The sequence below is a fragment of the Schistocerca serialis genome, chromosome 3 (genome assembly GCF_023864345.2).
Source record: "Schistocerca serialis cubense isolate TAMUIC-IGC-003099 chromosome 3, iqSchSeri2.2, whole genome shotgun sequence".
Taxonomy (NCBI): domain Eukaryota; kingdom Metazoa; phylum Arthropoda; class Insecta; order Orthoptera; family Acrididae; genus Schistocerca; species Schistocerca serialis.
In genome coordinates this window covers 395,445,993-395,575,452 of record NC_064640.1, presented here as the reverse complement: position 1 = coordinate 395,575,452, position 129,460 = coordinate 395,445,993, and the positions used below count along the sequence as shown (strand labels likewise).

The 129,460-nt window shown below is 40.5% G+C and overlaps 1 protein-coding gene across 1 annotated transcript; it reads left to right on the top strand.

The window, feature by feature from the left end:
* Nucleotides 1-13,154: 13,154 nt before the first annotated feature.
* On the top strand, nucleotides 13,155-111,358 carry LOC126470250 (uncharacterized). The gene is made up of 4 exons (XM_050097964.1): nucleotides 13,155-13,330; nucleotides 77,805-77,845; nucleotides 85,017-85,256; nucleotides 110,672-111,358. The coding sequence occupies exons 1-4, from the start codon at nucleotides 13,327-13,329 to the stop codon at nucleotides 110,744-110,746; spliced, it is 360 nt and encodes a 119-aa protein (XP_049953921.1). The 5' UTR covers nucleotides 13,155-13,326; the 3' UTR covers nucleotides 110,747-111,358.
* Nucleotides 111,359-129,460: the final 18,102 nt, after the last annotated feature.

Here is a 129,460-nt window from a genome sequence, read left to right as displayed (position 1 = left end):
TTACAGTAATAAAATTCTCTGATTGTTAATTAGTTTCTGTCTACAGAAAGTCTTAGCTCATTCGAAGTACAAGGTGACCCAAAAGTCCGTCAACATTTGAAAATTCAATACTTTATGCAATAATGTAGGTAGAGAGGTAAAAAATGAAACACATGCTTGAAATGACATGACGTTTTGTTGAAACCTAAAAAGAGTACACAAAATGACCAACAGGTGCCGCTTCATACTTAGCATTTGATAATAATAGCAACAGCAATATCAATAATTAGCAACTGATTTTTAGCAAAGACGGCGTTCTTTATAACAAATGCTCAACCTATTGGCCGTCATGCATCGACAATGTTGTGAACAGCACTGTGTAGTATAAAAGTAGGTATGGTGAGAAACTGCCGTCGGATGTTTTCTTTTAGCGTCTCTAAGGAAGTCGGACGATCGTGGTAGACTTGCGACTGCGGATAGCCCCACAACCAGTAATCAGAAGGATTGATGTCTGGTGGACTGGGAGGCCAACCATGAAGGACGTAGCGTCTTAGCACGCGATCCTCACCAAACTATGTCCACAGTACCTCCAGCAGGTGTTTATGAGCTAGGTTAGCTATCATGCGATTCTCTAAAATATATGCGTACCTCGCTCCCGTCACACTGACAATTCGAAAAACAGCATCCCTCATTTCCTCGAAGAAAAACTGTCCACTCATGTTTGATGTAGTAAATCAAACCACACTGTGACTTTCTCGTTATGCGGTGGGGTTTTCACGACAGTTCTAGGATTTTCGGTTGCCCAAATTCTACACTTGGTGTTGACATACCCTCGGAGTGTCGGCTGAAGTATCCATTTCTTCCTGAACTGTCCGGCCAACAGTAGCACTTGTGTCTGGTCGCCCACTACGTGGCCAATCGCCTAAACAGCCCGTGCCTTCGACTTACTTCGTGATCATTTTCTTCACAGCGACACTTGTCACATGACCTTCTCCCGTTCGAATCCCCTTTTTTGGCGACAGGAGTGTAAAGCTGCAGCAGCGGATTCTCCATTCTGATAGAAAAGCCTTACCAACAGTGCTTTTTTCTGGTAAAATTAACATGCCGCGATTGCCGGCACACATCTCTCTCTCTCTCTCTCCCTCTCTGTCTGTCTCACCAGCACGTGTTATACTTAATACACGAGTCTCATGCGGCGTAGCCGACGTGTTGCTGTCCAGTGCCATCCGTTGACCGGTTTATGCACTAATTTTTGGATTCAAGAAAACTCCATGTCATTTCAGGGTCAAATTTTACTTCTAACGTTATCCCGTGAATTATTGCATTTTCAAATGTTAACGGATTTTTGGGTCATCCTATACGTTGTAATCAACTTGCTCTCTGACATCACTTAAATCGATTATGAAGCTCCGTTAACTGATTCAGAAAAAATTGGGCGTGTTAGGTACTAGGAGATGTAAGACGTGGCCTGACGAGTGGTTTTTTAACTAATTGTGCGAAGTATTTTTCAGAACAAAACGTTTAGAAGAATCTCATGTGAGTACCTGTCTCTGGCATCAGTTTTAAACGCATGATTTTCCCATTCCATAACTGTCAAAGAGAAGCTCTCCTGTTATATAAGCATAATTTACTCACGATATAATCCAAGTTTCACGTTATTTCACGTTCGGGGTATGAAATAATATCAATATATATAACCGAATTCCTTATTGCAGTAAGTACGCTTCCGCCGTTCGATTCATCGGTTATGTCAGGTAATTCGTAATTGACTTTACGAAAGGATTCTTTAAAAAAAAGAAAAAAAAAGACCCTTCTGCACGCCACATTTACTCTCTACCAGCGACGGCTCGTGACCAGAAAAGATGGTAGTGCACTTTACTCACCAAGAAATACATTAACAACGGAGAGAAAATCAGCGTACTGCTCATATTGTTGTAATGCATGATATAAAGAGGTCGCTCGCTCATGTCACGACTACATCTACTTGTAATAACACCATGATGTGTAGAGAGAGTAAAGTATTACTGTGCAGGATAAAAGAAGTAAAGATGAATTAAAACCTATGTACACAAAAAGCAGTAAGACTGCCTCAGTAATCTTTTGCAGCAGGAAAGATGTTAACGCCGATTGACTGTATCTCTGTATTTTGTTATGGTGGTGATCAAATGGTTCAACTGGCTCTGAGCACTATGGGACTTAATTTCTAAGATCATCAGTCCCCTAGAACTTAGAACTACTTAAACCTAACAAACCTAAGGACATCACACACATCCATGCCCGAGGCAGGATTCGAACCTGCGACCGTAGCGGTCGCGCGGTTCCAGACTGTAGCGCCTAGAACCGCTCGGCCACCGGTGGTGATCACTATTACAAGAAATTCATTCATCTTTCCTTATATCTGCAAATTTTTCAGTCACTCTTTGACTGAAGTCAGGAATTCCTAAAACGATGTCTCTTCATGTCCCGTTCAATAGAGAATATTGCGAGTGCTGTCAGTCTTTCTTGGTCCACAGTATTTCGTGAGAAGGTTTTGATGCGTTTCAGTAATGAAAAACAACGTCCTGCTTCTGATGTGGTCATTGGAACTCTAACTATCGTTTGCAGGAGTTTCACAAATTCGCTCAGTATATCACAAAGATTATTATCTGTTATGTAATCTAGCAAGCTCAAAGCTCCACTCTTACTCCTCTCTTCCATGAATAGTAGAGAGTTCGATTCGCAGTTTCTTTGCCTCCATGAAAGAACAGCCTTCAATAGCAGCTATTAAAGAAATTTCTCGAAAACTTGAAGAGTAAGTGGTGCATCTCTCTGATTTTTAAAGAGGCTGCAACTAGGTGTCCAGTGAACTTGAATCTTTCTTTTGCCTCGTAACTTACACATAATATACTTCTTTTGCTTCCCACGGTAGATAACACATCACTTCTCCATATTTAGTACTCCCTCTTTTGTGATACTCATGCAAATCTGTTGAATTTTCATTCACTCCTTCACTATTTTTTTAATTTCACAGTCAAAAGCTGTCAGCTGATTTTGTGCATAAGTTGATTCAATATGTCTTTTTTAAAGCTGATTAGACAAAATATCCACATAGATCATAATTTTGTGAAAAAAGGAGAGGTAGAGAATGAACCTTTCACCCTTTAAAATCGTTACTAGGCACTAGGCTTGTAGGATGGTGTTTTCATTGCACAGTTTTAATTCATTCCTCTCATTATTCATGCACTTGATAACACCTTCCCTATATTCGGAAACAATATTGACACTCCTTGACGCGAAATTACATCAAGGAGGTACTGAACGTGGCAGTTGTTTTAGTACTATTTCTTCGAGAACTGATGTTCTTTGTGGAGATGCTGAAAAGAAAGTTGCAAAGTCCCTGAAGCTCAGTGAAAAATATTCGCACATTTTTATTAATCAATGGGGCTATAATCATGGTGAAATTCAACTACTGGACATAACAATGGATGTATCAAGCATTGGAAAACTTTTCCTTCACAATAGCTAGCATCCCACGTGATGAGCCACTCATGACTGTCTCACCATCAAATGTTTGTGCTATTAGTGTGTGTGGGCAATTCTCAAAGTGATGATTTATCTTCTCTATAATGTACACTGCCAAAAAATCTTTCAGCTAGCTTTCCATTAATGATGTACGTATATACTACAACCATCTGTAAAACGCAGGCTGCATCACTGTTTTCGGCAACTATTACAGGCAAAAACCCCGCATCCTTAAATTCCTCTACAATTTCCGCTTAGCATACTTGAAGCACGTATTCGAGGAGGTCTTTCTGAATGATTTTAGAGATGCCTTTGAAAACTGTTGTTTTTTCAAAATGCGATTTTAATACTGAGCCTAATTATGCACTAAAATTCGTCAAGAAACGAAAAACGAAATGATTGTAAGATTATTCAGCCTCACCATGTTCTGGTATACTTGCCAAACTGCTTCCCACACGCGCGGAGAAGTAGTTTCTTGATTGGGATGCCGACTGTGACGTCAGAGGACGCACCGATGGACGCCTATTCCTTGTCATGTATAGCGGTAGGACTGGAGGAGGAGAATTTGCTCATCTTCTGGGGAGAGGCTGCACGAAGAGCGGAGAATTTTTGTGATTGACATTTGAAAGCTCTGGCGAATTATTGTTGGTCGTTTTAGCTTTTTGAGAGTGCAACAAGTGGAGTGTTTTTGGAAAATCATAGTGAGGAGATGGAGAAATCATTTGGGCAGAGGCCACGCTATGACTGAGATTCGGGCTTACGCCGTGAGAGGTGCTGGATCGAATTCTTGGCCAAGGTCCACGACAGAGGTTAGAAAGGGGATTCGTTACTTGGGCGCAGAGAACGAGACGGAGGTCCACTGTTCGAGTGGCTGCAGATGCGCACCGATCGCTGCATTGCTGACTCCAGCTGGTGTTTCGTGTGCATTCCGCCGTTGTGGCATAGTAGGAAGTTTTAAGGTGAATTTTCGCCGCCCACGGTGAGCGCTTTCAAACAGCAGCGGTCGCTGTCCAATTTTAATTTCATGGTAGCTAGCAGATTTGCAGTTCACAGTCATTGTTAACGAATCAATTTTAGCCAGATCGCGCACGTTATCCATAGTTAATCTTGGAGTATGATTAAATTTTTCACCCACTCCATAACTTCGTCAACCATACATAGCTACACACAATTTATTTCATTGCACAAGGACTTGGATATAATGGATGTTGTTTATGTCAGTTTATGTCCAATTTCTCCGCACCCGGTAGCTGAGTGGACCGGCACGGTAGCTCAGCGTGCTCGGTCAGAGGGTTATCTACCTTCTGTAATAAAAAACTGAGTGAACGGATCAACAAAGAACCTGAACGGCTGTCATCGGACGTCCGCCACGAACAAATTCATCGACCAATAAAGAGCAAAATGAGATTTAAAAAAAAAAAAAGGTGGTCAGCGCGACAGAATGTCAATCCTAAGGGCCCGGGTTCGATTCCCGGCTGGGTCGCAGATTTTCTCCACTCAGGGACTGGGTGTTGTGTTGTCCTAATCATCGTCATTTCATCTCCATCGGCGCGCAAGTCGCCGAAGTAGCGTCAAATCGAAAGACTTGTACCCGGCGAACGGTCTACCCGACGGGAGGCCCTAGTCACACGACATTTTTTTAATGTCCAGTTTCATTTTCTGTTAGTGTTATAAATCTGTAGTTACTTTAAATCTGATACGTTATTTCAGAAGATATTGTTAACTTAGTCATTTATTCATTTCAGTCATTTATGTGGTACTTGATAAGAATTATTATGGAATATTATATGTAGTGCCCACTTCAGCTTCACTGCGAAGGGCAAAAAACAGTTATTTGCGTATTGTGTAACATTCTACAGTAGTGTAACTGAATGGTAGCTCTGTGCCGTAAGGTATTCTGCAAACTAGACACGTTGTAAAAGATGGGTCTAATTTTCGCACAATTTTATTTTGGTCATGTCCAATGAATAATTTTTGCCTGGTTACCTCCAGTTTCTCCCCCCGGTGTACAGACGAATCTCGTTGCCAACGGTTTCGACAATCTTCTTAGGGTACTGGCGGGCATGGCATTTCACGAAAATAAAGTCACTTACATGGAATTCAGGGTGATCAGGATGCCCTTGAGATTGTCGGGGATTCATTGTTGGTCTTGTTCGATGTGTGGCGTTGGCATCTTTTTTAGGTTCTCCAGGATTGAGGGGAACTGTCGAAAGAGAACCGCCAAGATCAGCATCGTCTAGACAGGAGGCTGGGATGGGAGCTCTTCGCCGTATCACATCGAAGTTTTCTGGGAAGTTTTTTCTTCTTCGACTTGTCAACCTTAGATGTGTCTCCCTTAGTGACTGTATATGGCTTTTTCTTCTTATTGGCCCTTTCAGCCACAATTCCATCTTTGATGGGGTTGCCTGTTGCAATAGCAATAATCCTTATTTTTCGGCCATGACTGTACTGCTGTCGTGGTCCAACTGAGCCCAGAGGGAGAATTTTCGTTGAGGTAATGGGTATTTATTCTTTTTTTTTTTACAGAAATTGTTTCTTTTTTAAGGAAAAGTAATGGAGGCGTCAGTTGGCATAAGTAAGCGGGGGGGGGGGGGGCGATTTGTCATAGGTGTGGCAACGGACCCCATATTTAACTATGCCAACTTTGCCCACGACGGTATGAAAAACGAAATGGATACCACACGATCTCAAACATCACAAACAAGAGATTATGATACATGCATGCAACCACCGTAAGTCACTCTTTCGAAAACCGCTATCAGTAGCGCCTCAGCTCGATTTACAGTTTCACCAAACAAAAAAATTAACAACTAAAAAATTTAGTCACCAGTCAAAAAAACGATGAAACTGGAGTACTTCCTCCGTGACACTTCCAAACAGACTGAAGTTACCGTGTATGGTACACTCTTCGACAGCACGATGACGGCGCTCTACCTCCAAGGCGTCAGGAAATAGAAGCTGTGTGCCAATTAGCCCATTATGCCAACCATCTCCAGTCTCCCCTATAGCTAAGTAATTTTCTGTTGTGAGGGAAGGTGGTGCTTTTGAAATTTCACTTATCGCAATCACAAGCTCACTTCGTACTTCCAAATTCCTTTTGAGTATGTGGTATGATAGACACCTCTTACATCAGTTTCAGTTCTTTTCTGAGCATTTCACAGTTGGTCACTGACAAGTGTGCAGGTAGGAAAAAAGGTCACAATAGCATTTGTTTTCAATATATTTTCTGAAAATAATTCTACTTTAAAAAATCTTGTACTATTAAGTTGATGCAGTGGGCAAAACAGGGCGAATGTCGAATCTTCAAGATTTCGGCATTTTTTTGCATAACTGAAGCGTTGTCTGTACCCAGTACTACTGTCTTATCACTGTCACTGACAACGGTACTTCTACGGATCTCGGTCCATCGGCCGTCACCAGCAGCCATATTGGCGGTAATAAGCCTGCTAAGATGGTCTGAGGAAGTGGTCGAAACCGGTTGCCAACAAATAAAAGATCTGAAAACGCGATCGAGACTGTTTTTATGGATTTTTAACATTTTATACCGATCGCTGTGCTCCAGTCAAGACTGATTTCTAAAATTTTAAATGATGATTTGACTTGCATCTGAACCTCACTGATGACAGCCATACAGCGGTTGAAATCTAGACCTTCAATAAACAGATTATTAGCGACCGATTGCTGCACGTGCTATCAGCATTAAATGCACAAAATTGCTAAACATAATCCTTACATATGGAATCTAAACTGATACGACTTTTTTACATTGCTGCCGACACCAGCGATTCGACAATTACGTGATGAATAACAATTGTGTGGCGTTTAAACTACGAAATGAGTGACAAAGAAGCTACTGTTGGCACACTAAGGTCGCCTCCTGCGGTACTATAAAGAGCTAGAAGCTTGAGGGGCAATATTTTTCCACGCGATCCTCGAGAAATTATTAATCTGGTCTCAGAATGCTGAAAACTCGAAAAAATAAAAAAAAGTAAAATTACGGGGAGTTAACTCATCCGACGCACAAGTTTCAATAAGAGGTTGCAGCAGTAACAGGCAAGTGCTTAGGAAGTCTCTAGAAGATTAGGAGTTTTTGCAGAAACATTCTCAGACGTTCACCGTGAACTCCTAGCAAGAAGAGGTTATTTTTGTCTCAGATCCATTGAAACATACATATTTCGTCCAAATTACTTATGAACGTGCATTGCGTAATGTGAAAGCAGATAGTATGTAACTGTAGCTGTATATTTTAATGATTATGCACAGCCGCTATGCAAATAAAGAACCTGACATCCGACAGATTGTGGAATCATGTGTTTTTACGATATTCAGTTTTTCGGGAACTGGCGCGCCCTTGAGGGAACAACCTCTACAATTCGAACACAACGCAGGCAACCAGGTCATGCACGAGACTTGTGCTTTTATAAAAGCAGAAATGACGTAGGGGCGTTAGGGTCGCCTCGATGTATTGTGCGTTCAACTCGTCTTATACATTAACATATACAGCTTAAAACACTTTTAAGTACAGTGAGGACTTAGGAATACAAGAGAACAGTAGTGGGTGTGCTTAATTAAGAACGATAATAATCATATTTATTTCAAAATGCAATACGCGAGACAATCACAAACGCTTAACAAATCTTTAAAATACGTCTTTCCCTCTACCAACAGAATTGTATTATAACAGCCGTATTTACATTTGCATTCCTTGTTACAAATAAGTAGGTTTACAGATGTGAAGATGACCTGTGTAACGCGCATTCACGAATCCATGTTACTTAAATTTGTAATTCTTAACGTGGCAGCTGATCGACGCGAGACGCGCAAGCTTGTGAGTTATCAGCACTGGAAGACAAAGAATAAACATTCCTCCTTCACATCCCCTCGCTTGCAGCGGTAATCTGTTAATACCTATAAACAGCATAGAATGGCTAAGACCCAGTCATATTTTATGTTGACCAAATCCTCCTTGCTATCTACTTTTCCTCTGCACCCCGCACGCCATGGAGGTAACAGGATCGGAAAACTTTTCGCGAGCCAATTCATAAAGAATTATAAACGATACGACTATCAATAGTTGAAGCAGATATTACCAACTAATCGATAGTTTAATGATGTTTACGTAAAGCTAATTTAAAAGGACTTGCATCAGTGACTGAAAGTATGTACTGTAGTAGACGGTGGTCATTTCGAACACATTATTACCTACATGGAATTTTAAGGAAGTTTTTATGACCACATTCTTCTGTAATTTACTTTTTGTTGCTGTTACTGGTGTATCTTGACGTTGAATACACGACAACAACGTACACCTTCCTTTCAAGGCTCAGATAGAAACAAGAGCTGAATTGTTACCGTATTTAATATTAACTGTTGAAACATACTTAGATGCCACGTCCTTCACCCTGCAGTTAGTGTGTTGGACCAGCCACATGCAGCCAAATATTATTAATATTAGTTTTGAATTAATTTTTTCTTCGCTAATTCACATTTGTATGTGGACTCTCTTAGCCGCGTCAAGCTGGAGCTCTACATCAGCGAAACGCAACAGTTCAGTATATCAACAAGAACTTCCGCATAAGACAGCACTCAGTCTCATGTCCAAAAGGGATAAATCCTGAGTTATAAATATTACAATTTCTCCAAAACTAACAATCACATTTTGAAGAGTAAAACTACGTTGAATCTGTTTCTTTTAGAACTACGATACAAGCAGCAGAAATTTCCGTAGTTCGATTTGAAACAAGGAAGTTGCCACCGATATCTCTGTAATTATTACGGATATGAAAAGAGATTTTGCTCACAATTCTTTCGGGTGAAAAGAAAGTTACGGTATCTTAAACTGTTCAGGAAATATTTGAAGTGAACAGCTTAACTGAATCAAGACTGTCTTGAAAATACAGGGTGGTCAGATGCAGCCTGAAAAGCTTGTAATGGTGTTGCAAGGTAGGTTGTGCATAGAAATAACTGTTAAGAAAGAAATTCGATATGATGTTCAGTTTGAGAGTTAATTAACACTTTAGTTAGTCACTCAGGACGTTGCCTGCGCGAATACAAGCGGCATGCCAGATACAGTTATTGTCAGTTGTTCTCATTGCGTGAGTAACAGCGCGCGACACTGCTCAGCCTTTGACTCGGGTTCGAACCTTACTACCGTCCTATGTCCAATTTTTATATCGCTCTCTTCTTCGGTTTTAGCAAACCAAACGAAGAGCACATTTGGCGACACCGTCTCTGGCGGGCCACTTGAATTTGTGCGCGCAACGGCCTGATTGGCTAACTTCAATGTTAATTAACTTGGAAACGGCGCAACGTACTGAATTTTTTTCTGAACAGTTATCTCTCAGCACATACTACCCCCCAAACATCCTCACGCACTTTTCAGACTGTTTTTGACCAACCTCTAACTGTGTGTTGCGTAGCCTTACGTCTACCTGAAACGTGGATGATAAAGACTGCAGACAAGCAAAGAAAAAAGTTGTAGAAATGTGGTGCTTCAGAAGAATTCTCAAAGTTAGATGGGTTGATAGGATAACTAGCCAATAGCTGGATAACTACTGAACAGATTCTGGGGTAAAAGAGCTTAGTACCGTAGGTTGAGTAAACGACGGGATAGGGCGATAATGCTTGTTCTGAGGCTCCTAGGAACAGTTCATTTGGTAACGGAGGGCGAAAATATTGTAGAGGGCGCTCCTATTTGGCTACAGTAAACAGAAACAAACTGTTGTAGGTCGCAGTAGTTATAACTGCATTAACGTCTTCAGTTGCGGGTAGACATACTGTATGTGTACTTCGAGTTTTCGCTTCGTAAAATTATTAAACGGTTTTTACCAACTCGAGATCTGTATGAAACAATCATGCAGTCTGCGTAGATTCTGTTTGTCCTGCTAGATCGGACCACAATCCGCGTCTGGGGCCACTTACGAAAATTTGAAAATGCAGCTCAGCGGAGTGGTTGTCCACAGCGCGCGTTCTGGAGGTATTTCGAAGCAGTGCGTTACTCTATAACTCAAATTTAACTTATTTGTTGCCTTTAATACGTAAAAAGAGTCGTTTATTTGACTGATTTTATATATGCTGGAATTATTTCGTATGTTGATTACAGCAGACGTCGAAATTCAAAGTACAAATCGTGTACTTCAAATCATATCCTCAAAGCTTTTCTGTATTTCCTATACGGTGTAAATAGTAGCTCTTTATTTTGAGCGAGGAAACCTTCACCATTATGAAATGCTTTGGCCATATGTAACTTGACTGTTAGGAAAGATAGTTGTAATGTCAACAATTACTGTAGGTTACTATTTTCACTTATCAACGGTGAAGAAATACTGCCGGACGTGGTGGCCGAGCGGTTCTAGGCGCTACAGTCTAGAACTGCGTGACCGCTACGGCCGCAGGTTCGAATTCTGCCTCGGGCATGGCTGTGTGTGACGTCCTTAGGTTAGTTAGGTTTAAGTAGTTCTGAGTTCTACGGGACCTCAGCAGTTAAGTCCCATAGTGCTCAGAGCCATTTGAACCGGTTTTGAAGAAATACTTCACGTGCTGGAAATGAGTGATTTCAGTCTGTTATTCTGTCGTCCTTTGCTGGAGGTGAGCAACAGCTACTTGTGAGTGATGGCTGTGCGCTAAAAAGATGTAGCTCAAGCAGCAGAACAAAGAAAATTCCCTATTAGATTTTTTAATCATTTTACTGATGTAGTTGTTAATTGTTGTACTATGTACAAAAAATCTTCTACAAAGGGAGGAGTACCAAAATGTAACGAATTGTCCCTAATAAATTTTAGGCTGAATTTGGTTAGTGAGTGAAGTATCTTTGGATGAATGAGAGGTCTCTGACAGTTATTGATCTACTGATAATACACTTGAGAGAAGAAGTGTTGTCCCCCAGACGAGAAACCTAGGTCGATGTGACGAGGTTGATCACCTTCCCCTACACGCAGAGGCTAAGAATGTCTCTAAACGTCGCCATGAAAGGTGCAGAACAGTGTGCAAGTAAGTGCAATATATATATGTGCGAACTTCAACGTAACTGATTTTTAAAATTCTTCGAACAAAAATCCAATGTTAATTTTTTTTCGTCCACTGGTTAAGATCCAAAGTACACGTATGTGTCACTTAAATATTTTACAAAACATACAACCCTGCCTCACTCCCTTCCCAACCACTGCTTCCCTTTCATGTCCCTCGACTCTTATAACTGCCATCTGGTTTCTGTACAAATTGTAAATAGCCTTTCGCTTCCTGTATTTTACCCCTACCACCTTCAGAATTTGAAAGAGAGTATTCCAGTCAACGTTGTCAAAAGCTTTCTCCAAGTCTATAAATGCTAGAAACGTAGGTTTGCCTTTCCTTAATCTAGCTTTTAAGATAAGTCGTAGGGTCAGTATTGCCTCACACGTTCCAATATTTCTACGGAATCCACACAGATCTTCCCCAAGGTCGGCTTCTACAAGTTTTTCCACTCGTCTGTAAAGAATTCGCGTTAGTATTTTGCATCCGTGACTTATTAAACTGATTGTTCGGTAGCCTCTTCCCCGATGTTATTCAAACTGTATACTGAGCAAGCAGTGAAGGAAAGAGAAATTCGGAGTAGGTATGAAAATCCATGGAGAAGAAATAAAAACGTTGAGGTTCGCCGATGACATTGTAATTCTGTCAGAGACAGCAAAGGACTTGGAAGAGCAGTTGAACGGAATGGATAGTGTGTTGAAAGGAGGCTATAATATGAACATCAACAAAAGCAAAACGAGGATAATGGAATGTAGTCGAATTAAGTCGGGTGATGCTGAGGGAATTAGATTAGGAAATGGGACACTTAAAGTAGTAAACGAGTTCTGCTATTTGGGGAGCAAAGTAACTGATGATGGTCGAAGTAGAGAGGATATAAAATGTAGACTGGCAATGGCAAAGAAAGCGTTCCTGAAGAAGAGAAATTTGTTAACATCGAGTATAGATTTAAGTGTCAGGGAGTCGTTTCTGAAAGTATTTGTATGGAGTGTAGCCATGTATGGAAGTGAAACATGGACGATAACTAGTTTGGACAAGAAGAGAATAGAAGCTTTCGAAATGTGGTGCTACAGAAGAATGCTGAAGACTAGATGGGTAGATCATATAACTAATGAGGAGGTATTGAATAGGATTGGGCAGAACAGAAGTTTGTGGCAAAACTTGACTAGAGGAAGGGATCGGTTAGTAGGACATGCTCTGAGGCATCAAGGGATCACCAATTTAGTATTGGAGGGTAGCGTGTAGGGTAAAAATCGTAGAGGGAGACCAAGAGATGAATACACTAAACATATTCAGAAGTACTGCAGAATTGCAGTAAATATTGCAGTAAGTACTGGGAGATGAAGAAGCTTGCACAGGATAGAGTAGCATGGAGAGCTGCATGAAACCAGTCTCAGTACTGAAGACCACAACAACAACAATAAAAATGCATATCAAAACAATGTAATTTAGAATGCAACTGTGTGGAACCACAATAAAAGACACGATGAAAACATTTTTATTTGCTCATTTCATCACCGGGACTGAAGACTATACCAACAGAAGAGTCGCTGAGATGGCCCGGCCTAGTCCGGTGACAGGGTAGTGGCGTGTTGCGGGGGACGCGGAGCAGCGTGTTATGTCCTTCTGCTTGCCTGGTGCTGGCGCCAAGTGCGGACTGGGGAGTGGAGAGGCCGTTCGGCGCTGGCTGTGTTCCGCGCGCTCCCACCACCGCGCCGCACAGGTAACGGGTCGCGCGCTGATTGGAGGGGGTACCCGGCACCGTGCGCCTTGGCCGTGTGCACATCTTTGGGCAGTAGCGTCCAGTGTTTCCAGGACAGCCGACGAGCGCAGCACTGCATCATGAGTGAGTCACACTTCTCATTCCTTCTCATTATTTGTCCCTTACTCTTGTCTCCGTACTCCATAAACGTCACAGAATATGTCATTCTTCTTTGGTGCAGAGATCACACTGGCTACTTCTGTCACAGCTTACTTTTATGTTCGTCGTTGGACTGACAGCTCCAATCCAATGCATCCGTTGGCCAGTACAAGCTTCTAAACGTTTTAGTATACGCTAATGCCAATCAGTCACTAACTATTCTCTCTAAATATTTATTTGCTACCAACTAACATTCGGGCCTCAACTGCTCCATCTTCATATGGTGGTATTTACAGTACATTGCTTGAAAGAACCGAGTACAGATCTAGATGTTTCTGAAACATATAGATAGAATCTGTCACCGGAATAAGTGCAATTAAAAAAATCGTCATCATTGTTAGGTGAACAGATGTTAGATGGACAGAAGAAACACTTGAGATACTTTCATTACGCAGCTGTGAGGAAAAATAGTGTGTATTACAATGTAACATTAGCTATTGTAAATGCCACCCACCAACAAAGATCCAGCTGATGAGTAGAAGTTAGCTCATGGGGGAAAAAAATGAGTAGAAAAGCAAAACGCGACTGGATCTGGTTCTGCTGGAAATGCTTTATTTTCACGCCACATTCAAAATACTCAACAGTGTTTACAACAGACAACATGACTTCCCGAATTTTTTTTTCCATGATTGATTAGATGTGTCTTCGATGTTGCGTCTCTTCACTACACTAACCTGTGAATACTCACTCACCTAAGTATTAGGTCACTAGTAGTACTCTGCAACTACTGCTGAACACAAATCACAATGATTTGCACAGTGTCACAGGATGCCATAAATATTTAAGCCTAGTAAGGTACGTGCAGATGTTTATTATGCTTATGACAATTCGTGCCTGAATTGAGAAAGTTATATTTTAAAGCGAAATGGTAAATTTTCTGAAGAATAATTATTATATCGCACAGTTACTCACTGTTGTATTCCAAATGACTAAAATTTAATTTCCTCTGTTATATTCGTGGTAAAATACATTACCTATCTTAGAACAAAGAACTATAATTTATTTGTAATCCGATGTCTAGACATACCTAACTGATAAAATATATGTCATTTTCAGCACAGAATGGACTGCACATAACCTCTTATAAAAATTTAATGGAAATGGGGAAAAAAACCCTCTTGTTTGTTTCTTTCCTGGTTTCTGTTATCACTTAGGAGGTATTTTAGACAAAAGAAGGCAACTTCCTGTAAGGATTCAAAAAATGGTTCAAATGGCTCTGAGCACTATGGGACTTAACATCTGTGATCATCAGTCCCCTAGGACTTAGAACTACTTAAACCTAACTAACCTAAGGACATCACACACATCCATGCCCGAGGCAGGATTCGAACCTGCGACCGTAGCAGTCGTGCGGTTCCGGGCTGAGCGCCTAGAATGTAAGGATTCCCTTGCAGAACTTACCGTGAGAGGCGGTGTCGTATTTAATCGGGAGGAGCTGAATCAATCTTCTTCTTCTCGATCTACGTTTCCCATAATTTCCTCAAATTACTTGTGGTGAGTGCCGTGATGGTTCCTTCGCATACGTCATGGCTCATATCCTCCGAAACCTTGTCCAACCGAACTAGTTCTAGTTCACTAACCGTCGGTGGTGACCTTATGTCTGCAAGACATTCTAATTTTTTTCTTCCTCTTCCTTCTTCTTTGTTCTTTGCTTTACTAAGAATGCAGTGGGTACGTTCGTGAGGCAGTATCTGTAGGCGGTAGAAACTGGCGAAGCGTCTGAGAATGTATCGCATACGAGACTACAATGTAAGATCAGTTCTTCCTCCAGCCTCGTAGATCCAGAAACGGGCGGCTCTCATCGCTCCAGACACTAGCATTTATATTTCTTTTGCAAAACCAACTGGCTGAATACATATGAACGTCCTATCGTATCAGTAGATACGATCTGTCATAAAGACTAAAAGCCATGGATAGAAGTTACCCAGTGGACCAGGAGTTTTTAAATTTTTGAAAAACTTTCAGTTCACTACCACACTGACACAAAAGAAACTACTTTCATATGAGATATCTAGCCAGGTTTGCGTATGGTTCAAATGGCTCTGAGCACTATGGGACTTAACATCTTAGGTCATCAGTCCCCTAGAACTTAGAACTACTTAAACCTAACTAACCTAAGGACATCACACACATCCATGCCCGAGGCAGGATTCGAACCTGCGACCGCAGCAGTCCAGCGGTTCCGAACTGCAGCGCCTAGAACCGCACGGCCACCGCGGCCGGTGTTTGCGTATGGATGGAGGACTTCTTGATAGGCAGCTCGTATGAGATTATCCGGGATGGACACTCACTCATATACATCCAAGTAATTTCGAAAATGTCCCAGCGAAATGTGATGGGGAAATCAACGGTAGTGTTATTTGTTAATGGTTCAGAGGGCGCTGTCTGTTATGACGACAGATTTTTCGCAGACGTCTCAGTTATCTGTGATGATAAATGTAACATCCACTTAGCGTATCGACATGACGCAAAGACTGATATCTAGCTCTTATGTACAAAAAATTTTAAGTTGCTCGCTTCAACAAAAATAAAATTGCACATTTATTGAGTCGCAACTGTGGCCACACATGTAAACTAAGTGACAAGATTCGGCCCATTGGTAAGATACGTGGATATTCTAATTCATTTATTACAGAAATTGCTTGTAAAACAGTAGTAGGGGCTGTAATGCAATACAGCTCAAATTTGTCGCGTCCATATTAACTGCGCTAACAGAGGACACTGAACATATACGAGGAAGAATTGATTAGTTGGCTTGTTTGATTAGCGAGAGACAGTAATAGGAAAGCTACAAAATCAGAGCTGGTTGGCTCTTGATGAAAGACGACTAATGCCTTGCGAACGTACTCTTAAAACATAAAGTACCGATTTTTAGGACAAACTCTACGAATTTTCTTTAACGGTAGGAATTCTTAACATAAGGAGCAGGAAAAAGGAAAATTAAGGATTAACGCCCTGTCGAAGAAGAGGTGATCAGAGACGACGCTTAGCATAAGGTGAATGGAAAGTTCTCTTTGTCACCCGCCACTCACCACACTGAGTATAAATGTGAACTTATGTTTATTGCTTTAAATTCGGAAATGTTCTCAACTTGAAGGACGCCGCTGGGATGTTGCCGGCCGTTTCTTTTAGCCAGTGCGGACAGCGGACAAGATGGCCGGACTGTTGGTCAAGGCATGAGTCACCTGCCACCCACGGGCCGCCGCCCACCACCGCCGCCCCCACACTGGCTCGCTGCGGCCTTCCAGGTCGCGCCGTCACCGCTACGTGAGCGGTTGCGCCAGCCACTACCGACACACCTTCAGAACAGGTGTTGCTGTCCCAAGACTGGAGGTGGTCTCTTGAATCTGCGATGTGTGTGTATAGGTGTCCAGCTCAAAACTAAACCGCTGACAATCCCCGATTTGCCTTAGGGCACGTGAACGAAATATACTCCTGGCTCTACCTCACTTGAGTAGAAATGAAAAATTAGTCCCAAGCTGATAAATCTTAATGGGAAGCTTTTATAAGTGAGTTATTCTAGTAATGAATGCAACAATATTTCGTTCTCGGAGCGAGCACTGGTATGATTCCACTCTACCTGTTTTCACCAAATCCTTACTCACCATATGGGGCGAGGGAGATCAAACAACACTCACCGACTCCTACCGACCCAACAGCCCCATCGCAGTGTTTATAAAGGTCTTGAATCTACACTCTTCGCGTGCAACCCTAAAGACCTAGAGGAAAACGCAACCCTTTATGTCAAACAAACTGGTTTCCGTCCTAGCTTCTCGTCCTCTGACCTGCTCCTGTGTTTTACCGACCTCCTATTTTACCATCTCAATAATTATAAATTTGCCATTTTTATGTTCCTTGACACTGAAAAAGTGTAACATCTATGGTATTCCAGACTACTTTTAGAGTTCCAAATTATGCACATCTAATAAACTACGTCTACCCTATTGAACCTTTTCTGTCCAACCACACATCCCATGTAACCAAACATCGTACCAATGCCCGTGTCTACCGGCTCACAGCGAGTGTGCCAAAGGTTTTATTCATTAATCAGTGCTCTGGAGTCTCTACACTGCTGATATGTTTAAACCGTCCTATTCCTGTACTCCTACTCCAGAACGTCGACAGCACAGCTTTCTTAGCCCTATACCACACCGTCCAGAAATCCCAACAATTCCTTCAACTCAATCTCAGACAATTTATCTGCTAATGTAATCAGTGCTTCCTTTTGATGAACACTTCCACGACCCAGGCAATAATTGGAAGACGAACCATCTTCAACTTCCACCCCTATGACTTGGATCTCACCATTTACAACCATGCTATTATGTTAACTAATACACTGAAATACCTAGCGCTAAAACTTGCCGTAGGTTAATACCTCTGAACCACAAAACAAAACGGTAGCAACAGACTAGAACTATTAACCGGTCGAACATGGGGAATACATCCCTCCACTATAGCTCACAACTAAAAAACTGTAATCCCAGTTATCCTCTTTTGTGCTAATGTTGTTTGCATTTCTGATGCAAGAAGATATTTTCACTCCCACAAAATCCCCGAACGCCATGGACTCCGCTTCACCTTCCGTAACCGACTACTTTCCCAACTCGAATCCGTTACGAAATTAATGACATCTCGTCCCACCTCCTCTCCCACACTGAACACTTTCTGGTTTCTCACGTCCCGCAAACACGGTACCAAGTAGCATCCAATCTTTTCATCCCTGATTATCAACCCTCGTACTCCGATTCGCATGCAGCACCATACCCCTTCTCCCTTCCTCCCGTCCCCGCCCCCCCCCCCCCGCCCCCCTATCACACTTACACATACTCCGTTTACTACCCCAACGGAACTTCAATCATTTCATCCTACCTGACCGTGAAATCCGCCCACAGTTTTGCGCTTCCTTTCAGCTTTAACAGAACATTACCTTCCTTCTCCATGTCACGACACCTCTTCTCCTGACTTTTCCTTCGTCCATTTACAGTCACCTTTATTTCTGTACTACATATTTTCCAACATATTCCCCCACGAAAGCCTCGTCAGATATTTCTCAGTTTTTTTCTCAAACTCAAGAAAATCTCATTTAAACTCCTACTGCCTTCCTGTCCCAAAATCGTTCATCACCAACAATGTCAAACACTGAACACCAGTGGAAGACATCAGTTTCATTTATGTATCTATACAAATTCCTTTTATCTTTTAAGAAAAGCTCAAGGAAACCATCTATATTTTAGCTTATATACCTTATTTAATGAAACAAAATTTAATGTTTTAAATCATTTTTACATATTTTTAGATCTCTCTGACGGAAGAGCGGTTGTCTTACCCCTAAAATCCTCGAGAGAAGTAACGAGGATGAAAGGAAAATAAAGGAAGAAAACAAAACCTTACTTACTTTTGTTAAACAGCTGCGTGTTAAAAAATCCCCAAATGAAAATCAGTCCAATGTCTTTAGAATTAGACTATCGAGAGAGAGACATGAGAGACTAATATCCAGGAGAAGCGGTGTTGAAATTCCCTTCCGAATAACTTCAGGCGAATGTCGGGATGTTCCCACAACTAGGCCATTGGCCATACTTTGCTGCATACTCCTCAAATCCGAACCCATGCCCAGTCTGTAAAGACCTAGATGTCGTCCCGACATTAAAACTTCTGTCTTCCTGTGCCAATCTTCGTCTGCAGCGGAGCGCACAATGCAAAGAAATTTCCTGTAGGTTAAAATTGTTTGCCCGACCGGGATCTGAACCTGGACTCTTGAATTTCGCTCTCACCAGCTGAGTACTCACAGCGTGATTCAAAGCTCCACTCTGCTAGTAGCTCACCCAGAATTGCTGAACGCCGTAGAGGTTCTGTTCCAAATCTTCCTAGAATAGTGCCCCTGAGAGGTAGGTTATGATGGAGAGCGGTGAAGCCACAACCTATTTGTCTGCTCCACATCACTGTCACTTTCTCCTGAACCTTAATAATCGCCACGAGGTCATATGTGCGATATGACTTCATTTGGTTTTAGTTTACTTTTCCTACAATACAAATACTGAACGTATGCGCTCTGTTAAATACGTGGTAAATTGTTTGGTTTCTCAGTGTACGATAGTTACGAAGTGTTTGTTCTGTGGCGTCTGTTCTAAATACTACTGATTCTACACATTTTCATGTCTGACTGCTGGTATGTTTTTATCCCGAAATATTCGCTTATGTTGATAAACAGAACATAGGATGTCCTACCCCAACAGCCCCGTGTGGGGTAGCGAGGACGAAATGAAAATAAAAGAAAAAAACAGAACTTTATTTGCTTTTGTTAAATAGCTGTGTTGAAATAATCCCCAAATAAAAAAAAGTCAGTCCAGTGTTCTTCGGATTAGATTATCGAGAAAGAGAAACGCGAAACTGGTATCCGCGACAAGCGGTTTCAAGTTCCCATCAGGATAAACCGATTTAAACAAGAGATCAATGGACTGGAAACAACAGCTAATCAGCTGCAAAATACAGATTTGTTAAACATTGGCCTTGGTTTCGACAGTTTTAAAACTGTCTAAACCATGGTCAAGGTTTAAAAAACCTTTATTTTGTAACTGGTTGGCTGTTATTTCCAATATACTGAAGGTCTTCCATGAACAGTTGCTGGAGAGGCGCAAAAGAGTGGCACTAGTATCGGCACTATGAGGATGTAAATCAGGTTTACCTTAAATACAGGCTGTAACGGTCGTGAGCGTCAGTTACCTTTGAGATTGGACGTCGTGAGCTGACGATAGTCAAGAATGCCTTTAAGACGAAAAAGACGCCAGTATCAACACCTCCTCACTGAGTTTCAACGAGGTCGTGTAATACGGCTACGAGAAGCTGGTGGTTCCTTCTGCTATACTGCAGAAATACTTGACAGGAATGTAGCCACTGTACATCACCGCTGGCAGCGGTGGTCACGAGAACGTACGGTGGCAAGAAGACCGGGCTCTGAACGGCCACATGGTAATAACGAGAGGGAAGACCATCGTGTTCGGCGTATGGCTCTGATGCATCGTATTGCATCGTAGCAGCAATATTAGCAACAGCTGTCACCACAGTGACACAACAAACTGGTACAAATCAGTTATTTCAAGGACAGCTCTGAGCCAGATCCCCTGTACTGTGCGTTCCACTCACCCCCAACCACAGCCATTCGCGACTTCAGTGCTGTCAAGCGAGAGCTAATTGGAGGGCAGCGTGGAGGTTTGTTGTGTTTTTTGATGGAAGCTGTTTCTGTTTCGGTGGCAGCGATGGCCGTGTCTTGGTTAGAAGGAGGCCAGTGAAGGGCCTGCAACCAACCTCTCTGCGTACTAGACACACTGGACCTCCAACTGGAGTTATGACGTGGGGTGTGATTTCATATGACGGCAGGGGCACTCTCGTGGTTATTCCATGCACCCTGACTGCAAATTTGTACGTCAGTCTGGTGATTCGATCTGTTGTACTGCCATTCATGAACAGAATTCCAGAGAGTGTTTTCCAGTAGGATAACGCTCTCCCACAAACCGCTGTTGTATCCCAGCGTACTCTACATAATGTCGACATGTTGTTTTGGCCTGTTCGATCACAAGATCTGCCTCCAGTTGAGCACATATGGGACATCATCGGAAGACAACTCCAGCGTCATCCACAAACAGTATTAACGGTCCCTGTATTGACCGACCATGGAACGTGCATGGGCAACGGGCATGGCACTCCATCTCACAAACTGACATCCGGCACCCTTAAAACACAATGCACGCACGTTTTCACGCTTGCATTCAACATTCTGGCGGGTAAACTGGTTATTTATGTACCAGCATTTCACATTTTCAATGGCTTATCTCGTGCTAACATTAACCTGTGATCTTGCAGTGTTAATCACTGAAATATGTTATCTAGTTAAATGTATTCCCGAAATTTGATTACTCTACATTAATAGTTTTTTGATGTGCGACTTTTTTTCGTCAGTGTAGTTCTGGTGTGAAAAAAAAAATCCTGAGTATATGACCGTTGTCGCCACAGAAAGAAGGGAATGTTACGATTTAATGTCCCTTCAAAGTCGAGAAGATACGAAAAGTAGAGTGGATTGGACAGTGATGGTCAGGGAACTGTGCCGTGGCTATGTGCATGTAGCTAGTCCTATATTCACCTGAAGTGATTTAGGAACGTACGGGAACACTAATTCAAAATGGTCGGAAGTGAGTATCTTGCTATTTCCGAAGAGAAGATGGAAGTTTAAGCTTGAATTAAAGTCCTGTCGACGACGAGGTCATTAGAAACTTGGGAAAAGTTCGGAGTCGGGAAGGAAATTAACTGTTGAAAGGAACGCTCCCGACATGTGCCTCAAGCGATTTAGGGAAACCACGGAAAACCTAGATGTGGATGATCGAAGGGTGATTCGAATTCCACTCTTCTGGAATAATCGTTCAGTGGCTTAGCTACAGTGCCTTGAAACTCGCCTTCTTGCTGATTAGGCCCGTAAGTAACCAACGCTCGTGTTTGAAGGTCATATTGGTCACGTACGTATAAAGTGCTCGGTGATGCAGAGCTATTTGCTGAGGGCGGATCATACGCAGGCGGACTGGAAACCCAGAGCAGCGGTGCGTGTGGGACGCGACTGGTACAGTTAGGCGCTAGCACCGCTTAGCAAATCAGATTTCCCCCACTCAGAGCCCCATCGATATAGCTAATTACTGAACTGCTATTGGAATGCCAACCGGGATCATCCTTTATAAGAAGAAACAGAGTATTTTATTCTTGACGACTGGTGAACGAAAAGGTATAACAAAAAGGTAAGTCCAAAGTTTCAGAACACATTCCCGTCACATAGGAGGAGGAAAATATGTTGTATGGAATTGAGTCCAGAAGCACATTATTTTCGTGTTGGAAATCATTTTCTACAACTCTTCATAGTATATCAGTCACGGTAAACATACGCAAACAAAACTTGCCACCAAACCGTATGAAATTATTTCTTTCACAAAATGTTTGAAATACCCTATTTGTTACGTCTCATAATTCACAGGTTAATTGCCAGTGTTTTGTATTCCATTTCGATGAAGGTATTGTTGACATGTGGCTTTCGTCATTGCTTGTACTGACATGCGAACCACTTCATTTCTTAACGGCACGTAGTATTACCTGATATAGTGACCATTATGGACTAGGCGAACATATAGCTTCTAAATAACAAGTTCTGTGGTAGATACGTACGAGTAAATGGACCATTTATCTGACTTTCATGTTCTACGGAACTAAGCCCACTAGACTTACATTCATTAGGGGATTTGAAAGCTCTAGTGTATTTTGTAACACATTTCCAGGGGCAGATGTGGACTCTGACCACAATCTATTGGTTATGAACTGTAGATTGATACTGAAGAAACTGCAAAAATGTGGGAATTTAAGGAGATGGGACCTGGATAAACTGAAAGAACCAGAGGTTGTACAGAGTTTCAGGGAGAGCATAAGGGAACAATTGACAGGAATGGGGGAAAGAAATACAGTAGAAGAAGAATGGGTAGCTTTGAGGACTGAAATAGTGAAGGCAGCAGAGGATCAAGTAGGTAAAAAGACGAAGGCTAGTAGAAATCCTTGGGTAACAGAAGAGATACTGAATTTACTTGATGAAAGGAGAAAATACAAAAATGCAGTAAGTGAAGCAGGCAAAAAGGAATACAAACGTCTCAAAAATGAGATCAACAGGAAGTGCAAAATGGCCAAGCAGGGATGGCTACAGGACAAATGTAAGGATGTAGAGGCTTATCTCACTAGAGGTAAGATTGATACTGCCTACAGGAAAATTAAAGAGACCTTTGGAGAAAAGAGAACCACTTGCATGAATATCAAGAGCTCAGATGGAAACCCACTTCTAAGCAAAAAAGGGAAAGCAGAAAGGTGGAAGGAGTATATAGAGGGTTTATACAAGGGCGATGTACATGAGGACAATATTATGGAAATGGAAGAGGATGTAGATGAAGATGAAATGGGAGATATGATATTGCGTGAAGAGTTTGACAGAGCACTGAAAGACCTGAGTCGAAACAAGGACCCCGGAGTAGACAACATTCCATTAGAACGATTGACAGCCTTGGGAGAGCCAGTCCTGACAAAACTCTACCATCTGGTGAGCAAGATGTATGAGACAGGCGAAATTCCTTCAGACTTCAAGAAGAATACAATAATTCCAACCCCAAAGAAAGCAGGTGTTGACAGATGTGAAAATTACCGAACTATCAGTTTAATAAGTCACAGCTGCAAAATACTAACGCGAATTCTTCATAGACGAATGGAAAAACTGATAGAAGTCGACCTCGGGGAAGATCAGTTTAGATTCCGTAGAAATACTGGAACACGTGAGGCAATACTGACCCTAAGACGTATCTTAGAAGAAAGATTAAGGAAAGGCAAAACTACGTTTCTAGCATTTGCAGACTTAGAGAAAGCTTTTGACAATGTTAATTGGAATACTCTCTTTCAAATTCCGAAGGTGGCAGGGGTAAAATACAGGGAGCGAAAAGCTATTCACAATTTGTACAGAAAGCGGATGGCAGTTATAAGAGTCGAGGGGTATGAAAGGGAAGCAGTGGTTGGGAATGGAGTGAGACAGGGTTGTAGCCTATCCCCGATGTTATTCAATCTGTATATGGAGCAAGCAATAAAGGAAACAAAAGAAAAATTTGGAGTAGGTATTAAAATCCATGGAGAAGAAATAAAAACTTTGTAGTTTGCCGATGACATTGTAATTCTGTCAGAGACAGCAAAGGACTTGGAAGAGCAGTTGAACGGAATGGATAGTGTCTTGAAAGGAGGGTATAAGATGAACATCAACAATAGCAAAACGAGGATAATGGAATGTAGTCGAATTAAATCGGGTGATGCTGAGGGAATTAGAATAGGAAATGAGACACTTAAAGTAGTAAAGGAGTTTTGCTATTTGGGGAGCAAAATAACTGATGATGGTCGAAGTAGAGAGGATATAAAATGTAGACTGGCAATGGCAAGGAAAGCATTTCTGAAGAAGAGAAATTTGTTAACATCGAGTATAGGTTTAAATGTCAGGAAGTCGTTTCTGAAAATATTTGTATGGAGTGTAGCCATGTATGGAAGTGAAACGTGGACGACAAATAGTTTAGACAAGAAGAGAATAGAAGCTTTCGAAATGTGGTGCTACAGAAGAATGCTGAGGATTAGATGGGTAGATCACATAACTAATGAGGAGGTACTGAATAGAATTGGAGGGAAGAGAAATTTGTGGCACAACTTGACTAGAAGAAGGGATCGGTTGGTAGGGCATATTCTAAGGCATCAAGGGATCACCAATTTAGTATTGGAGGGCAGCGTGTAGGGTAAAAATCGTAGAGGGAGACCAAGAGATGAATACACTAAACAGATTCAGAAGGATGTAGGTTGGAGTAGGTACTGGAAGATGAAGTAGCTTGCAAAGGATTGAGTAGCATGGAGAGCTGCATCAAACCAGTCTCTGGACTGAAGACGACGACAACAACAACAACAACAGTGTATTTAACCCCATTACAAGATACAGTGTGTTCTTCTGTCGCTATTCGGGAAAACTGATTTTTTTCCCTTTATTGCTGTTTCAATGCCCTGCTCCTTATGGGCAGGGGAGGGCTGACAGCAGCACAGTCCGCCGCTCTTCAGCCGAGTGGCTTCCTAAAAAATATAAAAATGGTAACTCCACATAAAAGGGGCGGAAAAACGGGATATAAAAACACAGCAAATGGAGACAATGGAAGTTAAAATATACGCTAACACGGGGACGTTCATTAGGGACAGTTAAAAAAGTCGACATAAAGTTAAAAGAGCACAATTGGCGATTTGTGGGGCACTTAAAATACGCTGTGGAACACTGAAACCATACGCAGTATATCATGGATACATTAGTATATCTGTGATTCGTTACGAGGGCTATTGAAGCGTTTATCATTGCTAACTGAGGGAATTTTCGACATACTGTGTAAGAAAGAGTGTGATCCGGTATACTGGTATGTTTGTTGGTGTGTTTCCTATGATTAACATAGTAGAAAGAGCTGTAGAAAATGAATTGTAATCTGTCCTGCTAATGTTGTTGTTGTTGTGGTCTTCAGTCCTGAGACTGGTTTCATGCAGCGCTCCATGCTACTCTATCCTATGCAAGCTTCTTCATCTCCCAGTACCTACTGCAGCCTATATCCTTCTGAATCTGCTTAGTGTATTCATCTCTTGGTCTCCCTCTACAATTTTTACCCTCCACGCTGCCCTCCAATACTAAATTGGTGATCCCTTGATGCCTCAGAACATGTCCTACCAACCGATCCCTTCTTCTAGTCAAGTTGTGCCACAAACTCCTCTTCTCCCCAATTCTATTCAATACCTCCTCATTAGTTATGTGATCTACCCATCTAGTCTTCAGCATTCTTCTGTAGCACCACATTTCGAAAGCTTCTATTCTCTTCTTGTTTAAACTAGTTATCGTCCATGTTTCACTTCCATACATGGCTACACTCCATACAAATACTTTCAGAAACGACTTCCTGACACTTAAATCAATACTCGATGTTAACAAATTTCTCTTCTTCAGAAATGCTTTCCTTGCCATTGCCAGTCTACATTTTATATCCTCTCTACTTCGACCATCATCAGTTATTTTGCTCCCCAAATAGCAAAACTCCTTTACTACTTTAAGTGTCTCATTTCCTAATCTAATTCCGTCAGCATCACCCGACTTAATTCGACTACATTCCATTATCCTCGTTTTGCTTTTGTTGATATTCATCTTATATCCTTCTTTCAAGACGCTATCCATTCCATTCAACTGCTCTTCCAGGTCCTTTGCCGTCTCTGACAGAATTACAATGTCATCGGCGAACCTCATAGTTTTTATTTCTTCTCCATGGATTTTAATACCTACTCCGAACTTTTCTTTCGTTTTCTTTACTGCTTGCTCAATATACAGATTGAATAGCATCGGGGAGAGGCTACAACCCTGTCTCACTCCCTTCTCAACCACTGCTTCCCTTTCATACCCCTCGACTCTTATAACTGCCATTTGCTTTCTGTACAAATTGTAAATTTTGCTACGCTATGTGCAGCTCCCTGACGCCTTCATAATTATAGGAGACGTCATTAAGTTATCATGCTATAAATTTAGTCGCCAAGTTAGCAGCAGACAAGCTAACAAAACAAAAATAGCTAAGAAAAACGGTCTGTTAGTTTCAGCAATATTATTTATTCTTCAGGTTTATTTGAAGCCTTTAACTATATTGGAACAATAAGTGTTCTTGAAATAAGTGATGATGAACCAAAACATTATTAAGACTGCCCACCGCATGACTGAATGCCGCCTAGTGGCATTGCGGGCAGGTAACACGATAAGGAAAGTATATAAACGGAGCGCAGACGAAAGGGAACCCATTATAGGTACGAAATCCACTGACATAAGCAACGTTGACAACGGGCAGATTGTTATGTGCACCTGTGGAAAGCACTGGAATGGCGGTGAAACCACGAGCAGGCGACAGGGCGTTTTAGGTCTAAGCCTCATCACAAAAAGTGGAGGTTGGAGATTTATACCCTCTGTAAAGCAAAATAGGCGGCGATATGTGACAGATCTGACGACGGAGTGCAGCGCTAGTGCAGACAGGTGTTACGGAGCACACCTTTTGGCAGGTTGTTGAACATGGAGTTCCGCAGTAGGCGACCCCAACATGTTCCCATATTGACCCAACGACATCGACAATTACGATTGAGTGTGCTTCGAATCATCGAAATTGGAACCTGGATCAATAGAAACGTCTCGTCTGATCAGATGAATAACGTTTCTTGCTACACAGGTCGATGGTTATGTCAGGATACGCTGTCATTCAGGCGAAAGGCTGCTGGAATATGCACTGAGCCACGAAGGCTAGTGGGGGAAATATTCACATTGGCTTCTACGGGACCTGTGTTGGCAATAAAAGGCACCGTGACAGCTGTAAAATTCGTGAATATTATTGCAGACCACCTTCTTCACGCTCGATATCTTCCTCGTGTGTGAATTACGTGATCTGTGCGTAGACATCTGGTACCAGATAACTTTAAAAACACACAAAGGGCTCGTCGAATCCGTATCATTGAAATCGCTTCTTTATTGCATTCCAAATTGGATCTATACGCTACCAAGCAGATAATCATAATCCTTTGGTCCATCAATGTGTATCCACTGAAGCCGCTTCCAGACAATTCCACGGAACGAGATGGCACTTTGGTATGACACTGGACTCATGATCGTGAAAACGGCAGTTCAAATGCCCGTCCGGTCATCCAGATTTAGATTTTCGGTGATTTCCGTTAATCGCTCATTGCAAATACTGGGATCGTTCCTTTGGGCGGGCTGGGTCGGTTTCCTTCCCCATACCTTCTCACTTCGAGATGGCGCTCTGGCTCTAATGACCTCGTCGTCCCTTTTGTTTGTTTCCCTTTTTCTCCTGGTAGTTTCCAACATGCATCCCACCATGGCTCGCTGAGCATTCTCTTTTTACTGGTTTTCGCGTAAAAATTGGTGTCTTCCTGTTGCAGTTCAAAACTGATTAGAGAGACTTTAGAAACATCTGAAGCTTGGATATAGAAACCGTAGTTAGTTGACCAAAGGCACTCTATGCCATTTTGACTCCTCTGTTAATTATCTCCTTTCCATTCAGTCATTACAAACGACTCTGTTGTCAGTGCTTCCGAAGCTGTGGTAGTAAATTTTGTAGCCAGAACTCCACAAACAGCTTTAGTTTGAACCAACGCCACGCGGAGTAGCCGCGCGGTCTTGGGCGCCTTGTCCCGGTTCGCTCGGCTTCCCCCGTCGGAGGTTCGAGTCCTCCCTCGGGCATGGGTGTGTGTGTTGTCCTTAGCATAGGCCTAAGTTAGTTTAAGTTAGATTAAGTAATGTGTAAACCTAGGGACCTATGACCTCAGCAGTTTGGTCCCATAGGAACTTACCCCAATTTTATTAAGGCAAACAACGAGGCGAGGACTGTAGAAGGCCCAGCCTTCTTAGTTAAAACCATAACGTCCGTAGTGCGGGGAGTCAATGAATAAAAAGTTGGACGACGGAAAACATCCACATATCAACATTAAAACTTCACCACGTTTCTTCTACATCTACATTTATACTCCGCAAGCCACCCAACGGTGTGTGGCTTGCCGTGTTATAAGTTCATGTGGCCAAGCGGTTCTAGGCACTAGTCTGGAGCCGCGCGACTGCTACGGTCGCAGGTCCGAATCCTGCCTCGGGCATGGATGTGCGTGATGTCCTTAGGTTAGTTAGGTTTAAGTAGTTCTAAGTTCTAGGGGACTGATGACCTCAGAAGTTAAGTCCCATATTGCTCAGAGCCATTTGAACAATTTTATAAGTTCATATGTAGATGTTTTTCCTCGCCCAACTTCTTGTTTATTGACTATCCGCCATACAGATATTATGTTTTTAATGCAGGAGGTTAGGCCTTCTACGAGTATACTCTTCGCCATGTTGTTTACCGTGTTTTAATGTTCAGATACCGCTGTTTATGTGGGTACAAGCCACGTAACCGGCAGTGCCTATACAAAATTGGTACAAATTATATATTATTCATTGATTTGGACTTGCTGCAATTGATTTTAAAGTCTACTTTCAAACTCTATCAGTTCTTCGACTCATTGCTGGGGTTTATTTGTACTAGAAACAAGCATTAAAATATGATCAGCAAAACGAACGTGGTTCAGCTATGCTCTTCGCGTTTCAGTTAATGGATTTGAATACGTGCTCTACAAATACCGTAAATAGTTTTGATCCCATAGAATGCCTTTGCTTCACTACACTTACAATTATGAACTTCTCTCTATTCTGATAAAACCTAATGAAACTGTAGCACTCAGGTATATATTCTTCATGGCTGAATCAATGCTTTGGTTTTCAGGAATTGTCAATAAGATTTTGTTGAAACAGTCAAAAACTTTCTCAGAATCTATGAATCCTGACAAAATGATAACTCATTGTCATTGCTCCGTTATACACTTTCGTTGACGAATTGCAAATAGACCACTGCACTATATCAACATCTAGAACTAGTTTATTCAGTGACCTGATTAAAATTAATTTTTTTATGCTGTTGGTGATGACGTTTGCACACTACGGAGAGGAATCTGATTTAGAAAAATATATTAAATGTGATATAGCAACGTATATGAAAAGTTATATGCCAGCGTAGTGAGCAGGAAGTGAAGTGTGAAGCGGCTACGATGGAGAGGGCCTGGCGGACCGGAACAGACCGCGGCGGCCGGCCCGTGACTGGAATTCTCCAGGAGCGGCGCGCTCCCCCTTTCCTCTCTTCATACTTCCAGCGCGTGGCCAGAGTAACACCAACTCCCTCGTCTGAAAACACTTTAGGTCACCGCCTTGCAGAAAACACGGTTAAATGTTTGTACTTTTAATACAGTGATGGAATACTATAATAAGTGGCTTCTTTTGTTACGGTGGAAAGTACGTTCTATTGCATACCATCCACGTACTGGTACGAAAATGGTCAAAAACTGCACCGAAAATTTAGGAAACGTATGTCATGGGCTCAAATTTGATTACAATGATTTCGTTTGCGATGGTCTGCCCTATTTAATACACTCGTACGTTTGGTACAGGAGTAACCAAAGTAAATGAATTATTATTGCAAATGAGAAGTTATTGTTGATGTATGTCTGTACAAACCAATGCAGGCTGCTGCATATAAAACCAAATATGGGATTGTGGTACAGATTTGATTAATTTCCACACCTGTATGCGCTTGTTTTTAAACAAAACATTTGCAGTGATAAAAGATCTCACTTGTGATAGTACCGTAGCACTGTAGCGCATCTGCGCTGAAATAATAACAATAAGAATAAGAAAACATTCTGTTTTTGAGCTTCAACAGCGCACGAGAAGATTACCTGACGTTTTAATTAACACTGTTACTGTGATTACTTTCACAGGCCAGACGAGTAGAAAAAAATATACAAGTTAGGGCTGTTTCTTATTTTAATTAACTAAGCTGTGGCAACGGTTCCAGATACAACAATGTACACATAATGCTAACGACATTCCAAACTACATGTAAAATAATTTGTAGCAATTTTATGCGAAAACGCAAAAATAATACGTATTAATATAACGTGTCTGAACCATATTCGTTTTGTTGATGGCACTACACTGTTTGCCTCTATGCAGATAAACTTAACAACAAATGGAAGAACATTACTGATAAAGTTTGAAAACAGGCCTAAAAGTTAATTAGGACAGTACTAAAGTAACATATAAATAAAACGTCGGAAACAAAATAGTACAAATTACCCATGAAGTCATAGAATCACTTAATGCGTTTTTGTATTTAGTGCACTTGAAGGCAAGACAGATGGTTCAAATTGCTTTGAGCACTATGGGACTTAACTGCGGAGGTCATCAGTCCCCTAGAACTTAGAACTACTTAAACCTAACTAACCTAAGGACATCACACACATCCATGCCCGAGGCAGGATTCGAACCTGCGACCGTAGCGGTCGCGCGGTTCCAGACTGCAGCGCCTAGAACCGCTCGGCCACTTCGGCCGGCGGCAAGACAGAATACAGACCAAAAGGAATAATCAGAAGATTAAAAATGGGTGAAATACTTTTGGTAAATTATATAAGGTTCTCAAATCGAAGGTTCCGACATGTCTAGAAAAGGAAGGAAAATTTACAATCAAAGAATATTAACAATTTTTGATGGACTTACAAAAACCGTTCAAAAATAGAGAATTACACAGCGAGCATTAGAGAGGTACATTTTGGGAATGACAATGACAGGCACGAAAACGAGAAATGGATCAGGGAACAGACTGGAGTGGAAGGTGTTATGAAAACGAAATGGAGTTTACGTGACATGTAGACAGGTGACCGAGTTAGTTCTTTGCTTGATACCATGAAACGCGCTAACATCGGAACGACAACGTAATTGAATGTGGGCAGACGACATCAGAAAGCTTAATGGATCAACTTGACTGCTTAGAGCGAAAGACCGAATGCATGGAAAAGTCTAAAGGGGCTCTTCATATGGCAGTGGATTCCAAACTGATAATAGATTTGAAAGGTCAGACAAATGCAGAAAATAGTAACAGCTTTTTCACTTCATTGTTGAATATTGTAGGAAAGGAAGATTCATATTCCCGTCTACAAGAATATCATTAGACAAGGAACGAGTTGAGCAAGAATGGGAGAGAGATTCGTCCGTTATTTCGTTGAAAAACCATCTCGCTACTCGCACAAGATAAACGCTGATAGGTACCAGTCAGAATGAGAGGTCCGTACTGTAGCTGGTCAAAAGTATCCAGACGCCTATAAGTGGACATTAATGTTCATAAACGCTCAGCTCTCGACCGTGGTGGCCACGCGGTTCTAGGCGCTGCAGTCCGGAACCGCGCGATTGCTACGGTCGCAGGCTCGAATCCTGCCTCGGGCACGGATGCGTGTGATGTCCTTAGGTTAGTTAGGTTTAAGTAGTTCTAAGTTCTAGTGGACTGATGACCTCAGATGTTAAGTCCCATAGTGCTCAGAGCCAAAGGCTCAGCTCTGTCCGCGCAGCTGTTTTTTTCCTTAATGGATGATATTACAGAAGTGTGTACCGTGGAAAATGCTATATGCTGACGATATAATACTTATGCCAGGTACCATGGAGAATCTTGAAACTCAAGTCTAGATATGGTATGATTGTCTGCGAAGATTTTACCTCCGTTTAAACATCCACAAGACTGGGCGCCTCGAAACGATTTCATCTCCTGGAACTATACAAATAAATGGAGCTCTTATTATCAAGGTGGACGTATTCCAGAACCTAGGTTCTTGACTACAGAATGACGGGGCTATGTGAATGAATATGTGCGAGCAAGAATCAAAGTGACCTGGATGCGATTCAGTGAAGTCAGTGGTATTTTTTTCTGACGAGAAGATTCCTATCAACCTAAAATCAAAGTTATGCAGCACAACGGTATGGCCAGTTGGATTGTAAAGTACTAAATGTTGCCCTGCACTTAGAAGTGCTGAGCACTCACTACGTGTTAGGGAAATGGTGATACTGAGAAGATCATTAGGCATTTCCCTGCTCCACCAGATCAACGATATAACGATACGACAAATAGCTGGAGTGTCTCCAGTCAATGGATAGAAGTAAGAACGGAGACTTCAGTGGTATGGACACGTCATATAGACATCATCTACTTCAGTCATCAGCCCTGCCTATCATCTGACTGTCGAAGGCCAGAGACAACGTGGAAGGCTTAAATTAAGGTGGCTAGACACTACAAACTCACATCTAAGCTCAAGAAAGATAATCCACAGCAAGAAATCACGTGCATTGACCCAAAAAGCAAAGCCCGATCCAAGAAGAGGACTGCACAAAAACTACAAGACATGCAAAAACAGACGCAGGTCAGTGGACAGAGCACCTCTCCAAGTTTTTGACATACATTACAGGTAAAAATTTTTGGTAACATTTTTAGGAACAGCTATCTTGTAATCTATATAAAATCAGTGAAAAAACAGTTTAGATCGCGATAGGTATTTTACTAAAATTATCGGTTTCGGCGTAGCCTGAGGCCATCTTCAGACAGCATCATCAGCTGTAGTCGACGATGCGTTTCCCAAAACGAAAAGCCTACAAGTATTTGAAAGTTCAGTGGGGCTGCACCTGCCCGGTAGGAAGGAGCCCTGTATCAGCGCATAGGAGCATTACTTAACTGGAGGGGGGTCTGATAAAAGTAATAGCGATTACAAAGTGCAATTGAAGCCAATAAATTACATTTGTTTCCGTGGAAATTTGAAACATGATGTTTTGCGTAACTTTTTAACGGCTGAGTTTGATCTGTTACCCTGTTTTGTCTTTTTGGAAGTTATCCTCATAAATTGCTAGAAACCAGCTGAAAGCGATATTCTGACTGTTACCTATGTATGATTTTTAGTCAAGTGGTCGAATCTTGCAATCTTGCTGAATGCAGTTAGATAGCTGCAGAGCTCTAACCATGGATGTTGAACCATGTTGACCATGTCTCGTGGGTCAAAGTGAAGCTGGAGACAATTATTTAAGTGGATTTAAAAGAATCCCAGTGCAGAGACTTAATACGGGATCGCTAGTAAATGTTTCCTAAGCGAACCTTCGGATCAATACATAGCGTAATTTCTCTCGCAAGCCGCACATCTTCAAGCGTGCGTGATTCTTGCCGAGCGCGCGAGTGAAACTTCGCGAAACGAAATGGAATCTCCTAGAACGAGAGGAAAGAACGCTTTAGCTTACACGTTTCCTTGAGGAACTATGAAACTAATGTCTGAGCAATAGCAGCTCGCCCAGTGATATATAAACAGGTATTCTCCCCGTGGTCTACCTATGAATGGAGCGGGAAGGAACAGTAATATGCTGTACAGTAAGAAGTACTGTCTTTAATGCATTTTACTGTGACCTGGAGAGAGCAGATGTCGATTTAGACATAAAAGATCATCTAATTCTCTCAAGTACTGAAGTTATGGAGAGTTACATATTTTCAATTCGTATGTGTTTCTGTCACCTACTTTCTTTTGTGGTGATGAGAATATATCCTGAAATGAATAAAATGTGGGATCGTCATTTTATTTTCTCCTTTATGTCTCAAAAGTAAGAAGTTTCATTTTATGGAACTGTAATAACAGTGATCAGTGTTACGAGTGTAGTTCTCTCTGTTCTTTGAATGCGACTTCCAGTTGAACCTAGAAATGAAAAGAACAGAACGACAAGCTGTCTCAAAAAATAACGGACACCTACAAAAAAAAATCTGTCTCCAGTAATGCGAAAATTAGTCGTAAAACCAAAAACACTCTAAGCAGCGGAGTGCGTTTCCACACTTGACTTAGGACGAAGAAAAAAGGAAAGGAGAATCCTTCGAAAAACTCTGGGGCCTGCCGTAGAAGAATATAACAACTATAAATTAAGAAGCAACATAGAACTCTACCAAAAAATTTCTAAATTCTCAGACCCAATCTAGAAAGGCGGTTTAGTTCCTTTCGACATACGAAAGGAATTGAGCACCATAAACTTACTAAAAGAATCTAATATTTCAGTAACAAAAATCAGTGGATCACAGATACTGAGGACTGATGACCATAGATGTTAAGTCCCATAGTGCTCAGAGCCATTTGAACCATTTGAACAGATACTGAGAGAGACTTAGAAGAAATGAACATAACTAAAGAATACATTCAAAACAGAAAAATTCAGAGCCAAAATAGCAAAATTCAAGGTTTTTCTGTAAAAAGAGAAGAAACGTGGAAGTTTCTTTACTCAAAAAACGAAAACAACAGCAAAGCGAGAAAATAAAAAAGCACTGCGAAGATAGGAAGAGGAACCTCATTCGAAAGATCAACTCCTCTTATCTGTTTTATATAGTCCACACAAGAAGAAAATACATAACAGAGAAACATTTTCAGGTAAAGAGCACAAGAACCTGGTACAAAGAGTGTAGCACAAGAAAGTTAGATATAAGAAACAAGAATCGCATGTAAGCATTTTGAAGAGCCATTATTGCTTTAAGAAAAATAATAAAACTTATATTTTGAAGAATTATATTTGACTCACGCATTAGTAAAACTTATTCTTTTTGTTTTATGGACCGTACCTCGTTTCCTCATAAAAGGATCTCCGAAATTTATTCTGTGTTGAGCCCACTGGGACATTAAATTTCTATATACGTAGTGTTTCACAATTCATGTTATACACTTCTAGGGAATGTAGAGGGGACTTAGAAGATCAAGTTTTACATGGGAACCCATGTCCGGGAACGTCATCTAAGGACGCTACATAGCGTCAAGGTTATAGGCACCGGCGCCTGTAAATGTATGTATATACAGGGTGATTATTTGATGACGCAACAAACTTTCGAGGATGATGCAGAAGGATAAATGTAGCAATCTGGGGTTAGGGTTCCTGGTTCGGAAACGAACGAGTCGAAATTTACAAGCGAAAATAATTCTGACACCTCTGAATGTGGAATGCTTGCACTGGTTCTGTTGTTACTAAGAATGTAGGATATGGAACTTTCAGTGGTGGTAGTGTGGACCAAGAAAAGAAAAAAATGTCTTGCAAACATAGGCTCTGAAATGCATACATGAGGAGCTAAGAGCAGTTGTTCATCTTCGCTAGTGTGAAAAACACAACTCCTCTACTGAACACCTCTAGAAACGTGTAACGTGAATTGTGAAACACCCTGTGAAATAATCATAAAACTATATAAATAATAGGTGGGACTTGCAAATACTGTCTTACACACTATGTATTCTAGAAAGAGTTCACAAATTATTGCAGCGTTATGGGGTATAGAAATTAATTTAATCTTGAACACGTTAAAGTGTAATTTCAATGTGTCTATCATATCCCCTCCGCTGCTTCACACTTTTTGCAGGCGTAGCTCGTCTCAGTTATTCTCAAGCATTTCTGGGATCTGGCGGCGGTATTCGAAGTTAGGACGTAAGTACACAGACATCGCGTTCTGAGATTGTCCAATGCCATTCGAGACGATGAATGACAAAAATTTTTATTTATTTTTTAACTACCCATTTATTTTACTTTTGACTAAATTCGAGCTTTTCAGAGGGCAAGTGATTGTGACTAGATTAACATGGAATGACGAAGAATTGGCTGCGGCGTTTCTGGAGACTGGATCTCGTGGTTTGCAGCTGTACGTCAGGGAATCCAGTGGTACGACAGCACAATCGGGAGTGTCGAAGCAGCCAACATACCGGCGCTCCAGCAGCAAGGCTGAGTTGTCCTTCGGGCGGAAGCGCTAACCAAGGCAAAGCAGTGCGTAATGCCAGAGGTCTCGGCCGCACCTTGCTGTGATTAGCGGAGTTAGAGATAGATTCACAAATGCATGAGACTTCCTGACCCCTCTGGCGGTAAGCCTTCATCTCTTCCTTGTTATGGTCTTCCTAAACTGAAAGGTAAATTCTCACGTGAGCATATTTTTTGTCAGCGCAGTGTCCTTGTTGGAGGTACGTGTTTACAATGACTCCCTGTAATGACTGCATTAATACCTTTCAGTAATCCGTACAGATGTTGGAGAAAACTATGGAGACACCGCGAGATATGTTTCCTTGAACAAAAATGCAGATGCTTGCCAAGCCTGCAGATAGCGCTGTTGTATTTTACCACGAGAGACATATGTGCAAATGTCATTTGTGGTCAGAACAGGGTTCTGTGTAGTTGTGAGTATATTATATAGGAGCTGAGTAAATTCGAACTTGGGCAAATTGTTGGTGTTCGTATGGTGGGTGCTTCTGTAACCAAGGTAAGCGATGTGCCAGGAGGCACCGAATCGAATTTATACCGCATACAGGAAAAGTAAAAAAAACATCATCCGCTAAGTCACAACACGGACGAAAGTGAGTGTTGACTGATTGTGACAGTCGGTCATTGAAGAGCAGTGTGACGAAAAATAAGAGGACGACAGCTGTAAATGTCACAGAAGAACTGAATGTCCAACTCGCGAACCCTGTCAGCACCAAAACAACACGAAGGTAACTCCGTAAGGTGTGAATTGCAGGGCGAGCTGTAACTCCAGAATCACTCTCAGTGATGCCCTTAACAAGAAAACGCGTTGCCGAAGCCATAAAACCTGGCCTATAGAGCAACGGAAGAAAGTCATTTAGTCGGATGAATCTTGTTTCTTACTGTTTCCAACTTCTGGTAGAGTTTACGTCCCAAGACTGAAACATGACGAGGGTTCTGTGGTGATTTGGGTAACCATACCGTGGTATTCCATGGGTCCCATGACTACTCTGCAAGGTCGCATTAATACCAAGAATTCGTAAATTTTGATTCGCTAAAACTAAAATTCTCCCTCTCTCCGCATATAAATTTTTTTCGCAGTTTCGGATAAGTTTTGTTTGTTTGGGTCAACATTTGTAAAACTCTAATTCCTCTCCCTCAAACCCCAGCCTACGGGGAGTTTTTTAGTTTTAGCGAATCAAAATTTACGAAGTAAATAAGTATTTTTTATTTAGCCGTAACCATTTTCCACGCAAAAATGAGAACATGGAAATTCTTTAATTACAGCGCCAACTACCAAGAATCGAAACAAATGTTTAAGACAAAATGTACGTAGTTTTTATGTAGAATCTGATTTTACAATAAAAAATGAGGGTTCCCATTTGAAATTTTAAAGTTGTCTCCCGCCCCACCCCTATGGGGCTGGGGTGGTGGGCTAATTTTAGCACCAGCAGATGTCCCCCTCGAAAATAATAAACTTTGGATTCTACACTTTTTTTTTGTGTGAAGCTTATTTTCCGAGTTATTCTGGTTTGTCAACTTAAAATTTACACCATGTATAAGCCACTTATTTTGTGGGTGAATTATTAGGCCTATATCCTTAGGATTCTACTGCAATCAGCTTAACGTATCTAAACAACACATATACTTACTTATGTTTCTGGTACAGATATTGTTTTTACGTAAGCTTGAACAAACCGATATAACTTAACACGCACAAAAATAGATCAAGACTATGGGCAATTAGAATTTCCCTTTTTTGTTGCAGTCAGTAATAGTGGAAGAAAAGCGACTTTCTGTCACTGTGCGCATTATAATCTCTCATATTTTGGTTTCATGGCACGCGAGATTTTCAATGGGACGGTAAAATCGTTTTGTATGTTGTCTCGACTATTGGTGTATGAAACATTCCGACTAACGTTTGTCGAAAATAAGAACGCCTTTCTTCCAAAGACTCCCATGTACGTTCCCTGACTGTCACTGTAACACAGAACTAGCCTACTACAATCCTGGCAGCATGCCTCAGATTTCTTCCTATCTTCTCCGTTTAATCCGATTTGGTAAAAATCCCAACTCTCGAACTATATTCGAGAAAAGGTAACGCAAGGATCTTGTTCGTGATCTGCTTCATTTTCCTAAGACACACGTAATAAATCTGTCATCCATTGTCCTACCTGCAATTGATTTTCTATGTGCTTACCACCTGATATCGCTCTTTAATACTGACATTTAATCACTGTATGTTATGCCAGCGGCAGATTATTAATGCTGTGCTCATAACCTACCGAATTTATGTACCTTCTGGTGGTTCACGTAATTTAGAATTTTCCTATAGTCATCAATGACGAAACTTTCTGGTAGTCTACTGAGTCGTCAAAATGCAGTGTGAGTGCGTTTGTAACACAGTGCGACTAGTTGTGTCTGTGCTGAGGATAATAGTGATCCCATCACTCATTCTTGGGACACTCGCTACGTCACCTTTGTTTATAAAACTTCTGCAGTCTAATGAAACGCACCGGGTTCCATAAACAAAAATTCTTCGTGTGAATCAGATTACTGCGAAGACATTCGGGAAGTCATCCATTTGATATTAGTCGGCAATGTGCCACACTGTATATATCTCGCACGCAGGGAATCACTCGGTTATTCCTTCGAGACTAGCAAACCCGTGTTCTGGAAATGAAAAAGGAAAACGATCGCGATTCGTGCAAGAAATATAATCTCAGATCCACACGCGCATGTTTATCGACAGATAAAATTGAAAGTAAATGACACCTCCCACAAATAATCCTCATTTGCATCACTTGTGATCCAGAGCTATTGAGCGATTAACATCCACGAAGAAACACACAGTTACCAATTTACCGATTAAATTACATGGTCGAGCGAGCGAATAAATTTGTAAGAAACAAGATGCGTCAGAAACAGGCAACAGTACAGGCTATATTGCAGGATACCTGTCAACTTAAGGACCCGCCACGATCCACCCACTGTCAGACGCGACCAGAAGCAGGAGATTGCCTAAATGAATACTGGCAAGTGTATGCGTTCCTTAGTCGCGGACGACCAGCAGAAAGATTACTCCTGCCACAGAGCGTCTCCCAGATAAGGATGTGAAATTCCTTTCAATTTGTCTGCCTTAGATTTGGCCTCAATCGTGAGTAACTCGTTCCTGTAACATATGCATATTGTTCATGGGTGTTGAATAAATCTATGCTTTCAAATGTTCCCGTAATCAGAAATACGAAGTATTAAGGTCAGGAGAAAGGGGAGCCCATACTACTTGATCCGCTCGGCCAAACCATTGCTGATGAAACTTTTTTGTTGGGTACTGTCGTACGAAGCGTGGAAAATAGGGTGGTGTCTCACAGTGCATAAATCATGTTCGTTGTTTCAGTGCTGGAAATTTGTCTTGTGTAAATTAATAGATAGCACTTGTTGATGTGTTCGATAAAGCGCACGATCTTACGAGTCCATCGCTCACAACTCCTGCCTAGATGTTGATACTCTTAAATCTTTCCTCCATGATCGATTGAAGCTTTGCATCTATCCACATGTGGTCATTACGTTAATTTCTGCCCATTTTTACAGTCCCTCCTATCCTTTTGCTGGTGTCTTATGGTTTCCATACAATAGCAACAGGAGAACGCTGACATATACTGGAAAATTTTAAAAGTGTGACGTATATATCCACTTGATATTTCTTGACACAAATACTTTGACAGACTTAACAAGCAAGAATAAATAGGCCACCTGCGCCAAATTAAGAAAAAAAGTAAAATCGTATGGCAATGTCGGCAGGGAAGCCCCGAAAGGCAGATTCAGCCTTTTCTCTTCTTCGTGCACACTGCACCTGGCCTTCGCGAAGTGTGGGTTGGGTTGTTTTGGGGAAGGAGACCAGACAGCGAGGTCATCAGTCTCATCGGATTAGGGAAGGACGGGGAAGGAAGTCGGCCGCGCCCTTTGAAAGGAACCATCACGGCATTTGCCTCGAGCGATTTAGGGAAATCACGGAAAACCTAAATCAGGATGGCCAGACGCGGGATTGAACTGTCGTCCTACCGAATGCGAGTCCAGTGTCTAACCACTACGGCACCTCGCTCGGTACGCGAAGTGTGAATTGTGTGTTTAAGTGTATGTGGTACGTGCAGGTGACTCTAATGGGCGTGTGTATCGTGTGGTGTCGTGTTTTTTGTTGGATAATGGTGTGCGAAGGGAAAAGGTGAAACTCGCTGTCGGCATGTAGCCTACTCCTCCCTCGCAACACCAAGGAGCCGCTGAACTTGAAATCCCCATCCGACGGACGGATCACCATCAACAGCGTTGCATGCCCTCACTTCATCAGACACTGCAGAGAGGTTTGGAATTTTATCCAGCAGGGTGGATTAAGGACTGATGATCACAGGCTTCCTCTCCTTTACCGTAAAGGCAAAGGGAACCGACAGCACGAGGTGTACTCAGGCAGTTACCCATCCATGTTGTGGAAACGCCCATCGTTGCTTAACTTCGGTGATCTGGCGAGAACCGGTGTGTTCAATGAAACAATGTCGTTGGTTCAAATTAAGAAGATTACTTGAGTTGACAATGAAGGGCACAAGACAAAAGTAAAGGTAAGAGATAAAATAACCTAGAAAATTGGCTTTGCAGCTGGTGAGAAGCAAGACGATGGTTTTCTCTGCCGTCCTGTTTAACTTATCACTGCCTAGTCTGATACAAAAACAGAGAGACACAATAAGAGTGTGTTGGCTGGCCTTACCAAACTGGAGATCCAAGGATGGTGGAGGAACGCGGAGAACAGAGATGTGTAGACCCAGACTGATGTGGAGACTAAAACCCGTCAAGGGCTGTAGTGACAAAGAAGATGGAGAATGAGAATGATAAGAGGCCGCTTGGCCGAGCGGTACTAGGCGCTTCAGTCTGGAACCGCGAGACCGCTACGGTCACCGAGCGAGGTGGCGCAGTGGCTAGCACACTGGACTCGCATTCGGGAGGACTACGGTTCAATCCCGCGTCCGGCCATCCTTATTTAGGTTTTCCGTGATTTCCCTAAATCGCTCCAGGCAAATGCCGGGATGGTTCCTTTGAAAGGGCACGGCCGACTTCCTTCCCTAATCCGATGAGACCGATGACCTCACTGTCTGGTCTACTTCACCAAACAACCCCAACCCAACCCCGCTACGGTCGCAGGTTCGAATCCTGCCTCGGGCATGGATGTGTGTGATGTCCTTAGGTTAGTTAGGTTTAATTAGTTCTAAGTTCTAGGGGACTGATGACCTCAGATGTCAAGTCCCATAGTGCTCAGAGCCAATTGAACCAATGAATAGGATAATAATACCAAGATGATTTTTCCGTAGGGTCACGGCCGATTTCCTCTCTCATCCTAATGGTGAACCTAAATCACCAGTTTTTCCTTACCGTTCCAGTTTTTAGTAGTAAATTCAGCGCAGGACTCTAAGATCTAATCGGTGGCAACGTTCTCAACTTTACAGACTGGAAAAACCGATAACCTTTCAACTGCAGCGCGTCAATGAACCTTGACGTAAAATCTGAGGTGAAAGGTGTTGCATCGGGGCCAGACGTTTGTTTGGTTGCTGTATCCGTGCTGCATCTCATAACGTCGATAGCTGACTTTCAGAACCGCTGCACTGTGTGCAAGTCTCTGGCTTTTTTTTACTGGTCTCGGATAGTACGAGTGGGGGCGCAAGACGAAGGCCAGGTGTCCCGCGTGACGTAGCCTGGGGCACAGAAAGGCGTTGCAGAGCTGGCGCAACCAGCTGGCGTTCGCTGTGACTCTCTTCCAGCACGTCATGCGGCGACCTACTCCTGCGCTGTGATGTAAGGACTGACCGTACGTGTCCAGCAGCAGGGCACCACTACCGAAAGGGAACATTCGAAAGTTAAACTTGCACGCTATGACGGGTCATTGGATCACTAGAAAAACGGCAGGGAAGAATTGGGCGATGGCTTTACCAAAGGAAACAATCCAGTATTAGTCCGTAACGATTTACAGGATCCACATGAAAATCAAATCAGAAGAACTGGAAATCCACTTCCCCTGAACACGAATCGAAAGAAGATGACTGTCGAACATCCCTTTAGCCATTTCTTGTCTCCGACTACTCGTGGTAGCTGTCTGACTCTACTGAAGCCTGCGACAGATTCACTATCATATATCAATTTGTAAGTGGATTATACTTAACACATCGATTAAAAAGCTTATTACAGCTGTTTAAATTACATACTTGTTGTCTCAGAGATCCTATTACAAGCTTCTAGAGGCTACAGAACTGAGTTAGAAGCAGTTAGTAGGTAAAGTTTTGTTAAGGAACCTTTATCCGGAAATGTACCGTTTGGATATAAAGTAACTTTGAAGATCGGATCACTTTCAAATATTCCACTTCACAATACACGCACATACTCAAGGGGACGTCTTCAGTCCCTGTTGTAATTAGGACATCACATTGCATTTTCGTCCGACTACAACGGCTGCACGAAATTGTTACGCACAGCACTAGGTGGATTGACTGTGGCGCTCCACGGACGCGCCGCACTCTCGACTTTGTAGAGGACATCCTTTGTCACGCAGAAGAGAACCCGGTGACGAGTACTCGACAAAATGTCTGTGGCATGAGCTCCCAAGGAGCACACAGGTGAGAGCTCATTATCGCTGTGAGCGTACCGTGAAGCGGAAGATCTAGGAGTGATCCGATCTTAAAACTTATTTTACCTCCTAGCACTATATTTCCGGACTTGGGTTCATAATCAGAACTTTATTTACCAAATAACCCTCTAGAACTCGTCTATACTTCAGTTCATACGACAGGGCCAAGGCGTTAGCAGCCGACCATTGTAATAAGTAAATAGATAAATGTGTAGAAGGTTTACTGACATAGATTCCAGTACTGCGACGAATCTGTGCCCAGTATAGGTGTAACGCAGCATACACGTTACGTGACATTTAAGAATGTGTTCAGAAATTGATTCTGCTAAGAAATTTATCAGTGGAATAGAAGCAGCTGTCCATCAATGAATCCTTTAAGCCCCTGTTAAACTGTATTTTATCAGGAGTAAAACTATTTATGATTGCATGCAAGCTAACGAATGGGTTTGTTCCTGAATAATGGATATGTTTCTGGACCAAAGTGACTTCATGAAAACTGTTCTTCTTCCTAGAATTGATTCCGTGAACTTAGCTTTTGGTTTGAACGGGAGATGTGTAACTTACGACAAATTTCACACAAAAATAAATGTAGTGCGAAGCAGTAGCTAGTATACCTAGTTATTTCGATAGACCTCTGCAAGACATTTTTGAATTTACACCACCCTATATGCTATTCGACCAAGATCGCATTTGATTTGCTTGATGAGTTACTGAAAAAAATGATACCGTATGACATCATTGAGTGAAGGTCACGTTTTAGATAAAAATTGTGTAGGTGTTTCAGTACTTCCGTTTTACGCGTTTTCCAACTGAAACAACTGAACAAATGCGTCTGCTGTTCCGTCTGGCACCTATCGTAGGAAGTTCTGGTCTTACGTTAAATCAGTAAGTGGATCGAAACAGCATATCTTGACACTCTGGGATGATAATGGCATTGAAACAGAGGATTACACGCGTAAAGCTGAAATACTAAACACCTTTTTCCAAAGCTGTTTCACAGAGGAAGACGGCACTGCAGTTCCTTCTCTAATACCTCCCACGAACGAAAAAATGGCTGACATCGAAATAAGTGTCCAAGGAATAGAAAAGCATCTCAAATCACTCAACAGAGGAAAGTCCACTGGACCTGACGGGATACCAATTCGATTCTACACAGAGTACGCGAAAGAACTTGTCCCCTTCTAACAGCCGTGTACCGCAAGTCTCTAGAGGAACGGAAGGTTCCAGATGATTGGAAAAGAGCACAGGTAGTTCCAGTTTTCAAGAAGGGTCGTCGAGCAGATGCGCAAAACTTTAGGCCTATATCTCTGACATTGATCTGTTGTAGAATTTTAGAACATGTGTTTTGCTCGCGTACCATGTCCTACTCTGTAGGAATCAACATGGATTCCGGAAACAGAGATCGTGTGAGACACAACTCGCTTTATTTGTTTATGAGACTCAGAAAATATTAGATACAGGCTCCCGGGTAGAAGCCATTTCCCTTGACTTCCGGAAGGCGTTCGATACAGTTCCGCACTGTCGCCTGATAAACAAAGTAAGAGCCTACGGAATATCAGACCAGCTGTGTGGCTGGAATTGAAGAGTTTTTAGCAAACAGAACACAGCATGTAGTTGTCAATGAAGAGACGTCTACGGACGTTAAAGTAACCTCTGGCATGCCACAGGGGAGTGTTATGGGACCATTACTTTTCACAATATATATAAATGACCTAGTAGATAGTGTCGGAAGTTCCATGCGGCTTTTCGCGGATGATGCTGTAGTATACAGAGAAGTTGCAGCATTAGAAAATTGCTGCACAATGCAGGAAGATCTGCAGCGGATAGGCACGTAGTGCAGGGAGTGGCAACTGACCCTTAACATAGACAAATGTAATGTATTGCGAATACATAGAAAGAAGGATATTTATTGTATGATTATATGATAGCGGAACAAACACTGGTAGCAGTTACTTCTGTAAAATATCTGGGAGTATGCGTACGGAACGATTTGAAGTGGAATGATCATATAAAATTAATTGTTGGTAAGGCGGGTGCTAGGTTGACATTCATTGGGAGAGTCCATAGAAAATGTAGTCCATCAACAAAGTAGGTGGCTTACAAAACACTCGTTCGACCTATACTTGAGTATTGCTCATTAGTGTGGGATCTGTACCAGGTCGTGGTGACAGAGGAGATAGAGACGATCCAAAGAAGAGCGGCGCGTTTCGTCACAGGGTTATTTGGTAAGCGTGATAGCGTTACGCAGATGTTTAGAAAACTCAAGTGGTAGACTCTGCAAGAGAGGCGCTCTGCATCGCGGTGTAGCTTGCTGTCCAGGTTTAGAGAGGGTGCGTTTCTGGATTAGGTATCGAATATATTGCTTCCCTCTACTTATACCTCCCGAGGAGATCACGAATGTAAAATTAGAGAGATTCGAGCGCGCACGGACGCTTTCTGGCAGTCGTTCTTCCCGCGAACCATACGCGCCTAGAGTAGGAAAGGGAGGTAATGACAGTGGCACGTAAAGTGCCCTCCTCCACACACCGTTGGGTGGCTTGCGGAGTATAAATGTAGATGTAGATTTGGACATAAAATCTTCCCTGTTCAGTCTCAGGTATAGCACATTTATTTATCGGGGCTCTAACGGTTTATATATTTGTTTGTGCCACAACCAGTGTATTCTGTCTACTTACGGGATAACGACATGCAATTTAATCGCAGCTACTTGCTTCAGTATTTTGTAGACACGGCACACGGCTAGGAACCCCGTGGATATAGCAGCGACGACGATAGCTATCGTTGTATTACAGGAAAAGATGCCACCGGACTTTCCTCGTAATTACAAGTGTAGCACCTCGCTCGGTCATACTTCGTTTAGTACTGCAGTAATTACCTTGAGCAGAGGAAGAATTCAGAAGTTCTCACTTTCTTAAGTTGAAGCACGTGAGGAAGACAATTACTTTCTTTGATCTGGACATAGGTTTCCGTAAACCCCTTAAGATAAATGCCGGGTTAATTGCTTTGAAAAGGACACGGCCGGTTTCCTTCCCCAACTAGAGCTAGTGTTCTGTCACTAACGGCCGCTTCGTCGACGGAACGTGAAACACTAACCTCCTTTCCTCTATTTTTGTTTTATTTGTCTGTATAAGTTTCACCTTCGAGGAATTTTTTTCTGATTTTTTTAAAGTCAGCAGAGCAATGGAGTCTGTAATTGCGAGCTTTATCCCGTACTTTGCGCTTTGATAAATCTGCTAAGGTGAACCACTTTTTCTGCACCGAGCTCGAGGCGGACGAATAACGGCAGGAAGTACTTGCGTTTTGCAGTCACCTCTTTGAAACAGCCTTGCAACTGGAAACTGGCTGACCTCGCACCAGCGGCGATATCCTTTCACACAGCGGAGAAAAGAACGTAGAAGCAGGTATCACTCCCGTCATCTTAGACAAGACGCCACTCATATGCATTGGAAATGGATCACGTTCCGGAGAAAGGTCACAAGCTCTGACCTATGCAGCAATAAAGAGCAGAGTCTTGGAGCAGCGCCTGGATTTTCCAGCAAACAGAGGGGGCGTCCTTGCAGGGCGCAGCATTCCACCTGCCTGTTGGCTCGCCATGTCAGTGGGGCGCAGGCCAGCAAAAAACTTGCTCAAGGCTGTGCACCGCATAGCAACAAACTAGAGTCGTGTCTTCTATCGTAAATTTACGTTACTGAACATTTTCGGCTCCAGATCAGCGGCAGCGACAGTTATGTCGTTCGCACGCCGTGATCGTGAGCCTAGTTAGCGGAATGCTAATAGCTATTCGCGGCACTATCAACAACTAGATCATTATTTATATCCTATGGATTTCTATACATCTCAGACTTTTAATCTGACACAGTATACAGTGGATGTGTTTGAAACAATTTCCAGTACAGTTGTGCATGCATCGACCTGACAGCTGATTGTGATACTGTCAATCGCCATATACTGTGAAAAAAATATTTATGGGCATACCAAAAACTACTGTTTCACCAAACTCATTTAATTTTTCTTGGAGATGTATATAGACTTCGAGAAACAACGCCTCTTTTCTAGATCTGCATTAAAGAACAGCCACTTCCAGAGTACATCATGAATTTTCTTTATGCAGATGATTTGGCTTTGCCAACTCAGACTAAGTAGTTTGAAAAAGTGGGAGTTCATATGACAAATGTTTTGAAGAAGATGAGTATTTATTACTATAGCAGTCTAGATCGACCAAACCCAGTTAACTCTATTGCGTGTTTTCCATGTTAAACACAGACAGGAAAAACGTAAGCTCTGTGTCTCATCGTAACGAGAGCCTACACCATGTCCTACACCATACGGAAAATATTTGGATGTCGCACTTGATTGCGCCTTGACTTAGAAGCAGCATTGCCTTAACACAAGGCTGAAAGTGGAAGCCAGAAAAACATCCTAAGGAAGATAATTGGCAGGATATTTGTAGCTCAGCTAAAAAATTTAACAGTAATGCCATTATCAGTCTGATACTCTGTGGCAGAATACGCATGCCCAGTCTGGTACAGGCCTGTCCATGCCAAAGAAGTCAACAAGACGCTGCGCAGAATTACCACCTTAGGGTGGGCGTTAGGATAGGAGGAGAATTTAGTGCTCATAAAAGGCATACTTAACACACAAGTGGTTTATTCAGAATGGGGTACAACGGAAAACTTCAGTATCTTGAATGTCAGGATTTAGGATAGGTCCTTCGCGATAAGGGAAAGACAGAGCGAGCAGCCACTCAGGTCCACTATGAGTAAAACGATCTGCTTGGGGGGAGGTGGTTGGTTGACTGTGTAGAGCCGCACCATCAGTGCAGACACTACATCGTCAGCAGTGGCGATACGGCACGTGGGCGCCCGCTTCTCTGTCCTGGCACGGGTAGGTGGGTTAGTAGGTATCGAGACTGTTACAATAGTTATTAATAGCTATACATTTCTAAACATTCTGCGTGGTGTCTGTTTGTTCTATATCGTGTCTCCCTATCACTTTCGCTTAACGACGCTCTGAGCGTGTTTTTTAGGGAACTGACTAGATTGAACCTGGGACCTGTTGCTGGTAAGGAGACGCCAGACCACACATGACATGTAGAATTCAGAAGAGTTCAGTGAGACTAGCGATGATATAACCAAATACTTAATGATTTCAGCGTCAGCTCCACTGCACTCCCAGTAAAAGAATCATAATACTAACTAAATTTAGTGGAAGGGGTTCAAGGTTTTCCTATTTTTAGTTAGCTGGTAAAATAACGTCGAAAAAGCAGTTAAGTTTACCATTGGAAATTTTATTCTACTCACAAAACATTGTTTATAAATTGCACTATTGATAAAAGGAAATGTTTTAATACAGGATGGTAAAAAAATTCTGCGTTCAACAAAAATGTGAAAGAATATTCCCTGAATGGGTTTCCAAGTTCTACAATGGATCGAAGGATGACCTATGCCATATCACATCTATAATCTAGGTTTAAATTAAGTTTCACAAGAGAGAAAACTATTAAAATGGTCTACAGTGACCCTCAATTATCTTTAATTACTTATCTAACTTGTCGTAAATTACAGTGGCTGATGTGGCTTCTCAATAACTATATAACAGAAAAACCATCGCGTTTCAGATTTTTACTTCAAGTGGCAAATGTGAACACCATGAGCTTTAATTGACGATCGACACTAGTTGTTGTTGTTGTGGTCTTCAGTCCTGAGACTGGTTTGATGCAGCTCTCCATGCTACTCTATCCTGTGCAAGCTTTTTCATCTCCCAGTACCTACTGCAACCTACATCCTTCTGAATCTGCTTAGTGTATTCATCTCTTGGTCTCCCTCTACGATTTTTACCCTCCACGCTGCCCTCCAATACTAAATTGGTGATCCCTTGATGCCTCAGAACATGTCCTACCAACCGATCCCTTCTTCTGGTCAAGTTGTGCCACAAACTTCTCTTCTCCCCAATCCTATTCAATACTTCCTCATTAGTTACGTGATCTACCCATCTAATCTTCAGCATTCTTCTGTAGCACCACATTTCGAAAGCTTCTATTTTCTTCTTGTCCAAACTATTTATCGTCCATGTTTCACTTCCATAGATGGCTACACTCCATACGAATACTTTCAGAAATGACTTCCTGACACTTAAATCAATACTGGATGTTAACAAACTTCTCTTCTTCAGAATTTCGTAATAAAAAGGGGGTGTAACAGATGAGACTTCTGCAGTTCTGAGTGAAGCCTTATGCGCTCAAAAATGCGGCATCGCGTGCGTTCATTACCTTGTCGGTGTTCGTCAGGAGGCGGTGGCCGGCGCAGCTCCGTCCAGCTCGCCCTCTCGGAAGCAACTCTCTCCTAAATTCTCCTTACTACAATTTACCGAAGTTGGTTTAAAAAAAACTATCTGGCTGTGTTTTCATCTGACCAATCAGGGTCTCAATGTTAACCTTAAGCTCCGCCTACAAAAATTCTGTCTATCCAATGAGAAACGTTATACTTTTCGTGGTGGGGCAATGTTTTTAAAGTTTGCAACGTAACAGAGACGCGAAAAAGTCTCACGCTAAAACTTGCAGCTGGTGTGATCCTTTTAGCGTTATCGTAAGATCTATACTGTTCTTCTGGAGGGCTCTATCTTTTAACATGGGCTGGGGGTGGTCCTGATGTAACAGAGACGCGAAAAAGTCTCACGCTAAAATTTGCGGGTGGTGTGGCCCTTTTTGTGTTATCGTAAGATCTATACTGTTCTTCTGGAGGGCTCTAGCTTTTAACATGGGCTGGGGGGTGGTCCTAACGTAACAGAGACGCGAAAAAGTCTCACGCTAAGAACTTGCGGGTGGTGTGGTCGTAGCGGTTAGCTGGCGACGTGGGTGTCCGTCCCTTATCGTAGGGCCTTCTCGCTTAACACGGTTCTGCTCTCGGCTTCTGTTCTCGTTTCTCCCCTCGGAACTGCGTCTGTCTCACGGTGGGAAGGTATGACATGCATTTAGACATTCTTGTGTTAGTCTGTGGTATTCCATTTGCTCACTCGTTACTCGTATTACTTTGGTTAATTTAATGTCACGATTTATTCGGAGCTATGTGACATACTACTGGATTTGCTTATCATGTCAGGGTTTTCATGGAAGGTGTTGGATTTGCCTGACACCTTACACATTGCGCAACACTAAATGAGATGTGCAGGCTTATTACTCAATGTTTGCATTCTACACTACTTGCCAAAAGACGCCATATGGTGGGTACTGCTGCTCCAAACACCCATTGTGAGGTTTCCGCCAGTGTGAAAGTAACAAATTTGCTCACGAAGCCTAGCCATTTATCACATGATTACGTGCCTACCGTCCAGAGATTGAGGTCCAGGAAAACTTCATGAACACCAGCAACATATTGCAAATGACCCCCATCCAAAACAAGAATGGCAATATGAAAACGTGGAAAGTACAGGTTGCAAATGCTACCGATTGGTCTCTACCATCTGAAATCGTCCTAGTGATCAACAAGACAAGTGGACTATGTAGCGTTCTCTCAGTCGCCTACGCTCTGGATTCAGAAGATCTAGACATGATCTCCAAAATTGGGGATTACTAGTCAACGATGAACGCATTGTAACATGGATAAGCTATTGGGGTCAGACATTCATTTATATGAACACGTAACTATACAATGCTTCAAGGAATAGGCTAGAGTGGAAGATGTAACTATGATTGTAATGAAAATAAATGGGAGGTGGCGGGACATGTAATTAGGCGAATGGCTTTTAGCTAGGTTCAAAGAGTTAAGTGAAGAACGAGACTACGTCGTGATGGAAGGTGCATGTGAACCAGAAAACATGCAGGAATACCTGGATGCTGCAAGTCATATTGCCTGGGTGGGGAAGGAGGCCGGGTTGGTTATCAATAAAGAAAAATAGCAGTTGACTAAATCCGCTTGCTCATGGAAATATGGCTATTAGATATACAGCTGTTACTGCTGCAGGCTCGGTACGTAATGGATCAACAATATAGGCATATCGCTTTATTCTTCATCCCGAATTCTCCTCTACTTAAGGTATATATCATGTCTGTCCCCTTTCTACAGATATTGATTTAATATTCAGTAATTCTGTCAAATTAATCCTTTCTTGGAGTATTTTGGAAAATATTTACGCGTGGCATATACTAATGAAACGGAATATGTAGGTCAGTTTATCAGCCGTCTTAATTCCTGTAACGGTTCAGCATCATTCCCGAAATGTTCCTCATCAAAACAATTACATCAGGGCGACGTTGAGAACTAAACATAGTTAAAAACGCTTGTTTTGAAATCGAATGTGGTACATTCAAGAAATGCATTGGATCCTCCGTGTGTTGTCAGAAAGACTATAGCGATATAACGAATTTGGTTTCTATAATGAATTAAAAACCTCCCATGAAGAAAGAAAAGTTGGAGCAGCCACAACAGGAAAGATATAACCAATAGAGTTTCCTTCAATGAATTAAAAATCTGCAAGAAAAAAATAAGAGTTGGAGTAGCCACAGCAGGAACACAGCAGCGTCGAGGAGCTGGTCACAACACGAACAAGAGCTCGAGGGCAGCAAACAGCTACATGATAAGCGTAGCAATAAATCACAAAACCTGAAGAAGACAAAAGGAGAGGATTACCGAGATATCATGGACCAACTATTGCGAGGGCATCTCATCGATCTACGGTTCCAGGGATCCAGGCCGGCATCGGTAGGTACGGTCGCAGGACGCGTCCTGGTGTGTTACGTGCAGAACCTTAAGAGAGAGAAGGCCAGATGCGTGGTAAGACGAAGGACATAAGCCACCATGCGGATAGCTGGCTATCTCCTGGGTTCAACTTACTGTTTACTGGAGACGAACACAGTCTGCAGTGTAGGTGCAAGTGCAAGGATACGAAACGCAAAACTGATGTAAAAAACATAAAATCTTTTACGTTTTTTAAATAAATAAAAGTAAATTTAAATAAATACTTCATTTCATTGAGGAAACCCCACTATTTACTCGAGGAAAAAAACCACTAAAGTATAGTTTTTCTCAAAATTTTAAGGCATAAGACATAAAATAGACCATAACTGATTTCCCTTCCCATCCTTGTCTGGGTGAACTAATGTAAATAATAAGCAGGCCCTAAAAGTAAGGGACCGATGACCTCGCAGTTTGGTCCCTTCCCCCTCTCTTTTAAACCGACCAACCTAAAAGCAAGTATATGTGATAACGATAATACTTTTAGAGGGCTGTGAAATACTGTATGGCAATGTGCAAAATAAATAAACAAATAAATAAATAAACAGTACATAAAAGAAAAATTTTTCGGCCACGGCTCTTGTTTAAGGAAATCTCTCAGTGATTCGACTCGGGTAATTTAGGGAAGTCGCGGAGAACTCGACTCTGGGTGGCCAGACGGGGATTTTAATCCCGTGCCGAACAAAAACGACTTAGAAGCGCTCTATCGATGCTGGCCTTCACTTCGACTTTCTGGACAAAAAATGTTTTCCGGTTTCCTAAAAATGCATTCCATTCACTAATTGGTAGCAAAAATTCAAACGTATGACACTGGTGGCCAGGGACTCAATGTTGTTTCCAGAATGAACCTTTCACTCTACAACGGAGCTGAAGGTTCTGAGTCCGAGTCCCGGCCCACCACACAGTTTTAATCAGCCGAGAAGTTTCAGAAGAGCGCTCACTCCGCTGAAGAGTGAAAAATTAATACTGGAAATAACCCTCAGGCGACGCCAAAGCCCCCACGATAGCTTTTATTCCAGTAACTCTAGGCTTGCAAGGTATGCAGGAGAGAAACTGTAAAGTTTCCAAAGTTAAGAGAAATTACAGGCAAACTGAGGCTGTAACGGCAGGTCTTCGTTTCTACTAGGATAGCTCAGCCCATAAGAGCATTGTGCGTGAACGATAAGGTTCCAGGTTCGGATCCTAGTTCAGCACACTGTTTTAATATTTTTATCTCTGCCAGAAAAAATTCATAGTAAAATTGTTCGTTGCTTTTCTGTGCTATCTGCGAATGTACCGCTGTCTGCAAATCTCTGCACACACTTCACGTGAAGTAAATTAGGTGGCACCAAAAGACTTAAACATGTATCAGTGTACAGTGAATACAGACTTTTGTAATTCTGTCGAAATATTTTCATTGAAGTGAGGCAAGTTTTTTTTTATTTTTTCTTATTGAGACCTACGTGTGAGACACTCTCGTATTCAGTACACAAAACCATTAAGATCTGAGCGCTGTTATCGTTTAGTTTTATCTGTTCCGTCGCGTCGACTTTCCACACGTATGATACATTAACTCGCGTTTCGGGAGTAGCTTTCAAGAGGTTCTACGGATAATCTTTTCAGCAGAACAAGCTCCACTATTTTGTTTAGAATTCCCTTTAAAGATTGTCCATTTAACGTGCACGTGGTCTTACCTTCTCTTTCCTCTGAGTTAATAAGTGTAGTGAAATGTCCATATTCTTGTGATGCCTGCTGTACACCAGCAGTTCTTTAAACTTTCATGTGCATCGTAACAGCTTTTGTGTAATGGCATATAAGTGTACGGCTAGATAATCATCATAGGATATAACGTGATAATTTCATCACACGCATAACGAAAAGACAGTAGTCGCTCGGGAAGTAGCGACAGAAATTTATCCGGATGTAGTGGCTGGTTGTGATGAGAAAACAGGTAGCAGGGACTTCATTAGGCTCAACGGCGCATCAAACGATGTGAAAGCGGCTGCCACGTTCTCACCGTCTCCTGCACATGTCGGTACCTCACCCGGGGAGACTCTTTATAGAACCGTAGAACCTACTCTCTGTGTTTTCAGCTTGGTCGCGTGTTCGGCTCCAATAGTGAGCAAGTGTGAAGTTTTTTACACGTATATTTCGATTGCGTACATTCTGGTCTGCGCTGGCCTTAGACAATAGTAAGTGTCCATAAATGAGCTTATCAAGTAAAGGACACACTGTGGTGCAGTTGATGGAGCAAGAAAGAGCGAGAGAGAAAGAGCGAGAGAGAGAGAGAGAGAGAGAGAGAGAGAGCGTCTCTTCCTCCGACCTATGAACTTAATTATTCGGACAGTTGCTGACGGGCCCATATCGCTTTTCTGGTTCCCGGACGGTCTATATAACAACGTGCTTGCCACACGGCTAGCTACCCTGTGTTCAAGAGTGATTTATAGTAATTACTTCTCTTGCGATTGCTTTAAGATGTAGTCAGTGCCATGGGAATTCACTGAGTAAAGTAGCTGTCAATACGAAAAGATACATTTTTCGACTCGGCTCAGTAAAGTCACTGAGAAGTCGTGCAAAAATCATGGATAAACTTCGAGTTAGAACTATGATTTATAAATTACCATTGTCATCAGTGAACCATCTCATTGTCTGGCAGAAGAGTTATGCTTCAGTAGAAAACAAATGGTTAGATGTGGTAAATAACAAATTGCTGTCAATTAAATCGACCACCCACACATGGCAGACCTCATGCCAACCACACCGATGGAAGGAAGTGCTGCTCACCAGAATCAGAATAGACACTGTCCATTTTCACTGTTTATCTGACTGGAAATGGTCTAGTCATAAGTTACTTCATCGTAATCAAATATTAAGTTCTGTTATCGTGCTTGCAGAAAATAATAATGAATTAAAGAAGGTCCGTCTTCTTACAAGAATACGATTAATTTTTGTTTTATTTACTCCGAAATATACATACAAATTTTATGTAGGTTAGAAATACGTTGACATCAGATTTTGTTACTATTATGTGAATATTGCGAATATTAATGGCACCACAACACTACCTTGGGGTACACTCGAGGTTAATTTTACGATTGTATTGGCAATATGATTTGTATCTACGAAAAGGTCTTCTGGTGTGAATTGGGTCTCATATCAAGGGGCATGCATCATTGCAAGCTCGGAAAGAGGATGGTATCCACTGCTGCAGGAAACACGCTGAAGCCGCTCCCTCACGGGACGTGAAAGCATTCGTGGAAGAGGAGCTGATCGAGCTGTGTGGCGTCACAGCGTGGAATTCACGTTTCACAGCATTCTGAAGCGTGAAAGACTGAATAAAACAAGTCAAGTTATTGCTTCGTGGAGATTAACGTGACCAGTCAGATGCAAGATCATGCTTACGTCACAAGCAGGACTTGGAGACGCCATACTGGATTACGTCGTTTGCAGTTAAAGCCCATATTTGGTGGGTATTTTAACTTACGTCCTGTGCATATTTCCTCTTTAAAAGCATGGACACGTTGAGGATTTCTGGAAAAAGCGTCGTTCCTGTTATGATCTATTGTAACAAAATGGTGGGTAACATGATGTTGGTGGTTTTTAGTAGTTCGTTGTTTTCGCACTGTGACTTGCGTGTTGTGAAAATATGATTTTCAAGGCAGCGCTGCATAGAAGATTTATCAAAAGCGCGTTATTCTAGGTACGATTTATTATAACTGTCAGTGACATACAGCTGGTTAAGCCTTTTAGGTATGGCAACTATAAAGACATAGAAACTACGGTAGTACGATGTGGTATGGTGGATAGAAGTGTGAAGTTGTAACGTAGTTGGTTCTTTTCCTGCTACGTCCAAATATAATTTTATTCACCTTTGTGTTTCCTAAAATATTCTGGGACTTGGTTATTAATTTAATAGAAGTATGTTCTGTAATATTCGATGTTATGTATATATAGGAGCATTTCCTCTCAGGATTGAGTTTGTTCGGTGCTAAGAACTATCCACCTACAAATTGCAAGATTTCTTTGTTGCAGTTGCACTATTCCATGGCAGTTCAGTACTCATTTATTCATCCAAGAAGATTTACAGGTTGTGGGATTCCTCTGTAAATATTGTGACTGAGTGAACACACACACACACGCACACACAACGCACGCGCGGGCTTGCGTGCACACACCCCCTACCCACACACTCACATGAATCATAGAAAGGTGAGGTCTAGTTTTTTTCCAAGGTCGAGAAACTGAAACCACAATAAAAATCCGATTAAGCTTTGCGCAGATAAGTTGCGCAATGTATCTATTCCGCCTGTCAAATGCGTCACATCACACTTTTCAGTTCTGAGTGCACACTGAGCACGTAATAATGCCTCTAACAACAGAGTCTTTCGCCAAGTGTGAAGTGCGTGCTGTCATTAGATTTCTTCATGTTCAGGCATGCCGCCTGATTTCATACAGCTCACGTAACATAACTGTCATGTGTGACAGCAAGGGGGTTGATTCGGCGGAAGAGACCAAACAGCCAGGTCATCGGTCTCGTCGGATTATGGAAGGATGGGGAAGAAAGTCTACAGTGCCCTTTCAAAGGAACCATGCGACATTTGTCTGACGCAATTTAGGGAAATCACGCAAAATCTAAATCACGATGGCCGGACGCGAGAATGAACAGTCGTCCTCCCGAATGCGAGTGCGTGTGCTAACCACCGCGCTAGCTCGCTCGGTCTACAGCGGAGGTGTGACGACTAAGCAGGACCTTTGAAGCAGGATGTGAAGACGTTCATGATGCAGGCGGCCAGAGAAGAAAGCGAGTGTCAAAAAAATGATTTTGTCCTGCTTCATCACAATGCTCAACCGCACTATGCAGCTGCAACATAGACCCTCCTGCAGCGTTTTCGATGGGAAGCGTTTGATCACCTACCATATAGCCGGGATTGGCTTCCTCTGATATTCATGTCTTTGCTCACATGTCGAGGGCATTCGAAAGTTGGTATCGCGCTACAACTGTGTAAGTCGGAGGGCGATTATGTAGAAAAAGAGCTGGCAGGTGTAGCTAAATGTTACAAATCAAACATTTCCGATTTTCACTGTGGTTTCAATTTCGCGACCGATGGAAAACCTAGCCCTAGTATTAAGGGTCATTCTGCAGTAAAAAATGACCTTTTTGGCTTTGTCTGCAAGAGAGTTTGCATCACTTTCTGTAAAAGATTTTGCACTGTCTTGTTGAAAGTATTGTCTTCACAACTTCTATAAATTCTGCTAATGAATAGAAGTAGTCACAAAATAAGAATGACCTTAACGTTTTACTAAAAGTCAGATTGATGAAATAGTTTTTATTTTATGTGAAAGACTAATGCAAATTTGTATCGCTCTGTTTGTAATGGAAGTTTAAAAAATTGATGTCCTTACTGTCTGGACATGAAACTTTCCTTTTAGCCTTGTGTCATGTTCATAGATATTGAAGTATTGTGTTACAGATTTTAAGCGTGCACAGACCACGATAGAAATCACATCTGTGGTGCTCTACAGTGAGAAATATGTCCCGTGTGAGAACAGGTTTAGCAGACCCGACGTTGAGATAACGTTTAATAACCCTTCTTTGCTTCAATGGAGAGTTGCCTCGGGCATTAACGCAGGGAAGCACGTCAACAGATGCAACAGCGAGGGACAAAAAGCGAATATAAAGGTAGAGTTGAGACCTACGTTCCGCCATAACTCGGTTTCATGAAACGAATAGGACAGGTTACGAGTTGCGGTAAGAGAAAGGCCATTTGTGCAACTCGCCAGCCGCCACATGCGAGCGTAAGTGGTCGCCTGTTCGAGTGCAGGCAGTGGAGCCTTCTAAAGCCAACTCCTTGCGTCAGTAAAGTTTTTGATGAAGTGTAGTCACTTACAGTTGTATTAGCTCGCAATTATGGCTAACATTGTGAACAGAAAATTAACATATCTCACTGTACATCACAAGAATACTTTTTATAATAGTTAATCTTCCGAAATTATTCTTTATTACTAATTTTTATTACTTATTACTAAACTCACATAGTCAGTTGGCCATTTACGAAACAAATATATAAACTTGGCTATGTTTTCAGGGAAAGTGCTAAAGATATTCTGTAGTAAGTTATTCTATTTCTTAACAACAAATAAGTATATATCCTGCTATTGTTCCAGGTTTATCTCTTACTTCATAACGCTAGTCTTCCGTTTTTTTCCTATTTCGACCAACCTGTGTCCTTATACTGTATATACTTTTTGGTTAACCTCAAATCTGGCCCTTTCTCTTCTGTCTGCAAGACCTATCCATTTCAATAGCCTTGTCATTTCTGTAGCACTAATTGTCATCCGGTAGTCTCCACTATATACCTGGATGCCTTTCGTTGTACTCCTTGTATCAGCTAATTGAAGTATAAAAATAGTTTACAGTTGGTTGAAATTCATTCATTTTTAAAACTGCAGATGATTTAGCATGTGTTTAGAGCAAAATTTGATGTGGCGATTGTGTTGACGTTGGACTTTAAAAAATGGCGAATTACGCAGACTTTTTTTTTTTTTTTTTTTGCGTTAAAGTCAATTGTGGAGAGAGGGAACGGAGTTTTAGGTGTGGAAATGATGTGGACTTGGTGGACGGGAAAAGGTGTTATGGATTTAGGTCAGGGGATTTTTGGGAATGAATGGATATGCAGTAGCACAGAAAAGAATGCACAGCCAAGCTGTTGGATAGAGAAGGAAAAAGGATGGATACTCGTAATATGGAAGACTAGGAAGCTATTAGGTCAGATCTGATGGCCAGGTAGAGAGAAACGATTATAGTTTGGCTGGGGACAATATGGAGGGTGTGTGCGTATCACTTTTGGGGTGACATATTGGTTATTGGTTTCCTACTTTCACCTGCACTCTCCCATGCAATCAACCATTCCCTAGCGTCCTCAATCCTCATTATCGCCAGGCCTCCCACGCATTATTATTGGGAACTGTCTATTATCCGTTATTTCAATATACATCTACTAACCGCATCTTCACACACATAGCAAAAACATTCAAAACAACGACACCATGAAAAGCCCATGCCCTTCGCACCAGCTCATTTTTAAAGACTTATTGCTGAAAGTAATCACGTGTTCTATTTGGATCTCGTCATTGCAATCCAGTAAAGGAAACTAGCCGTCCTGACATTTCGAATTAAGATAGGCTAATGAGCAACATACGGCTGTTACCAGTCGAATTCCATGTCAGAAAAGGAATTAGTGATATAGAAAAAAAGTCAGAATGATAGACATAGGGTGTTGCGATCATTGTGAATAAATTATGTATGTTTCTCGTGAGAAAATACAGAACACAACGTCTCAGTCAAGAGGCTAGCGACCCTGCTACAATCATGTTGCGTACAGTACCCTGGCACTGCGTCAGCCGTGTCGAGGGCAGTAGGCGCTCTGCATTATTCTCAGCACAACACCTCCATTGTTTATTGAGAGCACAATTGCTGGCCCATTTAGAATAGGGAACATGTGTATATTCAAGTAACTTTTCTCAGGTGCGGCTGTGAATATGCATTGATTTGTTTAATGTTGGCCATTCTCTCATTCTCTCCCCTCGCCCCTCCCCCCCCCCCCCCCCCCCCCACACACACACACACATACTGACTCATACATAACTCAGTAACATTGTTCAAAGGCACTCTAATGTCATACTGAATACTTTTACTACTTTTCTCAGTGTTTGCGAAAGTGCTTTAAGAATAAGTATCGAGAGGGCTTAGACTGCTTGCATAGACACACTAACAGGTATGTTAGACACATCAACGTATGTGAATGAAAAGGGAAACGAAGTGCTTTCAACAATGCTCGTAGCCCTTCTGTCCAAACGCAGATGCCGATATGTGGAGAGGTACAGCACCGTAGTAATAATTTACTATTCTGAAAACATTTGGAGACATCTGACTCTTTACAGAAAGTAAATACATTGTGGTGCTAAAGCAACCATTCCTGTACTTACCCCAAATGATTTATAGACAACGTGAATAACTACGAGTAATTTGGGATGGCCAGACAGAACACCCACTCCTCCTGAGTACGTGTCTAATGGCAATGATTAGTGCGCCACTTTCTCAAAATTACTTCCACCCGTGGTTGACAACAGCCTACCTCTGAATTAAGCACCGAGGTCTTAGCCACGTCAGCTAAGGAGACAAGTATTATTCTGATGTCGTTGTTTCCTACTCTGTGTAAGTATTGAGAGTATAGACAGTATCATGTTAAAAATGATATCGCGTATGGGGCCATCTTTGTGATTGAATTAAGGGTTTCCAAGCAGGTAGAAGCCAACACGTTGTTTTTTATGTAGCAAAATAGTCACATAAATGCCCAAAGGTGTGCTATAGGGCTGCTTTCGTTCAAGACGGTCTGCTGCATGACGTCGTAAGCTCCCTGAGAGTATCGAAACACCTGGAACACCTACAGAGGATCGACTATTGGTGCTAGGACGGGCATGTAAAGTGCGCGGAAATACCCACTATTCTGCGATTAACTACTGCAGTCAGCCAATGAAAATAGTAACAACCATAAGATATCTTGGAGTAACCGTCTGCGGTTATCTAAAGAAAGTGAAAAGACAACATAAACCAGCTCTTGGAAATACAGACACCAGATTGAAATTCATTGGAAGAATGCCAAGGAAACGTAATTTAACAATCAGAAAAGGACTCACAAAATCATCGTTCTACCGATTTTTCATTATTGCTCGTCAGCTTGGAAACCTCACCAGGTAGGGTTAACAGAACAGATGGAGAAAATCCAAAGAAGAGCGGCACGGTGCGTCACGGGTTCGTTTAGTAAGTGCATGAACGTCATGGAGTTGCTCAACGAACTCTAGTGGCAGACGCAAGAAGAGAGCTGTTTCTCTTGAAGAGGACTGCTGCTAAAATTCTGAGAGCGTACATTCAGAGAAATTCTTCCCATATGTTGTTGTTTCTGTAGTGAACTTCTGTCTTCGGCTCTCCACGCTGGATTGACGATTCCTCGATGCCCCAAGATATGTCATATCAACCGATCCTTTTTTGTAGTCGAACTGTGCCATAGTTATATTTTTTCCTCAATTCTATTCAGTACCTCCCCATTAGTTACGCCATTTCTCAATCCAATATTCAGCATTCTCCTGTGTCACGACATTTCGAAAGTTTTTATTCTCGTCTACCCTGAACTGTTTATCATCCACGTTTGAATTCCGTACAAGGCTACGCTCCAGATAAAAAACTTCAGAAAAGACTTCTTAACATTTAAATGTATACTCGTTATTAACAAATTTCTCTCTTTCATAAATGTTTTTCTAGCTATTGGCAATCTACATTTTATATCCTCTCTAGTTCTGGCATCGTAATTTATTTTGCTGACCAAATAATAAAACTCATCCATTGCTTCAAGTATCTCATATCCCACTCCAATCCCTCAACATCGTCTGATTTAGCTCGGGTATATTCCATTACTCTTGTTTTACTTTGTTTATATTCATTTCACAACCTGATTTCCAAACACTAACCATCCGCTTCAATTTATCTTCCAAGTCTTTTGGCGTCTCCGGCAGAATTATCACGTCATCGGTAAAAGCCAAAGCTTAATTTCTGCTCTCTGAACTTTAATTCCCTTTCCAAATTTCTCCTCGGTTTTCCTGACAGGTTGCTCGGCGACCAAATGGGATAATAGGATGCAACCATGCCCCACTCCATTTTGAACTACAGCTTCTCTTTCATGTCCTTCGACTCTTATAACTGCAGTCTGATTTATGTACAAGTTTTCGCATTTTATTCCTACCTCCTCCAGAATTTCGAAGAGTCAGCAATCCAGTCAACATTCTCGATAGCTTTCTCGAAATCTACAAATTCTATAAACGTACCTTTGATTTTTGAGTTTATCTTCTAAGGTAAGTCTTGTCATCAGTATTACGTCTCGTGTTTCTACATTTCTTCGGAGCCCAAATTGATATTATTCCAGTTCGGCTTCTATTCGACTTTTCATTATTCCATAAATAGCTCGTGTCAGTATTTTGTGACTATGAATATAACTTGTGAAATAACCAGGGAAATTCGGCCTCACACAGAGAATTAGCGACAGTAGTTCTTCCCATGAACCGTTAGTAAATGGTACAGGGGAGTGGGCAAATGATAATTTTACCGGAGTGCCCTTACCCATGTACTGCAAGATGGTTTGCAGAGCACAGATACACAGGATGGTTATGATTAAACTTTCGAAAGTTGAGAAGGCTCCGAAGAAAAACGAATGAACGTAGGACAACGAAACTTTATGGAAACATTTGTAAGGGCATGGGGAAGAGAAATGACGAATAAACCATTGAAACAAATACATGTTAATTTCCACATGAGAGGGTACCATTTGTTAACTACATCTACATCTACATTTATACTCCGCAAGCCACCCAACGGTGTGTGGCGGAGGGCACTTTACGTGCCACTGTCATTACCTCCCTTTCCTGTTCCAGTCGCGTATGGTTCGCGGGAAGAACGACTGTCTGAAAGCCTCCGTGCGCGCTCTAATTTCTCTAATTTTACATTCGTGATCTCCTCGGGAGGTATAAGTAGGGGGAAGCAATATATTCGATACCTCATCCAGAAACGCACCCTCTCGAAACCTGGCGAGCAAGCTACACCGCGATGCAGAGCGCCTCTCTTGCAGAGTCTGCCACTTGAGTTTATTAAACATCTCCGTAACGGTATCACGGTTACCAAATAACCCTGTGACGAAACGCGCCGCTCTTCTTTGGATCTTCTCTATCTCCTCCGTCAGACCGATCTGGTACGGATCCCACACTGATGAGCAATACTCAAGTATAGGTCGAACGAGTGTTTTGTAAGCCACCTCCTTTGTTGATGGACTACATTTTCTAAGCACTCTCCCAATGAATGCGTACCATGTTAACGTACCAGGTTACAAATTTTGCTCAGAGTGATGACCATGTGCACCCATGGCAGCCTAGAACCGTCTAGAGATTGCTCCTGCTGCCCGAAACATCTCAGGTGGCATGTTGGCTACCTCCCTCGATATGCTCCTCTTGAAGTTACAACGTGTGTTAGTGTCCTGTTGATGAATCTTGTCCTTCAGGTAACCCCATAACAAGAAATCACTCAGTTTCAAATCTGGCGAACTTGGTGGCCACGCAGTTTGGAACGATGGGCCAGTGATTCAGTCTCCTCCAAATGTGTTACGGAGTAACCGAGTGACCTCACGAGCAATGCGTCGATTCTCGCTAAGAGCAGTAACGCAGTTGTTTTGATAAAACAGCTTTACGATTAAATTCCTGCTCACATTTTCCAGATCCATGTTGACTGGCTGCAAGTGTACTGCACACAGATGCTTGTGTTTCGACCCTCCGTTGCCGTACCAGTACCGGTGCCTAGTGGCAAGTCATGGCAGTAACACTACTAACAACGCAAATCCTGAAGCACGTAGGTTTGAACATAATTTCTATAAAGTGAATAGTTTCCGTCTGCACTGGCTCAAGTATCGAAAGTTTCATTATACCCATCCTGTAGGTGTAGGCGTGCATGTACAAGCGGACTACAGAGACACCCTCCCGTACTTCCGTTGTCCTGTGCACTGGGAGACAACTCAACATAATGAGCTCAGGAAGGTGGGCTTCTTGTTTGCGCAACTGCAGTGGAATAGGCCGTGCTCGTAGCGCTCCCGAAATGTGGGAAGTCGTTAGCTCGTTGTGGTGCCTGGCGCGTCACGCTTTCCTAATAAGCCACGACTCGAGCAGAGAAGAGGCGCTCATAGATGCATTATCCAGCTACAGCCGCAGGAAAGTTACGCAAGCCGGCGGCCGGCTTTCTATCAGCGTGCGGGAGAAAGCTGGGATACTCGTCTGCGTTTCACGGAGTCGCTGCCCGAAGTAGAGGCGGCTCTGCGTTAACACCTCTATTATGTATCCAGGCTAACTGGAAATTTAGAGGCACCAGACGAGAAATTTCTTTGTGCCTTTCACTCCACGGCTTTTCACGTCAACAACCCTGAGCTACAGTTCGCTGTTGTGCTCGCGACAGTTTTTCCATATTTACACACGGTGTCCCGGAAGAGGTGGTCAGTGTTCAGGGATATAACAGGAACGATCATTCAAAACGAAAAATTATAGTAAACATCGGCTCTAAAATGCATGCCTTAGGACCTATAAGCAGTTGTTCATCTTCACTACTGTGAATCACATTTCTTCTTCTGAACACGTGCTCAAGTGGTTCTAATGGCTCTGAGCACTATGGGACTTACCTTCTGAGGCCATCAGCCCCCTAGAACTTAGAACTACTTAAACCTAACTAACCTAAGGACATCACACACATCCATGCCCGAGGCAGGATTCGAACCTGCGACCGTAGCGTTCGCGCGGTTCCAGACTGTAGCGCCTAGAACCGCTCGGCCACTCTGGCCGGCGAAACATGTTAGAAACATTTATTAAAATAATATATACAGGGCGTCCCAGGAGGAATGGTCAGTATACAGAACTATGACAGGAACGATCATTTGAAGCAAATCCGAATGCTTTCTGAGGTAGAACACATTTAATGCACACTGTTATTTATTTAACATATTATTTATTCAATACATTGTCAGGTTTACACATGTACACATGCACAATAGTTAGTGACCATTACAACATGTGTTTTACAAAAATCAACTGAAAAATACGTATTTTTAACAAATTCTCCTCTAAGCGTTATCGCACACCTCACATTTACGTCTGTTGTACAGTTCACAATAAATGTTCCAAGATCCCACCGTCAACTTCAGCGCAACTGTGAACTCTTGGGAGAACATTCTGTGTTGCTTGTCTGAGTGCCTCTGCATGTCCCCTAATGAGAGCAGCAGCACCCATGATGCGGCCAACAGTTCATCTCGCGTATTGACCTTTCTTTTGTATACCCTAGACTTCATCCAACCCTATAAACAATAATCTAATGGCGTAGGCTGAGGTCTGGTGATCTTGGTGGCAAACTAACTGTACTACCTCGAACAATCTAGCTCAAAATGGCTCAAATGGCTCTGAGCACTATGGGAATCAACATCTGAGGTCATCAGTCCCCTAGAACTTAGAACTACTTAAACCTAACTAACCTAAGGACATCACACACATCCATGCCCGAGGCAGGATTCGAACCTGCGACCGTAGCAGTCGCGCGGTTCCAGACTGAAGCGCCTAGAACCGCTCATCACAGCGGCCGGCTGCGCGCTACTAGCCCAACAACAAATGTACATTAAATGTGTTCTATCTGGGAAGTCATTCGGAATAGGGCATATGTCAACATGAAGTTTTTTTTTGCTTGAAATGAACATTCTTGTTCTATCCTTGAATACTGACTATTCTTCCTGCAACATCCTGTATATACAATATTCAACATGGAGTGGAGATAAGTGCGTGGTACTGGATTTCAAGTCCTATCGTCAAACCTAACACATTGAAAGTCAACTGTCTAATCTATAGAGTTCCCACTGCAGCTGATACTTTCGGCACGTGAGAAAAGAAACTATATTGTAATTAAAAAAATTCTAATGTCGTTCATTCTTTAGTCCCCGTTGCACATTTTTTACTAGTGTTGATCTCTCTGGATCATCTCCAGACACGACGGGCCGCTGACCCAACTACATAGATCCAGGGAGATCGAAACTCGTCATGTATTTAAAATATGTGCAATTGGGACGGAAAAATAAGCTGTACATCAGAATTGTTTTAAATGTAGACTTCCGTTTGGTACTGGTCTATGGCAGTCATTGAACTGAGTTGATGAATCCGAATTTCATTAGAAACTTGGTGTTTAACTGTCCGATGGTCACTCATAAATAGGCACTTGCTTTTACGGTAGCAACAGAGGATCAGCGTCGGGTGCAACTGTAGACTGTAACTGTAGCATGTAAGAACTGCATGAAGAGGCGAACCGCGACTGTGGAATTGTAGGAACCGTGGAAGAGCGATGTTGCACGTCTCCATTTACCTCTGACTGGCAGAATAATCTTGCGTATGCGACCTCGTTGGCGAATCCAGAAACGTAATCCCTGCTGTCAGTGCCCTCTGTGGCGGCCGACACAGTTGTACGTGCATGTAGCGAACTATTGGAAGATCGTGTCGGCAGCATTAATTGACCCTAGCTTATGAGTGCCATCTAGGCGGCGATTGGTCGGAATTTTCAGGCGCCTGGCTTCACGAGCGCCTGCCTGGCGGTGCCCTCTAGTGATACTGCTACCAATCACTAAGGAGACAGGTGTTTGCATATTATGGGATGGTTAACGTCTGTTTAAATGGCAGATTACTCTCCGTCCAGGATTTCAGCCGTGTTCTGGCTGTATGTTGGTATCTGTAATAAACGTGCTTTCAGTGCTAAGTATAATTCTTCACAGACGGTCCAGTTTTCGGATTTGGAATTGATTGTGGTTACGACGTGATACTACTAATTCTTAGATGGACCACTGAAGATCTTCAGTCCTCAGGCTGCATTTGAGGCGGGATTTTAAGAGGTTGGTATAATAAACTAACACAATAACCACGTGTGGGCAGATCCAAATACGCGACCGATCATTGAAGCAAGGCATCGTGTTCGCTTTAGTATCTACGTGTTGTTGGGAATTGTGAGTCACAGACTCAGAGAGCCATACAGTTTACTGGACAAATTAACAGATGCTGTTTATCACCAAATTCTGAGCGACAAAGTATCCGCGCTGTTGGAGGACGTTGCACTTGTAGAAAGACAACGGGTTTGATTCATGCACGACGGGGCACCACCCATCTGCAATATGTGCCTCGTAGGTCAATATCTAACATCAAACTTCCATCAGTACCCTTAGTCGTCAACTACGCTTGTGCGGTAGCGTTCGGCTCGGAGATAAGCAGGTTCGAATCTTGATGGTGAATGAAATTTTTGTCACGCCGGCAAGCGGAGGAGAGCTGGTGGCGTAAAATTTCTGATCATCAATTTCCGCGTCAGTGTCCTGGATTAAATTCCAAACCTCTCCACAGTGTCTCATGAAGTGAAGTGAGGGCAAGTGACATTGTTGATGGTGATCCGTCGTCGGAAGGGGACGTTAAGCTCACTCAGCGTCCTTGAAACATCCGAAAGGGGTAGCTTATGTGCCAGCACAGGGTTCCTTCTATCATCGTCTCATCACCCTCATACGACACAAACATAACACTACGCTACACATGCATCCATCGCACTAACCTACACTCCACAAATAAGCATGCAACACAACTATCATATACCTGCGAGGAAAGGGGCCAATGTGCGCGGAGGAAGCACAAACTTTCAGTTAGGCGGCTAATCCCGCCCCGTGGGGTAACTCAGCCAACAACGCCATACAACATTTTTGCTTACAGCATGTAAAAGCTCTCGGGGCATAATATTACCATGGCTTCGTAGATGGAGTGCTGAAGATGAGCAGTCCCCCGCCTGCATTTCATTTACGATGGATGAGGACAACGTGTAAGTAGATGCAAATCCACGTCAGATCACTGAAGCAAGGCATTAGGTTCGCCTTATTATCAGTGTGCTGTTGGGAATTGTGGGTCACAGGCATACAGTTTACTGGATAAATTTGTCGTCAGTTTTTGAGTGACAAATTATCCGCACTATTGGATCACATTACACTTACAGAAAGACAACGGGTGTAATTCATACGCGCTGGGGCACCAGTCCATTTATATGCCTTACAGGACAGTACCAAACACAAACGTTCATTGAGGTATAGAGGTCCAGCAGCATGGCGTCCCCCCCCCCCCCAAAAAAAAAGAAAATTGTTCAAATGGCTCTGAGCACTATGCGACTTAACTTCTGAGGTCATCAGTCGCCTAGAACTTAGAACTAATTAAACCTGACTAACCTAAGAACATCACACACATCCATGCCCGAGGAAGGATTCGAACCTGCGACCGTAGTGGACGCTCGGCTCCAGACTGTAGCGCCTAGAACCGCACGGCCACTCCGGCCGGCCGGCCGGCCTCCCCATTCACCTGACCTTAGTTCCTTAGATTTCTGGCTACAGGAACATTTAAAGGCACTAGTCTATTCCATACCTACCTACGAGCACAAGTTACAGGAGAGTATGTCCCATACATGTGCTTTTTGCCGGCCAGTACACCAAATAGACATGAGTTTCTTCGATAATAAGGGGAATGTTGTTACCTAAGCTATTTGATATATACCTGCTTTGTTTTTAATCGAGCAAAAATAAAGATCGAAATCCACCCAGGTAAAACAGTCCCAATATATCGCACCACTTCCACTGAATTTCTCTGCCACGATATTTCCTGTTTTCCTTTTTTTTTCCACAGTTTTAAACATTGTGTTTTTCTGTACAAATTTCTTGTTGTGAAATATTCTAACTAGTGTTTGGGCTATAGTAGCCGAATTCCACCAGAGAAGCACGGGCGTGAAAGTAACAGCAAACAAACAGGAAATCATCATTCGCAAGAGAATTACTCGAGTCTTCGAATCCCATCAAGACAATACATTGTTATGAAACTACTTAGTAGTTGTTTTATAGTATTCATATACGAAACAGTTTTTACACAGAAGGTAACACATTTCATTGTCGCATGTTCTTGAATAGTGAACGCGGGGGTGTCACACGGCGTACACTCAACTGTTCCGTTCCGTGAGTGCTGGGACAGCGGTTTCTGTAATCCGATAAGGCTGCCTCGCTAGGGATCTCACGTCTCTAGGTTTTTGCAACGGCAGTCACCCGTAGACAGAACCGCACGAATCGTCCGCTCTCTTAAGTCTTGCAATCTCTCTCTCATTGCGTGTGTGTGTGTGTGTGTGTGTGTGTGTGTGTGTGTGTGGGTGGACGCCCGCGCAACATGGAGAGAGACGCGCACAGACAGAACACACACACACACATTTTGAACAGAAAATAAAAAAAAAATTAAATGTCGAATGTGTATTTGTGGAGTGTAGGTGGATGCGGTTGATGCGTGTATGGTGTAGTGTTATGTTTGCGTTGTATGATGGTGGTAATAATGATGATGATGATGAGAGAAGGAATCCGGTGCCAGCACATAGCTTACTCCTTTCGAATGGCTCCGAGGTGGCCACTGATCTTAAAAACCTCATCCGAAGACGGATCAGTATCAACAATGTCACATGCCCTCACTTCATGGGACACTGCAAGGAGGTTTGGAATTTAATCCAGGAACTGACGCATAGGCTGGTGATCAGAAGTTTTACGTCACCACCTCTCCTTCCCTTGCCGACATTGCAGTGAAAATGTCGTCCACCACCAGGATATGAACCGGCTTATCTGCGAGTTGAGCGCCACCGCACAGGCGTGCGTTAGCGACCTCGGCTACGGCGGCGGGTTAATGATAAATAAGTCACGAGATTCAGTACTGCTTTGCATGTAAGAACTAGAAAAGAAGTAAAGAAACAAGAGTACCACGAATTTGTCTGCCCAGTATTCAGGTGACTGTATGATACTTCCGGTAAGGTATGGTAAAGCTGCTCTCAGCCTAGAGGTTGATTTTGTACAAGATGCGGAGCGGGACGCGTCGGAAGCGAGGTGACTAAATAAAAGAGTTCATCTCACTGAACTTGGAATGAAATACAGAAAGGATGTGCACTGGGGGCGGCAGTAAAGGTTGACTGCAAGTCTACGAGTTTAAGCAAAAATATTAAACGATTAGTAGACGGGAGTTGTGGCGTTTACGCGTTCGTGTGTCTACCTTGGGAAGCAGGGCCAGAGACAGACGGAGGGACCCGCCTGCTCCACCAAAAGGCTGAAGTATAAGAGAGATGAGAGATTTGCTCTGTCTCAGAAATGGAAACCACGAAAGAGAAGCAACAGTGCTCTGTCCACCAAGATCCCGCAGCGCCCACACATGTGATTCACTTCTCACGTTCCCTATTGGTTAACACGGTGCACGGACACGCCAGTTTATTCAGCAGAGGGCTGAAGGCAACTTTTGTCGGCGGCTTTTGCTGTAATGAACTGCTTCCTCAAGGACAGGCTGGTTTGGCACGTAGGCGCTGGTGGTATTATACTGGGAGAATACTTGACTCAATGGAAAACCGACTTTGAAATAAAACTCTGCAGAAACTCCTAAATATTCCCAACTAGCTGACCATCCTGTGCAGTTGCAAAACTACTACGGTTTAATAGGTGTGGCACTATCTGGGGCTCGTATTCCTTTGTCTTTCCCCAAACTATGAATTGAATTGCCCAGACAGTTACAAGAGGACCCGAACCAAGTAGCAACTTGGCATTTTTCACACATACAGATCATGGCTAGTGGTGGAAGAAGCGGTAAGTTATAGAAAAAATCCTAGTAGCACTCAGGATAGAAACATGAAGCTTTCCATTTGCAATTTTAATACCTAGCTCCTATATACTGACTTGATGAAAGTCACGGATAGCGATATGCACATATACAGATGGCGGTGGTATCGCGTACACAAGGTATAGAAGGGCAGTGCATTGGCGGATTTGTCATCTGTACCCAGCTGATTCGTGTGAAAACGTTCCCGACGTGATTATGGGCCCACAAAAAGAATTGACAGACTCTGGACGCAGAGTGGTAGTTGGAACTAGACGCGTGGGACACTTCATTTTGGAAATCGTTTTGGAATTCAATATTCCGAGATTCACAGTGTCGAGAGCGTGCCGAGAAGGCCAAATTTCAGGCATTACCTCTCACCACTGACAACGCAGTGGCTGACGACTTTCACTTAATGATGGAGAGCAGCGGCGTTTGCGTAGAGTTGTCAGTGCTAACAGACAAGTAACGTTGCCTGGAGTAACCACAGAAATCAATGCGGGGCGTACGACGCACGTATCCGGTAAGACAGTGTGGCGAAATCTGGTGTTAATAGACTATGGCAGCAGACCTCCGAAGCGAGTGCCTTTGCTAACAGCACGACGTCGCCTGCAGCGCCTCTCCTGTGCTCTTGACCATACCGGTTAGACCCTAGACGACTGTAAGACCCTGGCCTGGCCAGATGAGTCCCAATTAATGTGGTAAGAGATGATGGTAGAGTTCAAATGTAGCGCAGACCCCGCGAAGCGGTGGACCCAAGTTGTCAACAAAGCACTGTTCAAGCTGGCGGTGGCTCCATAATGGCGTGGGCTGTGTTTACATGGACTTGACTGGATCTCCTTGTCCAACTAAACAGATCATTGGCTGTAAATGGTTATTTCCGGCTATTTGGAGACCATTTGCACCCATTCATGGACTTCATGTTCCCAAATAACGATGGAATTTTTATGGATGACAATGCGACATGTCACCAGGCCACAGTTGTTCGCGATTGGTTTGAAGACTGTTGTGGACAATTGATGCGAATGATCTGGCCACCCAAACTGCCCAACATGAATCCCATCGATCATTTAGGGGACATAACCGAGAGGTCAGTTCGTGCGCAAAGTCCTGCACTGGAAATATTTTGGCAATTATGGACGACTATAGAGGTAGCATGGCTTAGTATTTCTGCAGGGGACTTCCAATGATTTGTTGAGTCCATGCCACGACGAGTTGCTGCACTACGCCGGGCAAAATGAGGTCAGACATGGCGTTACAAGATATCCCACGAGTTTTGTCACCTTAGTGTATAGCTCGGTGGCTTAGTAAGTGTCCGATTAAAAATCCAAAGGTTGGGGATTATATCTCAGTTTTTCCTCGGATTTTATACTGTGTCTAATGTCACTTTTCACACCTTTGGTAATGATTTGTGTGTGTGAAAAATACATAGCTGCATCGTGGAACAGGATCCATGTTAAACTATAGATGTCGCCAATAACTGACTCAAGTAATCTCCTTTTTTTCCCTTCCTTCTCCTTCCTCCCTCTTTCTGTCGCACACACACACACACACACACACACACACACACACACACACAACTGAACAGCATTTAAGATTCACGACTGCTAGATACGTAAGTGGTAATCAAGAGTAAGTAACTTCAGATGAAGTTAAGAGCGTACTACCTCGAATGGGGACATGCCCAATGAATCTCTGTGGCTTTCGAATCAATCTGGGGACAACTTCACCTTATTCACTCACTCAGTCCTGAGCCGTGTGATGGTATAGAAAAGACGTTAACTAACGTTATTTGAAACGAAAAAGCCTGACAAAGAAGGGAAACACCCAAAAAGGGAGGAGGAAACGAACTGAAATTTCATGGATTGACAGTAATTGGAAAATCGAGTCAAATTTGTAAAGAACTTGACAGCATGATCACACTTATCAGTATTACGTTGCGCCCCATGTGGCCTGTCACAAAGACAGTTCATAGAAACGTACCACATGTGGAGGGGCACTGCCTGGTTGAAAAATAACGTCACAATACTCTCACATGAGAGATAACACATGAGGACTCAGAATTTCTGTTACACACTGTTGTGCCATCAGAGTTCCCTCAATCACTACCAACTGTGACCTGAAGTTATACATGATGGCTCTCCACACCATGACATCAGGAGTAACGCCACTGTGCCTCTCCAAAACAATGAAAGAATGGGTAATCTCCCCAGGTCACCACCATACTTGTCATCCATTAGGTAGTGCAGAGCTGCAATTCATTGCTCAACACAATGTGACACCATTTACCATCAGTCCATGCTTCCCAGTTGCAGCCAATCCAGACACAGCTGCTTGTATTGAGGTGTTAATGGCAGCCTTGTGCATAGGACAGTAATTCCCTAGTCCTCCTGTGGCTAGTCGTCAATCAGTGGTGTGAGATCTAACAGAATGTTGAGAAATCCCATTACTTTTTGGATGGCAGGCGTAGTTGTAAATGGCTTTTTGTGCACAATATGGCGATCCTCCATTGTGGTGGTCAGATGTGGTATGCTTAGAACCTTGATAATAAGTATGTCTGTCTTCATTTTCCAATGCAATTCAACACTAGCCCACTGCCATCCAGAGGCCTCACAAATCTGCATATTGCATGATTTGACCAGTCAGCTAAATGGTGACTGTGTCAGGTGCTGATAATGCTCTCTCGTACGTGTACTTCACGTTTCCATACCCTTCACAGCGATCGCTCAACATCCGCTGCAGTTCATGCCATTTTGTACCCTTTCAGGCCTGGTAACAATGCTCAACACAAACAAGACTAATGCACTCTGTTGGCTGTTCTACCAGTCACAGAGAGCTGCACCTCTAATCACTTACATACCCACCAACTGTGTTTAGGTTTAAAAAGTTGCATTGACATTCGACTATCCCTACTGGGTGGTTACTTTCTTTGTTAGACAGAGTAATTATGTACACTTCTGAGGATTCCTCTCACCTGGTGACTGAGCTAAACAAAAGAAGAGAAGAAATATATCATACAGGCTATTCAAACACCACACCCATAGTGCACAGGTGCTGCTGGGCACCCCTCAGCTTGCTCATGAGTAGGTGCAGCTCCTATAGGCTATCTCCATGCAGCCCTATTACACACATTATGGGCACACCCTAGCCACAGGGCCAACCCTGTCTGCATGCAGAACTGGTGCACAAGTTCTGGCCTGGCTGCCACGAGTCAGCCTTTTACCTAACACTGCCCATCTGTGCCCATGGGCACTTTGCTGCCCACCAGTAGTCTCGCAGGCTGCAACAGTCAGTGATTAGTACCGACCTTGTGATGTGGTATGTTAACTACAAGATCCTCATTGCCTTCAGTGCATGCTGTTACACCATCATAGTGCTAACCACCTCCTAGCTTGGGAGCACAGGGTTTGTCAATCGCTAATTCAGTCATTATGGACTAAGCTGCCTAAGGTGCTGCCATTGACACCACCTAAAAGGCATATGTATCTGATGCTCTACTGACCCAATGTATCATAAGTATACTGAACAAAAAGTTAGTCATCCCTTGGAGAGATGATGCTAATACAATGTAACATCACCTCTAACCTTGATAATAACATCAGTTCAGTGGGAAAAATAATCCAGAAGTTTCTTCTGGTATACCGTGTCCAGCTGAGGTCATTCATTGACGATATGGACCCATGTAGCTACTAAATCATGGGGATGTTGTTTGCAATGTTTCACCTGCCATTATAAATAGTCCCAAATGTATTCTGTAGGCTTAAGATTGAGTTATTTAGAAGACCACTGGAAACCAGCAACATGTGCATGCAGTGGAGTGATAACAAATGTTACAATCTTGGAAGAAAGAGGTGTCCATAATATACTCATCAATAAGATGTAGAAGAAAGGGAAACAATTGGTCACTGAATAGCTAATCTTAATGAGTGGACCACAGTATCCAGTATGAAGAACCCTCCTAAGGGATCATAGAACAACCTGAACTGCAACCACTGCACGCTGCCTCATTGTTGCCATGGTAGATTTTGCTTCTTTTGCCATCCCAGCAGAGTTTACAAAGAATCATCTTGTTAACATTCTATCCAATATCATTTTTGTCCCTCATCCACATGCAAAAAGTCATTTATTTTAACTACAATGATTCCAGATGTAGATTGTATGGATTAAAAGTAACTGCTTATGAGCTGGTGGATTTCAGCATGTTACCACAAGCATCCTATTAACTTTGATAATCCTGTAACATTTGTTTCCAGAGCAACTGAAAGTCTAGGTCTTGCTGTATATCCTATAGGAGATTCTGCAGGCTGTGTCCTTGGAATATCTCTCATATTCAAGGGGTAATGAGGTATATTTTGTTTTCTAAGGATCTGGTAACAGTCTGTCATCTGGGTTGTAGTCATAATTTTGTATTTAGTGTCAGTTATCATAAGGATGACTTAGAGGAATATTCAACATAAGGTTTCAAAATCTTAAATGTTGATATCAGGAATGGATCTGGAGAAACAATGGTAGCATAATTTTGGTCTTGTCTGGATGAGGGATTAATTCCTTAAGACAGCTCTGAGGCACCTAACACAAATTTTAGGGATATAGGATTCAACATAATCCTCTATATATATATATATATATATATATATATATATATATATATATATATATATATATATATATATATATATATACCATGAGTTTGCAGCAATGAGATATGCAACTGATTAGAATTTCAGCGCAGACGCACATCACGCGTGCCTGTGGTGCCACCTCATAGCGCCATTTAAGGCTTGGCGATTTCGACGAGTGTACGTTCGGCACGTGTGTTTACCTTGTGGTTGTTTCATAAGACGATCAGTTATGCCTCATAGACAGCAGTGAACATCTTTTGATCAAGTATCTGAGTTTGACAGAGGAAGGATAGTGGCTTACCGAGATTGTGGATTATCATACAGAGAAATCGCTAGTCGTGTTGGACGAAACCAAACAACTGTAATGCGGATATGTGACCGTTGGATGCAGGAGGGTACGACGGACAGACGTGGTTGATCGTATTCACCTCGGTGCACCACTGCACGTGCTGATAGGCAAATTGTGCGCATGGCAGTGACAGATCGCTCAGTGACATCCCGAACCACAGCACAGCACATTGCGTCTGTAATGCATCATCCAGTGTCTGCACGTACCATTCGACGCCGTTTACAGCAGAGTGGTCTGTCCGCAAGACGTCCATTGCTTCGTCTACCATTGACGCAGAACCACAGACGTCTCCGTCGCCAATGGTGTGATGACAGACGGATGTGGACGGCAGAATGGAATGACGTTGTCTTTACTGATGAGGCACGCTTCTGTCTGCAGCACCACGATGGTCGGATTCGAGTGTGGAGACACCGTGGAGAGAGGATGCTGGACAGCCGCATTATGCACAGCCACACTGGTCTTGCACCGGGTATTATGGTATGGGGTGGTATTGGATATTACTCTCGCATGCCTCTAGTATGCATTGCCGGTACTTTAAATAGCCGGCGCTACATATCCGAGTCAGTTGTCCTTCCTTACCTTCAGGGCTCGGCCACAGCCATATTTCAATAGGATAATGCGCGACCACACGTGGCACGCATTGTCCAAAGGTTCTTCGTCAATAACCAGATTGAATTGCTTCCCTGGCCGGCTCACTCTCTGGATCTTTCGCTGATAGAAAACATGTGGTCCATAGTTGCTCAACGAGTGACCCAGATTACATCCCCAGCTGCCACACCAGATGATCTTTGGCAACTTGTGGAAGCTGCTTGGGCTGCTGTACCCCAGGAACACATCCAATGTCTCTTTGACTCAATGCCGAGACGTGTGGCAGCAGTGATTTCCAACAATGGCTGCTACTCTGGCTACTGATTCTGGTAGGAACCACGTGTCACAGACGTCTGTAAATGTAATCATTTGATACTTGGTCAACATGTTATCTACAAAATAAATTTTGTTGTGCTACCTCTTGTCTTTCTTGGTGTTGCATTTACGGTGGCCAGCAGTGTATAAATGGTTTTCCTTATTCTTCTTGTTTGTATGAAGCATAACTGAGGCAGAAATGCTTACTCAGGACGTCATTACCTAGATGAGAGCAAGTAACTGCCTGAAAACTAAGTGAAGCAAATGAGCACCTGGGGATGAATCGAGACGGGATTTGCCTCCATGATCTAAGAATCTTGGCACTTTACTGTCTAGCCATTAATGATGTTTAACACTTTTCTTATTATGAAGGAACTCAAATAACCAATTATCATGTAACTAGCTATGCTGCTTCTCTAAACAATGACTTTTCCTTGCTGTGTGACTGAAGCTAATAAGACTCATCTGTCTGGATTAATTATGTTGCTCAGATAATGGTTATCAAGTACCTATTGTTCATCAGTACTATGGCTCTCACATGATCTTAAATCAGGCCTGGGTACATTATGGGTGCCCAGTCAGTCTAAAAAGTTTTAGGCTTGGATTAATAAAAAATAGAGATAAGTTAAGATGGTGGTTTTAATGCTTCAGGTGTTATACTTTGACACTCACCCACCCCCTTCCCCCTTGAGTACAATGCACAGGGTGTTCATAAAACCATATGAAATTGTTAGAAAAGTCCTTGTTTCAGACATTGCGTAACTCCCATATCATATTGGCTTGAATGTCAGTTATCTCATCAAAGTGCTGACCTTTCATGTGACTTTCTGCACTTTGTCTTTTTGTGGCAGCTTCATATTGATATCACAAACTCTCATCAGCCCTGATGATTTTTTTCAGAAAAGAATTGTTCTCCTTTTTCTTCCAGTCTCATATCCACTACTTAATACTGCCTGCTCACAACTGAGTGGCTGAATGTACATTTGTTGTTACAGTTGTTAGCTGAAGCTGGCATTGTAATTTCTGTGCTGACGTCTCTTATATGCCAGGAATAAAATCTATCTCGGAACATTTTGGATGGACAGTATACACAAAGAAAGGCAGCATGAATGTTCACAGGCTTAATTTCCTTGTTGGTGACTTTGATGGAAATACTGACTGACACTCAACAAAAGATATTCAGTGTACTTTGAAAATTCCAAGAAAAGGATTGCAATATAAACTCTACAAATATCTCAGAGCCCCATAGAAATTGGTTCCATAGAGATCAAGAAGAATTTCCCTTGACATACGTTTAGTATAAGATAATTGCTACTAACATTGTGATTAGAAGGACAGTAACAAGTAGAGGCCTTGAAGTGCTGCTGTGTCAAAGAACATGAGATAATGACAAATGCAAGCTTTCGCCTCTACACGTTTGGTAGATTAGTAGGGATGCATCTACCAGCCACTGACTTGTAGACAAAATCAAAGTGATTTAAATCCACATTTCAGAATTTACATAAAGGAGCTTGCCTGATTCAGAAGTCTTGTCTAATCTGCTCCATTATGAATGTGCATAATGTAAACTGTCTTTTGTCACTTTTCTGATGATGGCTGCATAAACAACATTTATGGGAATGGGAAAAATAACACTTATTTTGCATTTAGTGTGAGTACTAACTATCATTTGTTTGTATCAGTCAATGCATGGCCAAAGTGATAAACCTACTTATAATAAATCACCTCACAAAAACATCAGTGATAATTAACCAAAATTGTAGAACATATCATATATTTTGACAAGTTCTTTATAATACAGCTTTCCATTAGATTTCAGTTTTCTTGATGGTTTTTGTAGAGTAGATACTGCGAGCTGTCTCCTATTTTTAGCACCACAATTTTTATTTCACATCTTTTACTGTTTTCAATTAAACTGGACTGCTGATATTGTTAGAATTCTGTATTAAGCTATATGTTGCATCACAATGATCATCAGAATTAATTTACTGATGTTTGCAATTACACTTAGAGAAAGAGTATAACTTTGTCTACTAAATAATGATAAAATTAATAACAGTACATTTTCTTCTGTTCCAGGGTGGTTAACAGTTGCTGTTCTTCTGTTATTTACCATACTTGTAAGTTCTGGTACTTTTTTCTGTTCTAGAAATACTGAATTTTTCAATAAAGTAATGATCACCATAACATAGTTACTATAACTGTTACTGGTACTCCTCTTGCTATATTGACCTCATTCTTACTCTGAGTATTTTTTCCTGGGGGGAGGGCTGTATAATAAAACTTTCTCTCAGAATTGTTGAAAGTGTGACCTTTTGAATATTATCTACTTAAAAACTGTTCTGCATATAATTCTGCTGCTCTTTATGCATTTTCGTGACCATATGATCCAAGTCTTTTTTGTAAAAATGATTGTATTGTAGAAAGCACACCCCATGCACACATCATGCACACATGACCACCAACTCCAGCATCTTGGCCCTAAGAAGATTGAGTTAGTGGCCATATGTAGATGAGATATGCTTGCTTGTTTGTATGAATGGTGTGTGTGTGTGTGTGTGTGTGTGTGTGTGTGTGTGTGTGTGTGTGTGTGTGTGTGTGCGTGTGTGTGTGTGTGTGTGTGTGTGTGTCTCACTTTTACTGATGAAGACTGTGGCTTAAAGCATTATGTAAGTGTCTTTTAATTGTGCCTGTCTGCAACTTAATGTGTCTTCTTTATAGTAAGTAGCAATCTGTCTTTTCCTACATTGTTGATATTCCTGCCAGAGTTTCCATTGTTTGTATTTTAGAAAATTATTTAAATAATAATTATGATTCAATATTGTAAATGTTTATAAAGATCATACAGCTTGTTGACTCAGGGCCAGTCCTACAGTGTATGCAAACTGCAGGCCCCTCTGGTTCCAAAATTTAGGGAGCACTAAATTTTGAGCAAATATTTTAACAAATTGGATTTTCTGTTTATTTATGAGAGCAAGCTCTAAAGTAATACTTTCAAATTTTTTATTCTGTTCTCAATATTGACTGAGGTACTATGTGTCATGTATATTACTCAGAAATCTTTCCAACTTTGCTTATGCAAATTGCAATCCTCTGCTGTTATAAGGTTCTGAATTATAGCATGTATATGGAAGAGTGTAATGTAGCTATTTAGGTGTGTGAGAGACCCTCAGAAAACTGAAAGCATGAATTTGAAGAGTTCATCCAGAAATGGAGCATCCTCTCCATCAGCATGCCAATGGCAGATCACACATGAGTGCTGCAACATCTGCAATGATCCAGTGCCTTGGGTTCACTGTTAATGATAATCCTCCCTAGAATCAAAACTTGGCCCCATCCAATTTCCATTTGTTTCCAATACTCAAAAAACACCTCTGAGGACTTCACTTTGATAGTGATGAAACAGTGTAAGCGGAGGTGAGGTTATGGCTCTATCAACAGAGTCAAACACTCTACAGTTACAGCATTAACAAACTGGTCTTTCATTGGGAGAAATTGTTCATCGCCAGGGTGATTATGTTAAGAAATAAATATGTAGACTTGAAGAATAAAGATCTAGAATGTTAATAACATTTGTTTTATGCAAAAAGCTTTAAGGGTTTGCACATACAAAAATTGGAGGTATTACTTTTCTGCATGCCTTCATAAATTGTAGTGGACTTGCCTCCTGACTATCAAAATAATATAAAGACAAGTTTCATGGCTATACAGCATCCACATGCAGTGTCATCCAGCAGGGAAGCATCCCAGTGAAAAATAGCCTATAGCAGCCAGGAAATGTCTACCAATTTGCTGCAGTGACAAAGAATACAGTTCTGCTCAAACCGACAGGATAAAGAATGTAACATAACACAGTGTGACATCCTAATTAAGAGACAAGGCATTAATTTATAATTCTGGCACTTGGTTTTTATCATTATTTTGCTATCACTTCTTTTTATGATTAAATATTGCAAAAGTATAATTTTGCAATATTGGTACAGACAACGCAATACTGACGCTACAACTTATCTCAGAAGAAAGATAAAGAAAGAAAGATTTATGTTTATATCATTTGTAGATTTAGAGAAAGTGCTGATTGGATTAAACTCTTTGACATTCTGAAGATAGGAGGGGGAAAATACAGGGAGTGAGAAGTTATTTACAACTTGTAGAGGAACCATACTGCAGTTATGAGGGTCAAAGGACATGAAAGGGAAGCAATCATTGGGAAGTGGGTGAGACAGGGTTGTAGTCTATCTCTGATGTTACTCAGTCTCTGCAATGAGCAAGCTGTAAAGGAAACCAGGAGAAATTTGGAGAAGGAATTAAAGTTACAGGAGAAGAGATAATCCCTTTGAGGTTTACAGATAATATAGGAATTCTGTCAGAGATGGTAAAGGACTTGGAAGAGCAATTGAACAGAATGGACAATGTCTTGAAAAGTGGTTATAAGATGAACACCAACAAAAGTAAAATTAGTGTAATGGTTTGTAGTTGAATTAAATCAGTTGATGCTGAAGGAGGTAGATTAGGAAATGAGATGCCAAAAGTCATAGATGAGTTTTGCTAACAAATCATGGTCCTAAAAGATAGGTTAATAAAATGCAGACTTGGCATAGCATGGAAAACATTTCTCAAAAAGAGGAATTTTTTAGCATCTAATGAAAATTTAAGTGAAAGAAAGTCTTTTCTGAAAGCATTTGTTTGGAGTGTAACCTTGTATGGAAGTGAAACTTGCACTACAAACAGCTCAGACTAAAAGGAAATAGAAGATTTTCAAATGTGGTGCTATAGAATTGCTGAATTATGGATGGGTAGATCAGGCAACTAATGAGAAGGTACTGAATCATATTGGGGGAAAAAAAATTTATGATGTACCTTGATTGGAAGAAAGGATCATTTGATACGACATATCCTGAGGCATGAAAGAATTGTCAGTGTGGAAATGGAGGGAAGTGTGAGGGGTAAAACTTATTGAGGGAGCCCAAGAGATAAATACAATAAGTAGCTTCAAATGGATGCAGGTTGCACTGTTTATTCAGAGCTGAGGAAGCTTGTACAGGGTAGTGTACTGTGAAGAGCTGCTTCAAATCAATCTTTGCACTGAAGGCCACAACAATAACATTGCAATTTGATATAAAAACAACTTTTGATACACTGTAAAAGTTATTTTATCCGCTTAAGCACAAAATGTTGTAATGCAGTGGTATTGTTTTCCTTAACTGGGGGAGGGAGGTGAGGTTGGACTGAATGACAAGGATTTGTGGGAGGAGGAAGTAGGAGTACTCAGAGCACATTACTCACCAAAGGAGTCACAAAATAGATATAGCCAATCCAGAACCCACTGCCACTGATTACACAAATGCTACCCATATTGATTCTTATGTAGTATTGCAGTGCTGTGATGATCAGCAGCTGTTATTCCACTTCGTGATTTTTTATATACTGACCAGTCACATAAAAGTGACCACCCATCAAAAGCCAGAATAACCACCTCTTGCGGCAGCCACCACTGTGAGACATGCAGGAAGAGGGTCAGTGACGTTATGGAAGGTACAGACAGTGATGTGGAGCCATGTCAATTCCAGTTCTATGGCCACCTGTGCTAGGTTTTGCAGTTTAGGATCCATGACATGTACAGCCTGGTCAGGTGGTCCCACAGATTTTCAATTGGGCTTAAATCTGAGAAGTTTGCTGGCCAGCATTGTACAGTAAATGCATCCTGGTATTCTTTGAACCACACACATACACTGTGAGCTGTGTGATATGTTGCACTGACCTGCTGCTAGATGCCATCATGCTGCCAAAAATCAAACTGCATGTAGTAGTGGCCATAGTCACCAAGGATAGATGCATACTTGTGATGATCCAGTGTTCCTTGCAGAATGATGAAATCACCCAGGAACAGCACAAAAACATTCCCCAGATGATAATGGTCTCTCCTCTGGCCTGGACCCCTCCAATGATTGTTGCAGGGTGCTTGCTTTCAGACATTTCATGCCATATATGGAAATGGCATGATACACCTGGAAAGGCCACCTTTCACCACTAAGTAGACACCCATTTGTGTTAGTGGCATGCAAATTGCAGCCTTTGTTGCTCGTGAACAGCAATCAGCATGGGTGCACGAACCAGGTGTCTGCTGTGGAGGCCCATACTCAGCTATGTTCACTGAAAAGTGAATGATCAGACACTGTTGATAGCCCCCTGTTTCATCTGGGTCATCAGTTGCTCAACAGTTGCATATCTGTTCACTTCTACACATCTCCATAGCCATTGTTAAACCCTTCATCTGTGGCCCGTGGTGAACCACATTTGCCCTGTGGCCATTTTGGATAGAACCATTTTGCCACATACAGTATACCCTAACCATGGGAGCAGTTTACAAACTTAGCCAATTACAGAAATTCTTTTATGGTTGACCCAAAAGCCAATGATCATGGCCTTTTGGACAGGAGATAAATCACTCCATTTTATGCATTATGACAATGCCTACACTGTTTTCTACATTCCCTGGACATGCTTTGTACACCCTCCACTACTAGTGCTTCCACTTGACATCCATGAGTGGTTATTGCACATTGACATCAAGCACAGGTGATGGTCACATAAAAGTGACTGGACTGTATTTACGAAAGTAATACCATGCCTGAAACTATTTTCAAGAATGCTGCTACTTTTATTATAAAAATTCATAGAGTACCTGGTTTACGTGCATATGTATTTATTCATATTACATTATTCCATTTCCTCCTTCCCCCTCTCTCTGTCCATCTTCTCTGCCCACCTCTCTGTCCATCTACACCTCTCTGTCCATCTCCCCCTCTCTATCCACCTCTGTCATCTACCAATCTCTGTCCATCTCCTCCTGTCCCTCTCTCTGGCCACCTGCCGTTCCCCCCTCTCTCTGTCCATCTGCTCATTTCCACCCTCCCTATCCATCTGCTTCTCCCCCTCTGCCCATTTTCTCTTTCATCCTCTATCCATCTCCTCCTCCACCTTAGAGTCCATCTCCTCCTCACTCCCATTATCATCCCCTCCCCTGTTCTCTGTCTCTCTCCTCCTCTCTCCTACCTCTAAGTTAATCCAGGGATTTAGGAGGAGTTTCTTGCCCATGGCTTTGCCTGCATATGCACATATCACATATATTTAATATATTTCACACATACTTGTACACATATTTCACTGGTATCTTTAGCAAATTTCTCCCTGCAGTTCATGCAGCTAAATGATTATGATGTTGTATCTCCAAAACTATGTGTCATACAATGATTTAATTACGCAGGTACATTCACTGGAGTATGTGAACATTGTCTGCAAAATGTGCAATGAATACAGTTAGTAGTAAAGAAGTAAAAAATTAAACCATCATGTATGATGCAGCAGTTTTAATGCATGAACAATGAAAATGTATTAATAGCTATGCTTGTTTCCTTTTATCGTTTGGAGGGGGGGGGGGGTTGTCAGAAAGAAAAGGTTTTATAAAGGTTTGAATTATGTGTAAAGTTCATCCCAAGTTGCTAAGTACTCTCATTCTTAAGTACTGACTGAATAAAGTCTGGGTATTCATGCATTGTGGGCTAAACTTTGTTTTCATGTCCAACCTCTGTGCCCCTCCTCACAATAGATAGGTGGTTTTATCCCTATAAAAATTGTTTCCAGACAGTAAGTGATATGTGTACCAGGTTTGCTTGAAATCAGTGCATTGCTTTAGGAGGAGATATGGAACATGCATACAAACATACATATAGAGAACCATTTTTATAATATGAATGGATCTATAATAATTCATGATGTAATGACGCTACATTATTCAAGCAGCCACTTGTTGGATAGCATGTGCCATTATAAAAATATGCAAAATGTTATCAGAAATTTGGCTGTTTTTGTACATAAAAAGAATATAGGTGTTGCTGGTATTTGATTTTACATACATGTATTAAGGATTCCATGGAGACAAAGAGAAGTAGATAACTTAAGCGAACATAAGAAGATATTGTAGATAAATTACAACTTAATTTGCATTGTTGTCTGCTTGTAGAAATTATTTAGCTCTGTCCGATAGAAATGTTAGTAAAAAATTAACTGTCATACAGATAAAAATGGAATGTGAAATTTAAAAGTTTTCCTGCATATAGATTGTCCCATTAAATTTCAGGTAATCTACTGGATGTCAATAACTTGCTGTCACGATCTTTGGTTTAGAGTATTTTGGTGTTACTAACATCTGAAATAACAGTGGAATGAACAGACATAACAACTCACTGTGTAGTGAACCTATTTAAAAATACTAAAAGGTAAAACTGTCAGGCACAAGGTTGGTTTGAACACCACAGTGCTTCACTAGGTGCAGACAAATTAAAGGTGGTATCCCCTTGTCTATCTCAAACATTTGAACTGATGGACTCAACAATTTTTAGGGGACCTAGGGTTTAATGTGGACTCCTAATCACAGCAATTTTTAATATTAATAAAGCATTGTCAAACTCTTGACAGAATTAATCCTAAGAATGACTGTGGTTCAACACTGAACCTTTAGACTTGCAGTCTGCCACTCACACATTAAGCCATTACATAGGTATGAAAATATGAATTGAGACATAGTAGCTTAGCTTACATACTTGTGTTCTGTTTCAGAGCATGTGTGCATGTGGGTGCACATTCTCTCTCTCTCTCTCTCTCTCTCTCTCTCTCTCTCTCTCTCTCTCTCTCTCTCTCTCTCTCACACACACACACACACACACACACACACACACACACACACACACACACACACATTGCCTGTTAGTGACACCTGACTCAGTGCTGACACACTGGAGCTACGGAAGAAAGGTGCAGGTTTGATGTTGAGTTACCACCTTCCATTTTTTGTTTCTAAAGCTTAATGTCTCCACTATATGGTGAGCAGTTATTTTTACTCATTCTGCTGTTTGTATTCCACATAAAATTTTGCAGTTTCTTAATTATCACATTTAACTGAAATTTTTGGGATGCATCTGATTAAATGATATCTTGATAACTCTTTTATATTCTACACCATTGGAGTTAGAAAGTAATAAGACTTTCTGCATCAGTTTATTTGGAAATGATGAATTAGGAGACCTTTTTCCTTTTCTTTGAGATGTGCAGTAGAAGAGAATTCTGTTATCCTTTTTTTGTATTACTTCAATGCATCATAGTGTTTTCTTCATGAGTTATATGTAAAATCAATACCAATTTTTTCTGTACATCTGTTTTTATGGTTTTATTTATGAGTGTTCAATCTGTATGCACATGCTAATGATATTTAAAATGCCTTTGTGATTCTAGGCCCTTGCAGAGGCAGGAGATATGATGAGGAAATCTATTGTGTTTGACAAGAAAACTCCGGATGTATTTTACTGTCCACAACACAAACCAACAGGTTTTGATAAATTAATAGTGAGGGCAAGACCTCTTAGTAAGCTGTGTGAACATGGTGGGAAGGCATTACCAGATGATTACAAGTCAGACTGTTACAATGATGTGGATGAATCAGAATACGCGTGCAAAGAAAAGAACCGTATCATGGTGAGTGCATAACAAGTGTCAAATTATGGTGACATCTGTTGCAAAAAGTGTAACCTTTGGTTTTTTTAAAGAAATTAGCTCCTAATATTATTTGAAACTGTGTTTATCACGTAAATATACCTAAGATACACTATTAATTTGTGTATTTTTCAAGTGATAGGTTTTTATTATTACTGAAAACAATAAACAAATTGTTTGGAACATATCATCAAGTGTATATGATTAGTTATTGTACAGTTTTATTCTTTAACAAGTATCTTACAGACTGGGAGTAAGTTTGTATTGAAACAGAGTAATGTTAAATAATGAAAAACCCACTATAGACATGATTTGTCCCTTCCCAAATTGATTTACTTAAAAAACACAGCAAAAGGTTCTTACATCTGTATGTATTTTAAATATGTGAATGTTTGTTATTGAAATTATTGTGATTGGTACACACAGCATGCAAGGAAAGGCAAGTATGCTGTACATGTACAACACTGCGTCATGACACTCTCAATGTTATTGATTAAAAATTGCAAATATTTAAGCCAAGAACATTTTAATTCTATATGTGAATTGAGAGATTAAAACAGCCAGTGAGTAGAATTTAACAACAAACCAACCTAATAAGTGAGGAAATCAGACACTTCATGATAGAGTGAATTATTAGTTTTGAAAGATTTGTATCAGAAAACAGTGAATATCTTCTTCATGAATCATGATCAGCAGTCACTAAATTCACTCAAACTCATCATAAAAATATTCACTGTATCCATCTGAGAAAATAAATATTTGTATAATACCTTTCCCCCCCACTAAAAATCAACCACATAAAGCTAAAAGACCCGAACTGATGGTAAATTGAATTGAAAGATTGTAAATGCTTTTCTTTTCTGTTGTTTGAGCTTTAGACTCATAAAAATTGGGACATTTCATTTCAGAAAGCTCATTGGAAGGCAAAGTACCTTTTCTGAATTTTAAGACATTTTTCTTCAACACTAAAAGTTACTGTAACATTAATTTTAGTTTAGAATATAGAGAAAGTTTTTTAATGCAAGTACTAACTGTTTCATTTCAGAAAAGACTTGTTCCAAAGAAGACAAGCGGATCCACTGATGCAGACTTCTCAGCAACAACTGAAATATTTACAGTAGAAGAGTATTAAAATGGCTTTTGTTAATTTCTTAGAAATTAACATTAGGTATTTAGGTATTTTATTACAAATTTCCTTTACAGCTTCTTCATTAAACTGTCCGGTGATGTTTCCTCCTATGTGCTCTGCTGTCTTCACTGCCTGCTACTGTTCTCATTTGTTTATATTTTCAGCTTTTATCCACTCATTCTTCACCTGTTGTAGATTTCTTTACATTGTCTCTACCTTACAGTTTGTTTTTGCACATACATATAGTTCATACACAAGACACCTTACTTTTTGTACATTCTTATAATTCAGCCTGTAAGCTGCTGCAGATTTTATGGATGTTCTATTTCTACTGTTTTATTTTCAGCTTTACTTACCTGTATCTATGCTTATTTCATACAGTACTTTTCTTTTTTTGTAACTGAATGTGTATAACAGTATTTTGTAGTACAATTTTGGCACTTTAACTATAAGATTAGTTAGACTTATTTTCATAGACTGTACAAATTTTCATTAGTGAAAATGTGTAATTATAAATACTGGTACTAAATTATAGAAGTCATTGAAATATTCTGTAAGTAAGCTGTGTGATATTGCTTGTTATTTAATGTTCATTATATATGGACAGTATTCAGCAAGAAAATTAATTGCTGACAATTTTGTGCATGCAAAAGACTAAAAAATGCAAGTAACAATAGAAACTATGTAGAGTAGAAATTTGTTCATCAATAAGTATTTGGTTTTAGAAGGAAATATACTTCGTAGTAAATCTTTTTACTAAAAAAATTTCACTCACATGGTAATCTCTATCCTCTGCTCATATGAAGATTGGTTACCAACATTGTGACTTAAATGCTACTTAAACTCTCACCTGAGAGTACCTGGGTATTGTAGGAGGAATTTGAACTGTGAACAAAAGCTGGCTGTGATAATAACATATGGACAAGTGGCTGACAAGTATAGTAAGCATTGGAATAGACTTATATTTCAGTGGTAACATTTTCACTACTGTATATGGATGCGCCAAAGAAATAATGCAAGAAAATACCTTAAAAGGCACACATTTTAAATTTACATTTGCATTTACTGAGCTGAACATCTAGCTGTATTTGTATTCAGATCAACAAAAACATTCAAGTGTGACAAATATCATTATAAGGAGCTATCAGAATTTTATAGTAGTTCCAGGAAGTTTAGGGGCTTAATATTTGATTAATTACAAAATCAGAAGGGTCAGAGCTCAAGTCAAAATTGAACAAAGATGAGGGAGGAATTTGACAAAGTCATTTTCAGAGGCACCATCTCAGTATTGACTCTAAGTGATTTAGGAAAACCACAAAAATCTTAAATTTTGATGGCTGGACAGTGATTTGAAACATGTTCCACCTGAATCTGAGTCCACAGTCGAAGTAGTTTACAAGCTAAACTGGGCACTTCCTGATTCTCTGCAACATGTGTCAACTGAATTAGTTATAGTAACACAAAACAATTATTTTGTTTAATCCTCCAGTTCTTTTAGTCCTGTAACATCTTTTGACCTAGGTCCACCTACTATTGCCAATAATCTCAAGCTGTGCATGAAATATTCTACGTCTGACTACATTTATTGCTCTACCTTAAATTATTCCTTCTGATAGAAAATTAAATAACTTTTTGTCTCTTAAAAATTTCCCTTTGTCATATCAATCACTTTTATAAAGTCTCTTCCAAGATTTTTTTTCTTTGCTGATTTGTCTGTTGTACATTCACTTGGAAAATGTGTATGTGGAATGAACCAACCAAAAGAATAAAAAGTTGGATACAGTATTATTGTGGGTTGTTGTGCTACTGAGTACATTTCTCTTACTCTAACAAAAAAAGGAATACAGTCAGATATAAAGATCTGTCCCCTTCATGAACAATGGACCTTGCCATGGTGGGTTGATATGTTTGTCTCAGTGATACAGATAGCCATACTTTAGATGCAACCACAACATAGGGGTATCTTTTGAGAGACCAGAGAAACATGCAGTTCCCGAAGAGGGGCAGCAGTCTTTTCAGTAGCAGCAGAGACAGCAGTCTTGATGGCTGACTGATCTGGCTTTGTAACAGTGACCAACATGACCTTAGTGTGCTGGTACTGCAAACAGCTGAAAGCAAGGGGGAAACAACAGCTGTTATTTTTCCCAAGGGCATGAGTGTCTACCATGTGGTTAAATGACGATGGCATCCTCTTGGGTAAAGTACTCCAGATGTGAAAGCCCCAGGTTCAGATCTCCAGGCTGGGACTCTTCAGGAGGATGCTGTCATTAGGAAAAACAGAACTAGCAGTCTATAGGTCAAAACGTGGAATGTTAGATCCGTTAATGAGACAAATGTGTTACAAATTTAAAAAGGGAAATGGATAGGTTGAAGTTAGATATAGTGATGATTAGTGAAGTTTGTTGGCAGGATGAACAGTCGAGTACAGGGTTATATATACAAAAATCAAACAGGAATAATGCGGGAGTAGGTCTAATAATGAATAATAAAATAGGAATGTGGATAAGCCCCTATTAACAGAATAGTGAATGCATTATCATAGCTGAGGTAGACTTGAAGCCAACACCCACCACAGCAGAACAAGTTTATTTGCCAACTAGCTTCACAGATTATGAAGAGATTGAAAGAATGTATAATAAGATAAGTGAAATTATTCCGATAGTTAAGGGAGAAGAAACTATAATTCTGATGGACTGGAATTTGGTAATATGAGGAGGACAAGAAGAAAAAAATAGTACGTGAATATTGATTGAAGAAAAGGAATGAAAGAGGGAGCCATCTGGTACAATTCTGCACACAGAATAATTTAATCATTTCCAACACTTGGTTTATAAATCATGAAACAAGATTGTATACATGGTCCTCTACATAAAATAAAAGTTATTTCCTCACTTTTTCTGTGTTATAAATACTTACAGGCATTCTTGTTAGACGGCTGCTTCTATTCACTGGCAAAATTTTTAGATCATACAAAATACAGCAGACTTGAAGCAAGAAAATGCAAAACTGCCAACTGCTCCTAAAGCAATATCTAGTAAAATTAATTTCTTGCACTATTACAATATATTTATTTTGATGTTACATGTAACTTTTGTGTGTGTGTGTGTGTGTGTGTGTGTGTGTGTGTGTGTGTGTGTGTGTGTGTGTGTGTGTGCGTATGTCTGCATGCGCATGTACACATGATGCCAGTGTGCATGCTCATCTGCAGATGACATCCCATAAAATGTGGATATTTTTACTGAATGAATAAAAAATGAAGAATTATAGAAAATAATTATAGAAAGGGAAGAGGATGTAGATGAAGCTGAGATAGGAGCTATGACAATGCGAGAAGAATTTGACTGAGTGCTCAAAGACCTAAATCAAAACAAGGCCCTTGGACAGACAACATTCCCTCAAAACTAATGATATCCTTGGGAGGACCAGCCATAACAAAATTATTCTATCTGGTGTGCAAGATGTATGAGACAGGCAAAATACTGTCAGACTTTAAGAAAAATGTAATAATTCTAGTTCCAAAGAAAGCAAGTGCTGACAGATGTGAATATTAGTGAACTATCGGTTTAATAACTCATGGTTGCAACATAAATTATTTATACAAGAATGGAGAAACTGGTAAAAGCTGGTCTTGGTGAAGACCAGTTTGGATCCTGAAGAAATGTAAGGACATGTGAGGCAGTACTGACCCTATGACTTACCTTAGAAGATAGGTTAAGGAAAGGCAAAACCTATATTTATAGCTTTTTTAGATTTGGCAAAAGCTTTCAACAAGTTGAGCTGGAATGCTTTCTTTGAAATTATGAATGAAGCAGGGGTAAAATACAAGGAGTGAAAGGTTATATGCAACTTGTACAGAAACCAGATGGCAGTTATAAGAGTCAAGGCCATCAAAGGGGAGCAGTGGTTGAAATAGATGTGAGACATAGTTGTAACCTATCCCTGATGTTATCAATCAGTACATCAAGCAAGTAGTAAAGGAAACCAAATAAAAATTTGAGGGAAAAGAAAAATGACTGGAGGTTTGCCATTGACATTGTATTTCTGTCAGAGACAACAAAGGACTCGGAAGGGCAATTGAATGTAATGGACAGTGTCTGAAAAGGAGGATATAAGATGAACATTAAAAAAAGAAAAACTGGAGTAATAGAATGTTGTTGAATTACATCAGGCAGTGCTGTGGGAATTAGATTAGAAAACATGACACTAACAGTAGTAGATGAGCTTTGCTACTTGGGCAGCAAAATAACTGATAACGATCAAAGGAGAGAGTATATAAAATGTAGGCTGACAATGGCAGGAAAACTGTTCCTGAAGAAGAGAAATTTGTTACCATTGAATCTAGTCTTAAGTGTTAGAAGCCTTTTCTTAAGATACTGTTCTGGAGTGTAGACTTGTATGGAAGTGAAACTTGGATGATGAATAGTTCAGACAAGAAGCAAATAGAAGATTTTGAAACATGGTGCACCAGGAGAATCCTGAAAATGTGTTGGGTACATCATGTAACCAGTAAAGACATACTGAATAAAACTGGGGAAAAAGGAGTCTGTGACATAACTTCACTGGTTGTAGAGACAAATTAGAAGACATCAAGGGAGTGTCAATTTAGAGTTCGAGGCAAATGTGGGGGTGTAAAAATTCAAGAGGGAGACCAAGACATGAATACTGCAAGCAGGGTCAGGTCTTTGGACTCAAGACCACCACAAAAGCAAACAACAATTAAGATCTGTAAATAGATTTGAAGGAATATAGAAAGTAGGAAATGTTTCAGAAGAGCAGAAAGTTGCCCTAATTCCCCAGTTGCATGCAAAAGGTGATCAAAAAATTTGTTGATATCTAAGGAAAATTTCTCCTACCAGTTCCTACAACATGTTTTCAAAAATTCTGGCAAACAGGAATTAAAAAACTTAAAACAGACAATTAAATAAATATCAAGTGCAGATAGTTGGAAAGAGTACATTGAAGGCCACTATGAGAAAGAGGACTTGTCTAGTAATGTGACAGAAGAAGAAGCAGTAGTTGAGAGCAAAGACATAGGGGATTCTATATTAGAGTCAAAATTTAAAAGAGTTTTGGACACCTTAAGATCAAATAAGACAGAAGGGATGGATAACATTCCATCAGAATTCCTAAAATCATTGGAGGGAGTGGCAACTGAATGACAATTCAAGTTGGCATGTAGAATATTTGAGATTGGTGATGCACCATCAGACTTGCAAAAATGAGTAGCAGTTCTGACATTGTGGTTGATAGTGGAAGTAAGCCTGAAGAACAATCTAGACACATTCATAGGTTATGTTGGCCTTGAAAAAGCATTTCACAATGAAAATGGTGCATGATGTTTTAAATTTTGAGAAAAATAGGGTTAAGATATAGATAATTATTGTTATCTTCAGTGAATGTGAAGAAGAATTATAGGATCTGTTGAGTGGAATGAACAGTCTAATGAATGGACTGAAAGTAAACCACAAAAAGAAAAAAAAGTAATGAGAAGCAGCAGAAATGAGAGTAGTAAAGAACTTAACATAAAAATTGGTGACCAAAAAGTAGACAAAGTTATGGAATTCTACTACCTATGCACCAAAATAACCCATGACAAATCAAGCGAGGAGAACATAAAAATCAGAATAGCTCAGGCAAAGAGAGCCTTCCTGGCCAAGAGAAGTCTGCTAGTACCAAACATAGGCCTTGATTTGAGGAAGAAATTTCTGAGAATGTATGTTTGGAATGCAGTATTGTAGACAGTGAAACATGGACTGGGGGTAAAGTGGAACAGAAGAGAATCAAAGTGTTTGAGATGTAGTGCTGCAGAAGAAAGTTGAAAATTAGGCGTACTGATAAGGCAAGGAATGAGGAGGTTCTCCATAGAACTGGTGAAGAAATGAATATATGAAAAACACTGACAACAAGAAGGGACAAGGTGATAGGACATCTGCAAGGCATCAGAGACTAACTTCCATGGTACTAGAGGCAGCTGTAGAGGATAAAAACTATGGGGGAAGACAGAGATTGGAATATGTCCAGCAAATAATTGAGGCCATAGGTTGGAAGTGCTACTCTGAGATCAAAAGTTTGTCACAGGAGAGGAATTTGTGGCAGGCCACATCAACCAGTCAAAAGACTGATGACTCAAAGGGTAATAAAAGTTGATCCTGCTCAGAACAGATGTTCAATTGCAAATTTATAGCCCATCATAGACAACTGAATTCTGAAAATACAGTTGTAACATTTGTGGATTTCTAGAAGGCTCTGTGACACTGTTGACAGAGAAACCCCAAACAAAGTCATCTGAGAATTTGATCTTAAACCTAATTTGGTGAATGTAATCCGTAAAGGGCATCTTCATGTTTCCATGGCATAATAACTGCTCCATTAAGTTTCAGTTGTGCAATGCACTACACACCTAAAATTTAATGGAGCTAATCCATGAAACTTTTACAGACTTAATCTTAGAATAATTAAAGTTCATGGTCAAATTCTCTAATCCATTTAAAATACATATAGGTACAATGAAGAACCAAAGAATAGTACACTTGCCTAATATTGTGTACTGCCCCTGTGAGCATGCAGAAGTGCCTCAACATGACATGGCATGGACTCGACTAATGTCTGAAGTAGTGCTGGAGGGTATTGTCACCATGAATCCTGCAGGGCTGACCATAAATCTGTAAGAGTATGAGAGGGTGGAGATCTTGTCTGCAGAGTCTGGTAGTGAGCGGAAGTATTTAAGCTCAGAATAGTGTTCCTGGAGTCACACTGTAGCATTCCAGATGTGTGGGGTGCTGCATTATCCTGCTGGAATTGCCTAAGTTTGTCAGAATGCACAATTGACATAAATGGATGCAGGTGATCAAACAGGATTGTTATGTATGTGTCACCTGTCAGAATCTTATTCAGATATATCAGGGGTCCCATATCACTCCAACTGCACCCCCCCCCCCTCCCCATCCCTACCGCTACAGAGCCTCCACCAGCTTGAACAGTCCCCTGCTGAAATGCAGAGTCCATGGACTCATGAGGTTGTCTTCGTACCTGCACATGTCCATCCACTCAGTACAATTTGAAATGACACTTGTCCTACCAGGCAACACGTTTCCAGTCATCAACAGTCCAATGTCAGTGTTGATGGGCCCAGGTGAGGTGTAAAGCTTTGTGTCATGCAGTCATCAAGGGTACACAAAAGGGCCTATGGCTCCAAAAGCCCATATCAATGATGTTTCATTGAATGGTCCACATGCTGACACTTATTGATGGCCCAGCATTGAAATCTGCAGCAATTTGTGGAAGGGTTGCACTTCTGTCACATTGAATGATTCTCTTCAGCTGTCACTGGTCCCCTTCTTGTGGAATCTTTTTCCAGCCACAGTGATGTCAGAGATTTAATGTTTTACTGTATTCCTGATATTCATGGTACACTCATGAAATGGTCATACGGAAAATCCCCACTTCAACGATACCTCGGAGATGCTGTGTCCCATAGCTTATGTGCCAACTATAACACCATGTTCAAACTCACTTAAATCTTGATAACCTGCCATTGTAGCAGCAGTAACCTCTGTAACAACTGCGACAGACACTTGTTGTCTTATATAGGCGTTGCCGACTGCAGCGCCATATTCTGCCTGTTTACATAACTTTTTATTGTAATATAATACCTATACCAGTTTCTTTGGTCCTTCAGTGTATAAGACAAGTTAATGGCTTTTCTCTGGTCCGTTAAACTGTGCATAAGAAAAATATCACACCTACAAAACTGGGAAGAGAGGAACAGTGAAATAAAATAAAGTGCAAAGTACTTGCTGTGCTATTTGAAAAAGTGACAGATGCAAAAGTATACATCAGTCTCTTGGAAAAGATAGTCACTAGGGCAGGTTTGTAAAACTTCCACGAAAAAAATTTTTTTAATAATATACAAAATTCACAAAACTTTCTATTAACAGGCAATGATAGGATAAAAGGAATTAAAAGTTCCAATATCTAGGAGAGATTATTCGAGAAAACATTAAAATAAAATCAGCCACAAACTGTAAAGGGCATATGGAATAATTAGAAACATTTATAATAAAAATTGGATGTTAAAGGAAAAAACTGCATCTAAGTAAGCAAATGTAGAGCACCAAATTATAAACCAGACACTCTAGAAGTATTAAACAAAAAGTTATGAGTAACATTCTAGATCCATCAATAAGAACAAAAGCCTGGAAGCTAAGATGTGATTATGAATATAACAAAACAAAGAAATATAACAGAAAAGGCAACAAAGGATGATATTCTTTGTGCATTTATACAGAATGAGTGACAACAGGCTAATAAGACAGGCCTTCAAATATTCTGTAAAAAGAAGTAAACAGCAAGCTAGATCCAAAAAGTTGGAAAAAATTTAGAAATACACAACATAAAAGATGAGGAATGAGCAGAAGGAATTTTTTTCAGATATGATGTGTTAAAAATTAGAAATATTCCAAGGAAGTAGGAGAAAAAACTAACAGTTTGCAAAGATAAAAGAATATTGGGAACATTGGCTGTTTTTCAAGGAGTCCCTTGAGGAGTGGGGGAGTGGCCATGTATGTAAAAAACAGTATTCCATTTGAGTCCACAGATGTATCACAGCACTGCACTGAACAGGTATATGAATGTTGTGTAGGGGCAGCTGAATTTAGTGAAACTAAACTTCCAATTTTTGTTGTCTAAAGGACCCCTAACTCTGACTTCAGAGCATTTCTGCTCAAGCTAGAGAGGGTTCTTGATTCACTTTATAGGAAGTACCAGAAATTAGTTGTATTTGGTGACTTCAGTATTAATTTTTTATATGATGGTGCAAATAAAGGATGTTGGTAGATCTCCTACATTCATATGAGCTGATGAACCCAGCTAGGGTTCAGGGGAACAGTAGCACAGCCATAAACAATATTTTTATTCATTCTTCATTACTGTTAGTAAAATAGTGAATGGCCTTTCAGACCATGATGCACAAATTTTAACACTAAAAGGCTTTTGTACTCGAATAAATGTCACATTTAATTTCAAACTATGTAGGAAAGTTAATTCAATGGCAATAGAGAGTTTTTTAAACCTCGTCATGGAAAAAGAGTGGTGGGATGTTTATAGTGCCAACAACATAGATGACAAATATAATGCTTTCCTTAACACATTTATCATGCTCTTTGAGAGTTGCTTTCCATCAGAACATTCTAAATGGTGTACTAGCAGTAAAAGGCAGCCTGGGTGGCTGACTAGTGGGATGAGGATATCATGTAGCACAAAGTGGGAATTATATCAAAATGTAAGAAGTAGTCACAATCAAGCTACGGCAGCCCATTACAAACAGTACTGTAAGGTGCTTAAAAATGTTATTAGGAAGGCAAAGAGTATGTGGTATGCAAACTCCTTACATTGAACTAATACAGCTGAAAATGGTAGATAGCCATTCATTTCCGATTGCATGGTAAATCTGATATTTTCATGAATGGAGCTAAGATATTCAAGGCACAATCAATTTGTCCTTGCTATGAGGCAAAAATATGAATACATAATTAACATCCCTACAAAACATTGTTGGTTTTGAAACTGCAGAGTTAGGCACCTTTTCTTCAGATATTCCATAAATAAATTAGCGATTATGGGGGAGTGAAGGCCACTGTAGGTGACACCATATCATGGGTGAGTGAGGGCTACCTATGGTGACACCATATCATGGGCAAGTGAGGGCTATCTATGGTGACACCATACCGATTATAAAATAAAATTGAAGTGGAGATTAGTGCATATTTATATAATGCTGCTATATCTTCCTCAGATTTGCTGCTAATCAATGACAAAGTGTAAAAATTATGTACTTTTATAAATAAGGAGGTGCCATCAATGCTAAAGCATTAATACATACCCAAAAGATGATGGAATATTCTACTTGTTGGAAAAATTTCATAAAAAATGTAGGTTTGCCTTTATTCAATGTATCTTCTAAGTCATAGAGTCAGTATTGCCTCAGTGTTTTGCAACTATGAACTATTAAACTGATTTTTCGGTAATATTCACCCTTGTCAGCACTTGCTTATTACATCCTTCTTGATGTCTGAGATTATTTTGCCTGACTTAAATATCTTACATGTCTTACATATTTTACATCCCAGGTGGAACAGTTTTATAATGGCTGACTGTTCAAAGGATCTCTTTAATTCTAAGGGGATGTTTTGTGCTGCAGTTTCCTTGCATTGACTTCAGTCTTTCAGTGTTCTGTCAAATCTTTCTCACTGTATCACATCTCCCATCTCATCTTCACCCACTTATTCTTTCCCTTTCTGTAATACCGTCATCAATTTCATTTTCTTTCTATATATTCCTTCCACTTTTCAGATTCCCCTCCTTTGTTTAGAGCTGCCTAGTCATCTGATCCCTTAATATTTATCCAGGTACTTCTCTTCTCTTCAAAGGTCTATTTAATCTCCCTATCTGTGGCACATTGTTTTCCATAGTCACACACAGCTTTCCATATTTCCTATTTTGCTTCCCTTTTTTCAGGGATACTCAATATCCCTTGTGTTATCCAAGGATTTCTACTGTGTCTTGTCATTTTACCTACTTGATCCTCTACTGTCTTCTCTGTTTCATCCCACAAAATATCCATTCACCTTCTATTTTATTCCTGTTTCAGTAAGTCTCTGCCTAATGTCCCTTTAAGACTTTCAACTGCCTCTAGTTCTTTCAATTTATCCAGGTTCCATTTCCTTAATTTCCCACCTCTTTGTAGTTTCTTGATTTTTAATCCACTTTTATGATCAATGAGTTATTGTGAGAGTTCATATCTTTCATAGAAATATTTAGCAGTTCAAAATCCAGTTCCAAAATCTCTGTCTTACTATCGTGTAATCTATCTGAAACTTAACAGTGTTTCCAGGTCTCTTCCATATATACAGTCACCTTTACTGATATTTCAACTGAGTGTTAGCAATGATTAAATTGTGCTCTGTTCAAAATTCCATCAGTCAGTTTCTTCTTTTATAACTTTTGTCCACTCCATGTTCTCCTAGTGTTCTTCATCCTCTTCATTATCCTACTATCAAATTCTAGTCCCCCACCACTATCACTCCATTAAAGTAATGATAATTTCCTTTAATCCATACATTCTTTAAATATCTTCATCAACTTGGTGTTATAGACATATAAACTTGTTACAGTGTGTTGTGTATTGATTTTGTATGTATTACAGTTATTAAATATTTTATTACTCATTATGAAGCATATTGTTGCTTTACCTCTGTACTGATCTGACCATAAATCCTGTTCTTGCTGCCACTGCACTTCACCAATTCTGACTGTATTAAATTTCAACTTATCCATTTCTCTTTTTAAATTCCCTAACCTACCCAGTTAAGAGTTTTAACAGTCCATGCTTTGACCCACAGAAAACAAATTTTGTTTTCCCTGTTGATACCATCCTTCTGAGAAGTTCCCTCCCCAAGTTCAGAATGTGAGAGTATTTTAAATGTAGGGCATTCTATCTACAAATATAACACCACTATTAAGCCAGAGTAGGATTTTGGAACATTACTGTATCTCAGCATTATGAAATACCCCAGACGAAACGATCTGTTAAGACACAGTCAACACAAAATCCGAAAATATTGTTCTTGTGAAACACAACTGGTATCTCTTTTCACAGGAGGTAATGAATACTATCAGCAGGAGATCTCAAGTTGATCCTATATTTCTATACTTTCAGAAGGCTTTTGACACTGTTGCTCAGAAGCTAATTCTAATCAAATTGTGTGCCTATGGAGTATTGTCTCAGTTGTGTGACTGGATTTGAGATTTCACGTCAAAAAGTCAGTTTGTAATAATTGATGGGAAGTCAACTAGCGAAACTCAAATGATATCAGAGGTTCTCCAGGAAGTGTTATAGGGCCTCTGCTGTTCTTAATCTATGCAAACAATTTAGAGGACAATCTGTGCAGCCCTCTCAGACTATGTGTAGATGATGCTGTCATTTATCGTGTAATAAAGTTACCAGAAGATCAAAATAAATTGTAAAATGATTTAGACACGATATTTGCATGGTTCAAAAAGTGGCAGTTGACCTTAAACTATAAAAAGTCTAAGGTCCTCAACATAAGCCCTAAAAAATTTCATTAAATATTGATTATACAAGAAAAACATAAATTTAAAGGTTGTAGATTCAACTAAATACACATAGATTAGAAAATGTTATGGGAAAAGTGAACCAAAGACTGTGTTTTATTGGCAGAGCACTTATAAGATGCAACAAGTTAACTAAAGAGACAGCCTGTGCTACAGTTGTCTGTCCTCTTCTGGAGTATTGCTACATGGTGTGGGGTACATACCAGGTGTAATTAATGGAGGACATTGAAAATTTTCAAAGAAGTGTAACTCATTTTATATTATCATGAAATAGTGGTGAGAGTCTCATGGATATGATGAGCAAGTTGGGGTAGCAATCATTAAAACAACAGCATTCTTTGCTGTAGTGATATCTTTTTAAGAAATTTCAGTTACAAATTTTCTCACCAAAATGCCAAAATAGTATGTTGACTCCCCCTACATAGGGAAAAATTACCATTGTAATAAGCTAAGAGAAATCAGAGTTCAGATGGAATGTTAATTTTTCCCTTGAACTATTCAATGGTGGAATAATCAAGATACACTCTGAAAGTAGTGCTAAGAACCCTCTGCCAAACATTAAAGTATGATTTGCAGAGTAATCATGTAGATGGTTCAATTAATCTATTAAATCCTCTGAATTCTGAATATAATGGTCACATTTGCCTACAAGGGGGCATAATAGTTATGTCAGCTATTCAGCCAAAAGAAGGTAGAAACTTAGGACCCATCCTTCATCTCCAGCAGACCACAGCATCTTTGGAGTACCACAGCCTGTTGGCACAAACCCCTGATGACATCACCTGGCATACAGCTCTTCTTGAGGAGGTCTAGAGTTTTCTCTGAATCCTATGAGCCAAATTGTCTCTTAGCTTCCAGTATTCAGGGTCTTTGAGCAATGTATTTATCTTTCTATTATACTCAATTCATGAGATGAGGACAATGGTGTTTCCCTTGTCAGCAGGTAAAATGATGAAGTCTTTGTCTGGTCTCACAACTCACAGGGCCTTCATTCTAGCTGAAGTAATATTAAACTTCTTCAGCAGAACCCAGATTAAAGTATGGGAGGTGGCTTGAATAATGTCCTCTGCACATCACCAGAAAGTTTCCAGATAACTCGTCTATTCCAGAAATCATACCTTGAATGGGGGTATTGTGAAGTACAAACTTTTTTTGAGTCCCAAAACCACTGCATCATTCAAGATCTTGCCCATGAGATTAAACGTGGTGCATCTTTATGGGGGTATTTTCCTGCATTTGGGCTTCAAGTTGGGAATACTTTGTCATTCTGTGAATGTTTGTTTGTCATTTTTCCCAGTCAGCTAGTGCCCAATCAGTGCCATCTCTTCAGTCTCAGGATACAGCTGAAATGTTCAGTGAGATTTCCAGATGTAGTGGTAGTATTTCATGGACACCATGCACAATTCTCATCACATATAACTAACCCTCTCCCTCAAAAGTGCTGCACTTGTCCGGCACATAACAGAATGTCGGAGGGAAAGAAAATAATATATTAAATATAATTACTGCAATTGCAAACTGAGTTCTAACTGATATGCTATAATTTGTTCTGACCATTTTCATACAATAGTTTACTCTATAGTAATGCAGGAAACTGGGTAAAAACCTCAACTAAAATTAACTGAAGAATGAGTGCCAGGGCTATTATGAAAGATAGTTATAATCAAACTCCCTTGAATTATCCCTCTGTAAGTGAAAAGTCAGTTACTATACAAACAAGAGCCATGTTGTTAATACTGGTAATGGCATGATATGGAAATGCCGTGTAGCTAGGGCCTCCTGTCGGGTAGACTGTTCGTCTGGTGCAAGTCTTTCGAGTTGATGACACTTCGGCAAATTGCTTGTCAATGGGAATGAAATGATGATGATAAGGACAACACAACACCCAGTCCCTGAGTGGAGAAAATCTCCGGCCCAGCCAGGAATCAAACCCGGGCCATTATGTATGACATTCCGTCGCGCTGACCACTCAGCTACCAGGGGTGGACTTACGGCTTGATAAAGAGAAATAATTCATAATTCCACAGGATATTGATTAATATGTGTTTCTATGTCATATAGTATTTCTGGTTTTATGAATGTTTTGTCAGTTATACAGCAGAGTGTGTTCAATAAGACTCATGTAAGTATTCAGGGCACTCTAAAATCATGGAATAGAATACTGTAAAATGGCATAAAAAATCTCTATCTACAGGGCTGTAAACACTTTCACCATATGTGTCTTCTGATTGGTATATGTGCAGGTGCTTCCTTACAAACAGTTTTTCAGATATTCAGAATTTTTTGAAGCATCTTCCAAACAGTGGATTCCAGAGGGCTCAGCTACTATTATACTACATTTGCACTGTTTGTGAGTCAACAGTTGTACTTATGGTTGCCTACAAAGCAATGTGACTTTGTTAACCTCTTCTGGGGTGGAGTCAGTCACCACCGCGTGGGATTAGGCACTGCAGTCAGGGATGTGAGGCTAGTCCAGCCGGAGGTTTGAGTCCTCCCTCGGGCATGGGGGTGTGTGTTTGTTCTTAGGATAATTTAGGTTAAGTAGTGTGTAAGCTTAGGGACTGATGACCTTAGCAGTTAAGTCCCATAGGATTTCACATGCATTTGAACATTTTTGAGTCAGTCACCAGTGTTTTCCTGAGGAGATTGTCAGCTCTCAATTTTCTTCTTCAAACTTCTTCTTGAGATTTTGCTAAACAGGTTCTCATGTCAAGTGAATTTTTGAAAGCACAACTACTGCATTGTTGTTATCTTGATAAAAGACCCTCATCAGTAATGCCCAACTATTGTTGTCCAAGACAATGTCAACATTTCAGCAACTATACATTTGATGATCAGTTGAGCTATTAGCATCTGTGATCAATACTGGCTGGAACATCATGGTGCAGTGTTGTTGTAATAGAAGCAATGGAGCAAGAAAATCATTTATTACATGATCTGACATTATTCTTACAGAGTTTGCTACCAGTACCATAAATAATATTCTGTCTAGTATGGTTTAATTTGGGAAAATTAAATACCATACCTTGTAAACATTTTTCAGTAAACTGACAAATGGTACATTGGCTAGTCACGCTGCAATTCCTTGGACCTAAAGTGTGAAGACATACAGATGTGAGTTAGTAATTCCTACCCACTGCTTTTTACACATTACAACCATAGAAATTCTTCTATAGAATAGAAGGAGTTGTCAGGAGAAATTTTCTCAGTTTGTCATCAAATTTTACTTTGCTCTCTGTCAGACATTTTGTATCGCTGGGTAAATGATCAAAAATTTTTGTTGCAGCATTGTGCACCCCCTTTCTTTCTAAAGACAACCTTAACATGGAGTAATGAATGTCATTTTCCCTTCTGGTCTTGTAATTATGTTCCTCCTTGTTCCTCCTGAACTGTAGTGGATTATTTACAACAAACTTCATGACAGAATAAATATACTGAGAAGCGATAGTCAGAATGCCCAACTCCTTAAACAGATGTCTACACGATGATCATGGATGAGCACCACATATTATTCTCATGGCACATTTCTGTGCTATGAAGATTTTCTTTCTTAAAGATGAGTTGACCCAGAACAGTATTCCATATGACATTATCAAATGAAAATATGCAAAACATGTCAACTTCCTGATTTGCCTCTCCCCATGATTTGCAATGATTCTAAGTCCAAATGTGGCTGAACTATATTGTTTTAGGAGTTCCCAAATGTATTTTTTCCAATTTGAATTCTCTTCAATATGGTCCCATAAGAATTTTAGAGTTTCCACTCTATTTACTATCTCCTCACCATGTCTTACAATTATCATTTGTGTAGCACCTGTAAATGTGCAGAACTGAATATGTTAGGTCTTTTTAAAATTGAGGCTGAGACCATTTGCAGAAAACCAGTCAATGATACTTTTAAGAACTTTGTTTGCCATTTCTTCTGTTTCTGTATGTATACTTGAACTGATTACAATACTAGCACCATCTGCAAAAAGAACTAATTCTACTTGTTGTATACTAGACAGAAGACTATTTACATATACAACAAACACTAGTGGACCTGAGACTGAACCTTGGGTAAACCCATACATGATTTCTCCCTTGTCAGAATTATGTCCCTGGACTACACTGCTTAAATTACTAAGTACAACTTTCTGCATTCTTTTGGTTAGATATCACATCATCTATTGATTGGCTGTAACATCAATCCTATAACATGTTAATTTGCCTAGGAGAATACTGTGATTCGCACAATCAAATGCCTTAGAGAGGTAGCAGAAAATACCAATTGGTTCAAATGGCTCTGAGCACTATGTGACTTCTGAGGTCATCATAGAACTTAGGGCTACTTAAACTTAACTAACCTAAGGACATCACACACATCCATGCCCGAGACATGATTCGAACCTGTGATCATAGCGACCAATTGGTGCTATTTTATTATTTACTGCTTGTAAAATCTGGTGAGTGGATGTGTAAATGGCATTCTCAGTAGAGCAACTCTTCTGAAACCCAAACTGTGATTTGCAAAGGATACTATTGTTGCTAAGGTGAGATAGTATTATAGAACATATCACCTTTTCAAAAATTTAGGAGAATGGTGTAAGCAGTGAAATGGGTCATTGATTATTGACATATCTCCTATCACCTTTCTTAAAGAGGGGTTCAGCAAAGGCATGCTTCAGTCTCTCTGGAAAAATGCATTGAGTTAGGATGCATTAAGTATTTCAGATAAAACTGAGCTTATTATATGGGAATAATATTAATACTCTATTGGAAACAACACCAAAATCAGATGAGCTCTTATTTTTGAGAAAATGTGTAAGTTTCTTAATTTCAGTAGGAAAAATTGGTGATACAGTCATATAATTGAATTTTATGACAGTAACATTTTTGGCATACTACTGTGGACCATGGCATGTGTCTTGTGATCTGAGGGTAGTTGATGGCCAAAACTGGTAATTGTGGATTGAAATTTTTGCGATTGTGCTGGACAATCAGGCTTCTAAACGGGTATTCATAATAGTCTGCCTCATTTAGATGCAAAAATAATACCCTATGAGATTTCATGTGAACTCGGATACAAGAATTGGGGTATATGCATATGTGGCACTTGATTTCCAATAGAAACTGACCATAATCTATACAGGTGAATCAAACTATTTCTTCTTTTTCTCTTAAAAAGACTTTTGATAGAATTTTCTGCTAATTGTGTACATGGAAATAGATGTAAAGCTATTTTTGAACTTAGGCACTATTTACATTTCATTAGCATTGAATTATGATTACTAATGGTGATGACTCAAATAGAGCAGTAAACATTTGCAGATAAATGATGTAAAGTGTCCCACTAATTCATTGAAATATAAATTTCCCTTCCCAACTTCTGCAAGAATTTTGACAAATGGTAGACATTCAGTGATGAAAGGGGTCACGGGAAGATATCTGAGGTTTTCCCTTGTCGCTCTTCTAATTTCAGTTTCATAAAAGCAGCTCAGCTGAGACATGTGTGTTTCTATGCATTCTTTCTCTTGTTTTGTTGGTGTTTGACAGCCTTCTTGTCTTACATTGTTACACAAAAGCAAAGTGATGGAGATCAGAATGTGAGTTTGAGACAAGAAAACTTACCAAACATATTCATGACTTGATACTAGTACATAGTGCTGGTATCTTACCACCCATGCAGAAAGTCATTACAATAATTTCTTAGGTGATGATCAAGTATTTTACATCACTAACATTGTTCGTGTTTTACCAGCAGTTACATACTTCACCTCATTTAAATGCCAAAAAATTATCACAAACAATAGCCTAAAAATTCTGCTTGACTTTCATCTTTCACATGTTATAGCCTCAAAATTCTGCTTGACTTTCATCTTTCACATGTTAAGTTTGATTATAATTCAATGTTCAACATAAGTACTTGATGTTCTCATATTGTGATTACATCTAATAAACCATGTAAATGCAAGCTGTTTGCTTTACTCATTCAATACATTTCCGCACTTGTTTCATATTTCATTCGTCGGTTAATGTTATGGTGGCCTCCTCAAAATGCAGAAAATATTGTTCATAAATACATTCATTTTGACAGTTAATGAGTTTCTGCAGACAGTTCAACTCATGAAAATTACATTTTTCAACATATATTTTACAACCTAACTAGTTTTGTATGGGAACCTACTATCAGATAATCATGTGCATTCATTGAGACTGTTAGAATGTACTTATTGCATAAATGTTCCAATATTCATTCTTGCAAATTCAAATAAGCAATGAATGAATACATAGAAGGTATGAGTAGTGGAAGTGATCCACAAAATACCATCCAATATCACTGACATCCAACTCTTGTAGGAACTTGTAACAATATTCTGAGCTCAAACATAATGAGGTATCTTATACAGAATGACGTCACTCAAGTCAACCAGCATGGATTCTGAAAACACTGGTCAAACAAAATTCAACTCACACTTCTCCTGCATTACGTCCTGAAAGCCATGGTTCAGGTCAATCAGGCAGAAGCAAGTGTGAGGCCACATTCTGCTGTAACGCACTGCCAATTTCAACTGCCCCTAAGCACTCTCATTCTGATTCATCTCAGCAGATACCATAGGCCATTCCGCTCGGTTAATTACTGTTCCTGGAAGGTGTTACAATGTTCATGTGATGTGCTCATGCATTATCATCTTGCAAGATGAATCCATCGCTGAAATGCTGACTGTAGTGTTGGACAGTTGGTTTGAGGGTCCTCCTCCAATGCTGCACAGCCATCAAACTCCTCATGACAGCAATGAGAGGTTTTCAACATCTGTGCATAATACTAATCCAAAACATGACTGGCTCACCTCATATTAAACCACTGGAAATGCATATCAGAGGAATGCATTGTAGTAGTAGTAGTAGTAGTAGTAGTAGTAGTAGTAGTATTGTCCATCCATGGACCAATTTTACAAGGATATTGGACATGTCACCTCCAAACTCTTGTATGATGATCATCCAGCAGATTTTCAATGTCTTCTGCCTCACAATACTATGTGAATGTTCAAATGATTCACTGTGATATATACTGATTTCGCAGATTACTCTCCTTGTTGATAACCTCTCTTGCTGTAAACTGAAAAAGCATGTACGGTTGGCACTCGAAATGAACATCTGACAAGGGAACATTCTCAGGTGTCAATAAATGATCTTGATGAAACTTGGTGGGTGTGTAGAGGTGGCAAAATGATGTAATACATATTTTTTGCTAGTGCCCAGTTTCACTTTTAAGGTGTAAAACACAGCCAAGTAGGTACTCTGGAATTTTAGGTTTAGAGGGAATATCTTTGAAATGATGATATATAAAAAATGTTTCTCACATACAAGTTGATATGAAATTAATGTTCTTAAAAACTGTATAATCAACTTTTTTAATAATTTGAAATTTTGCAAAATACCCCATTGATATTAATTAATTTGGAAAAATGAAAACATTTGTTACAACATAAATTAAAGAAGCTTTCAGGCCACACACATCCCTGTGTAATAAAACTGTTTTCTGAAATATCATTTGTTGAAAATAAGCTGTACACAATGTGCTGTAAGAGTATTTTCAACATTCCTAATTAAAATATCCAAACACTTATTACTATTGTAATTATTTATTTTATGTATATTCATTTTATGATTTACATTCATGGTTCTTTTTGTATTTTAGCTTATCATTTCACATACATGTATTTTGTTAATTGAAAATAAAAATAATAAGTAACTTACTATTATAATAGAGAATAATTACAATAATGATAATCTGCAAGAAAACATTTAAAACATAACGTTTTGTACACCAAGTATATAAAATGAATGAAATTTCTTCACATAATGTACACAACGAAGAAGCCAATTTGAAACAAAATTCAGCAAGATTTCAAATTGACTTGGGTGATTCTCTAAATATCCTGATTTGTATGAGGCATATTTCAGTGCACTGGTAAGCCCCAGTGAAGAGAGTTGAAGAGAAATTATTATGTACTGGTGACTGCAACTTGATTGTACTGTTTCTTAAGTGGAGATTGACATCATAATCATTCAACAAAACTAGATCTGAAGACTTCTCACAAGGTTCTTCCAAGGTCAAAAGCCGTATGAGTTCCACAGATGCACTTGTGCCCCATTGAGCCATTTGGGTCACCAGATATTTCTTGTCCATGGGTACAATGCTCAAAACAGTTTTATCACACTGATAACCTGAATTTCATAGTTTTAAAACAAAATTACTGGTGAGTTTGGGCCCAGAAGTTGAGAATCTCACTTTGAAGCCACAAACATTGATGTGACACCATCAGAATTTGGTAAGCAAATGTTTGATCAGGTTAAAATATATTTGAAATGTGTTTCCTTTCCTAGTGGTGGTGACTATGAAAGAACTATTTAGAGCATCGTACCTGAAGACAAGGAACATGTTCATTTGGTGATCCGAAAGGATCAACAACACAGGTACCACCATTGGAAGGACTTTGCAAGAGGACTTTCAGATCTAGTTCGTCTGAATGATTTTGATTTCAATCTCCACCAGAGAAACAATGCACTGAAGCTGCAGTGACTAGTATGTAATCAATTCTCTTCACTGAGGCTTACCAATGTACTGAAATATGCCTGATACAGATCAGTATATTTAGAGGATCACCTATGACAGTTCGAAAGCCTGCTTAATTTTGTTTTATATTGGCTTCTCCATTGTGCATATTATGTGAGAAATTTTGTTCATTTTTTGTAGATGGTTTAACAAAATTTTATGTTTTAAGCATTTCTTTACAGATTGATTATTTTAATTATTTTCTATCATAATAATGAGTTACTTATTATCTTCATTTAACAAAATATGCATATGTGAAAAGGTAAACTAAAAAACAAAAAAAGCCATGAATCTAAAGCATAAAACAACAATTTAAAACACAAAACAAAGATAAGTAAAATAAAGAATTAGAATAGTAATTAATGGTTAGATATTTTAACTAGGTATATTTAAAATACTGTGACAGCGCATTATGTACAACTTATTTTCCAAAAATGATATATCAGAAACCAGCTTTATTACACAGGAATGTATATGGATTGAAAGCTTCTTTAATGTACATTGTAACAGAAGTCTTCATTTTTCAAAATGGTGGTGGGGTCTTTTGCAAAATTTCAAATTATTACAAAAGTTTATTATACATTTTACAAGAACATTAATTACATGTCAACTTTTATATGGAAAACATTTTTATATATTATCATTTCAAAGATATTCCCCTCCAAACGCCAAATTACTTTTTGGGATGTGTTTTATCCCATAAGAGTGAAACTGTGCACAAACAAGAAAATATGTATTGCACTACTTTGCCCTTTCTACAACACCCACCAAGTTTCATCAAGATCGTTTATTGACACTTGTGAATGTTCCCTTGGGAGGTATGCTGAAAGATGAAACAATGTTCAAGATTGGAGACACAGTACACTCAACTGAAGTGCACTGAGAATGCATATTTAGTTTTAACTCAATTACACAGAATGGTTGGAAGTAGCAATTTCCTGTGGGCAAAATGGTAGTGAGAAACAGAACACCAATCAAAAAAAATAAAAACTGCGCAAGACATGAGGATGGTGCCAAATGATTTCTTGAGCAATTTATTATATAAATAATCAGACTCATTTTTCCCTGAAATTATCTGATTTGCTGCATAACAAGATGATGGCCAAATAGATGTCTAGGAGAATGACCATTAAAACCTCCAAAGTTTTAAATTTTAGTTGACATGAATCCCTCAAATATGAAGTAAATATGTTCCCATTAATTATTTTAGTATGCTTCAGTATGTGCATTAAATTACTGGAACTCTACATCAGTACCCACATCTATACTCTGCAACCCACTGTGAAGTGGGTGCTTCATATTGCAATAGTTATTAAGGCTTCTTCACATTCCATTTGTGTATAGAGTGACCACGTAAATGCCTCTCTGCATTTTGTAGTAAGTCCAATCTTGTCTTTGTGGTACACCATGGGTTGCAGTATATTCCAAGATTCCTCATGTGGCTGGTTCTTGAAACTTTGTTTGTGGCTTTCATGAGATAGTTTGTGTCTCTCTTCAAGCATCTGCCTATTAAATTTTTTCAGCTTCTTGGTGAAAATCTTCCATAGGTGGAACAAACACGTTACCATTTGTGGTACTCTGTTTTGTGCAAATTCCATATCCCCTATTAGTCCTATTTGTTACATGTTATACATGCATGACCAGTATTTCAGGATGGGCAGCATAAGTGTTTTGCAAGCAATCTCCTTTGAAGACTTTTTGTATTTTCCTTGTATCCTACCAATTAATCAAAGTCTGCCACCTGTGGAACCTACAACTGAGCGTATGTGATCATTCCATTTCATGTCCCTACAGATTGTTCCACCTAGGCATTTGTATGAGTTGTCTGATTCCTGCAGTGAATCATTGATATTGTAATCACAGGGTGCTACATTGATTTCCTCTAAAACAAATGCAATATTTCATAACTAACTTAAACAACCATGAAAGGCTATTTTCCATAAATCCAAATCCATGACATAGGATAATATTAATACTGCAAATAAAACTACATAATTTACTTGCTAGTTACTGATTGTGCATATTCCAGCTCAAATTCATATTGATATTTAAAGCAAAAAATTAACATAATCCACTTGTGTTATATATTTGTTTTTTAAGGACTTGTTTCAGTTTTTTGGGATTTTAACTGTTTGATACCATGTAAAGTGATGCTGTGGTAAGATACAGGATTTACATCCAGAAAAATGGTGGTGCATCCAGGATTAAATTTTGTTTGGGATGTTTCCTCTGAAAAGGGTGTGACCAACTACTTTCCCCAATCAAAGCTTGTGCCCCATCACTAATGGCTTTGTCATCAGTGGGGCAATATACCGTAATCTTCCTTAGTTCACTGATTGGTACTGAAACGTACCATAAAGTTTTCTGAAATGTACATAGTCAAGTCAGTTGGCTGGATCCATTTTGTAAACTATCAAGCGTATAAATTCTGCTGCTTTATTTTCAGTTATTACAGTTACGTATCATTTGCAGACAAGTGTCACGTGGAATTTACAGTGATAGACAAATGGCTAAGATAGAACAGAACAATACCAGGTGCTAAATGTAATGCTGGCTGAAAGAGCCAATTAAAAGTTTATCTTCTGGAAATTAGTTTATTACAAATATTTTCAGTATTAATTATTGCATTAAATGTTGGCAGTATGTCACTTTCTTCCATTGATGTTCTATCATTCAACCCATATTTCCACTTTTGCACCAAAGTATTTCATTACCATGTCATTTTGACATACAGTGTGTTTCATATGTTTTAAAAAGAAGTTGATCATAAAAAAAGTTGTACCATTACAGAGAAAAACTTATGCCCAAGGACACATGAAGCTATTCCAAGGAAAACAAGAATATGAACTAATAATCCACAGTTGCTGGGGGTGAACAGGGAAAGGTTTTGGGTGATCTCCCTCACTGTTAACACAATCTTTTTTACATATGTTTGTGCAAATTCATAATTTCAACTCTGTATGTAATTAAACCAAAAACAACTAGTGAACTAAATTATCAATGTGTGTGGCCAAAAGTAAACACCATAAGAAAGCATCTGACAGCAGATCCTTCTCTTCATCTCCATAGGCACTCAGAGGAAACTGTGTAAATGTAAACTAAGTGTATATTATCTGTAAATGTTTAAATCATTTAACAAAAAAACAATAACCTAAGAGCTGTAAGATACGCATTCTAATACACTATGTCAGAGTAAGATTTATTTTCATTTGTTGCATATGGAAACTGATTGTATTTGTAAATAAATTATGTACATAAGGCCTGTAACTTAATAGAAAATTACACAAATTTTTTACTTAACAAACATTCTGCATGGTATACATGCTGTATCAAAAGTGAAATGATATCTTACATCCTTTTTTTATTATAACTAGTTACAACATGTTCAGTAGCTACTGAGAAACAGATTTATAAAAGGTGGATTAATTTAGTGGTACAGTTATTTCATGTGTTTAAAAGTTAATTTTATGAGAAAAGCAACCCTGCATTCTGAGTTATTGTGATATTTTAAAGTTATATTTCATTACATTATTTCAGATGAGGCTGCATCCTCCAGGGATGGAAAAAGCAGAACCATACAAAATAAGAGGAAAAATCATCAAGAAACCTTGAAAAATTGCATATTTCCTTTCGAATTAATTTATTTACTGTGAATGACTGGACTCTGTGATTCTGTGGCTTTCCTTTACAAAGAACAGGAGGCTAACAAAAGTACTGAAATACTACTTATTTATGACCTTTACTGGTTCTGTGATGATTATAATATAAAAGTGACAGTAACAAATTGATAGGCGGGTGAATAGGGATTCATGTTACACATTTTGTTCAGTTTTTTTTCCTCAAACTGATATGATCCCTTTATCTAAAATACTTTGTTACATCTAATATTAATCATGATAATATTGCTATTAAAATTACTAGAAGAAGTCCGATTTAATACTGTTGCTTTTTTCATATTTTCAGAGATATGTACAAGTTTATGTTGTGAAGTAACACTATTGCACATGAGAGATTTATCCTCACAGCTCTAAAAATATATGGTGACTGAAACACTAGAGATTTTGTCTAATGTTTATTAAAATGTTGTATACTTTTGCTTGCCATTATTTGTTAATAAAATACAGTCCTATTTTTAAAAGACCATTTTTATAACTAATGTACAGAGAAGCTATTTTCTTTCAAAACATTGGTGATAATAATAAAGGCATTTGAACATAACATACATATGACTTGTATGAAACACTTGGGCATAAAGATAAAAATATGCCTTCTTCGCACAATAACATGGTGTTTAATCTTCTGCCAGCTGTGAAATCAGTTTGAAGTACAATTTTTGTTTTGTAAGTACACCGGCAGTAATGTTTACATATGAATATGATTTTAATTGAATGTATACTCTATAGTGGTTACACATTAGCTATGTGACTGTTGTGTGTTATTACAGCTAATAGGACTATGGCAACTTTTATTTATGTACATTTCAGATCATACATGTCACAGTGATGCCTGAAATAATATTATCTGATTAGTATCCTTTACCAACTGCAGCTTATCACATCACCTGGGAAATGTTTGAACCAGTCAAGTGTCAAAACTTTGAGACTTGTAATGCAAACTCAGATGTCACTGCTTTCAGTGAATTAATTTGTGTACATGAAAAGATGAACTTCAGTTAAAGAAAAGCTAGAAGGCTAGTAATGTGAAAGAAGAGTTTCACACTGACGTTTAGCAAGAATGAGCATACCATTTTATACAGCGTAAAGGAAGGAAATTCATGAAATACAAAGACACCATACCTAACCTGTGCTGGTCACATGATCGAATTTTCACAGTGCATCTGAGGATTAGATTAGATTAGTACTTGTTCCATAGATCATGAATACGACACTTTGTAATGATGTGGAACATGTCGGGTTAATGAAAGGTGTGTATACAAGATATTACATTAGACAAAATATTACATGACACGTAATATTTTTAAATTTTTTTAACTTGTTTTTTGTGGGGGTTGGGGAAATTACCCACTTACTATATCCAAAAATTCATCTAATGAGTAGAAGGCGTTACCATTAAGAAGTTCTTTAAATTTCCTTTTAAATGCTATATGGCTATCTGTCAGACTTTTGATGCTATTGACCAAATAACTGGACTCTGTGATTCTGTGGCTTTCCTTTACAAAGAACAGGAGGCTAACAAAAGTACTGAAATACTACTTAATTATGACCTTTACTGGTTCTGTGATGATTATAATATAAAAGTGACAGTAACAAATTGATAGGTGGGTGAATAGGTATTCATGTTACACATTTTATTCAGTTTTATTCCTCAAATTGATTTGATCCCTTTATCTAAAATACTTTGTTACATGTAATATTAATCATGATAATATTGCTATTAAAATTACTAGAAGAAGTCTGATTTAATACTGTTGCTTTTGTGGCAGCATAATTTACCAACTTCTGAGCCAAAGTTAGATTTAACCTGAGTAGTAAAGATCATCCTTTCTCCTAGTGTTGTAGCCATGTATACTGCTATTACTTTTGAATTCGTTCGGATTGTTAATCAGCAGATCCTCAGTGTGTTTTTCCAGTTCAATCCCTCATCAGTGCATACACTTAGAAATTTTGAATATTCTACCATAGCTACTAATTTCAGATCAAAGTGTCATTCCATTTACTGTGTGGAACTGTATATACTGTGTTTTGTCAAAGTTTAATGAGAGCCCATTTACAGATAACTACTTAATGATTTCCTGAAAAACGTCACTTACAATTTCACCAGTTAATTCTTGTCTGTTGGGTGTGATAGCTATACTTGTATCATCAGCAAAAAGTACCAGCTTCGTGAATTTAGAATGGCAAGTCATTAATATATATTAAGAACAGCAGAGGACCCAAGACTGAACCTTGCGAAACCCCATTCTTCTGCACTCTTCCAGTTAGGCATGATTTAAACCATTTGAGCACTGTCCCATTCATACCACAGTACTTGAGCTTATCTAGAAGTATTACATGATTTACACAATCAAAAGCGTTTGATAGATCACAAAAAATCCCAACGGGTGACTTCCAGTTATTCAGAGCGTTTAATATTTCATTATTGAAAGTATATATAGCATTTTCTGTTGAAAAACCCTTCTGGAAACCAAACTGACATTTTGTTAAAACTTTATTTTTACAAAGGTGTGAAGCTACTCTACAGTACATTACTTTTTCAAGAATTTTGGATAAGGCAGTCAGAAGAGAGATTGGATGGTAGTTGTTGACATCAGATGTATCCCCTTTTTTATGCAGTGGTTTAACAATGGCATACTTCAGTCTATCTGGGAAAATACCCTGCTTCAGAGAGCTAGTACATATGTGGCTAAGAATCCCACTTATTTCTTGGGGACAAGCTTTTATTATCCTGCTGGAAATGCCATCAATTCCATGTGAGCTTTTATTCTTGAGAGAGTTTATTATCTATTTAATTTCAGAGGGAGAGGTGGGTGGAATTTCAATTGTATCAAATGGTGTGGGTAAGGCCTCTTCCATTAACTGCCTTGCTTCTTCTAATAAACATTTAGATCCTATTTTCTCTACAACATTTAAAAAATGATTATTCAAAATGTTTTCGACTTCCAGCTTGTTTTTTTTTATCAAGTTTCCATTCGCTTTGATGGTGATGCAGTCATCCTGTACTCTTGGTTGCCCTATCTCCCTTGTAATAATATTCCAAATTGTTTTGGTTTTGTTACCAGAGGTATTAATCTCAGACATGATGCACATGCTTCTGGACTTTATAATAACCTTTCTTAGTGTAGCACAGTAGCTTTTATAATATTTGGCTGTTTCTGGGTCATTACTCTTTCTTGTTGTTAGATACAGTTCTCTTTTATGGTTACAAGATATTTTTATTTCTTTAGTAAGCCAAGGTTTTTTGCATGGTTCCTTATAATTAGATTTAACTACTTCCTTGGGGAAATAGTTTTCAAATTCTCTTACAAGTGTATCATGAAATAAGTGATATTTTAAATTAGCATTGGGTTCCTTGTACACCTCATCCCAGTCTAACTGCTGAAGATTTTCTCTGAAATTTCTAATTGTTGAGTCATTAATTGAACGCACAACTTTGGAGGGTAGTTTTGAATTACTGAATGGAGCTATGTCATATACTGTAACTAGCTGAGCATTGTGATCAGAAAGGCAGTTCTCAGCAGGACAAGAATTTATGTTTTTAAACCTATTTTGGTCTATAAAAGTGTTATCTATCAATGTGCTCCTGTCCTTTACTACCTGAGTAGGAAAATTAATGACAGATGTCAAATTGAAAGAACCGAGCAAGACTTCCAGGTCATTCTTCCTATTACACTCTTTCAGTGAATCAACAATGAAGTCCCCAGAAACAATAATTTGCTTTCCCCTATCTGACAGATAGCACAACAAGGCATCCAAGTTTTCCAGGATTTAATGAAAGTTTCCTGAAGGGGACCTATATACTGTTACAATTATAAAAGAGCCCTCCTTCAGTTTAAGTTGGCAGGCACATGCTTCTATATGTTGCTGTAGACAAAACTTTTTTGTATCTAAGCTTTCTACACAGTGATAACTTTCGGCATATATGGCAACTCCTCCTCCCACCTTATTCTCTCTACTCATATGTGTACTAACCTTTCTGTATATAGGTATATTCTCTATAGATCACTGGGCAAGAGTTTGATAAAAGACCCTTTATTGCATCATACATTCATGTTTCCTCCCAGTCTACTCCAAGACAGAGCATAGGAAGACCATTCAAGTTTTTGTCTTTCTGAATGCATCTTGATAATACCTGCAGCGATGAATAGACTAGACTAGACTAGAATATAATGGAATCTTTATTTGCCTTTTGGTATATTCTCTATACAACTGGCTTTATCAGTGTCTTCAATACGTAAAACAATACAATATTGATTATTTTACATAGATATGCATGTGAAGGACATATAGATATATATATGCTAAAATAATAGTCATAATACAATATTCATACATACAGTGGTACTATACAGCATTAATATAACAATAACAATTACAACAACAACAACAATAATAATACATTATAATAATCACATATATGATAGTACCACATGTAATTATGTTTTAACTTAAATATCCATCTAAAAATATTGTGCAAATAATCTATGTTTATACCTTATTGTCACACACATATAGCTGTAGTTCAGACTGTAGTTACTGGCTGTTTATTGCATATCTCTTTTGTGTCTGTTTACAGACTCATCAGTTGAGTAGTAATGTGTACATCTGAACCAAACTTCTATTGTATCATTAAAACTATTCAAGGGTAGATCACTCACTATCTTTGCGAGTTTGTTATAGAATTTACAACTTAGGTACTTATGAGTGTTATGTATTAATGTCAGTCTTTAGTATGGAAGATCTATTTTATTATTATTTTGAGTATTATGGACATGCACTTGGAATCTTGAGTTAAAATTATTTGTTTTCTACATCTACATCTACATCTACATGGTTACTCTGCAATTCACACTTAAGTGCCTGGCAGAGAGTTCATCGAACCATTTTCATACTACTTCTCTACCATTCCACTCTCATATGGTGCGTGGGAAAAAGGAACACCCAAATCTTTCTGTTCAAGCTCTGATTTCTCTTATTTTATTATGATGATCATTTCTCCTTATGTAGGTGGGTGTCAACGAAATATTTTCACATTCGGAAGAGAAAGTTGGTGATTGAAATTTTGTAAATAGATCTCGCCGCAAAGAAAACCGCCTTTGTTTCAGTGACTGCCACCCCAGCTCGCATATCATATCAGTGACACTCTCCTCCCTATTGTGCGATAACACAAAATGAGCTGATCCTATACTGTGCAGCAATATTCCAGCAGAGGATAGGCAAGTGTAATGTAGGCTGTCTCTTTAGTGGGTTTGTTGCATCTTCTAAGTGTTCTGCCAACAAAGCGCAGTCTTTATTTCACCTTCCACACAATATTATCTACGTGGTCATTCCATTTAAGTTGCTAGTTATTGTAATTCCTAGGTATTTAGTCGAGTTGACAGCCGTTAGATTTGTGCGATTTATTGTATACCCAAAATTTATTCAATTTCTTTTAGTACCCATGTAGATGACCTCACAGAAATTCTCTCTAGATCATTTTGTAATTGTAACTGTTCATCTGATGATTTTACTAGATGGTAAATTACAGTGTCTTCTGAAAACAATCTAAGGGGGCTGCTCAGATTATCACATAGATCATTTATATAAATCAGGAACTCCAGAGGGCCTATGACACTACCTTGCAGAATGCCAGATATCATTTCTGTTCTACTCGATGATTTACCATCTATCACTACGAACTGTGACCTCTCTGAGAGGAAATCACAAATCCAGTTACAAAACTGAGATGATACTCCATATGCATGCAATTTGATTAATAGTCGCTTGTGAGGAACGGTATCAAAAGCCTTCCGGAAATCTAGGAATATGAAATCGATCTGAGATCCCTTGTCAACAGCACTCGTTACTTCATGGGTATAAAGAGCTAGCTGTGTTGCACAAGAATGATATTTTCTGAATATGTGTTGGTCATGTATCAATAAGTCATTTTCTTCAAGGTGATTCATAATGTTCAAGTACAGTACATGCTCCAAAATCCTACTGCAAATTGAGGTCAGTCTTGAATATTGGTGTGACCTGCTCTACTTTCCAGTCTTTAGGAACAAACCTTTTGTCAAGTGAGCGGTTGTATATGATTGCTAAGAAAGGTGCTATGGTGTCTGCATACTCTGAAAGGACCCTGATTGGTATACCATCTGGACTGGAAGATTTGCCTTTCCTAAGCGATTTGAGTTGTTTCGCAACACCTAACGTATCTACTTTTATATCACTCATAATAAAAGTTCTTTCTGGTTTTGAATTCTGGAATATTTGCTTCATCTTCTTTCGTGAAGGAATTATGGAAAACTGTATTTAGTAACTCCACTTTAGTGGCACCATCATCGGTAACATTTCCATTGCTATCGCGCTGTGACGGTATTGACTGTTTTTTGCCAGTGGACCAGAATCTCTTTGGGTTTTCTACCATATTTTGAGACAATATTTAATTGTGGAAACTATTAAAAGCATCTCACATTGATGTCTGCACTAAATTTTGAGCTTCTGTGATACTTAGCCAGTCTTGGGGATTTTGCATTCTTCTGAATTTGGCACGCTTTTTTTGTTGCTTCTGCAACTGTGTTCTGACGTGTATTGTGTACCATGATGGATCAGTCCTGTCCCTTATTAACTTATGCGGTATGAATCTATCTATTGCTGTCAATACTGTATCTTTGAATTTGAGCCATGTCTGGTCTACACTTACATAATTAGCTTGGAAGGAATGGAGACCCTCTCTTGGGAAGGCATCAAGCGAATTTTTATCTGCTGTTTTAAATAGATATATTTTGCATTTATTTTTAGTGGTTTTGGTTGATATGGTCTTGAGCCTCGCTACAATGACCTTCTATTCACTAATCCCTGTATCAGTCATGATGATCTCTATTAGATCAGGATTATTTGTGGCTAAGATGTCAAGTCTGTTTTCTCAACCATTAACAATTTGTGTGGGCTCACGAACTAATTGTTCAAAGTAATTCTCAGAGAAAGCGTTTAGTACAATTTTGGAAGATGTTTTCTGTCTACCACCGGCTTCAAACACGTATTTTTGCCAACAAATTGAGGGTAGATTGAAGTCTCCATCAATTATAACTGTATGAGTGGTGTACTTATTTGTAATGAGATTCAAGTTTTCTTTGAAGCGTTCAGCTATTATATCATCTGATTCGTGGGGTCGGTAGAAGGAGCCAATTATTATTTTGGTATGGTTGTTGAGTATAACCTCTACACATAGTAATTCACAGGAACTATCTATTTCAACTTCACTACAAGATAAAATACTACCACCAGACACAAACACACCACCACCTACATTATTTAATGTATCCTTTCTGAACACAGTTGCGCCTCTGTAAAATTTCGGCAGAATTCACCTCCAGCTTTCTGTTCCTGTAATGATTTCAGCTTCAGTGCTTTTTATCAGCACTTGAAGCTCTGGTACTTTACCAACACAGCTACGACAATTTACAACTACAATACCGACTGTTGCTTGGTTGATTCTCATCATTTCTTTGTCCTGTACCCTTTGAGACTGGAGCCCTTTTTGATCTTTCCCAAGACTGTCTAACCTAAAAAACTGCCCAGTCCATACCACACAGCCCCTGCTGCCTATGTAGCCACCTCCTTTGTGTAGTGGACACCTGACCTATTTAGCGGAACCTGAAACCCCTCCACCCTATGGTGGACATTAGGGATGTAAGTGCAGAGGGACATGGCATCAGTAATGATGAGCAGGGTACTGTGTGGTAAAGGAACAGGAACTGTGTAGATGATGATGATGATGATGATGATGATGATATTTGATTTGTGGGGTGCTCAATTGTGTGGTTATCAGTGCCTGTACAAATTCCCAGTTGTTTCACTGTCCAGTTTTGCCACTTTCCTTAATGATGGTGAAATGATGAAGAAAACAAAAATACCCAGTCCCTGTGCAGAGAAAATCCCTGACCTGGCCAGGAATCGAACCTAGGCCACATGACCCAGAGGCACTAGACCATTAGCTGTGGCCAGAAACCATGGAGAGTCAGTGGAGGAAGTATCTTTTATATAGGGGAATAGGTCACAGATGACATTCAAGATTTTTTAGGTAATGCAGTATATTCAGCCAATCTACCACCTACAGTTTATGTTTCAATTGCTCAATATTGCTCTCAATTAATATTCTGTATGTGACAATCTGTTTATTACTTTCAGGGTTAATATTGTCTGTTCTGACCCATATCCCATCATGATCAGATAACATCCCAACTTAATAACACCATACTTTAGTTGATCTTTATTTGAGGTTTATTCAGAAAGTAAGATCCAATTTCTTGTGAAACATAAACCATCACAGATTTTTCAAAAAACAGTTTTTATTTAATTCCTTACATGTTTCTCTATTTTTCTACATAGTTTCCATATTTATTTAAATATTTTTCTACCACCTCTGAGGACCACCAGTGGACTGCTTTATTCACCTTGTCATCTGGCACTGTGAAATTCCTTTAGGTAGTGGAATAAATGGAAAACACTCATTGCCGAGTCTGTTGTGAGGCCCTTGCCTCTAAGGAACTCCTTTAGGTAGCAGAATAATGAAAATCACTCAATACTAAGTTTGGCCTGTATGCTGGGTGGACATTCTGCTCCCACGCAAAAGATACGATCAGACTTTTGGTGTGAATGATGGAATAGGGTCAGGCATTGTCATGCATGGCAAAAGAATCTTTATAGATTCCACAGTGAAAACAGCTTTTGGGTATTTTGAAGAAAGACTTCACTCAATATTAATCATCTGTTTTAAAGCATTTCCTAGCTTAACTTTTGCAACATATTACTCACGACTCGCTGACCATTTTTGCCACCTGGTTTCATCATAGAAATATCTCTCACTGTGTTGACCTGCAGGCAGTACTGCATACTGTCACTTGACACTATCCTGTAGCATGATATTCTTGTCAATTTAGCTAGAATAAAGAAAAAGTATTTATTTTTCAGAAGAATACTGTGGAAATATTTTACATCATCGACAACAGAACATATTATAGAAGACTCATCAGGGACCTTGGAATACATGCAAGAAAGGAAGGAAGATTGGGGTTTAACATTCCATTTATAAGGAGGTCATTAGAGATTGATAGGATCCTTGTACTTATGGGAACAAGGATATGAATAGCAGTATACAGAATAAACTGTACCCACTAATATCTGCACATACATAAATTTTGACAATTATCATACACGTGCACACATTATAAGGTATAAGAACAGAGTGAATTAACATGGCGGCTTGGATGAGCGACCTGAGTCCCAAAGATTAATGTTGTCTATGGTCGATATGACCTACTGACGCCACACAGCCCCCCCCCTCCCTACAGCAGTACGTAGTACGGAGTAGTACTGCATGTGAGTCTTGAGGGAAGACCATGTCGGCATCGATGCTGCTGGTGGTCGTACAAACTGGTAGATGCACAGCTGGGACCTCCACCCCGACAGGGGCGGGGTTCAGAGGTGGAGAGATGGGAAGCAGGTCTACCTCGAAGCCGTTGAGACAGTGAGGATGGACGATGCAGCGGCCAGCCCAAGAGCAGGCGGGTTGAACGGCAGATGGCGAGGTGTAGGTGTGGCAAGCTAGGATGCTAATTGAGCTGTCAGGCGAGATGAAGGTGCGTATCATCGTTTGGTAGCACTCACGAGGGAGTGTGAGACTATGCACAACACTGATGTTTAACTGGTCATTGGGTGGCGGGGTCACGGTGTCTGTGAGTAGAATGAGAACTCAGTCATCGAGAGTGACGATTGAAATGTAGTCCAGGCGGTGTGGGGGTACGTTGCAAAGCAGGGTGACTATGGGAGAGGGTGTCTCCATAGTCGATGAGGTAGCAGCAAAACCCGCACATGGGGTGGAGGGTGACATGTCTGAGAAACCCGTGAAAGGTGACAGACATATGTTGGCTGACCAAAACGGCGTGGTCACCACAGGAGAACCATTGTCAGACTCCATGGTGGGAGGGAGACTGATGGGAGAGTCATTAGGAGAATCAGACTGAGCCAGCAGAGGGATGTCAGGGTCCATGAATGCCGGTTTGAGTCAGTGTAATGAAACAGTTTGTGGACTGTCTTTGACGACAATGTTGGTAATTGTATTGTCCCACCGGAGATAAGGTGTTTGCAGATTTGCAGAGATTGTTGGACCAAATAGTCTCTCAGCATTACATGGGAGCAAGTGTTGAGAGCGGTTGGCACGTAAATGTCTGGTGGTGAGTGGCTGATAGGTGGGTGCAGGCATGCATGTTTGAAGTGGATGCACATGCGACTTACAAAATCTGGGGAGGGGGGAAGTCTTCAGGTACTTGAGGCTGAATGAGTTCCCCTGGTAGGACGGGTTCTCCCCAAAAACGAATTCTGAGATAGTTCCCTGTAAGTCGGGCTTGAAAGTTGAATGGAGGCCTAGCAGTACCCATGGAAGTGCTTCAGATCAGTGGCAATTGTGGCACCTGAGCACCGTTTTTAGAGTGTGGTGCCACCATTCCACTAACCCGTTGCTTTGTGGGTGGTAGGCTGTGGTGTGAATTTTCTTTGTGTCACAGACGTTACATAAAATAATGAACAGGGAAGACTCAAACTGCCGACCCTGGTCGGTGGCGATGGTGGTTGGACAACCAAACCTAGCAATCCATGAGGAGATAAAACCCTTGGCCACGGTCTCGGCAGTGATGTTAGGTAAGGGGACTGCCTCTACCCAGCGGGACATGTGGTCAGTTGTGATAGAATGTATCTATGGCCCTCCGACAGTGTAATAGGACTGATAAGATTGATATGTACATGACGAACTCTTCCTGGAGGGATGTCAAACTTGCTCAGTGGTGGGATGGTGTGGTGGCCAATTTTGTTGCATTGGCAGGGGACACTGCTGCGTGCCTAGGTCTGACAGTCCCGTTTTGTATTTTTCAAAACGAAACTCTCGGAGATGAGCTGTGTAGTGGCATGGATGCCAGGCCAGGGTGAGTGAGGTTATGCAGAGTGTCAAAGGCCTGCCGGCGCAGGGGGGGGGGGGGGCAGTAGCAGGTGTAAGGTACTAGTAGAAGAGTTGCACCACGCCTTGTCCACAATGCCAGGGAATTTATTTAGCTTTAGTAAACACAAGGGATGTTTGAGGGTCCGTGAGGAGAGCTTGAGATTCCTCATCAGAGGCTTGTAGGGTGGCCAGGTTGGATAAGTCAATGATGCATGAAATAGTATTGATCCAGGAAAAAAAATCTGTGGTGATATTGTCCATACCTCTGATGCAGCGAACATTGTTTGTGAATTGGGAGACTGGATCAAAGAGACGGAAACCCCGAGGGGGTGGGTCCTCGAGGGGGCTGCAGAAAGCGTCTACGAGTGGTTTGTGATCTGTGAGGATGAAGAACAAATGACCCTCCATGTCGGGGTGGAAGTGTTTGACGGTCTTGTAGACCACAAGGAGTTCTCTATCGAAAGTGGAGTATTTCTTCTGAGCTGTTGATAGTTTTTTAGAGAAGAAATGTAGAGGGGAAACCATGTCTGCCTCATGTTGCTGTAGTACTGCTCCCACTGCGATGTCACTGGCATCCATAGTGATGTACAACTCGGCTGAGGGGTCAGGGTGGGCAAGTGTCACGGCGTGAGCTAAAGAAGTCTTTAATGCATTGAAAGCCTCCAGGACAGATGCAGTCGAGTGAACGGGTTTGAGTCCTGAAGTCTGTTTACCTGACAGTGAGTCTGTCAGTGGGGCCTGCACAGTGGCGGCAGAAGGCAGGTGACAATGGTAGTAATTTATTGTGCCCAGGAAACCTTGGAGTTCTTTGTAAGTAGCCAGGGCCAGCAGTGAAGTGATGGAGTGCACGGGGGATTTGGGAGGCTGTATTCCGTCGGTGGAGACTGTGTAACCCAAGAAAGTGACAGAAGGCTGATACAAATGGAATTTTTCTTTGTTGACCTGGACGCCAATGGAGTTCAAGGTCTGGAGGACCATGGATAAATGATTTTCATGTTCCTCAGATCACTTGCTGAAAATGAGTATGTCATCCAGATATGCAAAGCAAAACTCGAACTGTTGTAAGATGGAGTGAATGAAATGCTGCCACATTTGCACCACGTTTTTTAGGCCGAATGGCATGAAGTTGTGTGGGAACAAACCAAGCGGCATGATAATAGCTGTTTTAGGGATGTCATGCGGTGCTAAGGGAATCTGGTGCTAGGCACGTTTACAGTCAATAACACTGAAGATTGTAGCGCCCAATAACATATGAGTGATATCATTTTTGTTAGGCATTGGGTAATTGTCCATGACAGTACGAGTGTTTAAACGTCTATAGTCACTGCACATTTGGAAAAAAAAACCGTCATGTTTGAGGACTTGGTGGATCGGTGAAAACCAGTTGCTGTCTGTGGGTTGCAGGGTACCTGCGTCCAAAAGTTCATTAAATTGCTGCCGGGCTGCGCGCAACTTAATAGGGTTGAGGCGTCTAATCTTGTGCCTAATAGGAGGGCCAGCAGTGGTAACTATCTTGTGTGTCATTCCATCAATTATGGAAGAAACAGAACTGCACATGAGATTGATCAATGTTCTGACGCGTAGTTTTTGGACGAGTAGGGCACGACGAGGTATAGCCATTAGTGCAAGTGGGAAAAGGCAGCACGAAAGTCACATGTCTAGTGCGTGAGTGTGCGTGCGCTTGTTTGGAGGGAGGCTGCGTGCGCAGTGTGGAGTGGGTCAGAATGCGCAGCAACTGTCTGCTGTCACCCTTGCACTTGGTACCCGGCACGGGCGAGAGTGGTGTTGGCGTCGCACACGGAACAGCGATGGCCGCTGAGTCATGTGGCTGGCGTGCGAGAGAGGGGGAATGTTTATCAACACATGGGGCGACTGCCCGCATGATGGGCATGGTCATATCACGTGCGCAACTGTTATTAGAAGCACTGTCTGACACATATGGCAGTGAACGTGGCGAGCGCATCGTAGATGCGGAGTCTACTGGATGCGAATTGTCACACACAGTTAATGTTTTTGGACTAACCTGATGAGTGTCCGAGCTGGTGGCTGCTGGAGAAACACAATTAGGTGGGGGGACTGTGGACTGCAGTTTCAGCAGTGAGGTACGAGCCACGATGATCTCGTTGTAAGTGTGTGCTAGTCGTTGTTTCAGCTCGTCGTTTTTCTGGTGAACTTGTGCCACCGAGTTGTGGTCTGACAGTAGGTTAGTGATACAGGTCACAATGTCACCCACGAGGATGGAGCACTCATGTACCAACTCACATGTTATGAGATAAACAGAACATGGACTTAAGTGCAGGAGCACAGTATCTGTGTGTTAGTGGGATGTTGTAGCACTGAGCCCTGAACTACGTTCGGAGAGAGTTTGTAATGGGACAAAAAATCCATACCAAGAATTGGTTCATCGATGTTGGCAATGTGGAAAGTCCACAGAAAACACAGAGAAGGAGAGAGGGGCACCATAATGTTGACAGAGCCTGAGGTTTGTAATGTTGATGCATTGACAGCTCGTAGAAGTGACTTCGTTGGTGAAAAGATGGTGGGAGTCATCGATGTAGGTATGATAGACACATCAGCATCAGTGTCGACTAAGAAAACAGATGTGACAAAATGTCAGTCACGTAAAAATGACCGCTTGGCCGGGCAGACGAGTGGATGGAGAGCAATGCATGAGGACGCCTGTGAGTTTCCCTACAGGACTCGGCATCTTTTAGGTCCTGCGGTCGGCATTTGGGTACTGGTAAGGTAATTGGCACTTCTTGGCATTATCGCCGAAAATCTAGTGGTATGAGCAGTATGGATGAGCTGGATGCGGTGGTGGTGGTGACCGCAGCAGCAGAGGAGGCTTGTCCTCGTTGATTTGTTCCGGCATGTATACCGGCACGTTTGGTGTGTGGGTGATCCTGGAGCGCTCGGATGGTGGAGAGACCAAGCAGATACTGCCAGGTGATGTAGAAGGTGTGGAGGCGGAGCGAGCCCTGCCTCTGCCAGCAGACAGCCAGTAAGCAGGAGCAGTTGTGCCAACTAGCGGTGGGTGGTGAGCTGGTTTGTGTTGTCATAGCAATGAATACAGTTAGTCTGCGATGCAGAGACAAGAGACAATTGACTCAAAGGAGTGCGGTAGCAGGTGGATCTGTAGGTCAGTAGGCAATTTGGCAGACCACACTACCAACATTGTGACGTCCAGCATGGTATGCTCACTCACAAGAAACTGAAGGCAGCTCCAGAATTGTGATGGAGTTCGGTCCCCCAGGTGTTCCTCATACAAGATCTTGATGTTCAATTCTTGTGGTGAATAGAGATGGGCAAACTCGTTCATTCTTGGGAACTAGTTCACTGCTGATCATTCTTCTTTGGGAACTGTTCATTTTTACTCGTTCACCATTCATTTGTGCTTGGTATATGGTTCTTATGAAAAACTGAAAACTAGTAGTGTAGGTGACAAAGATGGAGGGCACTTGCCTCCCCCCTGGAGTATAGAGTTTTTATTCATTACAGAATTCTTACATATGTTTAGAAGTAACTTCCGTGATTCTGCAGAACCTCTCGTTTAGCCAACTGTAGCGTTGCGTGGCTGATTGCAGGGAAATAATATAGGGTGGCGCACAGAAATCCGGCCCCGACCACAGACTGCTTGCCAATTACGGACGATGTGTTGCCCGTTACAAGCAGATACAACAAACAGACAAACATGTAATAATTAGGCAGTGAAGAAATAACAAGTTAATGCAAGCAACAATTGTTAAACAATCGATGACGATTTGTAGAGAGCTGGAGAAGAGAACATAAAAATCTCACACGACGCTCATGGGCTGTAGCTCATGTAGTCTTGTAAACCTGTTGGTTGCTGTTCCCCAACTTAATAGACCACAAGTCTCTTGTATAAAATTCTTCATTTCAACTTCCACTACATAGCTATGCTACGATGTAAACAGTAGTCGTTTACACCCTATATATACTTCACATTGTCTCTGAGTTCGTAGGCGAAGTAGAGACTTCATGGAAGCATAATGTAAAATGTGGTTTTCTCATCATACTTGCGTCACACGCTTAGTAAAAATTAGGTTTTTATGTTGCATTATTAAAGTTAATGCAGGAATAATAATAATAATTAAGTTCGCAGTAATAAAGTTTTTGGTTTGGAAGCTCCTTCTGAACAAATGTTTTTGAGGTAATAAGTAAATACGATTTTGTGTCAATCTATGTCTTTTCAAATGGAGAGGCACTGCTTTTCCTACTGAGCCAAATTGACCCACAACCCACTTTTTTTTTTTTTTTTTCAAAGAAACCTAACTAGCAGGTAATACAAATTGGAAACAACCAAACTTAAAAATAATTAGAGCCTTCCTAAATGTAATGTTTTGTGTATGAAAGATACACAAAAATCGCTTTATATGAATTTTATTACACTAAAAATCAAGCAAATTATTGAAAGTTAGTTGCTAAATCAAGTCGATGAAACTAAAAAAAATATGAATAACAGAAAAACTTGCCTTGTTATAAGTATGTCATCTGCTGTTCATCGATATAATGAAGTGAGCTGATATGCCCTTTTGTTACCTGAAAAGATGTACCTATTAGATACAACGTAATTTTTATGTAATTTATGTAAGTATAAAATACTTTTTGATTACCAGTCGTGGACGCTGAATAGCCAGAACCAAGTGAAAGAACAGTTTGGAACACGTGTAAAATGGGCAGGCGCAGTCAACGAAATGAACAACTGGATACCGAACAACTAGGAGCAGTCGGCAGTGGAACTGAGACAGATGGTCATGCAAAGAACGACGAGTGTGGCCAAGGGAGACCGAGACTGAGATGAGCACATGACTGACGCTGGAACGAGAACTGCCGAAGTGACCGCCGCGACCGAAGTGAACTATGAACCAATCATTCCTTGTTCCCGGAAACTATAAGTAGACAGCCGTGACCGAAGTGAACTATGAACCAATTGTTCCTCGTTCCCAGGAACTATAAGTAGACCGCCTCTACCAAAGTGAACTATGAACCAATCGTTCCTTGGAATTCTTTCCTTGGTCCTTTCGTTCATCTTGATGAACTGTTCCTTTGCACCTATTCGTTCACGAACTACCCATCTCTAGTGGTGAGCAGGCGAGTCATTCCATGATCATTTTCTTCACGAACTCATACTTCGGTGGAGGTGGTGGTGAGAGGAGTAGATCGCAAATTAAATCCGAGTGATCATGAAGGTGCGTGACGAGATGCAGGAATTTAGAGTTGTCATCAGACCCGTGATGTAACTCAACTCGAAAAGATGCTCGACAAGCACAAATCATGATACAGGGTTGTCTTTATATAAAAGCGGCAGCTTTGGCAGACGACCTGGGGGAGGGCACGAAGGTGGCTTCAGTGTCCCTTCAAAAACCGGCTGGTCCATGGCAGGAGAAGCTGTACAGCCGGCCAGCACAGTAGGCTGGCATGGTTGGTACCATGCAAACAAGTGGTTGTGCGATACATGTAGGGGTCCCATAAACTGGACCTTAGGTTACAGGTACTGATTGGAATTTGCCCACCTCAGAAATAATGTGGAAGGACGCAGCGCGGCAGACACAGGCGGAGGTGTGGGAGAAGTGAGCAGCTGAGCGATCAGAACCAGGGCCCCCTGCGTGTGTGCGTGTGTGTGTGTGTGTGTGTGTGTGTGTGTGTGTGTGTGTGTGAGAGAGAGAGAGAGAGAGAGAGAGAGAGAGAGAGAGAGAGAGAAAAGTGTGAGTTCTCTGTGCATGTTGAAAACACGCCACGTGGGGCCAGACTACAAATTACCGGTGGAACTTGCGGAAGATCATTGCGGTGTGGTAAGACGCCCCTGGAAGTTGAAACACCGAAAGATGTACTTGAACCGATGTGGTTGGAAAGTTGAGCAACAGGTCTGGGGGGTGAGCAAGGAGAATTTTGCGCACGAAAATGTCCATCGTTAGTCTGCAAATGAGGGAAAACTGGAACAGGTTGCAATTGATAGTGGCTTGGTGCATTTTGCACAAATGGTGGCATTGCACATGGCATGACAGTAACTGTTGTTGTGGCTCGTTGAGAGTCAAAGTACGTGTGCAAATGCAGATCGCTTTGAACATTACACAATCGATCGGTAGGTACACAGTTCTGAATATTATCCACTTCACACTTCACATGATGGCGAGCACAGTCCAGCGACAGGATACCCGAGTCCATTGTTTGAGTTAACAGTGTAGCACTCGATCGTTGTAGAACAACAAAGACTGAGGTTAATGTGGTTGGAAATCGTGAATCACTATGGAGTAATGGAGAGCTGGCTGTTGGCGAAGGATTGAAGGGGCCTGGTGGTCATAGTTGGGCTTCCAAATCTTTGAACAAAGCATTGGGTGAGGTGACCATGGCAGCATGTGCATAACCTATTGATTTACAACATATGGCATGGAAGTCGCGGAATATGTAGAAACATCGGGGAACAAGGATATGAATAGCGGTACACAGAATAAACTGTCACCACTAATATCTGCACATACGTATATTTCAACAATTATCATACATTTGCACACAGTACAAGGTATAAGAACAGACTAAATTAACATGGCGGCTTGGATGAGTGAACTGAGTCCCAAAGATTAATGTTGTCTATGGTCGATACGACCTATCGACACCACACACACAAACGCAAATATTTTTACTCTATAATTATATTTGTGGTTAACAATAGCAGTGAATACAGGCTGAAATCTGATATTTACAGACATGATACTGGACTCCAAACTGGTTTCCATATACACTCTGTGTCCCTGTCCAAGCTTGAAAACACGACTATTTATTGTGGTGGAAGGGTCTTTAACAGGTTGCCAGCAGATGTTAGGTTGGGAACTAGAAATCACCACCTCTCAAAAAATAAAGTGAAAAAGTACCTCTCAATACATTCACCATCCATAATTTGATGGAATATTTGGACTTGTGGATGTAAATTCTGGTTAAGCTCATAGTACACTGGTTCCAAATTTTCCAGTATATAGGCAGATAACAGTGTTCTCTGAAGTCAATAAAGTTACATACATGCTTAGGATGAAACAGTAGATAAAGAACAGAAAGTGGATAGGGTAGGAGTGAGTACTGTGGCTGGGCTTCTGGTTTAATGATATGCATATTAAAGAAGTAATCTAGAATTTATTTACATTACTAAAATGTGAGCAGATGAGGACTAGTAATCAACAGTTAGCATGCTTAACAGATGTTGCCTTCAGTGGGTTCTTGTGCCCGTTAATGTACAGGGTTGCTGCATAAGTTTATAGCATTTGTCCGTAAGTTTAATAAGCACAAGAGAGAAACATAACATGGACTTTAGTCATCAATAACATATTCTCTTTCACTTTTTACAACAGTCTACCAATGCTGGGGTAACTTTTCAATTTTGCGACTATAGAAATCATGTGGTTTTGAGGTGAAGAACTTACTGAGTCATGTTAAAAGTGCATTTTCATCTGGAAAGGAAATCCAACTCCTGTATAGTGTTTTTTGTCAGTCTAGCAGAATGGAGGGATGTGTGATCATGGAATAGCATCACTTCATATAGTCTTCCTTCTTGTTGTTCTTGGATTGCATGTGCTGGATGTCTTAGTTGCTGACAATAAACCTCTGTAGTGGTGGTTACACCTCAGGGAAGCAATTCTTAGTATAACACACCATTGCTGTCCCACC

Excerpts from the sequence above, each read along its gene's own strand:
- LOC126470250 (XM_050097964.1), top strand. Across the intron at positions 77,846-85,016 it reads TTCTGTTATTTACCATACTT|GCCCTTGCAGAGGCAGGAGA; the intron begins GTAAGTTCTGGT and ends TTGTGATTCTAG. Across the intron at positions 85,257-110,671 it reads AAGAAAAGAACCGTATCATG|ATGAGGCTGCATCCTCCAGG; the intron begins GTGAGTGCATAA and ends ACATTATTTCAG.